The 144,179-nt window shown below is 44.5% G+C and overlaps 5 protein-coding genes and 1 long non-coding RNA gene across 8 annotated transcripts in view; 4 read left to right on the top strand and 2 right to left on the bottom strand.

Moving 5' to 3' along the window:
* Positions 1-9,930, bottom strand: part of LOC127001483 (uncharacterized) — a 95,386-nt gene extending 85,456 nt beyond the window's left edge. The window contains exon 1 of the long non-coding RNA XR_007755308.1: positions 9,705-9,930. This is a non-coding gene — a long non-coding RNA (uncharacterized LOC127001483). The remainder of the gene's footprint in view (positions 1-9,704) is intronic.
* A 17,417-nt stretch (positions 9,931-27,347) lies between these two features.
* On the top strand, positions 27,348-74,101 carry LOC127001477 (metalloreductase STEAP4-like). Its single transcript, XM_050866030.1, has 11 exons — positions 27,348-27,495; positions 53,063-53,180; positions 54,954-55,066; positions 69,614-69,790; positions 70,021-70,141; positions 70,527-70,732; positions 70,932-71,059; positions 71,264-71,391; positions 71,768-71,936; positions 72,333-72,541; positions 72,787-74,101. The coding sequence occupies exons 2-11, from the start codon at positions 53,064-53,066 to the stop codon at positions 72,925-72,927; spliced, it is 1,509 nt and encodes a 502-aa protein (XP_050721987.1). The 5' UTR covers positions 27,348-27,495; position 53,063; the 3' UTR covers positions 72,928-74,101.
* A 3,148-nt stretch (positions 74,102-77,249) lies between these two features.
* On the bottom strand, positions 77,250-90,569 carry LOC127001479 (eukaryotic translation initiation factor 2 subunit 2-like). Of its 3 annotated transcripts, XM_050866031.1 has the most exons (10): positions 90,257-90,569; positions 88,062-88,221; positions 87,274-87,549; positions 85,957-86,004; positions 83,185-83,214; positions 82,175-82,314; positions 80,364-80,493; positions 80,082-80,145; positions 78,758-78,896; positions 77,250-78,158 (listed from the first exon to the last, which is right to left on the bottom strand). In XM_050866031.1, exons 1-10 carry the CDS (start codon positions 90,272-90,274, stop codon positions 78,108-78,110), a joined length of 1,056 nt encoding a protein of 351 aa, XP_050721988.1. In that variant the 5' UTR covers positions 90,275-90,569; the 3' UTR covers positions 77,250-78,107. The 3 variants fall into 3 exon arrangements, with proteins under 3 accessions (XP_050721988.1, XP_050721989.1, XP_050721990.1); XM_050866032.1 differs by lacking the exon at positions 85,957-86,004 and having other exon boundaries at positions 90,257-90,567; XM_050866033.1 differs by lacking the exons at positions 83,185-83,214; positions 85,957-86,004 and having other exon boundaries at positions 90,257-90,562.
* Positions 90,570-97,136: 6,567 nt separating this feature from the next.
* LOC127001818 (uncharacterized) lies at positions 97,137-101,166 on the top strand. Its single transcript, XM_050867022.1, has 6 exons — positions 97,137-97,521; positions 98,398-98,486; positions 99,045-99,093; positions 99,478-99,560; positions 100,021-100,200; positions 100,857-101,166. Exons 1-6 carry the CDS (start codon positions 97,470-97,472, stop codon positions 100,884-100,886), a joined length of 483 nt encoding a protein of 160 aa, XP_050722979.1. The 5' UTR covers positions 97,137-97,469; the 3' UTR covers positions 100,887-101,166.
* A 5,346-nt stretch (positions 101,167-106,512) lies between these two features.
* Positions 106,513-128,056, top strand: LOC127001476 (sulfate anion transporter 1-like). Its single transcript, XM_050866029.1, has 15 exons — positions 106,513-106,582; positions 119,521-119,685; positions 120,074-120,256; positions 121,549-121,659; positions 121,841-122,079; positions 122,311-122,478; positions 122,727-122,831; positions 123,375-123,508; positions 123,852-124,014; positions 124,286-124,462; positions 124,663-124,935; positions 125,334-125,513; positions 125,654-126,232; positions 126,483-126,612; positions 127,010-128,056. The coding sequence occupies exons 2-15, from the start codon at positions 119,571-119,573 to the stop codon at positions 127,150-127,152; spliced, it is 2,700 nt and encodes an 899-aa protein (XP_050721986.1). The 5' UTR covers positions 106,513-106,582; positions 119,521-119,570; the 3' UTR covers positions 127,153-128,056.
* An 8,877-nt stretch (positions 128,057-136,933) lies between these two features.
* Positions 136,934-143,168, top strand: LOC127001426 (homeobox protein XHOX-3-like). Its single transcript, XM_050865954.1, has 3 exons — positions 136,934-137,652; positions 137,952-138,081; positions 141,454-143,168. The coding sequence occupies exons 1-3, from the start codon at positions 136,934-136,936 to the stop codon at positions 142,015-142,017; spliced, it is 1,413 nt and encodes a 470-aa protein (XP_050721911.1). The 3' UTR covers positions 142,018-143,168.
* Positions 143,169-144,179: the final 1,011 nt, after the last annotated feature.

The raw sequence follows: 144,179 nt of genomic DNA, 5'->3' as shown, positions 1-144,179 counted from the left end.
TGAAGAATCTGAAGTAAGCGTTCCCGCATGAATAAAAATAAGTGGACGAACTCGAAAATAAGAAAAATATGACTAGAATTGAGGAAAGCTAACACTTGAATCTGTCTGAATATCGAGTTGGGGATGATGTGTGGGGTATGTTCTTCAATTATCGCTCACCATTTCAATTCTTACGCAATCAGGAAAAAAAAGGCTCAGAAAAAACAAGTGAGGTGTTAAAATCGAACATAAAGTAGTTTGATAATTTTTACTTTGACAATATTCCGTTTTTCCTTTCTTTTTCCGTGTTAAGAAGGAGAATAAAGCAGTTTGATCATTTTTGCCTTGACAATATTCCGTTTTTCCTTTCTTTTTCCGTGTAAAGAAGGAGAATAAAGCAGTTTGATCATTTTTACCTTGACAATATTCCGTTTTTCCTTTCTTTTTTCCGTGTAAAGATTGATCATAAAGTAGTTTGATCATTTTTACCTCGACAATATTCCTGTTTTTTATTTTTTCTTACAGCGAAGGAGGCAGCAGCTCAAAGGTGAAACAAAACGAGGTTAAAATAAAGCAAACCAGAGGAACTTTACACTTCAGCTCAACTTTCCAAGGCATATTTTTTTTTCTTCATGGTATAAGTTACTTTTTTTTTAGTGCTGCCTATAGCGCCGGTAGGCTCGCTTGAGGGGCCTCTTGGACGACCCCAGACTGTTATTGGCGCAGGTGAATTTTATATGTATAGTGACTGCCGTGATTGGTGACTCTTCAAACTGTTGCTGACGATTTGGTTGACATATCCAATTTGAAACGAAAATATATAGAGTTGTGGAGTGCGCATGGCAAAGGGGTGGATGAGGGGCAGGAGGGAAAGAAATGTTACCTGCTTAATTAGTGGGAACCGTCACCTGCATGGTACTCCTGCTGCACCTCCCACCCCCCCCGTACTACCCCCGCGAGGACCGTCGAGGCAACACTTGTTTTGGCACGACCATTACGTAACGCTTGTGACTGTTTGTGATTCATTGGTGTGCTTCCATCCCTGCGCTCACCTTACAACGCAGTATTTCAATTTCAGTATTTTATTGATTACCCGTTTTTCAAGGCATCTTTCCATTGAAGGCATTATTACTGTTACTGTTGTTTTTACCGGGAAAATAAAATGTTTATCGTACTTAAGGTAAATGTTATTTTATACGTAAATTTGAGACGTTAGCTTTGCATCGTAACCTACTAGCTGTGTGTGTGTGTGTGTGTGTGTGTGTGTGTGTGTGTGTGTGTGTGTGTGTGTGTGTGTGTGTGTGTTTCTAGCTTCTTTGGTGGTAAGTTTGTTGATATATTTGTGATCAAAGTAACGATTTGATTCATATGACTGTTTTCCATTCGTGCAACATTCATATGTGTGCGTACACGTGTGCGTGCGCCCATAATATTCTGTGTCCATTCTACATGTGTGGACGTGTGTTAAATGTTAATTCCGTGCGTTTATGTTGTGAATTTATTGTACTACATGGATTTGTGTACACTTTGAGTTGTGTACGTGTGTGTGTGTGTGTGTGTGTGTGTGTGTGTGTGTGTGATACTGTATGTGAATACGTGAGCAGCTTGTCGTTTAATATGTATATGGAGTGAGAGAGAGAGAGAGAGAGAGAGTGAGAGTGAGAGTGAGAGTGTGTGCGTGTGCCTGCCTGCCTGCCTGCCCGCCCTCACCCGGCACAAAGGCTCCGTTAGTGATTACGTTTCCGTTCGCCTCGTCACGCCGCGATGCGCCACGCCCACGGCGGCCCCTCTCGGCCGCCCACACGGAGGGGACAAACACGCTACTTATACATAGGAAGAATACATGTGACGCCCGTGTACCCTACTCGTGCACGGACCCTGTTCTGGCACCGCTTGTGAGGACGACGAGGGAGCTCCACACGTCAACCTCCAACCCTCCTTCCATTCCTTCATCCACTCCCTCATCCATCCATCTTTCTCCCTCTCCCTCTCTCTCTCTCTCTCTCTCTCTCTCTCTCTCTCTCTCTCTCTCTCTCGGTGGCTAATTTATTTTCTGCTCACTTGCTTTGCTTTCTCTATTTCGTATCAGTTTTCTCGTTTGTTTTCATCACGTGTAAGAACTCATCTCCCTTTCCCCTCCTCCCTGACATCTGCTTCATCTAAAACATTCACCTCCCGCTTCCCACGCCTCACTTTCTCCCAAGACACAATCATTTCCATTCCTTCCCTTCTCCCTTTCCTCAAACCTGCTACTGCTGCTACGATCACCTTCTCTCCTGCTTCTTCCTCCTCCTTCTCCCTCTCCCTCCCTCCCTTCCTCATCTTCCCGCCCCCTTCCCCGTCTTCCCGTCCCCTTCCCCGTCTTCCCGCCCCCTTCCCCTGCAGATCCCATTATGTGCACGTTCGTTCCGTTCTTCCCGTAGGACTTAAGGTTGTGTTCATCAATAACGTTCACCTGTAATGCTCTTTCTCTCCGCTGTATAATTTATAAATGATGACTCCACCTCCCGGCGAGATTCATTTCAGCCTCACGCATCCTGTTATAAATGACGCGCGGGGAATATTGGAAAAGGGGGAGGGGGAAAAGGTGGTGGTGGTGGTGGTAGTGTTGTTGTTGTTGTTGGTTGTGGTGGTGGTGGTGGTAGTAGTGTTGTTGGTGGTGGTGGTGGGTGATGGTGATGGTGGTGGTGGTGGTGGTGTTGTTGTTGGTGGTAGTAGTGGTGGTGGTTGTGGTGGTGGTGGTATTACTGCTATTAGTATTAGTATTCACATTAGTATTAGTATTATTGGTATTATCATTATCATCGTTGTAAAAATAATTATAATAAATGATAAAAAGATGCTGGTCAGGGAAATTCTATGGGGATGATGGGGGAAGCTTGGAAAAGAACACAATGATAATAAAAAGTCAGAGAGGAAACGCTTATCAGCTGATGGCACCAATCGCTTCACCACACACCCACAAAGTCACTCCGGCAAAAGTCGCTGCTGGCCCTGACACTGGACGCTATCACACCATCGTCACGGGCACCAAAGGACACCCATCACCCCTTCAGCCACCCACGAGCTGCGGCAGAGGGGGTCTTCAAGGCGAGGGTTGGAGCAGGTCCGGTTCACGCATCCCGGGTTTGTATACTTCCCCAAACATATCAGTCCCTCATCAGCAGTTTTACATCATCTACCGTATCTCTCTCTCTCTCTCTCTCTCTCTCTCTTGGGACAGCTTTGATTCACGTATTTTGGTTTGTATAATATATCCCCAATCATATCAGTCCGTCATCACCAGTTTTATATCATCTACCGTATGTTCCTCTCTCCCTGGCTCCTTCCCTTCCTGTCTTCCTCTCTCCGACAGCTCTGGTTCACGTATTTTGGTTTGTATAATATATCCCCAATCATATCACTCCGTCATCACCAGTTTTATATCATCTACCGTATGTTCTTCTCTCTTCCTTCCTCCCTCCCTCTCTGTCTTCCTCTCTCTTTCTACCTCATTCCACGCTTTCCCACTTCCCCTCTTTTCACGTTCCTTCACATTGCCTATCCAGTTATGGGACTCCCTTCTTGCGTTTCGAGTTTTCTTTGCACATCGATATTATCATTAACAGCAGTCATTATTAGTTCCTTATAGGACAAAAGGTGATGAGTTGTTGGCCTATGGTGTAAAAAAAATATTTGAGACACTATTAGGAGTACAATAAGCTTTAAGTAAACAAAGTAAAGGACGAGAAAGAAGGAAAAGAACTGCTAAAGAAGAAATAACAGGAACCAGACCATTGAAAACACGAAGACACGACCGAAGCCAAGAGATAACGAAAGAAACGAAGAACAAGAAGAACAAAACAAGACCAAGAAGAACAAAAACTAGAAAACGAGGAAGAAGAAGAAGAAGAAAAGAAGAACAAGAACAAGAAGAGGAGCTGGATTTAAGGTAGCATCAGGTAGGTAAGGAAGGAAGAGGAAGCTCAACCCTTTATCCTGGACGGCCGTGGCTCGCTCACCTTTACTTGGGTGACCTCTCAAGTGAGCGCAGTGCAAAGGTCAGCTTGCATCCACGAACTCCCCACTCCCCCTACCACGCCCCACGCGAGGTCAAAAGTCAAATTCATCCCTGCTCCTGCGTCGCCTCCAACACACTGCACTACACGCCGCCTCCTGGGTCGAGTTTATGAGTGAGGGGAAAGAAGTATATGGGAATAGGTAAAAGAAATGGGTCCACGTGTCCGACTTATGAAAATGAGAACAAAATATGAATTTTCGTACGATGTATTATAAGGTTTAATGATAACGAAAATGATGATAATGAAGATCGTACTACTTCGACATACTACTACTTTTTTTTACAGAAAGCTCAAGTAGTAGTAGTAGTAGTAGTAGTAGTCAAATAGTCAAGGGCAAAAATTGAATGAGAAAAAAAAAAACGCGCTAGTCAGCCACAATAACTATCATTACTACTACTGCTACTACTACTACTACTACTACTACTACTACTACTACTACTACTACTGCTACTACTACTATTACTCTTAATAATAACAATAATAATAATAATAATAATAATAATAATAATAATAATAATAATAATAATAATAATAATAATAATAATAATAATAATAATAAACAGCAAATATACCAACAATGACAAACACAACCACAACCTTCTAACCATGACCCGCCTGTGTATGTGTGTGTGTGTGTGTGTGTGTGTTAGTACGTAGATGCACCCGCTAATGGGCTTGGCGATAATTAGATGACTTGTCCCCAACTCAATTAAAATCATCGTGCTATTCCTGCTATTGCTAGGCGGGTAAGTGGTGGAGGGGGGGGGGCGGGGGGGTGTCGGTGATGATGGAGGTGCTAATACTGGCGGTGGTTATTGGGGTGATGGTTTAACTGTTAGTGATTGGCAAGAGTAACATTAACAGTAGTAGTAGTAGTAGTAGTAGTAGTAGTAGTAGTATGGTAGTAGTAGTAGTATGGCAGTAGTAATGGCAGTAGTAAGTGATGATAATAACGATAATAATAATAATAATAATAATAATAATAATAATAATAATAATAATAATAATAATAATAAAAACGACAGGAGCGACAGTGACCTAGCGCGGAGAAACCTGATGACCCAAGTGTGTGTGTGTGTGTGTGTGTGTGTGTGTGTGTGTGTGTGTGTGTGTGTGAGCCCGCGAGTCAGACCCACTCAGGCATGAAAGAACTGGATATTTTCACGGTGTCGTAATGTTTTCGGCGACAAAGGTGGGATAATTAAAACAGTGAAAGCACGCGACTTTTACGTATACTCATTCTCTCTTATGTTATTACGACAAGGTAGCAAAATAAAGCCTTCACTCAGTACACACAAAAAAAGACGCATTCGAAAGTATATCCGGTTTTTACATTATATTTACTCTATTTACCCAGACGCTCTTTTTTTTTTTCGTTGTCACCTTGATGCACCTGACTTTCTAAAACATGTCACATTTTACGCAGTTTTCACTTAAAAAAAAAAAAAATCCACTCCCATCCAACATATATATTTTCAGTCACCTGCCCGTATTTCCCTTAATGAACAGTATATCTCTATTGCAGGATTCATTATTCATATCATTATTATTCATAGTATTCGTTCATTGTTCATACCATTCATATTTTATCGGGATTTATCATTCTGGCATACGAGCCGCAGGTACTGTTTGTCCACCATAAAGATAAACCATATACATGTTGGCGAACCGGACCGATCACCTGAACATGAGCCCAGTAACCCATGATCTCTCTTTTTTTTACTCACAACACGTTTGATAAAGAAAATATGCCCATGAAGAGAGCCAGCTGGTCCCTTAACCCGGTAATAGGGATGGGCCAAATTCGTGGCTTTACCGTGTACCAGCGATGGGCCAAATTTTTACCATGATGTAAGCCCCCCAAATAGATGATGCACAAACTGATCACAAATGCATTGGTACTATATATTATGAAATGGTTTGCGTGAGTGATGATTTTTTCTCATTAATTCGCTTAGAGGGGCCTTTAAGATACATGTTCCCCGCAGTTACCGGGTTAAGAGAGCCCAATGGTGTTATATGTAGCACGTAAAAAATAAATAATGCCATAAAAGGGAGGCTGAGAAGATTAAAGGCCTGTTTGGTGGTCTGATGGGGCTGGTGGAAGCTGTGATGCTTGTGGAGGTAGTGATTCTGGAAAAATTATCAAGGCAAAATTACCAATGTAAGTGCGTTAAATATATCAAAGTAAAGCTATTGAATTAATAAAGTTATCATTTTACGTTAGAGATATATATTCCAACAAGACAGTTACGTAATCATCAGTATCGAGACACCTCTCAAATCGAAACTGACCTCTCTTTTGGCCACTCATCTATAGACTCTTTTATGTGGACAGTGATTAGCGGGCTTTTTTATCTCATTTTTTTCTGCCCTTGAGCTGCTTCATTTACAGTAAAAAAAATAATTAAATGCAACTGAGGATTAACACGCCGCTACCATTACGTACATCAGGTCAAGCCACTCACAAGCACTCTCTCTGTTCTCTGACCGAGCTGTATTTACCACCGCGCTAATAGACTTATAAAACAGAGCAAATAATGAAGTATTCTCCGCTTATGACACAGTAGTTCCGCATCCTAAAATAAACTAAAGGCATACTGCTGAACTGTTTACCAGTACGAAGAAAATTCAATAAGCTGACAACCTTGGACTGACCACATTTTTCCAAGACAATAAGCAAGAGTAATTTCATTTGTCACCTATGTAGTTACCCGCACGAACAGATGTGTGTGTGTGTGTGTGTGTGTGTGTGTGAGAGAGAGAGAGAGAGAGAGAGAGAGAGAGAGAGAGAGAGAGAGAGAGAGAGAGAGAGAGAGAGAGAGAGACGACCACAGTTGCCAACACCGCGTGCCATCCTAGCGGGGCACACTCTCCCCGGCAACTCGTTCACACCCGCGTCCTGTGATGTATAGTTTTTCGCGTTCGCGGTTGGCTGCATGAATAACGTAGCATGATCGACCGCCAGAAATACTCCGTGATAGACATCCGAGAGAGAGAGAGAGAGAGAGAGAGAGAGAGAGAGAGAGAGAGAGAGAGAGAGAGAGAGAGTGAGTTTATTACAAAATCAGGATAGACACGAGGCCGCTAAGCTTGCCCGCGTCAAAATATATAATTCACGTTAAATCCTTCTTTCCGCTTCATCCATTAGTGTGACCATTTTTCTTATTCGTTATTCCTCTTCCTCTCCTCCCACTCCTTGAATTCACAATGTCTAATAATTACCCGTCGCTCCCAATCTCCTCAATTCGAATTTGTTTAAGAGGAACCCGCTGTTGTGACTCAATATTTTTATCGGACATGAATTCGTTGCCCACCGACCAACGTGCCAGGAAAATTAAAGCCGTTTACTTTGTTTTCTTCGGGTCAGCGCACACACATTTCAACTTGTGTGCAACCTGGTGCCCGTGACGTAAAACTAGAAATCTCTGAATCGTTGTCGTCATCCTTCTCTGCTCTGCTTAACCAATGTATGTAAAATTATAAATAAATAAAAACTCCCACGTAATGCAGAACGCTCCACCGACTACGTTACTGGACCCTCGGGAGAGCCTAGAGCATGTTATACTTCTGGCAATAACTCATTTCTCAGTATGTGATCGCAGACTGGCCCTAACACAGAATGACCCCAACACAGACTGCCCTCAACACAAGCTGGCCCTAACAAAAACTGGCCCCAACAAAGACTGGTCCCAACACATGCTGGCCCCAACAAAGACTGGCCCCAACACAGACTGGCCCCAACAAAGACTGGCCCCAACAAAGACTGGTCCCAACACAGACTGGTCCCAACAAAGACTGGTCCCAACACATGCTGGCCCCAACACAGACTGCCCCCAACAAAGACTGGCCCCAACAAAGACTGGCCCCAACACAGACTGGCCCCAACAAAGACTACCCCCAACAAAGACTGGTCCCAACAAAGACTGGCCCCAACAAAGACTGGCCCCAACACACATAGACTGGCCCCAACAAAGACTGCCCCCAACACAGATAATCCCTCCGCCCCACCGGTCACATGAGGCTCAATATGGACGAGTGTGCAGCCCCGCATGAGAGCAGGCTATGGTCTGCTAACGTGCACCAAACATAGTGATGTATATGAATTTGTACAGCGCAAACAAAGCCCGGACATATGAAAGTGGTGCAGTAACTTAGCAAGCAAAACACACACACACACATACACACACACACACACACACACACACTCACCGCTACTCCCTCGACAACACCTGCCCGTCAAATAACCTTTCAAAACGACATGAAAAAGTGAATAATCAGGCATTTGAAGCATATTTAATTATCATAATCAATTACATGAATAAAAGAATGGATCTAGACCCAAATTGAATTACGAATATAAATAACTAATTACGAGACAAAATTATATTCCCACCAATTACTTTTCTTGCCAAACACACGCACACACATACACACACACACACGATTAGTTTGCCCTGTCACGTATAAGCGTTTTGCTGTGTGGTTGTGAGGCGGGGCGGCGGTGTTAAGGTGTCCCATTATGCACCTCACATCACTGAAAGAGAAGCTGTTATTTGAATGCGCATGCCATCACAGGCGATGAAAAGAGGGAGGATGGATGATGGGTAGGAGAGAGGCGAATGAGCGACAGTTAACACACATTTTGATACAACATTGCGGGGCCCCTCAACGCATACAACAAATTTACATGGATGACAAATATACATGAATACGATACTGCGAGAGAGGAAAAAGCGAGGTAACCAAATTCTCGATATAAACAAAAACAATTAACATGCAAAAACCGAAAATACAAAGCGCTCTCGTAGGAGTAGTGGGGCTTTCCATTGGTTAGTTTTTCTTTTTTTTTTTTAAAAGGAAACAGCTCAAGGAAAAAACAAATGAGAAAAAAGTCCAATCAGGTAGTGGTTGTTTTCCCCTGTAACTCGTAGGAGTAGTGGGGCTTTCCATATGTAGTTTAGTTACCCTTCTTTTTTACGGTAAAGGAAACAGCTCAAGGGAAAAACAAATGAGAGAAAAAGTCCGCTAATCAGGTAGTCTGACCCTTCCTCTGTACCATGAACCTAAAAACACACACATTAACAAGGCTCTTTTTGGCCTTGGGAAATAGCTACTATAAAATTTGACCCTTCTTCTGTACCATGAACCTAAAAACACGCATTATAAACAAATGATCTTTTTGGCCTTGGGAAATAGCTACTATAAAATTTGACCCCGCCTCTGTACCATGAACCTAAAAACACACGCATTATAACCCGACTGATCTTTTTGGCCTTGGGAAATAGCTACTATAAAATTTGACCCCGCCTCTGTACCATGAACCTAAAAACACACGCATTATAACCCGACTGATCTCCTTTTTGGCCTTTGGAAATAGGTGATGGGGTGTGGAAACGTCTAATAATCCAACCAAAGACACCACCATAAAAAAAAACATAGAGAAACAAGCAATAGGTATTCTTTTTTTACCCTGATGGTAGTCTGACCCTTCCTCAGTACCATGAACCTAAAAATACACGCATTATAACCCGACTGACCGGCCTTTGGGAATAGTTGATATGAGGGGCGGAAACCTCTGAGAATACCAAGCAAAGACTACACGAAAGAAGAAAACGTGAAGTGAAACAAGCCACGAGGACAACACAGAGCGGGAACACTCACGTTGGGGGTTTCGTCGCTCACCACAAGACAATTCCTCCCTCTGCCGCTCCTTCAGGCTCCGGAACGGCACGGCCTCACCCCCCTGGCACTGGATGAGTCACACGTGTCGCCGCTGGGCACTGTTGGGTAGGTGACACGACGAGGAAGGAGTAACGGGGAGATCGAGGTAACACTGAGCTTGGGCTGACATGGCGTGACGCAATGGTGCTATTTCTCCTTCACGAACACTGGGTCTGCAAAAAATGACCGCATGTCCATAACCTTTTTCCTCTTTTCCCGCGTACTACACATTCAGCGTGAAGAGAAACATGGTAAGGGGTACAGTAATACTAAATTGCAAATATGGTAAATGTTAGATCATATACAGTGATACAGTACTAAACTTTCTACACGAATACTGAATAAACTATCAATGGGAACATGCTCTTTAATATACTTAATACCTGATGTATATATGTTTTTCACTTACGAAATATCACATGAAATAATGAGGAAAAAAAATGACAGCTGATTTGTGAGGGCAATATATATTTGAAAACCATGAAATGAGGTAAAATGATATTGGAACCTGCAGCATTGCCAGCTAATTCCTGCCCCCGCCGCCGCCGCCGCCGACACTGAACCTAATTTCTCTCCAGTAATGGAAATGACGAGGCGGCGGTGATGGATGATGATGAACCAAGGCCTTTCTTGTGGTTGCAGTCATCACCTGTCATCACTGTGCGACATGATGACTGGCGACCGACGCTCCACCCGAAACTGACCTCTGTTGGCAACCCTTCTCTACTTTTATGGGACCAGTGCATAGCGGGTGTCATTTGTTTTCATTCATTTTTGCCCTTGATATGCTTCCTTCACTACTAATATAAGGATGCACGGGTGAAAGGTACAGGCCTGGTAATACAAGTACATAACGTGGTCATTGCTAGGCTGAATAACGAGAGGATGGGAAGCATTTGATAATTCAGTTTTCTTTTCCGCGCCATCCGTGATCGTGTTAGAGACGAGGGCGAAAACAACCCACTACAGCGGTTATCACATCAGACACCACCATCTCTCTCTCTCTCTCTCTCTCTCTCTCTCTCTCTCTCTCTCTCTCTCTCTCTGCCAAAACGCTCTCTACTCAACGCCCACTCGATACAAACACAAAAAACACAGGTTCCATTTTTTTCATTTCCCAATCAGAAAAATAAAATGCTTCAAGTGGTGTAAATCCCGGGGCTTCGGCTCATATGTCCGAGGCTTCACTAGTGCTACTTGAGAGAGAGAGAGAGAGAGAGAGAGAGAGAGAGAGAGAGAGAGAGAGAGAGAGAGAGAGAGAGAGAGAGAGAGAGAGAGAGAGAGAGAGAGAGACTGGCGCTGTCATCATATCCCCTTCACAGTGTTATCGAGGCGAATGACGAATATATTTTGTGTTTTCACGAGAGATTTTTACACTAACACACTTGCTGGTCATCCTCAGCGGCGCGTGCAGGCTACGTGACGCTAATCACATCACTGCTAACGAGATTATACTGCTTGGTGGCTGCCTGAGTGTTTCCTTAACCCCCCCACATCCTCCCACACCAATTGCTATCTCTCTCTCACTCTGCGTCGCCCGTCTCCCTTCTCTCTCCCCGTCCCCCCACCACGGCTGCTCCTCCACTCCCTTCCCCACCTCTCGCTTCTCTTCCTCGACTCATTTGTGAATGCTCCCGAACCCTGAGTCTATACACCCAAGACTTAGACTTCTTCGTGCACGGAAAGCATTGTTGAATATCCTCTCAGCTCATAACTTACTGGAGTGAGAGAGAAGACTTTGCATCTCATAATAAGTTGGACTATATATGTATTTTTTTCTAATTGATAGCGGCACAAACTTACATAATTAGATAATTCCATTCATATAAACACATAGGTACATACATACATACATACAAATAAGCATACATACAGACAAACAGACACAGACAGCTAGATATAGACAGACAGGTAGACAGAGAGACATATACATACATACATACATGCATACACACACATACCCATGCTAAACCTCTACCACCTAACTTCACCCATTTAACCTTTATTATTTTTGTAGCTTAAAGTCCTTCCACTGTCTCATTTTATCTATCTATATAGCCACTATCTATCTACCTGCCATCTATCACTTATCTACTGCACGAAATAAAAGCAAAAACTCATCTGAAGGAAAAAAATAAAAACACAACCCGCGACAGTCCATGATCGCCAACATTCGCGGAACACAGCCCAGAAAGTTATGCCTTCAAACAGTCATCGGCCCAATCGATTTAGGGTAATTAATTTTGGCAACATTGTCATAAGCGTGATGATGCTCTGTGTGTTTCTGTGGTGGGGGTAGGAAGGGGGAGGGGAGGGAGGGGAGAGAGGGGGAGAGGGAGTGGGCGGAGAGAAACAGATGAGAGGATAGCGATGGAGGAAATGGAGAGAAATGGAAGGAAAGAAAAAGATAACAGGGATGGGATGAGAGAGAGAGAAAAGAAAGTGTTAGTATGAGGAATGAAAAGAATACATAAGTGATTGGGGAAAGGGAGAATGGACAAAAAGGAGGAGAAGAGAGAATAACGATGGAGAGAAAGGAAGTATAAAGAAATGATAACAGGGATGGAATGAGAGAGAAATAGTGTTTGTATGAGGAATGAAAAGAATACATAAGTGAAGGGGAAAGGGAGAGTGGACGAAAAGGAGAAGAGAGAATAACGATGAAGAGAAAGGAAGTAAAAGGAAAAAAATTAGAGATGGAATGAGAGAGAAAGTGTTTGTATGAGGAATGAGAAGTATAGATAAGTGAAAGGGAAAGAAAAAATGGACAAAAAGGAGGAGAAGAGAGAATAACGATGGAGAGAAAGGAAGTAAAAGGAAAAAATGATAGCAATGGAATGAGGAGAGAGAAGAAAGTGTAAATAGGAGGAAAGAAGATAAAAGAATAGATAAGAAGAGATTGGGGGAAGGGAGAGAGGGCGAAGAGAGAGGAGGAAAAGGAAGAGATAAGAGAATAACGATAAATGAAATGGAGGAATGGAGGAAAATATGAGAGAAAATGGAGTTGGTGGGAGGAAAGAAGAGGAAAGAGTAGACAAATATGGAGTGACAGTGAATGGGGAAGGAATGGAGGGGAGGGAGAGAGGGCAGAGAGAATAAGCAAAAAATGAAGAAATTAATAAAAACGAATGAGAAAAATAAAAATGAAGAGAAAGAAAATGATGTTAGAGGGAGGAAAGAAGAGGAAAATGGTGTTACAGGGAGGAAAGAAGAGGAAAATAGTGTTACAGGGAGGAAAGAAGAGGAAAATAGTGTTAGAGGGAGGGAAGAAGAGGAAAATGTAGAGAAGCAAGGAATGAGTCGAGAGGAATGGCGTGGGAGGGAAAGGAGGATAAAAATAGACGTGGATGGAATGAGCAAAAGGGAATGAAAGGAGTGGGCGATGATTAATTGAACAAAGAGAAATAAAAAGAGTGAATGGAGAGAGAGAGATGGAGGAGGTTGACGCAGGGTGAAAGGAAGGGAAGGGAAGGGAAGGAAAGGGAAGGGAAGAGAAGGACAGAGAAGGGAAGGGAAGGGAAGGGAAGGGAAAGGGAAGGGGAAGGGAAGGGGAGAGAAGGGAAAGGAAAATAAAGGAAGGGAAGGGAAAGAAAAATAAAGGAAGGGAAGGAAAGGGAAGGGGAGGGGAGGGAAAGGAAAAGAAAGGAAGGGAAGGGAAGGAAAGGGATGGGAAGGGAAGGGAAGGAAGGAAGGAGGAAGGGAAGGAAAGGAAGGAAGGAAGGAAGGACGGAAGGAAGGAAGGGAAAGGAAAGGAAGAGAGGGGAAATGAAGGGAAGGGAAGGGAAGGGAAGGGAAGGGGAGTGAAAGGAAAGGAAAAGAAAGAAAGGAAGGGAAGGGAAGGGATGGGATGGGAAGGGAAGCGAAGGGAAGGGAAGGGAAGCGAAGGGAAGGGAAGGGAAGAGAGGGGAAACGAAGGGAAGGGAAGGGAGGGGAAAGGGCGAGGATGAATAATACGCTTCCAGTCATTAGCAGCGGCGTGATGTATGGTGTGTTGACGCAGCAAATGTATGTACGAGCGGACGCGATATTGGTCACTCTGTTGCTGGAATCTCGAAAACATAAACACGAAAAGACGCAAATAAATAAATAAATAATGTAGTTTAGACTGATATATATGGAACCTCGAAGAACACGCACACGAAAAAGTAACTAAATAAATAGAATAAAAAAGGAAAAAATAAGTAGCTTAGATTGATATACAGGAACCTCGAAGAACACACACACACACACACACACACACACACACACACACACACACACACACACACACACACACACACACACACACACAGAGAAAATGTAAGTAAATAATTGAATGAAAAATAAAGTGGCTGAGATTAATATATAGGAACCTCGAAGGACACATACACCAAAATAAGCAAATAAATAAATAAAAAATAAAACTAGATAAACAGATTAATATGTAGGAACCTTGAGGGAAAGGGGAAAAAGAATATGTAAGTAGAAGGAAAGAAGAGAAAAGAAAGTGAAGGGGGAAGGAAGAGAGGGCGAGAATGGACGAAAAGGAAAGGAAGAGAGAACAACGATGGAGAGAAAGGAAGTAAAAGGAAAAAAGGAAATAATAATAATAAAATGATAAAAAAGTAAAGTGTCCTAGAAATTTGTATACTTTTCCTTTGCGCAGAAACACGCTTCATCCCGAGCCATACACTCGCCGCGCAGCGTTCAACAAAGGGCAAATGAAGCACCGGGAAGCAGCGCGAGTCCAGCCTTGCATCACGGCTCGCCCCTCGCCCCGTTGCCCCGTCGCCCCCCGAGGCTGCGTAAAGTGATATCACTCGACGATTTAATTGTTTGCAGAACCAGACACTGGACGCCGGAGAGCCGCATCCTCGAGCGATCATACATGCATGCAGACAGACAGACAGACAGACAGGCATACAGACATCAACACGTCGGCTCATGCGTACTACATGACCCAAGCAAACCAGATCCATGCCTACGAATCGATTATACATACATGCATACATACATACATATATACACACACACACACACACACACACACACACACACACACACACGTACGTAAAATTGTTCAAAAGTTAATTAAATCGGTAATGCAACAAAGAAACTGACATGAAAGCTGTGGGCTGTGAGGCGGTTTCAATCTAAAGTACATTTGTATATATGCGGCGTGTGTGTGTGTGTGTGTGTGTGTGTGTGTGTGTATCAATTGGTTTCACTCAGCACAGCACAAAGAGACGTAATGCCACACACACACACACACACACACACACACACACACACACACACCTCTCCGTGGTGCAGCTGGTTAGAGCGCCGCGCTGCAAGGCTTCACGGCCAAACAGGCGGCGGTTCGAGCCCCGCTCAGGCCGGATTCTTTCCGTTGACTAGGAGTGGTTACTCTCCCCCCTTGAGTAAGGAGGATGGGGTGTGTGGTGCGTGAGGTCCTGGCAGTACCTAGAGATCGATACATAATGAGCACTTGCTCGTGTCGGGAGGGTACCTGCTGGCTAAAACGAGTCCAACTCGTGATCAGGCCGTGGTGAATTACACACACACACACACACACCAAACCGCGGCATTTGATAACTAACAGATAACAATACGACGCACACACACACATGACCTCCGCTAAACAAAGGCTATTTTTATATATATATATATATATATATATATATATATATATATATATATATATATATATATATATATATATATATATATATATATATATGTTTACTTTTCCAACCAAAACGTGAATAATACAGACAAAAAAATAAATTCCCGGAACAGTTAACTTGCAACATGAATTACCTTTTTTTTGCATTTATAAATATCTAAATCATTCCGCGAGCGTCGAGAACACACAAGTGACCCAGCAAAGTTTAAACGTAATAAGTAAAAGACGAAAGCTTATTATTTGAGTACATGAGGATCGCTATTATTATTATTATTATTATTATTATTATTATTATTATTATTATTATTATTATTATTATTATTATTATTATTATTATTATCACCTGCGTTAATGAGATCTGGTACTGTTTTCGGAGGGGGGGTTGTAACTTATTATCCACAGAAGGGTTATAAAGGTTTTCCGGGCATAGTTTTAACCTCATTTGTGGAGCTGATGTTAAGTTTGATAGATGTTTTTTTTTCTGCCCGTCCGTCTGTTTCTTTTTTTCTGTTTGTCTCTTTTATTTGACCGAAGAGAATTTCCTGGCATAATTATGGAGAGTTGACGAAGAGTGTGATGGATATTTTTTGTATTTCTCTATGTTTTTTTATGTCTGTTTTTTTCTGTCTATCGGTCTGTCTATGTCTATCTCTTTGTTTTTATCTGTCTGTCTCTTTATCAGTCTCCCCAGCATCCTCTATCTATCATGGTTTTAGTCGCCAGTAATTGCATGACCACTATGTAAACAGATTCTCGTTTATTGTTATACCAATCTGTGGTCTTTCTATTGACTTAACATGAATTATTGTGATCCACCTTTTCATTCATTAATCTCCGTGTCTCTCTGTCTGTCTCCCTTTGTTTCTCTCTCTCTCTCTCTCTCGCGAAAAACTGTACATCACAGGCCGCGGGTGTGAACGAGTTGCCGGGGAGAGTGTGACCCGCTAGGATGGCACGCGGTGTTGGCAACTGTGGTCGTCTCTCTCTCTCTCTCTCTCTCTCTCTCTCTCTGTTAGACAATGCGCACTGATATTATTTACGAGGTTCATCCCAGGCTTTCCCCCCTTCCTCATAATCGTCTGTACCTCATCTTGACTGCCCCCTCTTTTGGCCACTCATCTATACACTCTTTTTATAGGGGCAGTGATTCGCGGACTTCTTTTTTCTCAACCACTTTTTTTCGCCCTTGAGCTGCTTCCTTTACCAGTGTTTCACCTTTCTATCTTCGGCTCGCTCCTGTTTTTGCTATTCCCAGCCAACGCAACTCCATTCTTCGTCTTTTTCTCCCCTCCTCAGCCTCAACCCCATTTAGCCTTGTCCAAACTACACTACATTTCCGCCCCCGCTCCACACCCTCCAAGCGGCGCCCTCAGAGTTACCTTGGCGGCCGCGCAGACAACAGGTAATGAATCATAATATTTTCACACAGGAGGAAGTACACGCTGGGGGTTTAGGATTTATTTTCATTGGTCTTTTTAACTGTTTTTTGTTCTTACCTGCAGTGACGGAAGTGCAAGAGAAGGTTAAAGAAGGAAGAAAAAGAAGTAGACGAAAAATAAAATAAGAGAGAGGACCAAAAAAAATAAACAGAGAAAGTGGACCAAAATTTCAAACGAGAGAGTGAACAAAAATAAGTTCAACGAATAAGTGAAGAAAAAATACGAATCACGAAAAATCGAATACCAAAACAACAACAAAAAAAATCACCAAAGAGAAAAAATAATAAGCAATCGAATTCTACTTAAAAACAAAAAACAAACACACAAAAAAATTCCGAGCATGTGACACAATCGCAAGCATCATCCCTTAATCTGAACACCGAGTGGCTCTTAACTATTCAACTATTTACTTATACTTGGAGTGTTGATTTCGTTATATTTATTTGTGTCGGTCCGTCTTTTACATCGCACGTCTTTGGGCTGGCATACGTGACGGGAATCAGGGAGGAGGAGGAGGGAAAACGAAGAAGAGGAAGAGGGGAGAGGAAGATGGGGAGGAGGGAAAATGAAGAGGAGGAAGAGAAGGAGAAAGAGGAAGACGGGTAGACAGGGAGGGAGAGGAATCATGCAGGAGGAAAAATGGAAAGAAGGAAAGAGGGGAAGAGGGAGAAGAGAAAGGAGGAAGAGAGGAGAGGAAGATGGGGAGGAGGGAAAAGGAAGAGGAGGAAGAGAAGGAGGAAGAGGAAGACGGGTAGACAGGGAGAGAGGGGAATCAAGGAGGAGGGAAAATGGAGAGGAGGAAAGAGGGGGAAGAGGAGAAAGAGGAAGGGGGAGAGAGGGAGAGAGGGAGAATCAGGGAAAAGATAAAATGAAGAGGAGGAAAGAGGGGGAAGAGGAGAAAGAGGAATGGAGAGACAGGAAGAGAGGGAGAGAAAATGAAGAGCAGGGAAAGAGGAGGAAGAGGGAGAAGGGAGATGGAGAAACGGAAAGAGAGGGAGAATCATGGATGAGGGAAAAAAGAGGAGGAAAAAAGGAGGAAGAGAGAGACAGGGAGACAGGGAGAGAGGGAGAATCAGGGAGGAGAGAAAATGAAGAGGAAAGAGAGGGAGAGGGAGAGGAAAGAAGGTGACGGAGTGGGAAGTGAGGAAGAGAAAGAGGAAGAATAAAAAGAAGGATTAACACTTGAATGGAGAATGAAAGAGAAGAAGAGAGAGGAGAGAAGGAGGAAAGGAGGAAGACGAGGCAGGCATGAAGATAGGGATGCTGAGAGAGAGAGAGAGAGAGAGAGAGAGAGAGAGAGAGAGAGAGAGAGAGAGAGAGAGAGAGAGAGAGAGAGAGAGAGAGAGAGAGAGAGAGAGAGAGAGAGAGAGAGAGAGAGAGAGAGAGAGAGAGAGAGAGAGAGAGAGAGAGAGAGAGAGAGAGAGAGAGAGAGAGAGAGAGAGAGAGAGTGAGAGAGAGAGAGAGAGAGAGAGAGAGAGAGAGAGAGAGAGAGAGAGAGAGAGAGAGAGAGAGAGAGAGAGAGAGAGAGAGAGAGAGAGAGAGAGAGGTAAGGGAAAAGAGGAGACATCAGCGGAGAGAAAAGAGGGCGAAAGAAGAGAAAGAGGAAGAAGTAACTGAAGTATTAACGCATGACCAGAGAATGAGAGATAAGAGGAGAGGAGAAGGAAGAGGATGCAGGAATGAAGATAGGGATGCTGGGAGGGAGAGAGGGAGAGAGGGCAGGGAGGGAGAGGTAAGGAGGGCGGGCGGGCTTGAGATGAGATGAGCCTCAGCTGGCGGGGATATCCGGCAGATTAATAACGCCTAAGTGAAGAGATATCGCGGTATTAGTTTAGATTGTCTCATGCATCATTTGTCTTCCAGCTCGGGCCCTCTCTCTTCCTTGCCTGCCTTCCTTCCTTCCTTCTTGCCTCCCTTCCTTCCTTCCTTCTTGCCTGCCTTCCTTAGTTCTTCTTCCTCCTCCTTTTTCCATTCTTTTTTTCTCCTTCTGTTCTTTACTTTCTTATCATTTTTTCTCCTTCCTTCCTTTCCTCTTCCTGCCTTCCTTCCTGCTTTCTTTAGTCCTTCTTCCTCCTCCTTCTTTAATCCTTTTTGTCCTTCTGTTCTTTGCTTTCTTATTATTTTTTTCTCCTTCCTTCCTTCCTTCCTTTCCTCTTCCTGCCTTCCTTCCTGACTGCCTGCCTGCCCACTTCCTTAGTCCTTCTTCTTCCTCCTCCTTCACCCATTTTGTCTCCTTCCTTTCTCGTTTTTTTCCTTATTCCTGCTTCCCTTCCTTCTTTCCTTTTTCATCTCCTTCTCTTCCTTCCTTGCATTTTTTCCTTTTTAATTCCTCTTCCTATTCCTCTTCCTCCTTTTTCCTCCGCCGTTCCCTCCTTCTTTCCTTCCTTCCTTCCTTCCTTCTTTCTTTCTTCCTTCTTTCCTTTCTTTCCTTCCTGTCTCCCCGCCTGTTTTCCTTTTGTTTCTATTTCCTCTTTTCCTTCCTTCCTTTCTCTCCTCCTTCCTTCTTTCCTTCCTTCCATCTTTCATTTCTTTCTTCCCTCCCTCCTTTCTTCTCTTCTCTCACCCTCTTTTCTCGATCAATGTTTCCTCCACTTTTCCTCTTCCCTTCCTTCCTTTCTTCTTTCTCTCCTCTCCCTTCTCTCTCTCTTTCCCTCTCTTCCTTGATGGCTCTCTCTCGCCACTTACGTTTCTTCCTCTTTTTCTCTCTCTCTCCCTCTTCTCTTCTCCGGTTATCCACTCCTCTTCTTCAATCCTCTTTTTCTTTATCTCTCTCTCTCTCATTCGGTTCTCCTATTACCACCCTCACATCTTTTCTTCCTCCTCCTCATCTTTTTTTACATTAATGACTAAATTTGCGAACCCTTCTCCTAACTCTCCTCCTCGGAAAGTCAGAATGCAAGTGCGGGGAATTGAGTTTTGCGAGAGGAAAATGTATAATCTAATCTACCTCTTGCCGCCTCTCGAACGTACCTCTCTGGGGTTTTTTGGACCCTCTGTTTCTTCTTCTCTTCCTCTTCTTCTTGATATTCTTCTTCTTATTGTTAGTGTTTGGGAGCCTAATGGTCTTCTTTCCCCTTCTTTGTTTCCTCTCTGTTCTTGGTGATCTCTCTCTTCTTCGTCCATTTCTTTCTCCTGTTCGTTATGTTTCTATTCTTTCCTCTTTTTCTCTGTTTCCTTCTTCTTCTTGGGTATCACTTCTCTCTTGGTTCTTTTATTTCCTCTATCTCATTTTCTCCGTCGCTTCTTGTGCTTCTCCTATCTCTCTCGGTCTTCCCTTTTATCTCCTTTTCCTTATCTTCATTTACATGGTCATCCTTCGTATTCTAATCCTCTTGTCCCTCTTATTTCTTTATTTCTTATCATTTTCGTCCGTTTACCTTGTCTCTCTCTTCGTCATTATTCGCAATCCTCCTCTTGCCTACCATGTTCTTGCTCCTGAGGGTGGCAAAGGCTAGCTAAGGGCGCAACATGGCTATACGAAGGATAACTTAAGCTATATAGTATCTAAGAAGACTCGTATAACAGAAAGGAAGCGTTGTGAGAGGAATGAGAACTGAGCAACATGATTTTAAGAACTGAGGGATACTAGAATGAAGGTCACATAATTATCCTGTTTCCTGAAATACTAATGGCAATGCAGGGGCAAGTAAAGGTCCCCTCCTGTCCTTGGGGTTAACATGTACACACTTCCGAATGTCCTCAGCCACGGCCTTGCCCACGCGTGACCCTCCAAGTGAGTGAGTAAGTGTTCACGGTGATGACAGCCGGACGGATGTGGTGGCGGCGCGAGCAGGAAGGGAAGGAATGACCGAGGCAAGCTTGTATGTAGGGAGGCGTGTTGTTATGTTTCAGAGGAGCACGCGGATGGGTGACTAAAGAATACTGGTTATCATAATGACTGGCTGTTTTTCTTACTTCCTGACTATTGCTTGTTTGGTACAGGTATCTTACTGGCTAGGCGTTTGTGTTATCTACTTCTGCGTCATCACTTTTGTACGAAGTTTATACTTAGACTGATGAATGAATGGACAAGTGAATATATTATCGATAAGTAAGTATATAGATAGATAGATGGTCAGATAGGTAGATACATATGAATAGATAAATAGATATAGACAGGTTAATAAAAATAGTTATGCAGTTAGAGTGAGACAGACAGACAGAGAGAGATAGACTGATCCACTGACTGAATAAGTGATCAAAGTTAGATAGGTATGTAGATGGACAGATACTTGCTTCAATAGGATAAATAAATAGATAAATTGATAGATAAGTATATAGATAGATAGAAAAACTGAATAATCGATTGAATGAAGGACTGATAAAGGTTCGAGCGCCCTTCTGTAAGAGCTATGACTCCTCCCCAACACCATCTGGCTATAGTTTTGGCTTTACTCAACTCTGCGGGGTCGAACAACACCTTTCTATGCCCTAAGTTGGTCTCGTGTCTCTTATCACCTCTATGTTTCCTCTGCAACTGGATTAATCGCACTTTTTAACCATCTATGTCTCATCTACACCACCTGATATAACTTACTTAGCTTTACGTTGCCTTTACCTTACCTTACGTTACCCACCAATACCTTTCCACGCCCGTAAGTTGTTGTTTTTCTGGTCCTGTGGCTTTCATCATCAATAGCTTTCTTTGCAACTGGATTTCTCGCACTTCTTAGCCGCCCTTGTCTCTCCTACACCACCTGCATTACAATACCCAGCTCTCTCTACGTTACCCAATATTACCTTTCCACGCCCGTAAGTTGTTTTTTCTAGTCCTGTGGCTTTCAACATCTATAGCTTTCTTTGCAACTTGTTTTATCGCACTTTTTCACTACCCTATAACGACCTCCGACTCACCTACATCGCTTGCTCTACCCTGGACCTCCACCTTCCTTCACCATCGTCGTTCCTTGTGGTGTTGGTAAGCATTCCTCCTAGAAATATAGATGTTACTCTCATATTACCCACTCGTAACTGTCCTTCTGTATGGGGTCTGTAAGTCTTCCTGGTAGAAATATAGATGTTTTCCTTCCCCCTTTTCTCACACCTGTCCTTGCTTATGGCGTCAGTAAATATTCCTCCTAGAAATATAAATGTTTTTCTCACCTTTTCCAAACTGAAGCCATGTTTTTATTTTCGTTTTTCCCTCCCGCGGCCAACGAACAGCGAAGTAACGCATGATTGAGGGATGAAAACAAGAAACATTATGCGGGGCCTTCATCTTCGTGTTTACAAAATGGGAAGGGGAAAGGGAAGAGAAGGGGACGAAGAGGAGGAGGAGGAGGAGGAGGCGGAGGAAGGGAGGCATAATAGACGGGAAAAAGAGGAATGGTATAGGGAGAAAAATAAACAGAAGAAAGACGGAAAGGGACAGATGGAGGATGGAGGATGGTGGAAGGAAGGGCAAGTTATTTTTTTACTCCCTGCCGTGATATATATTATTTCTTTTTGTTATTGCTGTTATTGAGTTGTTGTGTCGTGTTGTTGACTTCCTCCGTGTGTGTGTGTGAGTGTGTGTGTGTGTGTTGTGTGTGTGTGTGTGTAGTCGTAGTAGTAGTAGTAGTAGTAGTAGTAGTAGCCTCGACAAATCTAGCGTAAGAACAGCGTGCGAATCGAGTTGACGGCGTGGCAGCATCAATACAGAGAGACACAATGAGGGGAGGGTCGGAGAGGAGCTAAGGATTGAATGTACTGTAAGTGAAGCGGAGGAGTGCTGCTGAGCTGAGCGGTGATGTAGCGAGGTGAGGTAGCGTGGAGCAGTGTAATTAAAGGTGCAGTGCCGTGAAGTGAGAGTGATAGTGAGAGAGCAGAGGGAGGAGATACATGAGAGAAAGGTAGAAAGAGAAAGATGATGCTGGGTGCAGGGAGGGAGGGAAAGTGTTGGGTTGCGCAAGAAGAAAAAAATGATATATCGTGTAGCTTTGTTTTGTCTGTATTTTTTGTAGTGCTGTCTTGGGTGGTGTTATGCTATGCTTGTGTGTTGCTTGTTTGTTTGTCTCTCCTACAGCATAACATAAATACACCAGAAACAACCGATAAAGAGATAAATAACATAGCATACCATAGCATAACATAACATAGACTAGAAACAACCGATACATAGATAGATAACATAACAACATAGCATAACATAGCATAACATAAATACACCAGAAACAACCGATAAAGAGATAAATAACATAACATACCATAGCATAACATAACATAGACTAGAAACAACCGATAAAGAGAAATAACATAACATACCATAGCATAACATAACATAGACTAGAAACAACAGATACATAGGTAGATAACATAACATAACATAGCATAACATAACATAGACTGGAAACAACAGATACATAAGTAGATAACATAACATACCATAACATAACATAGCATAGACTAGAAACAACAGATAAATAGATAGATAACATAACATAACAACATAGCATAACGTAGCATAGACTAGAAACAACAAATACATAGATAGATAACATAACATAGCATAGCATAGCATAGCATAGACTAGAAACAAAAAATAAATAGTAAAGAAATTAAAACACAACCACTACATATTTTTTTTTGTGTGTGTGTGTGTGCGTGCGTGTGTGTGTTTTATTTGTTCGTGTGTCCCTGCATAACATAAGCAGACATAAAACGCCATAAAAAAAGGAAGGAAAATTAGGACATAACAGCTACATGATACACCCTCAAAAAGAAGAAAAAATGTGTAGTATAATGAAGTTAAAAAAAATTGTGTAAGTGTGTTTGTGTGTGTACGGAGGGAGGGGAAAGGAGGTGTGTGGTGAGTGTGTATAGCGCTGTCCAGTGAAGTGTGTAGGGTGCGTGTGTGTGCGTGGCTTTGTGTAGTGGAGTGTGGCGTTGTGTAGTGGGGCGGGGCGGTGCTTTGTAGGTAAGGCGAGGTGTGGTTAAATCGTGACATGTTTTCTCTCTCTCCCTCTCTCTCTCTCACTCTCTCCCTCGTCTTCAAATTGTGTCATATTTTCCTCTCTCCCTCTTGCCCTCTCTCCCTCGTCTTCAAAGGATGTGTATGCCTTACCGCCCCAGCAGCCAGCAAGAAGACCCAGCCACAGTGTTTTGCCCGAGTCTAAGTTTTTTTTTTTTTTTATTATACCTCTTCTCCATCCCTTCCCCTTCCCCTTCCCTCAAAGTGTCTCCTTGCTTGTTATTTTCGCGCCTTTTCCCCCGACGACAACAACACCGTCACCACCACAACCATCATCATCGTCGTCATCATCATCACTACAATCTATCACCTATCGCAACAATCACCATCATCGTCATCGTCACTACAATCTATCACCTATCGCAACAATCACCATCATCGTCATCGTTAGTAATATATTAAAGTCATCATTTCAAACACGATTATAGCTTTGAACTGTTTAGAAGTGTGTGTGTGTGTGTGTGTGTGTGTGTGTGTGTGTGTGTGTGTGTTTATACTTTGGTCAACGATTCCCTTATGTCAAATCCTTACAGCCATTTATCACTTTTTTTTATTTCCTTACTTTTCTCTCACTATATAACTCTCTTGCCTACCCTGTGAGCTTGTTTAGGCGTCAGTGTTCTTTAGTTTTCTGTCACTAACTCATTTTTTCAACATTTTCATCGATTCATTTTCGTTTTCCTTCTTTTGAGCATTATTCTTTAGCGCTCTCGTGGTACAACTCTCCTGTGTACCTGATAAGCCTGTTTATAGGTCGGTGTTCTTCTGTTTTCTGTCACTAAGTCATTTTTTATAACATTTCCAACGATACACTTTGTTACAGTTCCCCGCGGGCCGCTCCCTCTGTACATCCCTAACTTTTCGTAACTTTCAATGGGGGGAAAAATAAATACGGTTCGCCTTGCTACAGCTCAGGAATAAGAAAAGCTAAGAGACAATTTCCCTTTTCCTGTCTCTCCATTATTTTCCCTGTCTTCTACGTGTCTTCTTCTCCGTTGTTCTGCTTGTTTTCCCATCATTTTCATCATTTTCATCACGTTTTTCTTTCTCCCCATGCGTCTGTTAAAAGAAAGAACGAAGCAAAGTCACGCAAGTCCACAGCGCTGCCGGAAAGAACAATAACTCATGCCGCTGAACGTAGCATATTGTCTCCCGCCCGCCCGCACACGCTCCTGTTTGGTTGCATAATTTTTTTTCTTCTGATCTGAGTTTTTTTGTGATCTGGGTTCATTTTTTGTCTATTTTTAACCCTCGATTTGTACCGCCGGATGTCTCTCGCTTTATGCTCTTCTCATCTCTTCTCTTCTCTTCTCTTCTCTCACCCCCAACACACACACACTCACACACAAAGTAAAGAGTTCATTCTGCCTTAGGTTAGGTCTTACGGTACGGTGTTGAGAAGGGAAAAAGAAATATGTAACTGTTTGCGTGTCTAGCTGACCATAATACAGATAAAGTAAACATATATCTCTAAGACTTTTCCCTCCTCAGCACTTTCCATCCTCTAACCATTTTCGGATGCGGCAAAAGATGACGCAGAGGGAGTCAGAAAAGAAGAAGCACTATGATAAGGGAAAAGGAAAATCCATGCATGTATAGATGATAATGATGACCAAAAGTGGCGTTAAAGAAACCTTCTCTGAGGCGTCTTTCTCCTCCCTTTGACCGTCCTTTTTTGACGCAGCGAGATAGATGGAACTAAGAAGCGCATGATGACGAAGCGAGAGATAACAAGGAGGAGGAGGAGAAGAAGAGGAGAAGGAGAAGGAGGAGGAGGAAGAGTAAGAGGAGGAGGAGGAGGAGGAAGAGGACGTGAGCAAAGGGAGGCGACGCAGGAATTTTGATGAGGCGACGTGATGAAGCTAATGTTACCAGTGACCGATGCAGAGGACGAGACGAGATGACGCAGTGAGGAAGAGCAAGATAAAGATTCCACATGGAGATGACACAAGGAAGGGAGTGAGGCGGAGGGGGTGGAAGGGAGGGAGAGAGGGGACGTAGGGAACATGCGAGCCGTGAAAGTTAATGTGAAAGGCCCGCGGGATGATATTACAGAGGAATGAAAACAGCGTAGAAAAAGGGAAGGGAAAAAATGGAAAAGAAGTAAAGCAATAGAGGGAATGGAAAATTAATACAGAAAAGAGAGAAGGAACGAAAGAAGAATGTTTTAATTAAGAAGTATGAAAATAAAAGCCGAAAAAATAGTGAATGAAAACAGCATAGAAAAAGGGAAGAGAAAAATAAAAGAGAAGTAAAATAATAGAGGGAATGGGAGAGAATGCATGAAAAAAGAAGAAAGAAGGAAGAAGAAAGACGAAAAGAAGGATTTTTATGAGGCAAGGAAAAGCAGAAAAAAAATGCGAGAAAAAAAGGAAAGGGGATGAAAAAAACAATGCAGAGAGAGAGAGAGAGAGAGAGAGAGAGAGAGAGAGAGAGAGAGAGAGAGAGAGAGAGAGAAAAGAGAGAGGCGAGAGATAGACATTGCATTCGGGGAAACGGAGAGGTGAGGTAATGAGAACGGACGGGGAAAGAAATGAGCCACGCGGGGAAGAAGGAAGAGAAATTTAGTAGGAAAACTTTTGAGGTGAGGAGAGCGAGCGAGTGAGAGCGTGAAATGCATTGCAACAGCTGGAAGGGAGGGAGGGAGGGAGGGATGACGAGGCGGGCAACGGAGAAGGAGAAACGCAAACGAATAACAATAATGAGAAGAAGGACCCATAGCTAATGATAAATAAACCCAGAGAGAAAAAAACAATTAAAACCGGGAGACGGGCTGGACGGAACCATTGCAACAGACGGAAGGAGGGAGGGAGGGAGGGAGGGATGACGAGGCGGGAGTCGGAAACACGGAGAAAACGCGAATGAATAACAATGCGAAGAAGAAACCCTAAGTAAACCCAGAGAGAGAAAGAGAACAATTAAAACCGAGACACAATAAATTCCCTAGGCGACACTGCATCGACTGGACGGAGACATTGCATAAGGCGGGAGGGAGGGATGACTAGGCGCGAAACGGAGACACGGAGAAAACGCGATCGAGTAACAATGTAAAGACGAAACCCTAATAAGTAAACCCAGAGACTAACTTCACGGCAGGGACTGGACTGGACGACGGAGGGATGGAGGGTTACACAACGTTCCTCGCCACCTCACCTGCCACACCAATGTCTCTCCCCCTCCCTCCGTCCGCCCTCACTAACCAACACCTGTTCCCGCCGCCACACCCCCGTTCCCGCTCCTTGCCTCCCTTCCTCGCTACCACCGCCGCAACAAGCAAGAAAAAATCCACCACTGACATCCTTTCTGTGTTTTTTTTTTCTTCCAGACTTCCAGCTTACGTAAAAAATGAACTTGTTGATATTTCGCTGAACTTGCAAAAGCTGGTGGACGAGATTTCTGAGCGGATCAACAAACAAGGCAATGACTCTCCAATATAATATCATCGCCGCTATTGGTGTTGAATCAGAGTAAACAAGATCAACTTCTCTGTGACCGCGGAGGAAAGCGTGGCGGCGTCCGGCAACTCGACCCCGAACCCCAAGTCAGTGCTCAACCCACGGGGGTGAAGGATTGGAACTGGAGGCTCCCGCTCCCTCGAGTCTCGACAGACGGTGGATTAGTGAGGCAGAGACTGTGGTCGGGACAGGATCGTCGGCCACACCTCTCCAATCTGACGTGAGTGAACGACCCGCAACTCTCTTTCTTCTCTCTTCAAGCCCAGACGGAAATACTTTACTGCCTGTCTGGTTAGTTCTGTTTACTCCTGCTCTCGTCGGTTCCAGGGATATTATAGAGAACTTGTGTCCGTGTCTCCCTCGCCCCCCTCGCGCCTTTTGTCGATCTCCCTGCGGTGTTCCTGTCGAAGTGGCTGGTGTGTGTGTGTGTGTGTGTGTGTGTGTGTGTGTGTGTGTGTGTGTGTGTGTGTGTGTGTTGCTCTTTGTTTAGCAGCCGTTTATGCTTTCGTTTCATATTATTTATTTTTAAAGACTTATTTCGTTTTCCGTGATTGACAGCTATTTGTGATTTCCTTTTGTTTTGTATTTTTAGTCATATTTCACAGCGTTCCTTACCGTTGCTGTTTTCTAGTCCTCGTTGGATATCTACGTCCGTGATCGCCTTCTCTGTTTGCTCCTCGCTGTCTGGTTCGATAAGTTTTGAAAGTAAGTCGTGCAAACAGTGAAGGATTGGAGTCATGCAGTGAAACCCAGGCAGGTAAACGAACGACTATTTATTTTGCATTATTCAGGAGCGCTGGGATGGAGATGCTCGAGATGCTGCCTTGTTGTGGAGCTCGTGGGGCTGAAGGGCCGCGCGCTGGTTCTACCTCGAGGCGACTTGCGGCGACAGATGGCAAATGTTTCCGAGGCGCGACACAGCATTACTATAGTGGTTACGGGGAGACAGAGGAGGCGGTGATTACAGTAACCCGAACGTGAGGGCTTCAAGGTGATCGTAGACGGTAAAGTTAACACCACAGAGACCGTAGCGTTGAGGCCCAAGGTCACCAACGTGGGTCGTGCGTGATTGGCGTGCGTGAATGAAGGTCGCCAGCCGTGTGTTTTGTCCGTCTCGCGGCAGGAAGTTAAAACCCGTCTCCAAACTCTTGCGACGCTGAGAACTTCCTGGAAACCTAGCATGTGACGAATACCTAGCTGGAGTTTGTGTAGCGTGTGGTGACGAGGCGTGAGAGTGGCCACCGGAGCGTGGCGATGAGAGCACAGCGGTGACACGCCGAACAGTGGACGGAAGGCGGCCTCGTGATAGATGGTGGGAAAAGACCTTATCGACTGGGGGGTTCTTAAGAGAGATTCCTTTAAAAGTACAGGTTCCAGACACCCCCACGGAGTACGCACCTTCCCTGCATCAGTAACTCGGGAAGACTCAAGACTCAATCAGTAGCAGAGACGGGCGAAATTTGTGGCTTGACCGTGTAGCAGCGACGGGCCAAATTTGTGGCTTGACCGTGTAGCAGCGACGGGCCAAATTTGTGCCATGATATAAATCCCAAAAAATAGATGATACATAAACTGATCACAAATGCTTTGATGTATATTATGAAATGGTTTGTGTGAGTGATGATTTTTTCTCATTTTTCTCGCTTAGAGGGACCATAAGAAACACGATCCCCGCTGCTATCAGGTTTAGAGAGATTCCTTTAAAAGTACAGGTTCCAGACACCCCCACGGAGTACGCACCTTCCCTGCATCAGTAACTTAGGAAAAGATTCAATCGGTTTGGGGTTTCTGAAGAGAGATTCCTTTAAGAGTACAGGTTCCCGACACCCTCACACCCCCGGAACACTCCTCCCCTTCCCCGCACCAGAAACGTAACAGTAAACGGGCCCTGGTGTAGAAAAGAATGGGATTTATGTCATACTTTCTCTTGCGAAACACCACACAATGAGATGCATGGATGAAGACAAACAACCGCGCCAGTCAGAGTATTATCGCTGAATCTGTTTTTACCTCCTAACCAAACGCCGCCACTACCCGTCATCAGCGCTACAGTTTTTTTTCTAATAGATGAATGAACGTTAAGTGTAATCTAAAACCCGAGTTATAAACCATACTAAGCTTCAACAGACGTCGGAAGGGCGTGGCTGACATAAATAGACTCGTTGTGTCATAAAGGAGGAACAATAGACATTTAAAACTAACATTGCAAGGAAAAAAAAAATAGCACATTGACCTAAAAGTATGGGAGGAAGAAAAGAACCCTTTGTACGTTTGGCAGAAGAGTATTTGTGACAGATTCATTCGTGCGTGTGGCAGAATCTATCGTAACTGTGGCAGAATCTATCATATCTGGCAGAATCTATCGTAAGTGGCAGAATCTATTGTAGAATGTGGCAGAATCCATCGTAACTTTGGCAAAATCTATCGTAAGTGGCAGAATCTATTGTAGAATGTGGTAGAATCTATCGTAACTGGCAGAATCTATCGTTGAGTCTGGTAGAAACTGTCTCACGTTTGGTAAAAAAAAGTAATTATGTCTGACGGAGAAGAAAGAAAAATCATAGTAAACTAGTCACGAAGAATGAAAGAAACCGCCTATAAAAAGAGACACAGAAAGATTTGAAAGCAAGCGAAGAGAACGTTAAAATAGGGAAAGGTAACAGGTCAAGTAAAGGTAAAGATGGGGACGTACGGTATTACCTGCGTAAAAGGGAAAACCTGATGGGGAAGGAAGCATTCTGGAGGTAGTAGGAAGGTAGGAAGGTTGGGTGGAGGGCGAAGGAGTCAAGGTGGCGTACTCGTATACACCGTCTGGCTGGCCGGGAAGAGGAGGTGGTGGCCGCGCTTGTCTGTGGTTAGGGAGGAATTACAGTGCAGGAGGCAAGGAAGTGGATGAGGGCAGGGAGATAGTGTGTGCCTCGCGGTGCCTCCATGGTCCACCCAGTCACCAGTCAGGTCGGTCAGCTCAACTTTCTCCCGTCCAGTTTTTGTCCGTCTTCGGCATGACTCTCAGGCTGCACATTGTTGGGATAGTATTGCGGTCACTACGTAAACTTCTCGATACTCTTAGTCACCCTCCCGCCGCCACTCCTTTCTCGTGTACCACCTCGCCTCTGTTTAACAATTGCTTCCTGTCTTGGCCTATGCTTCCCTTGGTTCAACGGGCCCATCCTTACCTTGTCACTCTTTAACCCAGTACCTGCAGGGATCATGTTTCTTAAAGGCCCCTTCCTCTAAGCGAGAAAAATGAGAAAAAATCATCACTCACGCCAACCATTTCATAATATATATCAACGCATTTGTGGTCAGTTTATGCATCATCTATTTTTGGGGTTTATATCATGGCAAAAATTTGGCCCGTCACTGCTACAAGGTAAAGCCACAAATTTGGCCCGTCGCTGCTACCGGGTTAACCTTTTTTTTTTATAATTATCTCACTCTTTCTATATCCCCTTTTCACTGTATACATCATCCTCGTCACCTATTGCTTCCTGTCATCGTCTATGCTTTCCTTGGGTCAACGGGTCCATTCTCACTTGCAAAATCATACTTTTTTACAATGATATTTTTTTGCAATGATCTCTCTTTCCATTCCGTTTCACTGCACACAACACCCCGCCTCTGTTTACCAATTGCTTCCTGTCATCGTCTATGCTTCCCTTGGGTCAACGGGTCCAATCTCACAGTTCTCACTCGCAAAATCATACTTTTTTTACAATGATCTCTCTTTCCACTCCGTTTCACTGCGTACAACACCTCGCCTCTGTCCACCTATTGTTTCCTGTCATCGTCTTTGCTTCCCTTGGTTCAACGGGTCCATCTTCACCCTCCTCAATCGCTAATCATGCTTTATTTTTTTTTCCCACCTCGTTTCACTGCACACATCATCCTCGCCTCTGTCAACCTACAGCTTCCTGCCTCCGTCTATGCCCTCACTGGTTCAACGGGTCCATCTTCACCCTTCTCAATCGCTAATCATGCTTTATTTTTTGGACAATGATCTCTCTTTCCTCGCCAGTTCACTGCACACATCATCCTCGCCTCTGTCCATCTACTGCTTCCTGCCTTCGTCTATGCCCTCACTGGTTCAACGGGTCCATCTTCACCCTTCTCAATCGCTAATCATGCTAATCACGCTAATCACTCCTTGTCTATTCTTGTAACTATGCTCTCCCATTCAACTTCTCCGTCCATCTCTTCCACTCCACTTTCCGCTAGTCATTTACACTTCTTCCCACTCCATACTCCTATAGCCCCTACTAGCAACACACAAAAACAATCCCTTCACTTTTTTTCATTCCTTGGCTATTCCTGCAACTCATCTCTCCCTTACAGCTTCGATAATTTCTTCACCGACGTTTCCTCTATGCATATCTCCCACTCAACACTCCCAAAGCCTTCCCAGAAACGTTCCCCGTCACTTCCTCCCCACGACCTGTCCCGCCCCAAGCCATCAAGCCTTCTCGACCACCTAACGTTGCATTGCATGGCTAAGAAGGAAAAACACATACATACTCCAGACCTCAAACTTCCTATCTCCTTGTTGTTCCTCTTTCTCTTCCTTCCATTCATTCCCTGTCTTCCTTCCTCCTCCTTCTACGCATGAGCATCATCATCTCGTATTCATAATCCTCATCATATTTTTTTTCTCTCTTCGCTTCGTTGCTTTTCTTTGTTTTCCTTAGTTTCCTCCCTCCCCTGTTCTCTTTCCTCCTTCCACTTTCTCCTTCTTCTTCATAAACATCTTCCTCTTCATATTCTTCCTTCTGTCCTTGCTCTGTTCCTCCTCTTTCTTTCCTTTCCTTCCGGTTCTCCTCTTTCCTCCTCCCTCCCCTGTTCTCTTTCCTCCTTCTTCATAAACATCCTCCTCATATTCTTCCTTCTGTCCTTGCTTTGTTCCTCCTCTTTCTTTCCTTTCTTTCCTTTCCTTCCTGTTCTCCTCTTTCCTCCTCCTTCTCATAAACATCCTCTTCCTCTTCACATTCTTCCGTCTCTGCTTACGATGTTCTTTTGTTTCATGTCCTCCGTTTCTTTCCTTCCTTATTCTCCCTCCTCCTCCTTTTCATCATCTCTCTTGTCTGTTCCTTTCCTTCACTTCCTCCTTTCTTCCGCATCATCATCATAATCATCATCTCCCACCTTCTATAATCACAATCATCATGTACTTCCCCCCCTCCAACCTCCCCGCCCTAAGACCTAATACAGAGGCGGCGCGCAGGTCTCGTGACTGGAGGTGTGGGGCGAAGTGTAGTTTTTGCAATGCGTCGATGCTCCTGTTTTGTCTTTCGTGCGCTGCGGTTTTGTTGCTTTAATACAGCGCACGGGGTTCACTGGAGACGCTGCGGGGGACGAGGGTGAGGGTGGAGGAGGAGGCGGAGAAGGAGGAGGAGGCAAAACAGGTGTATGCGGTGCTGTGTGTGTGTGTGTGTGTGTGTGTGTGTGTGTGTGTGCGATCGAGTAGCAATGAGTGGGTCGCGTGCGTGTGAAGGGTCCAAACGAAGCTTTAATTGAATATCGATTTTTGCTTGATTTGTTTTTTGTTTTTTTATCATTTTGGTTCTCTCTCTCTCTCTCTCTCTCTCTCTCTCTCTCTCTCTCTCTCTCTCTCTCTCTCTCTCTCTCTCTCTCTCTCTCTCTCTCTCTCTCTCTCTCATTACTCCAACCTTTTTTTACCTATAATTGTCCTTATTTTCCATTTATTTTGGTTTCCCCATTTATAGATTCTCTCTTAATATCTGTCTATCTATCTACCTATCTATCTCTCTCTCGTAATCTACATTCCCTTGATAGTTTTTTCTACCTCATGCTTATTTTCCATCTTCCCATCGTGTTTCTTCTCACTATTTTATCCCTTTCCGCACCACCGACATGCCATCACCAACGCAAACAAGATCAACGTTATCATTTAATCTTCATTTGTATACTGCATCGCCGCCAGTCATAACATACACACGCGCGGCCACATTCCCTACACAAACACTCATGCCTTTGTTTATGGGGTTTCCTCCCCGCCCTCAAGGTCGCATTTAAACATTCTCATGGCGCCAGCAAACTTGCACCCAAAAGGACTTCCCGCGGGAGGGCGTTGGATACCGGCGGTTATGCGGTAATCATAATAGCCGACGGAAAACCACAGCGAGTTAAGCCCGCGTTGTTAGTCATCATGTTTAGATAATAGGGAAAGAACGACCATGAATCACGCGCTTACTCACGGAGGAAACCCAAACCACAGCAGCACTTACGAGAATCAACGTGTGAATCATGGAGAGCAGAGGCCAGGGTGAATGAGGCAAGAACATAAGTGACATAAACGTTATAGCACGCATAATGTATTCAGACCCCAACACCCAACACTTTAAGAAGGATAGTGTTTTGCTTGTTTTACCGAGGAGAAATTTCAAGGGCAGAATGAGGAAAGAGGAAAAAAGACGAGTATCGGAAGTAAAACGCATTCAGATCCCGACACCTAGCACTTTAAGGATAGTGTTTTGTTTGTTTTATTTAACAGCGAGGATCGTTCAAGTGCAGAATGAAAAATTGAGGAAAAAGGACAAGAGTCTCGGAAGTAAAACGCAATCAGATCCCAACACCCAACGATAGTGTTTTGTTTGTTTTATTTAACAGCGAATATCGTTCAAGGGCAGAATGAAAAATAGAGGAAAAAGGACAAGAATATCGGAAGTAAAACGCATTCAGACCCCAACACGGAACACTTTAAGAAGGACAGTGTTTTGTTTGTTTTACCGAGGAGAACGCTCAAGGCCAGAATGAAAATAGAGAAAGGACAAAAGTATCGAGAACAGGGAAAAATTTGCGGTGAAAAATAAATAAAAAGAGAAAAAAAGGAGAAAAGTATCGAGCAGGGGAAATTTAGAGTGAAAAAAGAAATAAAGACAGAGAAAAAGAGGACAAAAGAATCGAGAGCAGGGAAAATTACAGTGAAGTAGAAATAAAAATAAAGCAGAAAGGACAACAGTATCGAAAACATGAAAAATTGACTTCTCTTTCGGCCGCTTCTCTCCAATCTTTTAAGGGGCAGTAAGTAGCGGGCTTTTTTTTTATTGTTGTTTTCTTTTTTTAAGCCCTTGATCTGTCTAGTTTGCTGTAAAAAAAAGTTAACAGTAAATGAAAATAGAAAAAAGGGACAGGGAAAATTTGCAGTTAGGAAAAAAAACCATAAGTGAGAAGAGTCATAAAAAAACACCGGATTTCTATAAGAGTTACCGCCTTAATAATGCCACCACCACGCCCACATCAGAAAAAAATACAAATAAATCAAGGATATATCGAGTAACTTCCAGCAGCAAAAAATAAATTGCTCTCACATATCCTGGCAAGCCATTAAACTTGCATTAGTATGAACTGAATGAGAGCGTAAGGGATTGAAAGCGTTTTAGCGATATGCGTAAAAACAAAAATATTGAAACACGCGGCGCGGAAATAAGGAAAAAAAAGGATATTAAAAAAGTTACAAAAAAAGGTTAAAAAAAGGGAAATAAGGAAAAAAAGATATTAATAAAGTTACAGAGAGGGATATAATGAGAAAAGGATATTAATTAAGCTACATAAAGGTGGTTCCAGAAAGGGAAATAAGGAAAAAAGGATATTGAGAAAGTTACAAAAAATGGTTCCAGCAGCCTGAGGGGAAGCGACAAGGAGACAGGCAGCCGAGCGTGTGGTGATGGGCGTTGCCTCCTGAGACCAGACACTTGGGGCATCGGAAATGTGCTGAGGAAGGACGCCAAAGAATAGCACATAATAATTCCATAACGTTGAGCTGAATCCTGCCATGTTAAAGTTAAGAAAAGTCATAATAGACGAATAAGGATGTAATAATGGCGATACTACTACTACTACTACTACTACTACTACTACTACTACTACTACTAATAATAATAATAATAATAATAATAATAATAATAATAATAATAATAATAATACTCTTACTATTGCTACTACTGCTCCTAATCCTCCTCCTCCTCCTCTTCCTACTACTACTACTACTACTATTACTGCTACTACTGGCGATGATAAAAAAAATAATAGTAATAATAATACTTAGAAAGAATGCATATAACTACTACCACTATTACTTCTGACGAAGATAGTAATAATAGTAATAAGAATGCTGACAAAAAAGTATATTTCTAAGTATCATCACAGCAGACCCACAACACCTCGCCACTGGACCACAATAAATGCACACCTTGACATTTAAGGTAATCACTCGCTTGCGTGTAAGCCTTGAACCAGGTGCATTAGTGGTCACCTCGTAACGGTTTAGCTAATAATGCACACTAGATATGCCTGGTAATGACTTATGTGTGTAGCGGGGGAGAGGGGGAGGTATGTGTGTGTGTGTGTGTGTGTGTGTGTGTGTGTGTGTGTGTGTGTGTGTTCCATTAACCCATTATCCTCACCTATTGTTTCTACATTAACCCCAGACAACGCACAATAGGCGGCACTCAGCTCACGTACCAACACAGTAAGAGGAAAATTATATCTATACAGACAGGCGCGCAGGAAAGGAAGGAGGGGAGGGAAGGTGTGGCCGCGTGCCTTGCGACCTCGTTTACCTGTAAGTGACGCAAGACTTCACCTGGATAGTATCATAGCGACGTCACTGTTCCCGGAATAGTGTTAAATAGCCGTCACCATTACTCCTACTACTACTACTACTACTACTACTACTACTACTATTACTACTACCACTACTACTACTATTACTTCTACAACAAAAACAACAACTCGTATGAATTTGATTAAGACTACTACTACCACCACCATTACTACTACTACTACTACTACTACTACTACTACTACTACTACTTCTTCTACAACAAAAACAATAACAACGACTACGACTTTAATTACGACTACTACTACCACCACCATTACCACTACTACTACTACTATCTCCTATCATAATCGTTATCACCACCCTCCCAGGACAACAAAGGGCCAATCACTATCTACCTATGCGTCGAAGTCACCTTAATAATCAACACTCGCCAAAAAAAGAGCCAACCAATTATCCCAAACAAAACACGCGCGAGACTCGATCAGCTCAACCCGGAGGCAGTGCAGGGAAGGAGGGAGGGAGAGACGGAAGGGGAGGGGAGTGCTGGAGGGGTAGGAGTAGAGGGAGACGGGGATAGGAGGGTTTAAATGCCACGTAAACAACAGCAAGGCACCCCCGGAAACGTGTTAGGCGTGGGAAGAACCTGTTAGTATGTGTGTAGGGGTGATGGGAAGGGAGAGTTAGTGATGGGGTGAAGGTAGTTGTGGATAGAGGAGGAAGAAGAAAGAGGGGAAGAGGTGAAGGGTAGGGAAAGGAAAGATGAGAAGTGAAGGGGCATGATGGGGTGAAGGGTGGGGTGAGGTGATGGATGTGTGTGTGAGGGGATGAGAGGAAAGACGTGATGTGATACAGACGAAAGAGAGGTGAAGGAGAAAAAAGGGGAAGAGGTGGAGGGTGGCGAAGGGAAGAGATGTGGAAAGGACCGTTGAGTAATAAAGTTAAATGATGAGGGAAGAAGTTAAGAAAAAAAGAAGGGAGGAAATGGAAAAAAAATGGAAGAGGTGAAGGATGGAGAAGGGAAGAGATGTGGAGAGAGAGAGAGAGAGAGAGAGAGAGAGAGAGAGAGAGAGAGAGAGAGAGAGAGAGAGAGAGAGAGAGAGAGAGAGAGAGAGAGAGAGAGAGAGAGAGAGAGAGAGAGAGAGAGAGAGGTCGCGGAGGAATGAAATAGTGTCATAAAAGAAGAAGATAACAAAAGAAACGAAGGAGTGAATGAAGAGAGGAAGAGAGGAAGGCTGACTGAAAGGGGCTTAGGTAAGGAAGAGGGGGAGAGGAAAAGGGAAAAGAAAGAAGAGGAAAGAAAAAAAGAAGAAAAGAAGCGAGTGAGTGAGGAAAAGGGTTAGAGAAAGAGAAAGAAATAGGGGGAAAGAAAAGAGGAATAGAAAATAATAAGTGAATGGGAGAAAAGAAGGGGGAGAAGAGGAAAAAAAAGAGGAATATAAGTGAATAAGTGTGGGAAGGAAGGACTTTAAGTGTTAATAAAGAGACTCCTTACGTTTGAGTCATTATGTAAAGCAAACTCAAAATCTCAGCACAAACAAACCAACACACACACACACACACACACACACACACACACACACACACACACACGCCACTAAACACAAAAACAAACAAACACGCACCCACGCGCCATCACACAAACACAGCCATCATTTCGCGGCGCCTTTTTGCCGGAGGAGGAAGAAGAAAACATACGAAAGAACGGCGCCTCAAGTTCAAGGTCGCAACACGTAATGGCCGGGAAGGGAAGGGGGGGAGGACGGCGGGTGGTTGTGGCGGCGGCGGCTGATGAAGGGAAGGGAAGGGAGGGAGAAGGAAGGGAATAAGAAGTAAGGGAGGAAAGGGAAACGTTGGGAAGGGAGGAGAGGTAAAGGGAAGGGAGAAGGAGGAGGAGGAAAGGGAAGGACTGGGAAGAAAGAAGGAAAGGAAAGTACTGGGAAGGGAGGAATAAATGAGGAGGGGAAAAGGGAAAGGCTGGTAAGAGAGGAGTAAGGAAGGAAGGGGAAAAGAAAGGGAGGAATAAGGGAAGAGGGGAAATGGAAAAGGCTGGGAAGAGAGGAGTAAGGAAGAAGGGGAAAGGAAAAGGAGGAATAAGGGAAGAGGGAAAAAGGGAAAGGCTGGGAAGGGGACGAAATAAAGGGAGGGAAGAGCAGACAGGCGCTGGATTTTATAAACGTCGGATTAGTATTTTTTTAGGACAGAGTTAATTAGAAATATTGAATTTTTACTCCTCCTACTCCTCCTACTCCTACTCCTACTACTGCTTCTACCATACATATTACAAACTCGATCGTAAAGTTATATAAAAAAAGCTAACAAAACCAACTAACCAGCCTTAAAACATGAGTCAAAAAAGATAAGTCAGCCACAGTATAAGCTGAGGACTACTAAGACGTTTAAAATACCAGGCGCTTAAGGACGTGAAGAACGTGGAGTGAAAGTTAAGCGTGCACGTGTTGCTTAGTCTCACCTACGTAGCTTAGCAATGAGCCTCGCAGGGACCAAAACTTACCTGGCTGCTGAGGTGAGAACGCGTGTCTGTTACTGTGATGCCCTCGTCAGTCTTATGGTTACCGGTCACGCAGCGGCCCATTCACTTTAGTCAGCCAGGCACCACCACGTTCATCGGTGACAAATCAAACTGCTGGGAAGACAAGACCAAAAAAGTATCAGTGTCATCTGGGAATGTCATCACGTTTCAAATAAAAAAAAACCGATAGACGTCCACGTTATAAAAGTACTGGATAACCTCAATCCAAATGCTCTTTGCTGCTCTTTACTGGGACGGAATTCAGAGAGGAAAGAGTAGACACAAGGAAAAGGAGTGAAAGTTAAGCATACGAGCAGCAACGAATGTGCTACTAATCTATCCCTATATATAAGACAAAGATGAGTCCCATACAACACAAGAGCAAGCGATAAAGAGCACAGATGGACGGCAGCATCAACTTCCTCTACCTTATGAGGGTGGAAATAACATCTTAGCTACAATAATTACTACACGAAATTACGCTTTTAATATTTGTCAGTATATACAAAACCTTGCTAACGAGTCCCAAGCGGCAGAAGAGTAAGCGAACAACAGCACAGATAGACGGCAGCATCACTTCCTCTGCCTAACGAGGGTGGAAGTAACATCTTTTCTTTCGCCAGAAGAGTTACAACACGGAACCTCTCGACCACGCATTTGCATAATCTGTGTAGCGTTAAACCGCAACACCACCAATGTCATGGCCACCAGCTTGCATCTGTGAGGGAAGCTTGGGAGTTCCGGAAGCCTTTGTCTGCCAGATGACCAACAAGTGTTGCTTGTTGTAAGGATGAGGATGAGGGTGACGCCTTGTTCGATTCTCACAGATCATCATCAGTCTGTAGCCTTGTTTATTATACCGTTGTCAGCGATGATGTTTGCCTTCGATAAGTGAGATGCTTGTATGGAGACAGTAAAAGATATATACGAAGATTTATAGGTCTAACAGCCAATGTGTTTTTGATTTGTTAAATTACACGTCCCGTACAAGACACTTATAAGGATAAAAATACTACTAAAGGAAAACATATATACGCAATGTGCTCTTCAAATTGTGTGTGGCTTGTGCATGATGCGAGGCAGTAACGTGAAAACCACGGCTCCTTTGTTCCTTACTTCCTGGACATGTATGACTGACTTGGTGGTTACACGGGTACGGATCTCTTCTTTGTTTTTCGGCGTCTGGAGTCTCATATCTACCGTGTTTTTCATTGATATCTTACACAGCAAACTATAAAAAGACAAGGACAACTGATTCTGGCACTGTAAGGAGTTAAGGAAGGATGACACAAGTAAAGAACGACTGTGATGTATAAATGAACACGTATGAATCATTTTCCGGCGGCTGTCCAATAAGTAATGTCTTTTTTCATAGATATCTTAACTTTGCATACGATACAATAAACAAGAACAGCTGATTCGACCGCTGCATGGAGTTGAGGAAGGATGGCACAAGTAAACAAAGGTTGTGGTGTTAAAATGAGGACGTTTGGATCATCTTTGTCTTTTTTATAGATGTCGTAACTTTGCAAACTATAAAAGAAACAAAAACAGTTAATTCGGGAACTATAAAAGGAGTCGAGGAGAATGGCACAAGTAAACAATGGTTGTGGTGTTAAAATGAGGACGTTTGGATCATCGTAATGTCTTTAATAGATGTCGTAACTTTGCAAACTATAAAAGAAACAAAAACAGTTAATTCGGGAACTATAAAAGGAGTCGAGGAGAGTGGCACAAGTAAACAATGGTTGTGGTGCTAAACTGAAGACGTTTGGATCATCGTTGTCTTTTTTTATAGATGTCGTAACTTTGCACACCATAAGAGAAACAAAAAGAGTTCATTCAGCCAATATAAAAGGAGTGGAGGCAGGATGACACAAGTAAATGATGGTTCTGACATAAAAAAAATAAGTATGGACCATTTTTCGGCGACTGATAACTGATACATAATGTCTTTTCATAGATGTCTTAACCCGGTAGATGCGGGGATCATGTTTCTTAAGGTCCCTCTAAGCGAGAAAAAGGAGAAAAAAATCGTCACTCATGCAAACTATTTTATAATATATATCAACGCATTTTGGATCAGTTTATGCATCATCTATTTTGGGGGGTCTTTACCATGGCAAAAATTTGGCCCGTCGCTGCTACCGGGTTAACTTTGCCAATCATAAAAGAAGCCAGACCACAGTTGATTCGGACCACAAGGAGTTGAGGCAAGACGGCACACGTAAACAGTGGCCGGGGTGCAAAACAATGAGGAAGTAAGAAATGGAATGGAGGGTCACATGCCGAAACGGAGGGAAGATTTAAACCGTCCATCAGTCAGTCAGTCACGGTGTGGGAGGCGGCGATTCCTGATTGTTTAACACACACACACACACACACACACACACACAAACAGACACACACACGACTTCTCTTGTTTGCACACCTGGAAACTGGAAGCTGATTTGTTACATTTTTCAATATTTGTAAGTCCATTTTCGTGTGTGTGTGTGTGTGTGTGTGTGTGTGTGTGTGTGTGTGTGTGTGTGTACTTTAAATTTCAATATTAAAGTGTAGCATTTCCTCGTAGTTTGAGTATTTACGAACGCACACACACACACACACACACACACATGAACTCAATCAACTGTAAAAAAGAAATCACGAACTAACACACTTCGCTACACTTCTCCTTCCGCTTCAAACACTCTCAGAAAGACGCAGATAAGGAACAAACACTAAAACGATTATGGGCGCACGCGATCAAGTGCCAACGTCTCCTTAATTACCTCACGCATTCATTCAGGGATCCGTTCATTCATACTGCACCTGTGAGTCACCTATTAAAGGCATTACGCCACACTAAGCTTCCGTCTCACCTTGCCTTGCCTTGCCTTGCCTGCGGTCGTTTCTCCCGTGTTGTTGACTTGTTGGTATTCTGTTAGTCTGGAGCGTTCATTCACCGCCTCCGCTGCCGTGTTCCTTGCCTTGCTTTCTCCTACTTCCGCTCCCTACCTCCTCTGTTTCAATGTTTTCTTTTCCCTCTCTTTCTCTGTCTTTTATTATGGTTACACTCTCTCCCTTCCTCTCTCTCTTAATGCTTTCTCCTTCTCCCTCTCTTTCTGTCTCTCATATGCTTTCTCTCTCTCTCTCTCTCTCTCTCTCTCTCTCTCTCTCTCTCTCTCTCTCTCTCTCTCTCTCTCTCTCTCTCTCTCTCTCTCTCTCTCTCTCTCTCTCTCTCTCTCTCTCTCCTTCTCCTCTCTTTCTCTCTCTCTCCTCTCTCTCTCTCTCTCTCTCTCTCTCTCTCTCTCTCTCTCTCTCTCTCTCTCTCTCTCTCTCTCTCTCTCTCTCTCTCTCTCTCTCTCTCTCTCTCATTCTCGCTCTCCCTCACTCTCTCTCTTTCTCTCTCTGTTCCTTGTAATGCCTTTCACGTCCGTTCAAACTTAACATGCAACTGCTTTGAACGGAGATGTGATCCCGCTCACTCCCTTTCATGCGTCATCACACACACACACACACACACACACACACACACACACACACGTACCCTCTCTCGTCTCGCTATACTCATTCATCCGTCCTCTCCTATTGTTCCGTCGTCGAGCTTGCAAGCATTCCTTCCTTCCTTCTTTACTTCCTATTGCCTTCATTCCTCCCTTCCTCTCGTCTTTCCACGCATTCCTTCCTTCCTTCCTTCCTTCCTCTTGCCTTCATTCCTCCCTTCCTCTCGTCTTTCCACGCATTCCTTCCTTCCTTCCTTCCTCTCCTCCCTTTCCTCCCTTCCTTCCCTCCCTCGCCATTCGCTTTCACCCAATGACAAATACATTTACCATTAAGTACCGCCGTCTAATTCCACTAATTAATTACACGCTCTCACGCTATTGTCTTTCCCCTTCGGCATTATCGAACATTTTATAAGTATTCGCGGAGGTGATACGCGTTGGACACTCAGCTGATTTTTGTTTTAATTCACGTTGTTTCTCGCGTGGATAAACAAATTGCTCTACTTTTCTTAACTTTCCAACTTGTTTTTATTTATTTTGTCAGTGATTTATGTGAGGATTCCTGGTTCAGTTAATATTGGTTTCCCTGCTTTCTGTCAGTTAACTATCTTCATTTCATATTTTGTACCTTAACATTGTCTTGATTCATGTTAAGTTTTCAAGCGAATAAACAAAATTTTCTGCGTCTCTTAATTAACGTTCACACCTTGCTTTTTTTTTTTTTTAGTTTTGTTAAGGATTTATATGAGAAATTCTGCTTCAGTTAATATTTTTTTCCACTTTTTTCTTAGTCATTTATTTTAATCTTTTTTTTTCTTTTTTGCAACTTAACATTTATTGCTATACTTTTTTTTTTTTTGACATTCCATCATTTTTTGTTTTGTCAATGATTTATATGACAATTCCTGGCTCAGTTAACATCATTTTTCCATATTATCTACTAGTGACCTGTTTTAATCTATTATTTTGTAACTTAACACTGTACCGTTAGTTATGTGTTCTTTACGCACGTTTGGATACTTCGCAGGAAAATTCGAACGACAATAGCATCGACTTTCTCCGCGCGGTTCATTAAGTAAGCCGCTATGAAGCTGTGTGTGTGTGTGTGCCTGTGTGTGTGTGTGGCGTGGCCCTGGCAGAAGCGTGACGCAACTATGTGGTGGCGAGGCAGGTAGACAGCGGCGGGCCAGTCTCACGAACCTCCCCCACGCCCAGCCACCCCACCAGCCTGCCTCCCCTACACCTATCATAATTATAACCATCAGGAAACTACGCGGACACGAACTCAGCTCGGTGCTGCGTCATCAATCTGTGGTCCTTTTTTTTAAGATGATGTTTGTCCTTTGATAAGTGGGCTGCTTGTATAAACATATTAAAAGAAATATGTATATACGAGGATTTATAGATCAAACAGTTGCACTACTTCTTGGTCGATGTGTTAACTTGGGAATTTGTGAAGCATGTGAACTAGAAAGGAGAGAAGAGAAGGGAAGGAAGGAAAGGAAGACTATGAGAAGAGAAGATAGAGGAAAGAGGAGCGTTAGTGAAGGGAAAAAAAGGAAAGAAGGGAGGGAGGAAAGACCAGGAAGAAAAGAGGAGAGGAAGATGCAAGGGAGAGGATGTGAGATGATACACACTCCTCAGAAACGTTGGTGTGTGTGTGTGTGTGTGTGTGTGTGTGTGTGTGTGTGTGTGTGTGTTATCTTTATGATTCCCGATGACTAAAGTGAACATAACAAAACAAAATAAAATGGGACAAGAGAGGAACCATAAGGCCATTTGTGTGACCCTTTTTTTCTGTCGTTATATATATATAAAAAATAACTAATAGGACGGAAGATGGATTAAAACAAGGAAAAAACGTTGCAAGCAAATTAATAAAATAACTTCAGCAGCATCGCCTTGCCCTCCTACAATAAGCAAAGTCATTCATTGATAGGAAAACAAGCACTGAAGGCAAATATTTACCCACAAAAGACAGCTTACACACACACACACACACACACACACACACACACACACACACACACACACACCAACGTTTGTGAGGAGTCTGTATCATCTTCCATCTTCTCCCTGGCATCTTCCTCTCTCCTCTTTTCTCCCTGTTTTTTTCCTCCCTTCCTTTTTTTTACTTCACTAACGCTCCTCTCTCCTCTATCTTCTCTTCTCATAGTCTTCCTTTCCTTTCTTCATCTATTCTTTCCTTCCTTCCCTTCTCTTCTCTCCTTTCTAGTTTTTCTTCCCTTTCTTTCTCCCTTTATTTCTTCCTTCTCTCTCCTCGCCTAGTCCTCCCCTCACTTCCTCTCAACAGTCCTTCCTTCCCTTCTTCTCCCCTTTTTTTTCCTTCCTTCCTTCTCTCTCTCTCCTGGCTTCTCTTTCTTGGCTAGTCCTCCCCTCACTTCCTCGCTACATTCCTTCCTTCCCTTCTTCTCCCCTTTTTTCTTTCCTTCCTTCTCTCTCTCTTTCCTCGCTGGCCTTATCCCCTTTCTCTCTCCTTCCTTTTTTCCACATACACCTGCTCTCCTCTCTCCACGCTAGCCTTCCTTCCTTCCTTCATTCCTTCCCTTCTGCCTCCCCAACCACGCCAAACAAAGGAGTATATGATTCCCCTGAAAGTGTCACCTGCCAAGCCCGGGACGAGGAAGAAACGAGATCACGGCGACTAAGTAAACAGGTCGTGAGAATTCTTCCCTCCACGCTGTTTGCTTTTCGGAGGGGATACAGAGAGAGAGAGAGAGAGAGAGAGAGAGAGAGAGAGAGAGAGAGAGAGGGGATGATAAATGAGGGAATAGAGAGAGGCTGTGAGGTAGAAGATGAAAGGGAAGATGCGTAATAAAGGATTGGAGGGAAAGAAAGAGAAGGATCTGACGTGTGTGTGTGTGTGTGTGTGTGTGTGTGTGTGTGTGTGTGTGTGTGTGTGTGTGTGTGTGTGTGTGTGTGTGTGTGTGTGTGTGTGTGTGTGTGTGTGTGTGAGGGGGGGGTAAGGGAAAGGAAAGGAAGGGAAAAAAGGAAAGAGGAGAGGAAAAGGAAGAAAATTAAGGAAAGGGAAGAGGAAAGGAAGGGAAGCGTGTGTGTGTGTGTGTGTGTGTGTGTGTGAGATGAAAACATGTGAATGAGAGTGCGAATGACACATGAAAGAAGATGAGAGATATTAAAGACCAAGGAGAGAGAGAGAGAGAGAGAGAGAGAGAGAGAGAGAGAGAGAGAGAGAGAGAGAGAGAGAGAGAGAGAGAGAGAGAGAGAGAGAACAGACATACACACAGACATTCAGAGACAGAGACAGAAAAATATTACAAGTATATATCAAAAAGAGGAGAAAAAGAAGACTGTAATTAGAGATAGGAATGTGAGACAAGAAGGTGAGATACCGGAAAGAGAGAGAAAGCGAGAGAGGGAGAGAGAAGACCAAAAGGAGGAAACAGGAGGAAAGGAAAGGTCACAGATGAAGGGAAAGAGGGCGATGCAGAATAGTGAAGCGGTCAAAAAGGAAAAAAAAGAAAAGGAAAGGTCACGGCGGGAGGAAGGGAAGGGAAGGGAAGTGGTCAACGCAGGGAGTTAAAGAAAAGGGAGGGAAAGAAACGCCAGCGGAGGAAACAGAAGAAGAGGAAGAGAGAGAAGGAGGAATTACAGAGACAGGAGAGTGAGAAAGAAGGAACAAAAAGGAAGAGAAAAAGAGGGCCAGGAAGGGAAAAGGAGGGAGAGAAAGGAATGTGAAGGAGGAAACAGGAGGGAGAGAGAAAGGGAGAAATTGAAGGATCAGGAAAAAAGAGAAACGAACAGGAGGGAGAGAAGAGGAAGGGTGAGGAGAAAGGAAGGTGACAGAAGGAACAGGAGGGAGGGAAGGACAAGACAAAGACAGACAAAAAAAAACAGGAGAGAAAGGAAGAACAAGGAGGGAAGGAACCATGGAAGGAAGAGAAGGCAAAGAAGTCAAGGAGAGAGAGAGAGAGGGAGAGACGAGTCACGAAGGAAGAAGAGATTGGAAAGGAAGGACGCGAGGCAAGGAGGGATCACAGAGAAGTCGTGGAGGGAAAAGGAGGGAGAGAGAGGAGTCACGACGAGGGAAGGAGACAGAGGAGAGGAAGGTCGCGAGGCAAGGAGGGAGAGAGAGGAGTCACGACGAGGGAAGGAGACAGAGGAGAGGAAGGTCGCGAGGCAAGGAGGGAGAGAGAGAAGTCACCACGAGGGAAAGAGAGGAAGAACACTCAGCAATAAAAGAGAAGTAAAAAGCAAAGTGTATATAATAGTGGAAACGAACACGAACGCAGAAAAGAGAAATGCTAAAAGGAAAGTTTAAAGTAAGCTAAAGTGAAGAAAACAAAGTAAAAAGAAAATAGGAAAGCAAAATTCTGTGTAAGCAAAGACGTGCACACAGATCTAGAGCTTAGTGCAGGGTGAAGTATATATATACGTGTACGCAGTGACGAGTGGCCAGTTTCACAGTTCCCCATGATGGGTTAGTAACCTCCCAAACCAATACCAGAGCCTTCGAAATTTCCTTGTATAGTGTCTGGTGTTTATATTTAAGTTCACAAATTTGATGAAACTATACAGGAAAAGTCTTGTGTATTTAGCGTGGCATCGAAGACCTTACCATTTTCGATTGTATGGGATTCTATAGTTTGGTTCGGGCTGTTACGAAGACACTGTGTTGGACTGTGAAATCGGCTCTAAGAGAGGGAGGAAAGGGAGGTCGTGAGGCAACGAGGGATCACAGAGAAGGGTGCGGGGATTGAGGTCAAACGAGGCACGCGGTGAGAGGTGAAAGACGCGGCGTTGGGGTAAGAATAATAAGTATAAAAAAAATCCTTTCGTCATAATCCAAAACTTTCCCACTCGCCATCTGTAATTAAGCAAAGGTAAAATTTCTCCCATCATATAAGAAAACTAATTAATTTCTTTACTCATATATATAAATAAAACTTTCTTCCCGCCATCTGTAATTAAGTATTGGATAAATTTCTTCCAGCGTATAAGAAAATAATTAATTCCTCTTCTTTATATACCAAATAAAATAATCAACTTCATTTCCGATTATATTAAGTCAAAAATACATCAGTTCTCGAGTAAGGAAGCAAAGGATAAACTTCTCCCAGTGCATTAGAAAAAAACAAAATAATTCCTTTTCTTCATATATCGCGGGGAGACTCAAGACACACCTCGGGCTAAAATGAGCTATTTATCGGCATCTTCCTGTCTCTGTTTATATGTAGAAATGGCGTAATACGAGCTCACATTTTCCTCTCTTTATTGTGTCCTTGGTCGGTCTCCTGGGACAATGTTCTCAAACACTTCGACTCACATTTGACAGGACTTTCGTACGAGATTTGGGCGTTTCCAGAGGTATTTTCATGACCCAGATGGTAATTCGACCCTTCTCCTGTACCATGAACGTTGAAAAACACTTATGAAAACTCGAATAATCTCCTTTATGGCCCTTGAAAATAGTTGACATGAGAGGTGGAAGCGTCTGAAAATGCCCTCCCTGTGTCGTAAAGAAAAATAAACATGAGGCAAGATGATCCGGCGCAGCACGAGAGGGAAAAAGAAGTTATTCAAGCATCTCGCAAGACGGGTGAAACAGGTTACTTTATTTCTTTTTCTTTTCTTTTCCTTACGGTTCGTCATCTGTCCTTGAAATCATTACCTATACCTGTCCAATTCAATTAACGTGTGTGTGTGTGTGTGTGTGTGTGTCGCCACCGCATCTCCGTAAGCTTGTCGTGTCCCGTTACTGTCGGTTACTTTGCTTAGAAGGCGCCTGTTCTGGTTTGCTTGATGCTGTTACTATTGTTGTTGTTGTTCTTCTTCTTCTTCGTTTTTGTCTACTTCTTCTTCGTCTTCGTCTTTTTCTTCTTTTTTTTTTGTAACTAAAGAACATCACATCGAATTTAAAATGCGGCAAAATGATCCAAAATAGCTAAGACATCCCTTTCATTCGTCTATTGAATCGATTATCTATCTGCGGCGGACTCTCTTTTTTTTACGGTATAAGAAGTCTCGGGTGTACCAAAAGCTCTCGTATGGAGAAAAAAACAAACAAAGTGACTGCGCAAAAAATACATATCACATCGGACTTTAGAATCCCGCAAAATGATCCAAGGTTAGTGTGACGACGATTGCCTTCACTTCACTTCCTGGATGTAACGGAAGAGCGAGATTGAGGCGGCAAACGGCATGCGTGACGCGCGAGGAACGAATATAACTCAACGCAGAAAGAGAAAAGAAAGGAAAGACGTGGCGATTTTCCCTCCGTCCAGCGTCCACCAACCGTCCACACCAACCTCGGCCTGCGCACCGATCCGTGACGAGCGGCTACCGCGTGTGTGTGTGTGTGTGTGTGTGTGTGTGTGTGTGTGTGTGTCACGCCCTTCCTTTGACGTCACGTGAGAGAAACATTTCGCTCCCCTTATAAGAATGACGAGGGAAAGTGTTATTCAAATTAGCCTTCCTTTCCTCCTTTCCCGCCGCCATGATTCTGCAGTAAAAAAAGAAAAAATATATATTCGCGTTAAGAATCATCCACTTTCTCGTTTCTTTCCTTCATGGACATTTTCGTTTGGTTTTTTTTTCCCCCTTTTTTTCCATCATGCGGTTAAGGAGGCAGACCACGATACACACACACACACACACACACACACACACACACACACACACACACACACACACACACACACACACACACAAGGAGAAAAAGTCCACTACATGCTGCATATAAACATAAAAAACAAAAAAACGGAAATACCCCTAAATATATTAAACTTGTATAATTATTTCATTCCACTTTCTTTTTGTTTCTAAGTAAAGGAGATTTTTCATTTAGACCCACGAATATATATAAAATAGCAAACACCTCCGCCGTAAGACACTGGGTCAACTCCACACACACCGTAAACCTTCCAAAGTCGGCCCGTACCGCGAAGGCCACGTGTGCCATAAACCGGGAAAGGTCGCATTACCTAACTGACCAACGGCCGGCTCAACCCTCCAGGCGTTATATATATAGTAGCGATCGGAGGAGAGAGAACAGGAGATATTGAGGAGAGAAAGAGGGTGGTGGAGGTCAGGGGTTAGGTCAAAAGGGTGATGGAGGGGTCAATAGGGGTTATGTTAGCTTGGAGTGAGGCTGTAGAACTTGTATTGGACGTGTAGGTCTCAAACTCCCTCAACGCACACACTCTCCCTGTCTGTTTTGGCTTGTCTGTCTGTCTCTCAAATCTCGTCGCAAAAAGTCATAAAGCGTTGGTATTGATCGAATGTTTATCCACTTCACACACTCTCAAACTCACTCACTCACTCATTCTCTCGCTCTCTTTATTTCTGTTTGCCTGTCTGTCTGTCTGTCTCTTAAAACCCTCAAATAGGAGCACCAAACATTAATAGCGATTGAGTATTTATCTGCTTCACACTCTTAAAACTCTCAGACTCACACAGTCTTTCGCTCTATATGTTTCTGTTTGCCTCTCCGTCTGTCTGTTTCTTAAAACACTCAATAGAAGCACAGAATCGAGTATTTACCCACCTTGCACTCAGGCTCATTCTCAAACCCTTCGCAGTTTAAGGGGATATACACTGGGCAAATTTTCCGTGGATCTTCAGACAAACCACCATTTCCCCTGGCGTGGTTCTCATATTTCCGTGGTTTTCTGACGTGTCCACGATCTTCCAAAGCTACGGTAGATTTCACCCAAGGACGACGGTATTACTCAACATCATCATCAGCAGTAATAACAAGAAACAAATGAGAACCACGCTAGCAGAAATCGTGGTTTGACTGAATGAAGATCCACGGAAAATTTGCCCAGTGTAATAGCCCCTTGTACACACCCACATTTCGGCTTTCGTAGTGGTGCTGGTTATTTCCATGGGTAGTTTCATGAGCCTAGTAATAGTCTGCCAAGGTCTCTGCACTGTGAACGTGAAAAAGACATCTATGAAAACCTGATAAATCTCCTTTGAGACCTTTGGAAATATTCGTTGAAAGAGATGAAAGCGTCTGAAAATACGGACCTTAATTAATCTCTCTCTCTCTCTCTCTCTCTCTCTCTCTCTCTCTCTCTCTCTCTCTCTCTCTCTCTGGTTGCCTGTCAATCCATCTATCTCTCAAAACCCGTCACCACAAAGAGGAGCAAAGTTTGAACCTTAGCCTATTATTTTCCTCCCGGGCCTCAGTCTCAAACTCACTTACTCTACGAACTTTCTTTTTTTCTGGTTGTCTGTCTATCTGTCTATCAAAACCCGTAACAAAGGGAGCACAAAGAGGGAACCTATAATAAGCCTACTATTTTCTCTCCGCGCATCGTGATAAGAGCGAGTCAGCCGGGTAGCCAGCCAGGTGTTCCCCATCGACCAGTCACGGTTACCTGCACGAAGACCCGTGAGTGACTTGTTCTTCTTCTTCAGGTTCTTCGTGACACACTACCGTTTGCTGACTTTTAATTCTCATCTTCGTTTTTCTTTCGTTATTTGACTTGTTCTTCTTCTTCGGGTTCTTCGTGACACAAGACCGTTCGATGAGTTTTCTTTCCTCTCTTCGTTTTTCTTTCGTTATTTGACTTGTTCCTCTTCCTCAGGTTCTTCGTGACACACTACCATCAGCTGACTCTTCCATCCCATCTTCGTTTTTTATTTTACTATTTGATTTGTTCATCTTCAGGATCTTCGTCACACATTACTGTTCATCGACTTTTCCTTCCCATTTCCGCTTTTCTTTTGTCATTTCCTACTCTCTTCACTTTTCTAGCTATTTTCGTCCAATCTCCACGTAACGTTCGCCTAATGAGGGGCTATTAGGACAGGGCTGGATGGAGAGAATGGCGGGAAGCGGGAAGGATGTGGGAGTTACTGAATGTATTGAAAAGAGGAAGATCAAAATAATTATCCTCTCAGAAAAATTGCATAACAGGAGAATAATTATAATGAAAGGGCGTTAGAGCGTAAGGATAACAATCGCGAAATAATGAGGGGACACACACACACACACACACACACACACACACACACACACGAAGAAGATCCAGAGAGGAGTCAGGGATTGTGAAGCAAAGAAGGAATGCGAGAGGATGCGTGGGGAGGAGAGAGGGAGGGGAGGGGTGACGGTTCAAGGTTAAAGGGGGAGGCAGGGAGGCTGGAGGGACGGAAAGATAGGTTGGGCCGTTGCCCGCTCATCGACATATATGTACTTATTTACAATATGCAAGATGTAAATATAAATAAAGAAAAGAAAGGTAGGGTGACTCTCCTCCCCTCCCCTCCCCTTCCCTCCCCCATTCCTCTCCTTCTTTCCCATCTCTACCCTTTCATCCAATCTCCAACTCTCTTTACTTGATTTTCTCTCCTCCACTTCTCTCCCTCCCCTTCCTTCGTTATTATTCCCTTCCTTTTCCTCCTCTTCTCCTTTCCCAGCCTTTCCTTCCCTCCCTTTTTTTTTCTTCATGTCCTCTTCTCTGTTCCTCCCATTCCATCCCTCCTTCCCTTCCCTCTCCTACCTCTCCCTCCTTCCTCTCTCCTCGTCTCATTCCCCTTCCATTCCCTCCCCTCCCATTCCTTTTCTCATCTCCTTTACCTCTCCTTCATTCCTTCTCCTTCCCGTACCCTTCCCTCCTTCCCCCATCTTCCCGTTCTCCCTTCAAGGTCCTAGTTATACCCTGTCTTCCCTGTTACTCTTACTCAACACGTTTATCCACGCTTACGCAATCTTTTCTTCACCTCCTTGCCTTCCCGCTGTCCCTGTGACATCATAAGCTGGTCAGTATGCATGTCCCGTAGTCAGACGCACTTCCCATGCCTAATCGCTGCGTACCTTCTCTTGTATCGCGCTACGCACCTTCCATACGAGAGCACCTGACTCCCCTGCCTCTCCTCCGGCCCGCAAGCTTGCCTATTACAACCTACGCCCAACGCATCCAGTTTTTCACCTCACCACAAGCCGCTCGCCTTGCTTCGCGCCTTCCCAGTCCGGCTTTAGCTTGTCTAACGCGCTATAAACAAAGGCAAAAACTAAGACGGAGGAGGAGGAATACATAGGAATACATAGGAAGAACAGACACCAGAAGACCTATCGGTCTATGACGAGGGTGGAGGAGTAACATGCTACAATGACTTACCTAACGTGTTATAGATATGAAAAAAACAAAGGAAGGAGAGGGAGAAAAAAATACGAGTTGTGTGTTTTTAATAATGTTATATTGTGAGTGGTTATGTATGTAGTGGTTTGCCTTCACGTGATGGGATGTGTTTGTGTTTGGGTGTCGTGGTGATGGTGGTTGACTCAAGTGATGGTGATGATGGTGATTGTGGAGGTGTTGGTGGGTGAATCAGTAGTGGTGGTGATGGTTTGATTGTCGTGGTGATGGTGGTGATGATGATTGTGGAGGTGATTTTAAGAGGTGAAGGTGACTGTGTGGTGAAGAGGTTTTAGGTCAAGTGTTGATGGTAAATGGATAGTCGTTTTAAATGCTGGTGATTGCTACTGATTGTTTAGAGTGTGGCAGGGAAAGAATGGTGATGATGTATAGGAGGTGGTGGCCGTGGTGATGATGATGGTGACGATGATGATGTGGGTTGGCTGGCGGACTATTTGGTTCACGTAATGCTCCGCGGTGATGACGATGCGTACGGTAATGAAGTCACGTTTTGCCGATAATGGTGACGTTGATGGTGAAGGGGTTGATGGGTTTCCAAGGGCGGCGATGACAACTTTTTTATCATTGTTTTGACTCATTTTCTTTTTTCTCTCTTTATTTTTAGGATGGGCCGCGATGACTGAGGTTTTTTTTTACTATTTAAACATTTTCTTTTCTTTCTGTTTACTTTAGGATGCGCCGCGATGACTGAACTCTTTTTATTATTGTTTTGATTCATTTTCTTTTCTTTCTCTTTATTTTTACGATGGACCGCGATGATGGAACTTTTTCATCATTATTGTTTTGAGTCATTTTCTTTTCTTTCTCTTTATTTTTACGATGGACCGCGATGATGGAACTTTTTCATCATTATTGTTTTGAGTCATTTTCTTTTCTTTCTCTTTATTTTTTACGATGCGCCGCAATGATGGAACTTTTTTATCATTATTGTTTTGATTCATTTTCTTTTCTCTCTCCTTATTTTTACGATGGGCCGCGATGAGTGAAGTCTTTTTATTATTGTTTTGACTGATTTTCTTTTCTTTCTCTCTTATTTTCAGGATGGACAACCTTTCATTTCGCGCGGACGAGATGAACCTGGCGGACATGGGCGGCGGGGGGGGGACCAACGGGGTGGGCGCCCATGGCAAACGGAAGGCCGCCCACGACCCTGACAAGGCGAGTAAACCACACACACACACACACACACACACACACACACACACACACACACGCACGCAATATATTACTTTGTCTTCGCTAAAACAATGAAATTTTTACCGAAATTCTGACGCGCCTACGGCAAGTCTCTCAAGGACACACACACACACACACACACACACACACACACACACACACACACACACACACACACACACACACACACACACACACACACACACACACACACACACACACACACACCAAGGACACCCACAAAAAAATATTATGTATATCACTACCTTGCACTTAAAAAAAAGCATCTGGCAAGTCTCTAAAACTAGTCTCACCACACAGTCTATCACGATGCTCCCCTTAACTTCATTTTCTTCCTTTCGCCACCTATCATTTTCCTCCTCTACTTATCCTTATATCCACATCTTCCTTCTTTCTTTCTGTTTTTCCTTCTTTCTCTTTCAGCGTCTATTCCTCTCGCTTTAATACAACCATCACAACAATCCCCCTTCAGTAGTACCCCACTAAGACTTCCAACATGGCTCCCTAACACTTCATAACTCCACCACTTCCAGCAACCTTAGCCACCATATAGTTCCTCCATATTTACAGCTTCTCAACACACACACACCCAAGCTAGACTACAGCACACCACAGCACCGTTTACCACATGTTGCATACCCCTCCGCAAGACACCACCACCGCATACCACCACCACACAGTCTTCCCAACACCACCCAGCCACCTAGACCACAGAACACCGTAGCATAATTTATCATATGTTGCATACTCCACCACAAGACAAAACGATCGTATACCAACACCAACTTGAACTCCAATCAAGGCCCTCCCCAATGTTGATAACGCTTCCTGACACCGCCTTGCAATTACAGAAGTCCTTGACAGTCTCCCGAGCATAACCAGTCCTTCACAGCATCCACATTGCAACTGCCTGTTCCCTATCACCTGGGCACACCACCACCCTTAAACACAAACCCCCAACACTCCCCAACCACACCCTGTAAAAAGCCGACTGACCTCACCAAACAACTCCTCACACAGCCACAGCCTCCCTCGAACCCTTTCACAGCATCCACACTGCCGCTACAGTAACCTCACCATCACCACCTTGACTACACACCCCTAACACTTCCCAACCACAGCCTGTAAAAAGCCGACTCTCCTACCCTAACTCCTCCTCACATACCTACAGATCAGTCCCTAAATATACGTCCTCAGCAGCCTTTCCGTTCCACACACCCAACGCAGCGCCCATATATAAGCCCTCGTAGGTCCCAGATCCAATAATAGTCCCGTTACTAGGCCACTGATAAGGCTCTCTAACATTCAATAGCCTTCCCCAGTACATAAATCCTACGCAGCCCCAATATATATAAGCCCTCGTACGCTCGCTACCCACTCTCCCCTCACTATAGTCTTCCAAATATGTCGAGGCCGGTCTGGCGTAGGCTCCCGCGGGTCCTTTCCTCCCCTCTGTTCTACCACACAGTCCCAACACCTATCTCTTCCTCTCATATGTAAGCTATAGGTAACATATGAGAGGAAAAAATAGGTGTTGGGACTGTGTGGCAGAGCAGAGGGGAGAAATGGACCTGCGGGAGCCAACGCCAAAACGGACTCGACAATTTGGTTTCACAATAGGCCACTAACAAACCCCTTTAACTTGTAATAGCCTCTACATATAAGCCCTCGTAAGCTCCCTATCCACCGTCCCCGCACCCAGCCACTAACAAGCCACTCTAACTGACTCTTCAGGTGATCACCGTGCTGGGCTCCGGGGACTACGGTCGGGCCATCTCTCGCCGCTTCGTCAGTGCCGGCTATACGGTGCTCATCGGCTCCAGGGACCCCAACAGGAGCAAGCTTAAGTGAGTGCTGTGACTATTGTTCTGTCTGTCACTCTAGGCATTATCCGGCTATTCAGGTTATTGCTTTCCCATTCCACCCTATGTCTGTTTGCCTGCTCATTCATCCATCCACGTATCTACTACATCCATCTGTCGCAAAAATGTCCAGCTGTCCACTTTTTTTTATCTGTCTACCTTCCCACCCACCAGCCTACTGTCTATTTCCTTTTTTCTCCAATCTATCCTCCTATTCATCCCTCAGCTGTTTCTTTTATTGTCACACAACATTTCTAGTTATGGTGTAATTATGTTTCGTGGTTTGGTTGAGTTTTGTTTTTTATTGTATTTCGCTTCACCCATGGTGACTGGCACAGGCTTGGACGAAAGGTAAATCTCGTCACTTGTGCGGTTGAAAAATACAGTAGTAACAAAGGAACAGCGTAGCGAGGCGGACACGGTGGCAGCCACGGATATATTTTCGCATTCCAGCGTCTCGTCGCCTTCAGTCAGCCAGTAACTGTTGTCTTGCCTCGAAGGCCGACACTGGAATACACACAACATTCTTCTATATACTTCAGACATGCCCATTACGAATGATTAACGCTTCCACGACTACGCCTAACACTCCCACCCTCACCAACTTCTCAAGGCGAGTAGGACTAGAAAATGTAATCTTGTGAAGCTGAACCGGTCTACAATCGGTGCTGTGCTACGCCTACACGGCAACCTCCTCCCTCGAGACTCCAAACCACTCAGCCCCCAGCCGGCCGTGACCCGAGAACAGCTGCGGCCCATGGCCAGCACCATTGCCGCAGGTGTGAACAATTTTTGCCCCCCTTCCATCCATCACTTGCCAGAGTTCCACTGATAGCTCCACCCCCTAAGATTATGTCCATGTTCAAAATCTTTATCTTGGTAACAGACAAGAATGTATTTAACACCTTTAACTGAATGAAAACAGGAAGAAAACGTCAACGAAGGCAACGAGGTGTTTTAATACAAAAAAACAGACATTAATCCCCATAGATAGACATTCATAATAATAAGAACAGTACACCGAGATTATAAAAGGATGAAAAAAATAGGCATACAGGAAAATGAAATGCAAAAAGGAAAGGATACAACCCGAAATAAAGAACAAGAACAGCATCAAGGGAAACCAAACTACAAACGGCTTCCTTTTACCTAATAAGGGTTGGCATAGGCACAGGTAGCCGGCTCCTTGAGGAATGGGATGGGAATACAGGAAAAGAAAATACAAAAAAGAAAGGAAGGAACCCGAAATCAAGAACACGGGCAGCATTGAGGGAGACCAAACGATAGACGACTTCGCTTTACCTAATAAGGGATGAAATAGGCCCAGGTAACCGGCTCCTTGATGAATGGGATGGGTCTCAGAGGTCCGCCACCTTTAACGCTACCAGGGAACGCCCGAGAGTGGCCCCCGGCGCAGGATGAACAAAAAATTAAAATCGAAATGAATGAACGTGTTGCCACCGCTTTGAGTCGCCTTTCACTACCCATGTGCTTGAGTTTGTTCACTATTATACATCTTTACTGCCTTTACGCACTTCATTGCAATATTTCTGCATGCAACTGCAATATGGAATTCAGACTACTGTTTCCATCCATCTCCTTCGCTACCATCATCATCATCGGCAGCCACTATAAATAAAATTCGCCTGCTCCATTACCAGGGTGGGACCGTCCAAAAGCCCCCTTCAAGAGAGCAGCCTACCAGCGCTACAGACAGCACCTAAAAAAAAAATATTTAAAAAAATCATTAGTCACCATCACGTTACATTTTTTTTTTTTTAACATGATCATCCCGAGTGAGGTTTGATGCAATACACAGACACGAAACCTCAGCTCTGCCACACCCCTCTTTGCTAGTAGTTATTATCACCCCTCCTCATCATCAGCAGCGGCGACGTTATTATTAGTACTCTCTCAGCCAAAGCAAACACCATGACCGCTTACCAACATCTTGCAAACACCGTGACCGCTGACCACCAACTTCTCAAAACCGAACCGCCCCCTCCCCGTCACGTCCTCCCCCCTACAAGGTCGAAGCTTAAATACTATAAACTGGCTCTACCTACCTACCTTCCCCCGCCTCTACCTCACACTCCTTTCCTTTCTTCTCTTGCGACATCCCTGAGCTGAACCCCTCCAGTTTTTATTTTCTTATTTTTTATTTTTTATTATCTTGCCAGCTGCTGTAAAATTTTCCTCCAGGTGTTCACATCCCTCCCCGCCATCCCTAAAGCCTTCCTCCTCCTTCTCCTCCTCCTCCTCCTCCTTATCCTCCTCTCTACACCGCTTCCTTTCCTTCCTCTCCGCTCATGCACCCACTAAACACCTATTTCAAGCCTTTCCTCCCCCTCCACAATTATGTCCCTCCACCACCACTCCACATCCCTCCCCTCCATGGATAAAGTGTTCCTCCACCTCCTCCTCTCCGCACCCCTTCCTTTCCTCTTATCCCCAGTAACCTCGCATCCACCCTCAGTAAACTCCCACTTCAAATCCTTCCTCTTTCCCTCCACCATTATCTCCCTCCCACCACTACAGAACTTTCCTCCACCCCTCCATTATCCATATCTCCACCTTGATCTCAAATGCCTTCTTCCTCTCCTCCACACCCCTTAATCCCTTCCCTTACCCTTGTAACGTAATCGACCCTCTACCTTTATTTTCAACTCCATTCTTTCTTCCTTCGTCCCTCCTTGATCTTAAATACCTTCCTCCTTTTCCTCTTCTATTCTCCCCTTGAAACTCACTCCACGCCCTACTCCTACTTTTTAACTCCATCCCTTCTTCCTCCGTTCTTCTTCGATACTCATGACTGTTAATTAACGAGACTGGCTTCCGTGTCTATAAGTATGGCAACACGGCGCCGACTGATCGAAACTAAAAACAAAAGAATGACGCAACGTTGTGCCTCGAATCGGAAAATGGAGAGGTACGGAGCTGCGTCCAGAGAGGCGTGATAAACACAGGGGAAGCCGTGTGATTTTCTAACTGTTTGAGCAGACTTTTACTGTCGCTGCGCTAGGTTTCGAAATACTTTTTTTTTCGAGGGGGGGGGGGAGGGGGGGGGTGCTTTATTTGGACTGATAAATTTGAAGAAGGAAGACGATAATAATGAAGAAGAAAAAAAAAAGGGAGAAGGATAGCAAGAACAAGAACAAAAACAAGAGGAACAAGAACAAGAAGAACATGAACAAGAACAAGATGAAATGTGTGTGTGTGTGTGTGTGTGTGTGTGTGTGTGTGTGTGTGTGTAAACAAAGAATAAGTAATCAAATACGCAACTTAATTAATATATTGATAAAAAAAATTAAACAAAGTCACATTGAAGGAAGCACTCGACAACAACAACAACAATAATCACGCACGTCAAAGGAAGTGGAATGGAAGTTTATTTTTATATACTTTTATTTTATTTTATTCGCACAACAAAGCGACGAGGTAATGGCGCCAAAAAATAGGTTCGGGGAAATTATATAAAAAACAAACGAGCAGCAGCATTGCCTTTAGTGATTCTCGCATATTTTCAATCAGTTTTGTCACTTCGCCTCAAAAATGTGTGTACGGTACTTACTCATTGCGTCAGTATGTCCTCCCAGAGAGTACGCGTCGTTCTGTCAGACTGTGCAGAGAGAGATCATTCAGTGTGTTCGGTATTGTTTACTCCATCATTCAGTATTCCTTGCTCCTTTGCGTCAGTATGTCCTCCCAGAGAGTACGCGTCGTTCTGTCAGACTGTGCAGAGAGAGATCATTCAGTGTGTTCGGTATTGTTTACTCCTTCATTCAGTATTCCTTGCTCCTTTGCGTCAGTATGTCCTCGCAGAGAGTACGCGTCGTTCGGTCAGACTGTGCAGAGTGAGGTAATTCAGTTTCTTCAGTATTGTTTGCGCCTTTATCTAATTCAATTTCTCCGATATGATTTGTCCCTCCATCTAGTTTAGTTTGTCAAGTACTATTTGTCCCTCCATCTAGTTTAGTTTGTCAAGTACTATTTGCTCCTCCATCTAATTCAGCTTGTCCATGTCATTAGCTCCTTCATATAATTCAGTTTTTTTTCGGTATTATTAGTTTCTTATTCTAATTCAGTTTGTCCCGTATTATTTGCTTCTTCGTCTAATTCAGTCTGTCCAGTGCTATTTGCTCCTCCATATGTTTCACCTTGTTTGGTATTATTAACTTCAATTCTAATCCAGTTTTTCCAGTATTATTTGCTCCTTCATCTAGTTCAGTTCGTCCAGTATTATCAGCTATTAATCTACTGACACACAACCTTGACCTGTCTTGGCAAACAACAATCAGAAAACAAATATTCTTGAGCCGTAACACCAGCAAGGTTTTTCTTCCACCTTACATTCTCCTCCCGGCACTGCGTTACTCTCCTCTACCTCGCCTTCCTCCCCTCCCTTCCTCGCATCCCCTTCCCGGATGAGATCAACATTCCTGGTTTAATGTCTTCTAATAACACGAGTCTCTCCAGTTGTGCGCAGACCTAACCATGAATTTGCTGGTCTAGGTACGGATTTAGTCTTGGGCAGCCAACGCACAGCCAACTAAGCTTTTCATCCTCGCTTGCGTTTAGGTTGGGAAGGTAAGGTGTGGCAAGGCGCTGCATCCTTTTCCCTCCGTCCCAGCCCGGGGTAAAAGATCCACGCCCAACGCACACAAAACTGGACGCTGAGGCAATGTGCAGCAATTAGATAACCTGAATGTCTTATCTTTTATGACTAGAGTAATGTGTAATTCATCTAGGAAGACTAAACCCTCTGGAGAAAAAAAATAATGAAAAGGCGATGTTATGCTTCTGAAATATCTCGCAACAAGCCACGCCATACGCACCGAGTAAGCGTATAGAAGAAAGTGCTTGGCAGATCAGCAACAATACGCTTCGCTAAGGACCTGGAGGCAACAATCGACGACTCTAACCTTACATCAACAACCATGCACGTCATATGCACCGAGTAAGCGTAAAAAGAAAGCGCCTGGCGGATCAATAACAATACCCGTCGCTAAGGCCCCGGAGGCAACAATCGACGAATAACCTCACATACCTCAACGGTGCGCGGAGCCAGCGAGCAGAACCAATTAACTGCTCCAGTGTTATAGGTCATAAGTTCTCCCCCTGAAGGACACACACATAACGCTTCCTCCATACAAGACCTCAGGCGGGTCCATTTAGCGAGGCGTAAGGTAGATTGTGGTCGCCTCGCCTCGTTTCTTTACCTAACACGACGGAACCGTAATCTGTGTTCTTAATTAAACGTCTCGGCACCTCAGTTCACCTGTTTAAAAAGCCTCTCGTGGAAGTTGCTGGGATTTTCATGGACTGTCCTGTGGTCCTAGGGATAGTTTTACACGACTTGCATCTTGACCGGGAAAATAACCGATGACAACCCGATTAATCTTTCGTGTGGCCTTGGCGTCGTAATGGGATACCAATACGTTTAAGAATGTGGTTCTATATAAACTTCAGCAGCACGTACCCAGTGACCTCTTATCCACAGCCCTCGCCACTCTCCATTACCTGCAGCTATGCCCTTACACAACCCGCCCCCTGGCCGCCTCTCTGCTTGCGTCCCTCCACACGGCGTCCTTTCTTAGTCCTCGAGAACCGTATAGGACCAGTTTCATGACCCTCTTTGACTTCCTCAGCGGCGTAGTGTCGGCTCTTACTCCATTATCCTCCCATTTGGTTTCCTGTGTTCCGAGGTTACGTTTTTTTTATGTCCTTCTACTCTCCGGCCTCCATCCAGCATCGTGGGGAAGAGGAAACTGGAGGAGGCGACACGGAGGAGAGAGAGGAGGAATGTGAGGAACCGTAGCACAGTGGCGTAAAAGAGGAAGCGGAACAACAAAACGAGCGATGTGGAGATAGCGGGTATCGCTGAGAGGCAGCCTTTTGGAACTGATTTCAAGGCCAAGAACTCAATTATGAAGCGGTTTTTTGAGACACGCCCCTCAACACTGGCTCACGCTTCCGCTCCATGCCTGTCCCGTGAAAATGTGTGCTTCCTGTTGTTATTCAGCTTAGCCGTGGATCCCCTGGCGGCAACTTAGCTCGAATGTTTAGTCTAAAGGGGGTATTACACTGGGCAAATTTTCCGTGGATCTTCAGTCAAACCACGATTTCCGCTGGCGTGGCTCTTATATTTCCGTGATTTTCTGACGTGTCCATGATCTTCCAAAGCTACGGTATATTTCAAGGACGACGGTATTACTCACCATCAGCAGCAGCAGCAATAACAAGAAACAAATGAGAACCACGCTAGCGGAAATCGTGGTTTGACTGAAGATCCACGGAAAATGTCCCCAGTGTAATAGCCCCTTAAGGAAAACTAACACGTTGACCTCCAGGCGGCAATGTAACTCGAATGTTTAGACAATAGGAAACTCACTATAACAAGTATGCGCACGGGTTCAGCTTTCAGCGTTACAATTTCCCTTCGCGTGTTTGCCCGGCGGTGGTCATCAGAGAAGCTTCCATTCACCTTTTGCCCCAACATTTGATTCCCCGCGTCCTGCTTTACTCTTACACGATCATCGTCACCTCAGGCGTGGGTGTGCGGTGTGCTCGTGCCGCCCCTTCGCCTTAACCCCCGAGCCTGCCCAGTCACGGCGCGGGACCTGAGGCGACGCATTTGCGACAAGTTTTTGCTGGGATTTCTTTTTCTTTTTATTCTCTCGATCTTTTTGTTTTAAGGATGGCGTGATACAGCAGCATGGCGGGGCTTTTTTCCTTCTATTGCCGTAAGGCCAGTGAGCGACAGTTTTAATCCAACAACTTTTTTTTTCTCAAGCGGCAATGTTATGCCATCTGGCCCCATGGACGCCATACAGTTACATATCGCAGCAGGTGTTATTGTTATGGCGGTGCCTTGGAGGGGCTGAGCCGGGCACGGAAGCGAGGAGCCTGAGCCGCCTGTCGGGTGTTGAGCCGTTGAGCCCCGCGGTGCTTGGAGGGGAAAAAAAAAGAAGCACGCACGATGACTATATTCGGAGTTGAATTCGCTCATTTGCTTGTGCGTGTAACGATCAACTCATCCTCGTTCACTGATCTGTTCCGCCGCACTTTCTAATTCCCGGATGACAGTGGCTAAATATTTTGCACACGTTCGTTAGTCTATAAAATGACAAAATTCTGCATACTTTTTACATGAATTATTTTTCGAAGCACACACACACACACATTTACTTTCCCTTACACTTTCACATCAGCGGGAAAATTCCAGTTAATGCTCCCGCCCACCCGTCCCTCCCACGAGCCTCACCCTCGCTGCCCACTCCCTCTTTTCTTACTGCCCCGCCGACCCGCTACCCGTGCCCGCTACAGCCCCGTCGGCCCGCCCCGTGGCTGCAGCGGTACATCGGCCGGCCTCCTCACGTCACAGCACACCCGTTGAGGTCTGTAGCACGCGTCGGCAGTGCCCGGAATGAACTGTGCTCGTGTTTATGAAGCTGAGCAAAGCCTATTTACGAGCGTTATTGGACTATAATGCAGAACTGTTATTGCCTTGCGTGTCTGGGTGAACCTGCCGCGTCACCACCGGCCGCCGCGAGGCAGAACTGGCAAGGGCGAGGCTGTGGCTGCTGGCCGCGCCGTGAACCCTGCCGAAGAACACTTGCCTCACAGACCCACAATCGCCTCCTTCACCTGGCGGCACTTTATCCTTCAAGATAACTGGCACAAACTTTCCAAAGATACACAAACCAATGCAGACACGTCTATACAGACATACGGTTATTACTTTCACACATTTATACAGGGTATTTTCAAACACACGATAGACAGCACCTTATGGTATAAATTAACAAAGAATGACCTCACTTTGTTGTATAGAAAGTCTCATTAGTAAGGAAACATATATGAATTTTCTGAGTCAAGACCTATAGTAACTGTTTGGGGTTTTGTTAGGATAAGTTTAGGGTATCTTTAAGCACATGATTGCCAGCCCCTTATGGTATAAATCAACAAAGAATGACCTCACTTTGTTGTGCAGAAAGTTTCATTAGTAAGGAAACATACATACATACATGCATACACACATACATACATAGATGCCAAGAGTCTCATCACTTTTAAATGTTATATTTCGAAACTGAAGCCACACTTTTATTGCCCACGCCATCCCCACCCTGAACCCCGCACCCCCCACGCCCTCCCTCTAGGCTAGGTGATTCGGCCAACGGCGGCCAGCAGGCAGGTGTGGGCAGGTCATAATGAGTCCCTTCTTAAAACTTGTACTAAGTGCCGCACGTCCACTGATTCCCCTCCCAAGACTCGGCTCGGCGCGCACACAACACAGAAGCGCAAAATAACAAAACATATAAGCTTATAAGTCATGCAACATTAACCCGGTAGCAGCGACGGGCCAAATTTGTGGCTTTACCGTGTACCAGCGAATCCGACGGTCCAAATTTTTGCCATGATATAAACCCCTCAAAATAGATGATGCATAAACTGATCACAAATGCGTTGATAGATATTATGAAATGGTTTGCGTGAGTGATGATTTTTTCTCATTTTTCTCGCTTAGAGGGACCTTAAGAAACGTTCCCCGCAGTTACCGGGTTAAGCCGAAAATATTATCGAAATCTACTAACTGGGGAAACCACTGAATTTTGCTACCAGTCCGCCCCGGGAAAACCTGGGGGGCGTCAGAAGCAGTCCTCCCTCCTCTTCTCCTTCCCTCCCTTCCGCTCCCCCTCCCCTCCTTCCCGCTCCCCCTCCGGCATCTCGGCACCTCACTAGACCCAAAGAAAGCCGCGAACACCTACAGCGCAGCAATTCATCAGCGATAACTGCAAGTCATCGCGTGGCCACCGACTGATACTATAACGGCGTCTCTCTCTCTCTCTCTCTCTCTCTCTCTCTCTCTCTCTCTCTCTCTCTCTCTCTCTCTCTCTCTCTCTCTCTCTCTCTCTCTCTCTCTCGAAGAAGAAGAAGAAGAAGAAGAAGAAGAAGAAGAAGAAGAAAACCAGACAATAAAATAATAACCAAACACAAGTACCGTATCGGCCGTGAACTGCAAGGCTGGGGTGAAAGAGAGCGAGGGTGAGCAACAGGAGGCGTTGAAAAGAATACCTGTTTACTTACCTCTCACGAAGCAGGTGTTTATCCGGGGGGGAGGGGGAGGGCGATGTTGTTGTTGTTGTTGATGTTGTTGATGTTTTGGCTCTAAGTCTTGCACTCGATTATCCACCATTTGTCTTTTCATATGTCTGGTCTTTTTACTTCTTCATTTTATCTTCTGAGGCCTGAGGAATCGTTTTTCACCCGTTAGTAAGTCTCTCTCTCTCTCTCTCTCTCTCTCTCTCTCTCTCTCTCTCTCTCGTACGCGGGAGGCCAACTCTCCACAATGAAGGTTACAGACAAAGCAATAATGAACCGACCCTCCGAGCCCTCTGAGCCGCCACGCCCCGCCGGGTTACACCAACGCCAACACCAACACCCTCGAGCCCTCCTGATCTTCGCCTCCCTAAGAGAATAACCGCCGTGATAATGCCGTGGAATGCAGGTCGTCAAGATGGGGTGGTGCGTGAGAGAGCAGGTCAAGAGCATAGCCCCGCCAGCCGCCACTGTTATGTTCGCCGTCAGCTGCTGCAGGTGGCGGCAGCGGCATCGAGTCATTGTTGCCAATTTGAGACGCATTAGTATTCGTGTCGTGTTGCCGCAATTCTGGTTTTCGGATTAAAAGTGTGACGCGGTACGTGGAAGTCATTATTATTTCCTGTATCTGTCTGGGGTTAGTTATGTTACTTTTTTTCTCTCTTTCTTTCTCTCGCTTTTATGATATTGTCTTGGAGTCATATGAAAAGAAGGGATCAGAGGTTCGTGATGTGCCGCGTGGTGAAGCAATACTCGGGCGGTTAGTGGTTGGTTAGTTAGTTTCCCCAAAGCGGTATATCACGATGCCTCTGTTTCGCCTTTACACATGAAAGCCTCTCAAAATAATGCACAAAGAAATCAAAGGTTCGTGATGTGCCAGGTGGTGAAGCAATGCTCGGATGGTTAGTGGTTGGTTAGTTCGTTTCCCAAAGCGGTATATCATGGTGCCTCTGTTTTGCCTTAACACATGAAAGCCTCTCAACATAATGCACAAAGAAGAGATCAAAGGTTCGTGATGTGGCGCGTGGTGAAGCAATGTGTTCCGCTGGTTACTGCTTCGTTCGTTCGCCACAGCAGTACAGCGATGCTTCTGTTTCGCCTCGAGACTCACACACTTGTTGCGCCATCGCTTTAAACGTTAATTTTGCATCACGGTATATAAAAGGTTACGAGTAAATCCCCACCTGGAAAATAAAATGCATATTAGTTTTGTTGACGGTACAAAAAAATGCCGTTGTCATCCTCTTAGCGACAAAAAGCTTATAAAAAACTGTAATGGTTAATAATTCATGTTTGTTGCAACACGACTTTTGATGACGGCGTTGTGCACGGAAATATTAAATAAATCAACAAAACGCAACCTTTTATGAACACAGTGAAAGTGACGGTACTGAAAAAATACGGATGCGTCTAATGGAATAAAAGCCGTTTTGGTAGCGTATGAAAAAAAATCTTTTAAACTTATATAAACCTCAAATAGTGTGTGTGTGTGTGTGTGTGTGTGTGTGTGTGTGTTGTAGCATCTGGCTGACCATTGTGTAACAGTAACTGGGCCGAGGACGCGTTAGTCACAAAAGTGCCTCGTCGATTAGGGAAAAACTTCATTTCTCGCCCACTGCATGAAACTCGCCGCTCGTGGTCGTGATTGTGTCGGGCGGCGGATGGTGTCACTGGGCGATATTGTTACGGGCACTGCAAAGCTTGAACGGTGACTCACAGTGACGGCCACGCTAAAATCTATCAAATTGCAGGTTACACGGAGACTTGTAATGACTAGACAGACTGATGAGGTGGACAATAGCAAAATAACGACCATGTACACCAGAACGGACATATAGTTACAACCTCGTAGCAAACTGTCATATAGAAGGTTACACAGAGACTTTTATGACTAGACAAACTGATAGGGTGGACAATAGCAAAGTGACAACCAAGTACATCATAACGGACTTAGTTAAAACCCCGTAGCAAACTTAAATCGACCAAGTTACGGATGACAGAGATTCGCAAAGACCAGAAAGTGACAGAGTGACGGGATGGACACAACGACAGCATGACAACCCGATCACACAGCGGCCTCACCTGACAGCCACGTGACAAGCTCAAAACAATCAAATGAAAGGGTTGGCGGAGATTCTTTATGGCCACCAAGCGACAGACTCACGGGATGACCAAACAATGACGGCCAGGTGACAGAGCGGATTAAGTGGCAGGTGAACATAAGAACATAAGAAAAGAATGATATATGACCACCAGGTGACAGAGCAGCAGGTAGAGGTTGTGTTGCTCGTAAGGTGTGGATAACAGGAATGATACGAGTCCCCTAACGGTGCTGAAACAGACGAAGGACGGTGTAGCAACAAATAGCACGTGAAGAATGAACTGAATAACATATGAAAGCCCCAAAGCACAACTTACACCCTCACGTCTTGAAGGTTAAGAGCAAGCATGACGGTGAAACTCAGACAACAAAAACACATAACAGCGGTAACAAGAACAGCAGTAACAACAATAAAGATATATATATTCAGGGCGTGGCCATGGACGGACCCGCCAGCCAGCCAGCCAGCCCAAGTTTGTGTGTGATGTAAACATTGCAGAGAGAGCTAACTTCAATGAGAACGCCCTGAGAGTGACTGACTGACTGCGTGAGACTCCTGACTGACGAACTGACTGACTGACTACGTGAGACTCCTGACTGACGGACTGACTGATTGACTGCCTGAAACTCCTGACTGACTGACTGACTGATTGACTGCTGGCGGATGACGACCACGACGACGAAACTGCGACAAAGACGATGACGACGACAACATAACCAAAACGACCATGATAACGACGACAAAGTGTAGACAAAGGTTATGACAACGACGACGACAACCTTTTAAGAAAGTGACGATAGTGAACGACAAAATGTAGACAACGCTTATGATAACGATAACGACAAACCTCTAAGAAAGTTTCGATAGCGACGAACATAAGTTTTTAAAGGTGAGAAAGAGGTAGAGAGGAAAAACAGAAACATTACAAGCAAAAGTTCTCAATGAATCAGAGAGGTGAGAAAAGAGGTTAGAGAGAAAAGATGAAAGGGAAAAGAGAGGTTATTCGAAGGGGCGGAGCGGATACGTTGTGAAGTAAAAAAAAGAAAAAAAAAGAGGTAAGTCGGATGAAGAAGAGAGAGGTCGTACGAGAGTGGATGTGAAGTGTAACAAAAAAAAATAAGAATGGGAAGAGAGAAGTGGATGCGAGGTGTAAGAAGAGAAAAAGAGGAAAGGGGAAAGAATGGGAAGAGCGATGAATGTGAAATGTAACAAAAAAAAAAAGGTCGAAGAAGGAAAAGAGAGAGGCCTCGTCGCGCAATGAGGTAAATACGAGATGTAACAAAAAAAAAAAAAAAGAGCACGAAAGGTGAGATGGGTGAGTGGACACCTGACTAGTTGCTGAAGGCGAGTCTAGCCGGCCGGCCCCTCACTTGGACTGACTCGCCGCCAGCAAGGGTGCCAACTACCGCAGCGAAGTCTGACCCACAACTAGGAAAGAAAAAAAAACACCTCCTCCTCCTCCACGCGATTGGGAAAGAGTAATAATAAGAACATGTGCGCCTCGTTATGCCTGGGAGGGAAATCTGGAGGTTGTGCACGTAACAGGAAAGTTTTGGCCCGTGAATTAGCGGGACCACCTGCGGCAGAGTGCAGGGCCAAGGCGGCGCGGCACTTCTTCCCCTCCACTCACCTCGCCTCCCACCCTCCCACACCCACTCCATCCCCTTCCTTGCGAGAAAGAGAAAGTTTATACCTGCATCATGGGGAGGACTGTAGTGGAGTTGGTGGTGGGTATTCCCGGGGTAGCCTACGTTTTAAAATCTCTCTAGAAATGCAGAGTTTGAGGGTGGTGGTGTTATTGGTGGTGGTGATGAAGGTAATGGTGGTGGTGGTGGTGTTGGTAATGGATATTCCCGTGGTAAATTTTGAAGTATGTCGTGAGAGGCTGAGTTTATTTAATACGTGGATCACCATATTCCCACTTCCACAGTTACCTTCAACAACCATCACCACCCCCTTCACTATCACCACCATCATCAACACCCCACCTCACCTCCCGCTAAGTCCCAGCAGAATGTCACGTCATCATCCTCAGTATCATTTTCACGGTACTTATTTTCTACTTTCCACGGCAGGTCACGATCGCGAGGGGGAAATAATGCGCCGAGTATGTACGTATTTACAGAGTGCAAAGTGGAGGAACTATTTCACGGGCAAGATCTTCGTGAGGGGATTGAGGCCACCTTTCAGACACGTGTACACAGACAATGAAGGGGAAGACGGGGAAGAGAGGCCGTACGAGGGGTTGGATTCGATGTGTAACAAAATAAAAGAGGAAATGGGGGGGGGAAAGAAGGAAAAGAGAGAGGTCGTACGAAGGGATGGATGCGAGGGGTGACAAAAACAAGAGGAAAGGGAGGAAGAGAGAGGTCGTAAGAGAGGGTGGATGCGAGGGGTAACAAGAAGAAAGAGGAAAGGGAGGAAAGGGGAGGAGGTCGAACGAAAGAGGAAGCAGCCACGAGCATGCTGATGAAGTGAACATTTGCGAAGACGTTAGGAAAGAGTTACGGAAGCTGTTCAGATTATAAAACGTCTCGGGTTCCAATTACGATTATTTTCAATGCCAAAAAAAGGAGTAACCGGGTTTTCATGTGTGTTTTTTCCCCCTGTTCGAGATGCAGAGGTCGGATAAAACTATCAGCAGCATCACAAAGCAGTCCATGAATATCCCAGCAACTTTTACGAGAGGCTTTTCTAACAGGCGAATATTGAGGTGCCGAGACGGTTAAGGATACAGGTCACGGGTCTCTCTCTCTCTCTCTCTCTCTCTCTCTGATCAGCCCCGGCAGGAACAATAGGGCGCCCGGTGAGGCCTGCCGAATCGTGCTGTTGTTGTCGTCCCAACACGCTAGGGCGGAGGCAGCGCGACAACACATTTCATTTTTAGTCTTTTTTTTCTTCTTTTCCAATCCGTCCTGTAGTCATGTCACCTCACCGTCACGTTCAAGGCCTGCATGTGCTTGATGGCCCGGCGGGGGTTAAGCGGGTGTGGGGGCGAGGAGAGCGGTGAGAGCGAAAAATGAAGTCAAGTTATCCTGAGAATGTTCCCATCGCATCAGTCTTGCAATTTTAGCTTTCCTGACATTGCTCCTCGCGTTTCACCCGGCATAACAGCGAATACTGTTCTCTCTCTCTCTCTCTCTCTCTCTCTCTCTCTCTCTCTCTCTCTCTCTCTCGGCAACGGGCGATTCTTTAGCGGAAAAAAAAAAGAAAAAAATCTATGCGTTTTTGTAGGAGCAGTGCTTGGCGGACTTTTTCTCACTTTTTTTTGCCCTTGAACTGTTTCCTGTACCGTAAAAAAACGTAACCATTTTCCATTAACCTACAGGAACCTGGTGAGGCAGACTGGTGCCACGCTGATGAGCCAGGAGGCGGCCATCAAAGAGGCGGGGGTGGTGGTGGTGGCCGTGGGGCGCGACCACTACGACCACCTGCCGCTGTCACTCCTCCAGGGCAAGATCCTCATCGACGTCTCCAACAACACCGAGCGACGCAAGGGCCCGCAGTGAGTGTCGCCTGACGCACGCCACGCGCCGGAAGTGACATGCATAGACGCGCACATTCATTTATTTTCCCATGTTCACACTTTTCTTCCGTTCCGGTGTAGCTACTTCTCAGAGGAGCGTTTTTTCAGTTCGAATATCTATTACTCGTATACCTGAAAGTCATGCAAGTTGTTTTTTTATAGTAATTGCGCATGTCTCTGACTGTGACTAATGTACCACCCCTCGCTAGCAGCTACCGGAGCAATGCAGAATACCTGCAGGGCCTGGTGCAGGAGGCCAAGGTGGTCAAAGGGTTCAACGTGCTCTCCGCCTACGCCCTCGAGAACGGCGGCCTCCAGGGCAGCAAGGAGGTGGGTGCAGAGCGTGGGCGGGGCAGAGAAGGGGATCGGGGGCAGGGTGTCATGACCTATTGTAAATACTGACGTGCTTCCATCTTAGTCTATTTATACCTCACATATTCATCTAACACCTATTTATTTTTATCTATCTATCTATCTATCTATCTATCTATCTATATATATATATATATATATAAATATAAATATATATATATATATATATATATATATATATATATATATATATATATATATATATATATATATATATATATATATATATATATATATATATATATATATATATATATAAACCTATCGGTCTAAAAGGTATCTTTATTTGTCATCTGTCTATTTCCCTATCTACGTCCACAATAACGGAGCGGTGCCCTGACAGGTGTTGCTGGCGGGAGACCACACGGACGCCAAGCAGAAGGTGTCGGACATGGTGCGGGCGATGGGCTTCCACCCCGTGGATTGGGGCAACCTGCCCGCCGCGCGAGACATTGAGGACGTGCCGCTCCGTCTCATGCCCTCCTGGAAGCGCCCCGTGGCAGTCGTGTTCGGCATCTTCGTGTTCCTCTGGATTCTCGCGTTCTTCTCGTAAGCGTTTTTTTTTTTTTTTTTTTTTTTTTCAATGCTTGTTTAATTTTTGAGAGCACTGTACTGCGGTCATGTTTGCTTATTTTTTAGCCCTTGGTCTGTGATTATACTTTATTTGTTGTGCAGGGGTGATGAATGTATAACACATTTACTCCTTAACCAAATATATGAGTCCATCTGCTACATACTGGGTCAATAGGTTCCAGATCTGCCATAACATGGCCTCTGGTAATTGGGAAGAGCAGTGGAAACACATCCCAATGAGGAATTTCAACCGTGTCATTGCCATAACAGCCCTCTGGACACTTGCTTTCTGCTACATCCCAGGTAACTATATGCATGTGTTTGAAATTAACTAAGTTTATTGGAAAAAGTAATTACATTTAGTTAATTGTGATTTTGCTGTCAGCTGTTTTGCTTGCAGTATGTATTTGCTATCCAGTGATGTTTTCATGTGATATGACAATTTCTTTTTGTAAGATGAGCCTTGATGGTAATTAGCCCTTAATTGTGCCATCCCTGCCACTACAGGTTTGATCGCGGCCTACGTCCAGCTGTGGCGAGGCACCAAGTACAGCCGCTTCCCCAAGTGGCTGGACAACTGGCTCAAGATGAGGAAGCAGCTGGGTCTCATCATGCTGGGCTTGGCAGGCTTGCATGTAAGGCCTTAGGCAAAACGGTGGAAACATTTCATCCTTGCTCTCCTAGAGGACACTCCCTCAAATTCAATAATGCCACCTCTATCTTTGAATTCTTCATTTAACATTTTAATTTAATAATTTCCTTTCCTTGGATACATGTCAAGCCAAGATGGAATGACAATTACCTGACCAAATCATTCACTATATGCAGCAAGACTTTTCTCTCACAGTGGCTTTAAAACAGGGCTCCTTAATTCATGATACTTTATATAAGGTGGCAAATACACTAAGCAAAAAAGATAATCATGAACAATATTGAGCTATAGAATAAAATTAAACAATAAAAAAACTGTCCTTCAAAACTGTAGCATTACAAATCATCTCATGGCCACAGGCGTGCATCTCTGTGGCGTACATCACCCCCCAGACCACGGCTTGGGTGTACGAGGAGCCCACCAAGATTCAGGCCAGCGTGGTGCTCAACGCCGACAACACCACCACTGAAACCATCACCATCTACAACTCTGAATTCAACTGGAGAGGAGAATTGTTCCTCGTTTTAGGTACACAATCACACATTTTAGGATTGAAATTAATAAAACACAATGGCTTAGGCTTATCCAGAATAACTGAAAACAAAAGGCGGCAGTGGTGTTTCATTCATTATTAACCTATCTGCCACAATTGGCATGGATTTGGCCTTCAATTGTAGCCTGGTAACATATAGCCCTAGGTCTTTCTCTGCCTCTGCGGTGGACAGTGGAGTGTTTCCCGTGTTGTATTGGTATGCTGGATATCCCCTCCCAAGGTGCATGACTTTACATTTTTTCTTCATTGAATTGTAGCAGCCACTTTTTGTTCCATTCCTGTAACTTGGTGATGTCTTCTTGTGGAAAATCCAGTCAAGGGGTTAAGTGATGTCTTCTAACATCCCCGTCACACTGTACTTCCCTCCACAGGAGCCATAGCCACCTGCCTCCTAGTGGTGCTGGGCATATCCTCGCTCCCCTCCGTCACAGCCACTCTCTCCTGGAGGGAATTTACGTTCATCCAGAGCAGGCTTGGGTGGGTGGCTCTCATCGCTGCCGCCAGCCACGACGTCTTCTTGGCCTGGCACTACATGTTCCTCTACTGGGGGTGCTTCAGGACCCTCCCCATTGGACCACAGGTGGGAGACTCGAGGCTCAAGTGATGAACATTTGAGCTTTGTTAGTTTTCTTTGTGGATTCTTGAATTCTGCATAATATATGGTGTCACATGCGAGTTAAACTCCTCAGAGAATTCATTCCTTCATCTTCACTTGAGACCTGTGCTGCTTTGCCTTGTACCTGAATGTTATAATTTGGCTTCACTCTGACATGCTTTGATGCCACAATGCCAGCGCATTTGACTCTCTGCTTCCTCTCCCTGCAGTACGCTTTGTATCCCCCGTTCATCGCAGTCATCATGAAGCTGCCGCTCCTCCTGCCGCCAGTGGACAAATACCTGCAGAAGATCCGGCGCGGCTACGAGCGCGGCACTCACGATGAGACTGAGAAGGCCAACTTGCCATGAACACAAAACCACATGCTTCTGTTCAAGCGCTGATACAACCATTGCATTTCTTAATGTTTTAGTGGTTCTATTCAAATACAGAGAAGAATGGTACTGTCCATTCTGTTTTGATGCAGTGAAAACGCAGTATGGTCAGTCCTACGGTTTTAAGTTTCAGCCAATATTTTCAATCATTATGACCTTTTTGTTATATGTACATTTGTCTGTCTTTCTTTTATTAAGATAAACCTCCTTTGGGTCTGGGCCCTTAGAGCTCTGACTTGGGGTCATCTACAGGGTTTTCTGGCATCCACAATACATTATGTCAATACTAAATTTGTGTCAGAGTAAATCTGAGATTCTAACCACCACACAAAGCATAAGTTAATAAATCACTGTTTCATGTAGTATAATCATGCTTCATATTGTCTACCTAAAGACACACCATAACAGCAATCCATTCATGGCTAAGATTTACCTAATAAAGTTCCATTATAGAGAATGTGAATTTAGTCAATAAGAATGGGATGTTCATACCCTGTCAATGGCTAATGCCAAGCCACTCAGCAAGATAAGAGGCTTTACTTCAAGTGTTGACAATGTTGGGGAACATCAGTGATGGGCATTCTCTGCAATTACAGCCAAGCTGTCCACTGTAATACTCTAGACTAAGGACACTGAGAAGCCTCAAGTCTTCCATATTATGATAATGGGCCTGAAAATGTAGGTTAAAGTAAATCAAGCTATGTATACTTTATCAAAAACCCTGCCCTGACCATTGGGATATTTAATTTCAGTATATCACAAGGTAACAATTACTGCTAAGAGTTTTTTAAACATGTGAAAAGTTTTCATTGAAAGTGTACTTTAATGAACTGTGATATGATGAAAAATTTCAATGGCCTGTACCAAGCAGCCTTCTTCAGCAAGCCACATACAAAAATGGTTGGTTACCTTAATTCACTTCAGCTCTCTTAAGATACTCTTGATAGCCTCCTAGTCTATAATTATAGCTTTGTAGTTCTTTGTTACTGGTTCAACTTATTTTACCAACTCACTGTTTACTAAGCTTGTTTATCATTAGTCATTTAGACAATACATTTTCCATACTTGAATGTATGTTATGATGTCATTATCTGAATCATGGCACATGCGTGTAATGAACGATTTGTAAATATATTTTTATGACGAACAATGTGTATTATTGACTGTGTAAATGAGTAATGTGAGGTGTGCTCTTGGTTATTTTAGGATACAGAGGCAAATGAAATGCCTACATATTGCCAGCCCACAATTTACCAAGGCACATCATTTTGAACCAAGAGGAACAGTGGCTGTAAGCATCAGCAGTATTTCCTCTAGGCTTTTGAGCATTTCAGTCTGAGAAAATGCCATAAATGCAACAAAGACCGCAGCAATCTTAGTGTAACAAATACCCCACGGAACTGAAATATTTGTGAAGGTAATATCGAGGGCATGAGCTAAGATGAGCGTGACCTCAGTGTTCATCTTCATCTCACTGGCCTTGTCATGGTCATCAAGTACTGCAGCTCCTAATTGTAAAAACTTGTGTTGCCCACTCTTATTTTTTTTTTTTTTTTTTTTTACAACAAAGGAGGCAGCTCAAGGGCACAGAAAAAAACAATAATAATAAAAAAAAAGCCTGCTACTCGCTGCTCCCAAAAAAGAATTAAAAGAGGTGGCCGAAAGAAAGTCCAATTTCAGGAGGAGAGGTGTCCTGATACCCTCCTCTTGAAAGAGTTCAAGTCGTAGGCAGGAGGAAATACAGATGAAGGAAGATTGTTCCAGAGTTTACCAGCGTGAGGGATGAAAGAGTGAAGATGCTGGTTAACTCTTGCATAAGGGGTTTGAACAGTGTAGGGATGAGCATGAATAGAAAGTCGTGTGCAGCGGGGCCGCGGGAGGGGGGGAGGCATGCAGTTAGCAAATTCAGAAGAGCAGTCAGCGTGGAAATATCGATAGAAGATAGAGAGGCAACACTGCAGTGGAATTTAAGAGGTAGAAGGCTATCAGTAGGAGGAGGAGAGCTGATGAGACAAAGAGCCTTAGACTCCACTCTGTCCAGAAGAGCTGTGTGAGTGGAGCCCCCCCCACACGTGAGATGCATACTCCATACGAGGGCGGACAAGGCCCCTGTATATGGATAGCAACTGCGCGGGGGAGAAGAACTGGCGGAGACTATACAGAACGCCCAACCTCGAGGAAACTAATTTAGCGAGAGAGGAGATATGAAGTTTCCAGTTGAGATTTTGAGTTAAGGATAGACCGAGGATGTTTAGTGTTGAAGGAGGTGACAGCTGAGTGTTGTCGAAGAATAGGGGATAGGTGTTTGGAAGATTGTGTCGAGTTGATAGGTGGAGAAACTGAGTTTTTGAGGCATTGAAGGACATAAGGTTCCTTCTGCCCCAATCGGAAATGATAGCAAGGTCTGAGGTTAAGCGTTCTGCAGCATCCAGTCTGGAGTCGTGTACTTCCTGTTGTGATGGTCTTCTATTGAAAGAAGTTGAATAATGCAGAGTGGAGTCGTCGGCGTATGAGTGGACAGGACAGTTTGTTATGGAAAGAAGATCATTGATGAATAACAGGAAGAGAGTGGGTGATAGGACAGAGCCCTGTGGAACGCCACTGTTGATAGGTTTAGGGGAAGAGCAGTGACCGTCTACCACCGCAGAGATAAAACAGCCGGAAAGGAAACTGGAGATAAAGGAACAGAGAGAGGGATAGAATCCGAGAGGGCAGTTTAGAAAGCAAAGACTGGTGCCAGACTCTATCGAAGGCTTTCGATATGTCTAGCGCAACAGAGAAAGTTTCACCGAAACGGCTAAGAGAGGATGACCAAGAGTCAGTTAAGAGAGCAAGAAGATCGCCAGTAGAACGCCCCTTGCGGAATCCATACTGGCGATCAGATAGAAGGTTAGAAGAGGAAAGTTGCTTTTGAATCTTCCAGTTAAGGATTGATTCAAAAGCTTTAGATAGACAGGAAAGTAAACCTATAGGGCGGTAGTTTGAGGGATTGGAACGGTCACCCTTCTTAGGCACAGGCTGTACAAAGGCATACTTCCAGCAGGAAGGAAAGATAAATGTTGATAGGCAGAGACAAAAGAGTTTGACCAGGCAGGGTGTCAGCACAGAAGCACAGTTTTTTAGGACAATAGGAGGCACTCCATCAGGTCCATAAGCCTCTGAACCACACTAAGAATTATGCAACAGCCTCTGTTGTCCAGCTTAACACACTCCTAGAATAATACTAAATCTAGGATGCTTAAACCCATGGAAGATATAAACAATGCAACAGCATGATTCAGCGCTGGGCACACTTGCAGGTCTGACTGGAAAGTTCATTGGGTGGGGGATCATGTTCTAGTCACATCCTACACAGAAAATATATTTTGCATAAACAGAGAACAGTTAGACACCTACTTGAATTCCCACATGCTGAGCATGCAGGTAATCCAGAGTACAGAAGCTGACTGACAGGCAAAAAAGGGAAGTGTGGTGAGGTGATATCATGCTGAAAGGAAGCGGAAAGTTAAAGTGATGTGTCAAAAATGTTTACAATGAAAGCATCAACAATCTTTGATTAGATAGTTGAGAAAGGACTTGGAGACTGCAAGAACACAGCATACAACTGATTAAGGGAATATGGAGCTTATAAGGCAAAACAAAGTAAACCGGAGTAAAGACTAAGATAAAAAAAAAGTCTACATCAGTCTTCAATGTGTTGTGAGACCTTGTTCTGTGTCAGGGCCCATGTTTGTGACCATAGATAATGTCAAGTTATGAATAACGATTACAAACACCTCATGGTCTATTCAGAATTGAAGTTTTTAGTCACAGTAAGTTGCTCCTAATCATTTTAACACACTGAAATGAATTTTTGTCTTGTGGTGTTCAGTGTTGGTATTTATGGGCAATGCCAAGACGAGATGGGGCTGGAAACTCAACGATTTGCTAATTTCTTTCTGCCCAAAATGTTAAGTTTTAGAAATGCATTGTGAGCCTGGTTAGAGAAAGGAATATCTTGATGAACATATCATACTCAATGAATGGCTCTGGAGTGTAAAGTAATGTAATGAGGAGAACGAAGAAATTGCTAAATGGAATGATTTGGCCTGTTCCACTGAACAAAGTTAATTCTTTGGATGTCATTGATCTTTGTTTTAAAAGCCAGGACCTCTTACATGCAAGGTAGAGGAAATGAGGTGAAATGATGTTGCATGTATGTAGGTGTGAATGGATGGATGAAGGCATATGCACACTGTTGGCCATGCCCGAAAGCTCTCATAATAGTTTCAGCTGTGCCTGGTTACCAAACCATCCAACTCTTTGTAGAATTTATTTGTGATTTTAATAAACAACTAGGTACAAGATGGAAAATCCTCCCATCCTGACTCCTGTATATGTAACCGACCGGTGTGCGGCATCGCTGGACACGCACACGCTCGCTGTGAGGTGTGGCTGCAGGGTAATGAGGCTGCCTCAAGTTAACAAAGCAATAAATATTTTCAAGTGCACGACTAAGATAATGCATTTGCTAATTTTCCATTTAAAGTGATGCAATCTTTAATACAGCCATGATAGAGCTAAACATTATAAATGTCATACAACATAATGTAATATTACCTGTATGACCAGTTTAACCATATATTGTACAGAGCCTATCTATCTAGTATCAAGTTCTCCCTAATGGCTGACAAAAATATGATGTTAAAACCAACAACAGCAATCTAAAACCAATTCCATAATAGACAAAACCAACATTCAAAACATGTATACATGTAAGCCTACTTTAGTAACAGGTGATGTAAATAAACCTAAAGGGACATGGCTTTTTTTAAATAACAACCCTCCTAATTGGAACATCAAGGAAAGATTAGCTGTGAGAAAATTGAAGATAACCACACAATATATGGGGAAAGAGAGCCCCTACATGGTGGCTGAAGGCATCTTATAAAAATTTATATTATAATACACTAACTGTTTTTTCGGATAATGCATTATGGGGCTCTCCAATGCTTATGTAAAAAGCATAATTACAAATTAACATGAAAAGGGTTGTTAATACTGTTATCTGGTCGAGATACACATGTTATTTGTTTTCCTAATGCACAATACAATGAGTGTTGAAAAGGATATGATAAGTATTTATAAAAAAATTATACCTAGAAGTAAGATGATACCTAATTCTTGCTTGCCCTGATGGCTTGTCTCTGTTGCTTGTTGGCCACAGCCTGAAAAGAAATTTAACTCAAGTTATTACACTTTAACTGTGAAGAGATACAAATCATATAAGCTTTATATACTATCTCCCTTAAAAACAGTTTTCACAATTTTCTTCATTCATTTTTAACATATGTTCAACCTATATCAGACGCAGAGTACTACTTTTCACCACTTTAACCACTCCACAATCCACTCCCTTTAAAGTAACACACATGCAAGTTTGTAATTATGACAACTCTTATTACACATGTTTATTACTTTCTCCATCTGATCTTGACACACCACATGCACCTCTTGTATAGCTCATTTCTATTGGGCATATTCATGACTGCTGTGCCACATTTCAACATTAAAAATATATTATATTTAAGAATAAAATTGGAGGGTAAAAGATGTGGTATACTAAATTCAATGGTTAGCTTTGCACAGTGCTGCAACCCTTGGATACAAAATCATGTGAACCTAACTGTTTATGACACTGCCTCTGCAAAGCTGAATAATAATAATAATAAAAAAAAAAAAAAAAAATAAAAAAAAAAAGGATGAAAGTAAATCTACAAATTGAAAACAGCCAACCTGGGAATGGAAAGATTTTTGTCAAACTTACCTGGAAACCAGATTTGATAGGAGCGACAGAACATCGAGAATTGCACTGCTCACACTGGAGGAAGTACAAACGAGCATCCTTCTGCAGGATTGTATCCGGGGATCGGCAGGTGTGGCAGGTAACGTATTCCTTAATGTATCTGGTGAAAAAAAGAGAGAAAAAAAAAAAAAATGCTGTAATTTAATGTGATTCATGACTCAAACTTAGGCAAGCAAAGCCACTTTTTAGTGCATGTACAGCCAAAGCAAGTAGAAGTAAAACCATTAGAGTACCATTTTATGCCATACTTTCATAACCACGGCAAGAAGCTCAATTCTGTTTTCTTCAATCTTCAATTTAACAACCACAGACACAGGTGTGGAACAACTCCCATCACAGTGGAGGATTGTATTTCTATGAGGATGTGAAGCCTAATAATTAATCAGTGTGCATTTCTGCTAAATAGTCTGACAAACAATAACAAAAATATACTTGAATGTTCAAAGCTTAACCACAAACTATTTCCTATAATAATAATAATAGCAATAACAATAATAATAATAATAATAATAATAATAATAATAATAATAATAACAATAATATTTTTTTATAGATAACATATTTACTGGATAATATATGAGAAGCACAAGCTCTTAACCCCTACAGCATCACATGCAAAAAATTTATGATTTTCGTGTAGGTCGATGGAGCGGCATGTGTGTAAATTTCATGCATTTACTTCCCAAATGAACACCACTGAGTGCCAGGAATTGAACCCAGGCCTTCTGACTATAAGTCAGGGCAGCATACCGACCAGACCACCGATGTCCACAGTGCGGGGCTGGGGTGTCAGTTAATGGCCGCAGAAGTGGCCTCTGGCGCAGTAACCTTTTAGCCCATCAGTGGTCTGGTCGGTATGCTGCCCTGACTTCTAGTCAGAGGCCCGGGTTTGATTCCTGCCACTCAGTGGTGTTCATTTGGGATGTTTTTCACTGTGGTAATACAGTTTCTCTAATGCATTTACTTCTTGCCATTGGGAAATGTACTAGCCCATCCAAGGATGACTCAGCAAGGTTTTCTGGTGGTTGGGGAAGGGGTATTATCATCAACTTGCAGCAGTGGATGATATAACCAGTTATGAGCTTATGAGATGGCAATTGCCATCGCCACAGGAAGGATGGAGGACCCCAAAATGTTTGAGGCAGACGTGAATCAAATAATTGTTATTTTCCTTAATTTTAGGTTAAGTTATTAACTGTTTATGAAAAAAAAGTAACTAAATGACCGACCCCACCCAAAACTTTTTTATTTTGGAGGGTCGATGCTGCAGAGGTCAAATCCTTACCTCCTGAGAACGTTTTCAATCTGCTTTTGTTGGAATCGGCCTTTAATGATCAATTGATTACTACCTGTAATAAAATACAAATGTAATTAAAACACAAGTTTCTTGATAACTGAAATGCCTACAACCAAAATATCAAGAAAACTTCATGTCATTAACTTTACTTATTTCATGCAAAGAGTAGTAAACATTTCCTCCAATTAAATACTTTGTAACTGCAGATCTGTCTTTACCCTTATAATCTATTCACTTATTCTAAACACAAATTCTAAAAGCATGACTCACCGTCAATGCTACCAGAGGTACCCAATTCTGCAAGAAGAAACTGAAGTACATGTTTGGGCATTCTGTGAAGAAGGCGACAGATCTCGGCAAAGTTGGCGAATGCAGTCTTTTTCGAACCAATTCTGACAACCTAAAAATTCAAATGTATTTAAAATATGGTAACTGTGAAGTAGATCCTGGAATGCATTTATTTCAAAGATGAAGCATCCCTGTCTGCTGTGATGTCACCCATGATATATGATGTCAGTGTGAAAAATATCAATATGTGGCGAAAACAAAAGTGAAGAAACTGTACGGAGAGCAAGTGAAAAAATTGACAATATAAAAGATGAAGAATTGAAATGACCAATGTGAAGAGAAGTTTACATGAACTTTTAAATGAGAATGGATATCCAGAAAGTACAAAATGAAAAAGAAAAAGGGAAAATAAAAAATATTAACATGCATGTAAATCAAGGAAATAATATTCATATAATTTATAAAATATAAGTCAGGAGCAAACTGTGGATTCCTGCATGGAATAACACAAAATAATGATATAGAGGGAACCAACACAAAGGGCTTGACAAAACCAATTAACCCTTTCATTGCTAATCACTCGCAGCGAGGCTATCCCCCCAGGCGCACTCGGGCAGCCCAACTGGGGGAGGAGAGTCTCTTTTAACCGCTGTATCTCAAAAACTATTCATCACAGCTAAAAAACAAAAACACCATTGGAAAGAGGAGGCCAAGATCTATAAGATTCTGTTATGTAAGACTCTCCTGTGAATGTATAGACACGTTCAGGGGGTGTTGCCTGTGAGTGCGACCGGCGCTCACAGCGAGCTTTTAGCACCACCACGCTAGTGCTCACTCTTTTAACCTCTGCATCTCAAAAAATATTCATCACAGCTAAAAACACCATTGGAAAGAGGAAGCCAAGATCTATAAGATTCGGTTATGTAAGCCTCTCCTGCGAATGTACAGGTATATTCAGCAAGTGACACTAGTGCTCGCTCTTTCAAATGCTGTATCTCAAAAACTATTCATCACAGCTAGAAAACAAAAACACCATTAGAAAGAGGAGGCCAAGATCTATGTGATTCGGTTATGTAAACCTCTCCTGCAAACGTACAGGCATGTTCGTGGGGTGTTGCCTGTGAAGACGTACATTTATGCATGCGCGACAGTCAGCCATAAGGCAACTACTAAGTAGATCTCTTGATGATGGGGTGCTGGCAGGGCAGTATTGCTAACTGAAAAATTTACAACTATTTGGTCAAAAAATCAGTCAGGTGATAGGTGAAGCTATGCAAAAATGCCACTATATTTGACAACAACATCCACCAGTTAATCATCCATAGGTTTTCCGCGCTTTTCCGCTCTAGGCTGATATGATTTTCCACCAAATTTAATGGAAAACCCACTGAATTGTCAATCCTGAGGGGTGAGAAATAGTGTTGGAACATTCTCATACGCGGGAAATTTGAGTGCGACTGGCGCTCACAGCAAGGATTTAGCACCACCAGCAAGTTACGCTAGTCCTCGCTGCGAGGATTTAGCATCGAAAGGGTTAATGGCTTGAGGGAGAATGAGTATCCTGGTGTATGTAAGAGGCTCAGCTCAGCACACAAAAGGTTTCACATGGGATGAGTATCCTAATGTACTAAGTAGATAAAGATACAACACACCCTGAAAAAAAGAGAACCTGTCATAGGTCAGATGCCCTTCAGTGAGTAAAATCTTGGCCAAAAACTACGGCTCCGGCAGATTAACTACAGAAAAATTACAGATGCTGCTTATGAGTGGCAGTGTTTCTCAATAATATATACCTGAGGGGGCTTCATGATGAACTTCTTCTTTTCACCTGTAGCCATCTCTGGGTTCTTTTCCCGTAGCTGGTTGAAGGCTCGCTCCAGCAGCTCATCATATGTGTAGTCCCGCTCGCTGCCCACCCAGCCATCGCCAGATTCTATGGATGAAACATATACCTTTTTAGTAACATGTCTCTATATCACAAAAATGTATGGAGACGCTTCAATGGAATATTTTCCACATTTGTAATTTCTGTTTGTTTGCTGGTAATACTTAAATAAAACCTCTTCACATCACACTACCATCATGTACAGAACAATTTTTGCCATGTTGCCACTGACCGTGTGGATTCATGGTATTTTTCAGATGCAACCACTGCAATGGGCAGGTTTACTGCACATTAATACAAGAGCAAATTAGTCTGAAAGTAATGTTGTAATATTCCTAAAAGCTTCCTCATGCTGAATAAATAATTATGTATTTATAAATATGATGACCCGTTTCCTTTAGTAACTTGAGGATGGCTATGGCAAGGATCCATAGTCTTCCTTGTTTGTAATTACCTATACTCACTAACCTCCATGTTCAAACTTCTACCCTATGAACTGCCTTCTCTTTCCTCCTCTCTAATTCATTTCTTCCTCCATATTTCCAATTTGAAATAGTTCTGTTTCTAGATACTTAAACTCCTTCCCCTTCATCAACTTCTCCCCTCCCAAAATTATCTTATATTTTTAAAGTTTTCAACTCAAATCCTTTGTTTATGAAACACAGTGCTGCACACGATAATAATTGGTGTTTTGTAAATAATAAAAATCAACTGACTAACACTCAGTGCCAAGAAAATTAAAAAAAGAAAATCACCATCAGTGTTGTGCAGCTGTGACCAAATATTTGGCTGTACTCAGTGACCAAGTTAAATGCTGCAACATTTGGAGATTGTGAACATAGGCAGATATACAGCAAAAATGCAAAGAATATAAAAACTTTAGCTTTCAATAAATGACAGCGTTATGACATGACTCACCTCGAACTTCCTCAGACAATATTGTGTCCTCTGATGCATGTGTAAAAAAGAGTTAAGTTATTTGATGCCATTTCCTGATAGCCCTCAATATATACACCCATTAAAGATCTGTTATCCCAGACTGATGCCAAAAAGTCCTACCAGAACAATTATTAGACGAAACATTTGTATGCCGAGAAAAAACATCACCATTTGATTGCACAGACAGACACACTTGCAGATCACAAGTGACTGGGTGCTATCATGCTTAATTATTCATAGAAAGGGTCATTGACCTTTTCACTGCAGCTATGACATGGCTGTCACCTCTAATCAGGTGTTTCATTGACCATTTAGTATACCAATGCCATTTATAGGAAACTGCTAGGCAAATAACCATCTTAGGTGGTGGTTGGGGTCACTGTCATTCAAACAGACCATAACTCTAAGCCACATAATCAACATCATATTATAAAAGTAAACATTTCAAAACACCACCACTACAATGCAAGCTAAAAAAGAATATTACTGAAAATTTATCACAAAATTTACATTATTTTAATTAACTTCTAATTTCTCATTTAACTGGCTATGGGAAGCAAGCTAATTCTCATATTCAATGGTATAATTCCATCATAATCCTTTAACTTCATTGGAGCAAGGAAGCTACACAGATGTAAGTGATACAGAAATAACATACAATGGCATCCAAATAACTCTGATGTCATTAAATCAAAATTCATTAGATCCCTCACAAAGTGAAGAAGAACCGCTGATAAAGTTGGCCAATTCTTTACAAGCTGCAGTGAAGAGGTTGGCAGTAACCTAATGAATATACTTAAGAGGTTTGGGGTGCTTGCAATAAAAATAAGCTTTCATGTTTCTCTAATGTATGGAGAAAACATTCATGCAACTATTTCAATTCACTGTGGTGTAATAATGCCTTATAAAAATTCTGCTGAAACAAATCTATTTAGTGGAAATAGTTCAACATTTTCTTAATAGTATTTACCAAATTTTCATAGCGTAAATCTTTTAAATACCAATTTGAGTCAATTCTTTGAATGACTGCTGGTGTCTGTCCCATCATGCACCTTTTTCATCAGAACCCCCCCAACTGCCTAACTGAAGGCCTCTCCTGCCATATTACATGCATAGCTAAGAACATACACATGATTGAGGGGAATATCAAGACCAAAATATCTCAATTTTGGGGCAGGTAGCAGCTCACTCATCAGTGCTTCCAGGCATACACAACTGCAAATAAAGCAGTACTAGCGATCTAAATGCTTGCACCAATATTTTCTCCCCATTCATTGCTAACTGGACACACAACTAGGGTATTTCAGCAGGAAAGCGTGAAGCTGTGGGGATATGCACCTGAACTTCTTCAGCAGCATGGGATCCTGTTATTAAGTCATAAACAAAGCAATATGAAGAAAAGTCTAATCCAATACCTAACAAAAATTGAACTGTAATTATGCCACTTTCAGTTAATACACTATTTGTAAATAAGATAATTATAATAATGAAAAATGAAACTTATTATTGTCAGTTGGAATGTTGTGATGTTTTGTCGATGATGGTAATCATCTAGAAAGTAGCACTATCATTATTGAGGTTGAAATGCCTTCTAGATGTGTGTGTGTGTGTAATTTTCACCATGGCCTGATCACGAGTTAGACTCGCTCACCAGCAGGTACCCGCACAACGTGAGCAAGTGCTCATTATTGCCGATCTCTGGGTACTGCCAGGACCTCACAAATCCCATCCCCCTTGCTCAAGGGGGAACAGTAACCACTCCTAGTCAACGGAAAGAATCCGGCCTGAATGGGACTTGAACCGCCGCCTGTTTGGCCGTGAAGCCTTGCTGCGCGGCGCTCTAACACACACATAAAATGAATGAGTCAGTCGAATAACTCCACTGGTTGTGAAAGCTGATCTGGTATCCCATATGCTTATTGTTTTGTTAAACTGATAACTCTTAGGAGATAACACATTTTTAACACAAGAAAAAACAATGCACCAATGTAATGTGAAGGATGGCTGCTGATGAAACTAGGCAATGACATTCTTCCTTCAAATGCAGGATCAAAATTACCCAGCAGTACATGTTACAGGAAATTATACAACGTGTCTCAACGCACCACCTCATACACATCAGGGAAAAGTTTACCTATTCACATCTCCATCCAAGTTTCCTACCTAATTTATCTGCATTAAAGAACCCAACTCTCCTTGCCATATGAAAATTGACTACCTGGTATAATTAAACATTTAAATAAATAAATTTCTTAAATTGTGTTATATATATAAATGTATATAAGGAAGTAAGGAATAGGAGAATATATACTAGAAATACAATTAGTTCTGCAAGGTGAGTGCATAATAAGTGCCTGGGGTCTCTGGGTACAAAACATGATGGAGCTGCCAGTGTAGCCTTTGCCCAAAAAGGTGCCAGTCAGATGTACAGTTCACAGATACCAAAGAAAATATTCCAGTTCAGTTATCAACAACTGATACTGACTATTGGTAGCTCCACAAACTCCAACTTCCTTGCAAGGTTCATGCAAAAATTGCTTGCTGGCAAAGTGATGCTCTACTTTTCTGTAATAAACAAATTGGTTCATTTGTAATTAAGTTAAAAGAAAAATCATTACAGTGGTCCATTCTGCTGGTATAATGCTCTTGTTGGCAATAAGGTAACTTTTTTCTTTTTTACAATGTCAGAAGAATGGACCCCTGTCTTGCACAGGCTGCTGGACATGCTGGTGGGTTTTAATTAATCCTCACCCTCTTTATTAACCAGGCCTGGCTCACGACTCCCATCAGTTGCCAAATCTGAAAGAACACCTTTATGGGGCGAGATTTAGGGATTCCTACACACTACTTGATTACCTCAGAGAACTCAACAACAGCTTCATAGAGCCGCAGCAGCAGGCAATGACCCTCTCTCAAACAATGTTAACCCTTTCATTACTAAACGCTCGCAGCGAGCAGTAGCATCATTTGCTGGCGGTGCTGAACGCTCGCTGCGACCTCCAATTGCACTTAAATTGAGCATGTTCCAACAATATTTTACAAGCCTCTTCTCACCCCACAGCATTGCCAATTCAGTGGGTTTTCCACTAAATTTGGTGGAAAATCATTTCAGCCTAGCGCGGAAAATCTACGGACAAGTAACTGGCGGATGTTGTTGTCCAATACAATGGCATTTTTGCATAGCTATCATAGCTATTGCATACCAATCACCTGACTGATTTTTTTACCAAAATAGTTGTAAATTTTGCAGTTGGCAATACTACCCTGCCAGCACCCCATTAAGATCTACTCGGTTGCCTCAATATCAACGGCCATCGTGCACGCACAAACATAAGTGTTCACAGGCAACACCCTTGAACATACCTGTACATTTGCAGGAGAGGCATACATAACCGAATCTAATAGATCTGGGTCTCCTCTTTCCAATGGTGTTTTTGTTTTTTAGCTGTGATGAATAATTTTTGAGATACAGCAGTTAAAAGAGACCCCCCTCCCCCCATTGGGCTGCCCGAGTGCACCTGGAGGGATCGTCGCCTTCCTCACCCTCGCAATGAAAGGGTTAAACTGTGCATGAGGACCATGGACCATAATAATCCATAGGTACCAACCGGCCTTTATAATTATTATTGTCAGTGTCACATTACTTAGCACAGAAAAACTTTTAGGGAAGGACTCAGACTTGGTATCAGTTAACTTGTTATGTGGCACCAACTATAAAAGTACTGATACTTTCATGGTAAGCCTGTGTAGATAAAAGTCATCTTAAATTAGCATCATGTTTCTCATGACCTGACCTTTTGATATCACATGACGTTCTTTTGGAGATACAAGACTCTAATCTGGTTGTTTTCATTTTCTGTCGCATCAGTAAGCTTTTATTTCATTTAACCCCTTCAACACGAGGACGCGTATACTGCGTCCTTGCGTGCCCTGTACCATATCCGAGGACGCGCATACTGCGTCCTGGCATGCTTTAGCCAATATACGAGTTATTTTATCTCTATAAGAACATAAGGAGATTTATGCTTACAGAGACATAGGCAAGAACGGTAGAGTCTATTGACTTACCCAATTCTGCGTCATCAGCATCTGCTACCATATCTTCCTTGGCTATAAGGTCATTAAGAACCACCTTCTTCTTTTTGGTCTTCTTTTTCTTGGCCTTGGTGAAATCCATGTCAAGGTCAAAGTCGTCCACCTCAGCAGGCTGGACGGCCGGGGGCTCCCGATCCTCTCCAACAGCCACTCCATTGTCCTTGCTCTCTGGCAATGCCTCACTCATGTCATCCATGCTGAAGGGCTTCTTCTTTTTTTTTCCCTTCTTTTTACCAAACACCTCCATGTCTGAAAAAAAATTATAAGGAGATATCATCACCCGTCTATCTCCACTAAAATGGAGCTTTGCTTGGTTAGACACCATTCACTTACGGCATATAGGCTACGTACAGCACTTACATTCCATTCACTAAATGTAAAATCCTGTCTCCTATATAACAGGGTGTGGAGTCAGAAACAACCACGAAACTACTTTACTCTGTTTTGGGAAAAAGCAGATGAAGAGGAAACAAATTCTTCAACTTTTTAATGTTTTGAAAAAATATTGTTATGCACAATACTTATTTTTTGTAAACATGTACGACTCAATACAAAATACATTTGAGCAGGGGAGTGCTGTGCCTTTTTGTGTAGCTGAACAAAGAACCTCAGTGCTGCCATCTACCTACATGCAGTTTTTAAAAGTCCCCCCCCAAAAGTAAATTATTCCCCAATAGGTTTGCTCTGATATAGTATCTAATATCCTATAAATGATATATAAAAGAAAATTTAAGTTGTATGAACCATGCCAATTAACTCACCGTCCATCTCTGGGGTGCTCTCTTTGGCTTCCTGCACCTCTCCATTTTCTGGTGTTGGTGCTGACTCTGGGGGGGGAGCTCCACTGCCTTCTGCTAATGCTGCATCCAAGTTGAACCCTGTCTTCTTCTTTTTCTTTTTCTTAAGGTTAGGGTCAAAGATCTGTAAAGAAGCAGAGTGATGTATAACAAATTTGCAGGTATTGACTGAAAGTCTGTGCTTCTACAAAATAAGGATTACGAAGTAAAGGTAAAGTTTGCAATATATGCTATAGCTGTGCATGGCCTTAGTGCTCATCCATGTCCCATTGGCCCTTGAGCCTGTGGTGGGTAAAAACCCATTACCCTAAGATACAGGGGAAATATGACATTGGTTTAACCCAATAGGCACACCTAACATCACCAAATGTGGGGTACAAAATTGGAGGAGGGACTGTTTTTGTGCCGGGAGAGATGGTAGTGGGCTAGAGTAGTCTATCCGGATATTTTGTTTTAATTTATTAATGATCCACGAGACACGCTAGAGTTAAATCAAAGTATCTGCTTATTTTTGTATTCATTCATACACACACTGGTAATATTTCTGTGGTCTGATTCACTTATTAGAGTGAAATTCTACTGTGAAAATCAGTCACAAATTCGTGTCACTAGTAAAAATGAAACTAGTATTTAACTAGGTAATGTAAGTTTTGCCACCATGAAATACACACAAATAGATAAATATGAAAGCTCACGAAGTCACAATAAGTGACATCACCTGCTTTGCGCAGTAAAAATATGCTATTTATGGTATCTGATACCCGCAAAATGGCGTGGGAACAGCCTCGGTCCTCGGGGCTACAGACCTAACGTTGCCAGATTGTCGTGCTCAGCCGATTATATTTCCCCGACTTCTTACCCCTAAACTGTCTTCTGGGCTCCAATAACGAAACTCATTTATAGTTATCGTTAAAAGAGATAGATTCTGATGTTTCTTAGCAATAGTTAGGCTTCAGTAACCAATAAATACTATGCTCTGAGTACAACAATCTGGCAACGGTGGCTATACATATTTTCATATTATTGTTCTGTTGTTTATTCAATGTCCTGTTCAAGAAAAAGAATACTCATAATTTTAAGTTAGTTTTTGGTTAAATATAATGATTCTTTACAAAATACAATTATAAGACTACCTACTACTAGTTAGGAAACGTACTGAATCCTGGATCGGCTACAGTGATGTTAGGTGCGCCTATTTACCTAGGCCTACCCGATGTATCCATTTATGAACCAGACTAAAATTGGGGATGAACAGCTGAGAGTCTACACAATGTAGCCTACTAATTTTGAGATGCTGACTGCTAATTTCTTGAAAAAATATGATGCTGTTTATCACTGAGATAGTATTTTTCTCTGGAAATCACTAAATGATTGACTTTTTAATACCTTTTGAGGACCCACTGCCGCAAAATAGCTCGCAGAGAGGTTCAACTTGGTCACTCGTGGGAAATCGAGGGTTTTGGGTGAGGGAGCGTATTTATACTATTCAAACCAAACTTTACATAACCTCCTAACCAAGGGGGCACAGCCCCCCCTGGCCCTTCCCATGAATATGCAAATTATTTCTGCGAGGAGGTATTTCTCGCAACACCAGCTGGACCGCCGCCGCCAGAGGCGGCTATGCTTTCGTGAATATTATCGGCTATGCTTTCGTGAATATTATCCAAGCTATTAGTTACTGCATTACTTTCAGAAACCAAATTACAACACTATATAAGTAATAACTTTGTGAAGGATGGACCTAATAAGAATCCATATTGTAAATATAAACTTCACAAGAGGCGGCTACCTTCCTGTCAATATTATCCTACACTCCCAAATAGCAACCACGAGGGCAGAGATGTGACAGTGATGACGGGTTTTACAACGACGATGACCAACATAACCACGGCTGTCTAGGCTCGTGACAAAATAGTGGCCGCAACTTTCAACCGAACGTTGCCATGCTGGACACATAGCATCCAACAGGCACAACACAAACAGTGCCATAACGCATATTAATGAAACCTAAAAGCGGGGGCCAAGGCCTCGCGGGGGACAGGTGGTGACCAAGGAGGGGCCACCAGCTGGAGCCCTTCCCGTCCACCCCATGACCCCAGCTGACCCAACACCGTCACGGCCCTGCCCACCACGCCCTCCCCACACCACCGCATACTTACACACTCCTCCTCAGCCATGGCGCCGCCCTTCAAGCCTCAGCACGCTGGCCGCCGCACGGTTTCGTCAGCCCAGGCACGGGGAGTATAGACGAGGGAATGTTTTGGAGCGAAGAACAAGTGACGCGCGATCCACCACACCTTGTAGTTTTGGGCGTTTCCAGGGATAGCTTAACGGCCCTAGTGGTACTTTAATATCCCTGGTGATAGACTGAGCCTTCTTCTGTACCATGAACCTCAAGAAATACTCGTGAGAACCCAAATAATCTCCTTCTTGGCCTTTGGAAATAGCTGATGTGCGAGAGAGAAAGCGTCTGAGAATACCGATGTCGATCCTCTATGTGCGCGGCTGCAGGTATTGCCACATTGCCTGTAATGGCCAAAATTTACACGCACCCTGCAAAACGTGTCGCAATATCATGCATTAGTATCTGTAAGGGCTCATTTACACACAGGAATGACTGATAGATTGATGGTTTATTGTTGGAAAGGTGCACAATAAAGGAGACGGGAGGAACATGCCATCCCAACCCCAAGGCAAAACATTTTCAGTAATACAATTAAGAAACATATGTACAGTATAAATATTACTATGCAGTGAGGGATATGATAAGATTCGTAATATTATGGTTACACTTCATTATGGGCGGGTACCAAGGAGTTGCTATGGTGTACCTGCTGGTGTGCACGTTAAGGCATCTATTGTCGACACTCGACACCATAATGTGACAGGGTTCAATAAGTTAGATTTATCAATATCATGCAAGTCTGAAGGGAATATTATAATAAATCTACACGGAGCCTTTACAAAATGGAGAAGAGGAATCGAAATATTGGGGTGGGGGAGGAGAGGGAGGGCCAGAGAAACAGGTATCGCATATCACTTAAAATTCCTACGTAGTCTAATATAGAGAAGCATAACCGATTTTTTCCTTCAATGTAAGCAGCCTAGCAGTTATGTCCACCCAAGGCAAAATCAGAATTGCGATATAAGTAGGTATAAGCCAACCGGCGGCCTCTTGCAGACTCGATCCTTACGTTCTTATGTTCTTATGTTCTTATAAGGTGACGACACTTTAAAGATACCTGTCGTAATAATTAAAAGGTATCTTGGAATACTGAAGAGAAAATAAAAAGAACTGAGCTGAGAGAGAGAGAGAGAGAGAGAGTTACATAACATTAGTGCATCGTCCTGAGCCAAATGTCAGAGGAGGAGGAATTTCACTTAGATAATGTTGGAGGTGACGGTTTTCCTGTTAGTTATATAGTATGCGGCGGCCGAAACACTCTTATTTAATTCAATAGAAGTCCTTGACAACTCGATCAAACGTATGATGGAAGAAAGAAAATCAAGACACATCTTCCGAAACTGACCTCTCTTTTGGCCACTCATCTCGACATTTTTTTGACAGGAGCAATGCACAGCGGACTTTTTTTTTTTTTTGGCTTTTATTTAGTTTTGCCCTTAAGTTGCTTCCCATACTATAAAATGAAGGGCATGACCTAAGTATTGGACGTAACAAAAGACCGCCTGCCACGACCATCTACCACCCCTTTACGCCCTTCTTAATTACCACACCCTTCCTCCAGGTGCGCGGGGCGACCATGGAGGTAAAGGAGACATGTATGAGAAGGTAAGGGATTGCCAAGGGAAAGGAAAACAGGTGCCAGGGAAAAGGAGGTCGACAGGAAGGAAGGGGAGGAAGAGTGCCTTAGCATCCGGTGACCTTGGCGGTAGGGGGACACAGGACAACCCTGCACCTGACCTGTCCCGTCCTGTCCGTCACCACCGCCACCACGCAACCAACTTTCACTTTTCTTTTTGTCAACAATCGAAAGTAAGGAAGAAGGGTAATTGTGTGCGTGGCGTCAGGAAATGGACGAGACAAAGGCACCGTTACAACAGCCACACTACTGCTATTTTTACTTCTACGATTACTGTTACTACCAATAATAATAATAATAATAATAATAATAATAATAATAATAATAATAATAATAATAATAATAATAATAATAATAATAATAATAATAATAATAATAATAATAATAATAATAATAATAATAATAATAATAATAATAATAATAATAATAATAATAACTAATAATAATAATAATAATAATAATAATAATAATAATAATAATAATAATAATGATAATAATAATAACTAATAATATTGACAACAACAACAACAACAACAACAAATACATCGACAACGGCCACAAAACAGCATGCTACTTTACACCTCGGAGCCGCTGTGCTTATAAAATAAAAATGATTTTGCGCGTCGCTCAAGCCAGCTGGTGGTTAGATAAGCTCGCAGGAGCCACAGCCGGAGGGTGACCACTTCAAGGAGAACAGACAGGAAAGACTGGACCATCATGCGACAAAAAACATTTTGGTGTGTCTTCCAATTAATGGATATTATCGACATTTAAGAGCTTAATTTATCGCTAGACACAACTACGGCTTTATTTAAACGAGTAGACTGGAGCCACATTCTTCCAAGAGAGCTCTACCCGCGCCGACAGGATGTGGAGCACAGTGCTTTTTATCTGGTCCTGCATGTGGGTGCACGCGGGCCCGACGGATGCCCGGGAAGCCTGCCAGAAAGGTAACATTATCGAATTAAAGAACATTCTTATGCCAGTGAGAGTAAGACAAAAAGTAACGGAGATTATGGTGATTATGGTGCACTGAGTACACCGCAGCAGAATTCAAGTAACCCAACTCTGATCTCACCGTGCAGGCCAGTAGCCGATCACTTCCATATCGATCAAATTAATTATAAAGGCCCGTGGCCAGCACATAAGCCTGGAGTCCTTGGCTGTTCATTGCCCCCCCCCCCCCCCCAAGTCATCGTCACGTGGAGCGGAGGACACTCACTTTCGTTGCAATGGATCTTGTGGCGGATTTAATTCTTAATTAGAATTTCTTTAAGTCAAAGAAAAGATGGAATAAGACGAAGGAAGTCTGTTTCAGGGTATACCAATGCAAGGGGTAAATAAAATGTGATTGCTTCGACAATAAAATGACTAAAAGATTCCATAACGATGATCAATTTATAGTCTGTGAGCTGGACAAAATTTGGGTACCAAAGAGCTGAATAAATTCCATGTGTATTTTCAGTTAGGTGGATGTCTAAGGTGCTCGAGAATGGTTAATGGCCATCCTAACAATGTAGCTAAATACCTATGAAGTAGCAATCTTTATTATACACTCACTGACAAATTTTCCCCGAAAATTTGGATTTCAGAAAAAAATACTCTAGTTCTTCAACAATAGGTTACAGAAATGTTTAGTTGGTCTCTTTTTATTTGTATTGAAATTCTGCATCTTTTGGTGTACAATACATACGGTTTTTATACATATTATCGGTTCAAAGAGGAGATAAATGGGATAAAAAAGGGTCAATTTTGAGAATTTCACAACATCAGTAAACATAAGATTTCTCCCATAACCAATTGATATCAACATTAGCAGAACAGGAAGTTTTTAAACATATATTATTCCCTTTTAATGATTGTTATATTTCCTCTTGTTTTAGAGTCTTGACCAATGGACAACATGGCAGACATCACAGAAGAAACGTAAGGTGGATCCATGCATCATATGTGGAAATAACTCACCCAGAGACGTGCTTGTTGACCTACAGGATTTGAGATCGTGGAAAGTACTTCATGAAGCAGCAAAAATTCGTTGCTTCAAGCCTATCACTACACTAAATGTAAAAGAGGACTGTGTGCCAAATATACATTACCATCGAAAATGCAGATCGACTTTCACACACAAAAAGCACTTGTCAAGCTACAAAGACAATCAGAGAGTCCAGTATGCAATGAGGGTGAGAGTTGTTCTACTGTACATTCATTACGGCAAGAACTACTCAAGAACCTTCACGTGTCTATGAGAAAATATGCATTTTCTGTGAGAAAAAGTCCACGTATCATGTAAAGGGCACTCACAACAGAGAACCTTTGATCCAAGCTGTTGAAATGAGAGCAGATAAAACTATTCGAGACATTGCAATTAAGAATTGTGATGAAAAACTTACTGCCATTACATCAAGGGATATTGTGGCAGCTGAAGCACACTACCATGCTTCTTGTTATAAATTATATACTTATTCACGTAAAGACTTGAGTCAAGATAAAAAAATCCGAGAACGATTATGCTGTGCTTGAAAAAAAGGCTTTGCAATGGTTGTTTGAATATATTCGAACAAATATCTTCAGTATCCTTTTTTGATCCCACTGAATGACTTAACAGTGATATTAGGATCATATCTACAAGAGGAAGGAATTGAGATAAAAAAAAATCAAGTAAAAAACACATTCGCAGGCACCTAGAAAATGAATTTGGTAACACTCTGACCTTGTTCAATATTGGACGAAGCACTTACCAGCATGTGACAACATACACTATCACCAAATTGAATGGCTCGTGAAATGATTGACCTTCAACCAAAACTTAATGCCTACAAAAATGAAGAGCAGTGTTCAGAATTGATTGTTAAGGCTGCTTTAGTGCTGTGTGACAGTATAACATCGGCTTGTATCAATGAGCAGCCATGGTGTGTGTGTGTGTGTGTGTGTGTGTGTGTGTGTGTGTGTGTGTCCTCTACCTCCCTTCGTCGGCTGGGATGGGAGATGTGGAGAGAGCAAGGGTGGGCAAGTGGTAAGGATCGAAACAAAAAGAGACGAGGAAAAAATGAGAGAAAAATACAACTTTTCATCCCTTCCTGAGATCCTTGAAACCTACTCTATAATACTTCCCTTTTAATTTTATTCTTAACTCTCAAAATCATATTACGTATTTATGAAACACACACACACACACACACACACACACACACACACACACACATCTATTCTAATATAGGGATGTAATATTCATAACAATATTAATGAAATATTTAAGTAATAAGAAATAATGAATATTTGCCGTAATTATCGTTCTCGCAGGTAAAATGAACTTCCAAACACCACACAGTATTCCATTATCATATCGGAGTCATGGTGTGGTCAGGGAAAGGTCACGTACTCCGGCGGTAATGAGTGTTGACAGTTCGGTTTTGGTGTTGGGCAACGCAGTTACCGAGAGTTATCTGCTGGCCAGACCTAGGACTTCTGGGCAGTTCAAAGCAAGGGAGAGTATTTTTCATCAAAGGAGGCAGCTCTAGGGGCGAATTTAGGTCGGATAGGTGCCTTGATACCCTTATCTTGATAGCGTTCAAGACATGTAAAGAGGAAGGATGGTCCAGTTTTTACCAGTGAAAGGGATGAAGAAATGCAGATGTTAGTTAACTTTCCCATTAGGACTTTGGAGAGCATGAGGTTAAGCTTGAACAGAAAGACGTGTGCAACGAGGCCGCGGGAGGGGCTAGCAAGTCCAGAAGAACAGTTAGTATGCAAATATTAATGGAATATGGAAAGGGAAGATATATTGCGGCGGAATTTTAGAGGTAAAAGACAGCCAGTAAGAGGAGGGAGCTGATGAGAAGAAAAGTATTAAACTCTTAAGCCTTAAAATCTCATCTTCAGCGATTGCTAGTTCACTGCATAACAAAGGCCTTTCCCTAGGCTCTGTTCCAAGGAGTCGTGTGAGTGGAACCCCCTCACACATGGGCTGCATACTTCACACAGGGGCGGACAAGGCTCTTATATGGTTAGCGAATGGGAGGGGGAAGACAGGGAGAGACGACACAGAATACCTAACGTTTCACCCTCTCACGATGTGCTTGGCAGAGGTTTGTGTTTCATAAGAAAGTAAATAAGTATGATCTACAACTTAGTGATATTTTTTTTTCTTTCCACGATATTTGAGACCATTTTCTTCTGGGCCTGCCAACAAACTGCCTCCTGGCGTGTCCATACATGGTGGTGTGAAAATATGGCAGAGCTCGTAACTCAAAACCCTCCATCTTCCAACACGGTGAAGGGAACATTTCCTGAAAAAATAGCAATGCAAAAACTTGATTAATGGCCACAACTTGACTTACGCTTGAGGCGCGGACACGTAAGGACCGAACGACCTAACGCTACTCTCCCTGAGAACAAAAAGTTTACGTAAAGTCGATGAAGCAACGACGCACGTCCATCCACCGCCTCCACCTGCGTGACCGCTGGAGGAAACGCACCCTTGGCCAATAACAAACATCCCCACGGAAGACTAAACATGCTTCGCCGAGGAAAATCAACAAGTTACTCATTATGTCCTTCCTTCCTTCCGTATTTCCTCTTTTATACAACTTCAGCACGTGCTCAACCTTCATATGTCCTTCCATCCATCTGTATTTCCTTCTTTTTACGACTTCAGCACTTCCTCAACGTATTATTCATATCCTTCCTTCCACCTGCATTTTATTCTTCTTACGACGTCAGCACCTTGAGGAGGGGAGGATCAGGACACCTTGAAACTCAGGCCGTGTTCTATACGTATATACGCTTCGAGTTTTTATTTCTATACAACACTTCCCAAGGCCACAGAGAAGATAAGTCGAGTTTTCGTTGGTGTTTTCCTCGTTTATGATGCAAGGATATTGTAAAACTATTAGTAAGGTTACATAAGGGCGCCCAAGAGCATACTAGCAGCTTCTATGAGAGCTATAAATCATAGACGTCATGAGGGGCTGATAGGTTTGAGGATGTGGGCATAAATTTAACCAGTGTCTCTCGGATTCTCCCTCTACCTCCTCTCCCTCTGAAGTTGCGTGTTGCCTCCTGTGCCTTTATATAATCTAGTTCTGCCCTTGAAGTGCTCCCTGTGCCGTATATGGAACTCAGGCACACAAAATTGTACTGGAATGGAATGATCACTCTTACTTTAGGAACTTGCGTATAACACCCAAGTCCGTGTCCAGTTCTATCCTTGTTGGTACTACTCCTGTGCCTTTCTCTAATCTATAGGTCTGGTTACGAAAGCATATGGAACTTAAACACGAGAATTGTTCTGAAAAGAAATGATGACGTATCTTAGGGACTTGCATATACCAACAGCAAGGTCTGTGTTCTATTTCCCCACCGTTTCCACTTTCTCCTCCTCACCCTTACGGCATGAGACTTCCGCACCGCCGACCCAAAACCTTTCTTGGGGTCCGGAAACTGCGCGGTCGGTTGCTTGGGTTGTATTTTTTAGGTATAAATACATAGCCAGCAGAGGCCAAGGCACAATACGCCCTGACGTGACCAAGTACTCACCTCCTCTTCGGGTTTGATGGTTTCTAGCTACTCCGTCAGTGTGGACCAGCGCGCCCTGCAAACCAACGGTACGTGCTTGAGCGGCCCTTCGTCAAGTGGCCGGCTGGTTTCCGACTGTTTGATGGCTACTGCTACTACTACTACTACTACTACTACTACTACTACTACTACTACTACTACTACTACTACTACTACTACTCTTCCTCCTCCTCCTCCACCTCCTCCTCCTCCTCCTCCTACTACTACTACTACTACTTATTTCATAGGGCTTTAAATACTAATGAACGAGTCACGGATATCTTTCCCTCAGCTGCTTCCCTTGCTATGCAAAAATCATAATAATTGCGTGGTCAGATAATAAGAAACTGTGTGTACCTCCTTACGAATAATTCAAAGGGCATCGTGTTTAAACGTCACCATTGGGAGAGGCATTCCTGTTATGGGCCACAAGTGATAATGCAGATTCAATACACACACTTCAGATTCGGGGCAGCACCAATTAGGAGCTTCTTACATCATGCTAACTAATATCTCACTCATGATCCACAGTTAAGCAGCTGAGTGCATTAAGTCAGCTTGGGTCTTATGTCATGTTAGTAACGTTCGTCTGGATATCCAGTGACAACTTTTTCGTAACGTTAGTCCCTGTTTTTACGCTTTGTACCTATACGGAATGCCACAAGCTTGTTGAAAATGGGAGGTTGATTGATGAATGAATCAAACAGTCCATAATGCCATCAAGACCCAATATAATCAGACAATCATTTAATAATCAGTATATCAGCGACAGATGCCATCAGTATGTCACCCAGGCACCGCAATACGATTCATGCAGCCAATCAATCACTTGTACACTTTGTCATTTGCAGGATCAATCAAAGTCAGTCAGTCCATCAGTCCATCGCCGTGTACTAACCCCCCTTCCCCCCTTCGCCCCCCAACAGCCATGGCCGCCAACAAGTACACCCTCGCCAACTGCTGCCTGTGCATCTCCCTCAGGACCGGCTCCCTCATCATCGGCATCATCAGCCTGGTGAGTGAACACACACACACACACACACACACACACACACACACACACACACGAAGCGCGCGCGTCGTATGAGTGTCAGGGGCCTCGTTTCTTCCTGTGTGATTATTTATTTTTTTGTTTGTAAGTTTGTTTTACACTTTTACAAAAATTCAAATTACACACACATACACACACACACACACACACACACACACACACACACACACACACACACACACACACATACATACATACACATACATTATTATTTTTTTTACGTGCCATCCTATAGCGCAGGTAGGCTTTCTTGAGGGGCCTGGATGGTAGTCGGCCCCAGCCCGTCATGGCGCAGGCAAGTGTTTTATAGTGGCGCCATCGAATTGTGTGTGTGTGTGTGTGTATATATATATATATATATATATATATATATATATATATATATATATATATATATATATATATATATATATATATATATATATATATATATATTATCGGTTCCCTATTCTTTTCATTCTTTTTTTTTATAGTTCCTGCTGGTTTGTGAGTAACATTTAATTATTTATTTTTTCCCTCCAGGTGTTCAGTCTGGTGGGCGCCGGGTTCAGCATCTTTGTGGGCGTCACAGGTGAGTGGCAGACACACCAATTTACATAACTTGTCGCACTAACGGGGAGACGTATGTACCATAAGACCGTTAACATTAACATTATCTTTTTCGCTGCTGCACGAGACCCGTCAGTCACTGGGCAACAGATGGAGAAGGAAAGAACACCACACAATCTTTTGCAATGATCTTTTTATTCTTTCCTTTGTTACCTTGCGGAATGTTTCTTGGGGCATTTTAAGGTAGAGGAAATATTCAAAACCGATCCCTATACAATAAAGTGTTCTATTTGCAAACAATGTGATCAACTTGGTTCACTACTTTTACTCATTCTCCCGTATCGCTTAGGAACTGACTTATTTGTAGACCTATGTGCTTCCACTAACCTGTGCCTTGGGGTGACAGGTGGCGCCGAGGGCTGGGTGGACCTGGCCATCGACCTTGTCCACTTCGCGCTGGCCGTCATCCTCATCCACGGCATCCGCACGGTGAGTCCCTCTTCCTAACAACAGTGTCAAAATTGTCTCAAGGCTACCCAGTTTTACTTTAGCTTTAAAATCCTTACTTCTCTAATGCTTCTTCATCTCCTTCCTCTTCTCTTTCTTCATTGTCTATCCACTTTCATGTTTTATTTTATTATTTACTCCCATATTTCGTCATCTCTCAATATTTTTTCTGACTCATCTCAAATCCTGGCTTCTCTACTGCTTCTTCTTTCTTTCTATATCTCTTTTTCATCTCCATCGTCTTTTCATTCTTCATTGTCTATCCCCTTTTACGTTTTTTATTAGCTTTCATATTTTTCTCTTCTCTCAATATGTTTTCTTTCCTATTCTCGAATCCTGACGTCTCTATACTGCTTATTCTCTGTTCTTATTTCTATTCTTTCTTCTTCATCTTCATCCTCTCTTCTTTCCTCATCTTTTCTTCTTGTCCGTATCACTGCAGGAGCGCGAGGGCCTCCTGAAGGTGTGGATCATCGGCACGGGCTTCCTGGTGGGCCTCAGCATCATCCTGGGCATCATCATCATCCTCCTCACTAACTCCATCGTCGCCGCCATCCTCCTACTCGTCGTGTCGGCCATCCAAATCTACTTCATCCTGGTGGTCCGCTCTTACTCCCTCACCGTGAGTCCCCGGCGTCGTGTGTGTGTGTGTGTGTGTGTGTGTGTGTGTGTGTCCTCTTTTTTCTCTTCATCACAAGGGAGGAGAAAGAGAGAGTTGGGCAGGTGGTAGGGACCCAATAGGTAAGAACAAGAAAGGAAGGGTAGCAACACAGCCCTTCCAGCCTTGAGAGACGGCACCCCACGCCTCGATCTAGTACGTAACCGTCGCGCTCTAAGGCCGATGATGATATAAACGCTTTCTCCCTGAGCCCAAACTTGCCCTCCACTTCACTTCTCTTCAGAGGCTGCAGGTTTCACTTCACAGCATCATTGACTGCTTTAATTTTTTTTTCATTTTCTACAAGTGATTCACCTCTGTAGTTGTATCTTGGCTCACGACTGCTTTCATGTTACTTATATTCATGGTAATTCACTACGTTGCAGATCATATCTCATACTTCCCTTTCCTACTTAAATTTTCTTGCCATGCCCCGGTTTGGATTCCAAAGTAATATAATGCCAATATTTCTCATACAAATATTTAAGTTTGGGACATTTTGACTCAACATTTATCTTACTTTCTCAAATTTCTAATATTTTCTTATGGTTTTCACTTCCATGTCTTATCCTTCCCAGTCACCTATGCCCAACGGTAATATACCGGCTTTGACCCCACAGCTGTCTGCAGGTCCTCCCGTGGTGGCTTAGGGGCCGAGGCGAGGAGGACAGCAGCCCCAGCACGGCGGTGACCCTGGAACGCTACTCGCGCCCGCCAGTCATCCCGAACGTCGGCGACATACGCTAGTTGCCGCTTCGAAGTCGCAAGTTTTCTTCATCAACCGGGAAGCGTGGGGTTACTATTTATAATCATGATTCACTATGCCTATATTAGTTTACAGTAACTTATAGCCTGTATCGTGATGCAGAGGTAGTATAGTAATAAGCTGCATAATAAAAGTCAATACATTCATTTGTGTTTCCTTCCTTGCGTAAATTACGGTTTACCTTGCGTGGCTTAATTAACTCCTCGTTGACGGACCGACTTGGTCAGCCCGGCTGACGTCAGCCGATAACTCGGTCTGTCGGCACCCTGCTGCTGGCCGCCACATATTGGCAAAGGCCCGAGCTCCCCCCTTACAGGAGGAAGCAATCCTTAAACAACAACAACAACAACAGAGAAGATGGCGCCACTATAAACACCTGCCTGCGCCATGACGGGCTGGGTCCGACTACCATCCAGGCCCCTCAAGCAAGCCTACCGGCGCAATAGGCGTAGACTTAAAAAAAAAAAAAAAAAAAAAAAAAAGTCACCCATAAGGGAAGTGCACGCTCTAAACAAACTCAGTCATGCGCTGTGGGAGGTGGCACTCTCACATAATGTAATTCAAAATATAAATAATAAAATACTATAAAATTGATTTTTTTCTCGAAACTGAGCAAAATTTAAAGTAAGCTGGAAAATGGTACACATAAATCAACAACATTTTCCAGCTTACTTTAAATTTTGTTCAATTTCGAGATAGAAAATTCTTTTTTTATGGTATATTGTTGTTTATAATTATTTTGAATTACATATGTGGGAGTGACAAACTCTTTTAAGTGCTTAGAGCCTATAAAGGACTTAATCCTGCCCTGTTACTACTACTACTACTACTACTACTACTACTACTACTACTACTACTACTACTACTACTACTACTCTCTCTCTCTCTCTCTCTCTCTCTCTCTCTCTCTCTCTCTCTCTCTCTCTCTCTCTCTCTCTCTCTCTCTCTCTCTCTCTCATCCCCCCCCCCCCCCCTCCTACACACACACACCTTTAACTTTACCCTTCCAGCACAACCATTCACCGTCAACACGCAGTATATCACTACCGCACAAAGAAAGATTAATGTCATTTTTTTCTCTCTTATTTAAATATAACAAAAGTACATAGACAGGCAAGGCGAGCAATAAACATTACAAACAAACAAACATGCGAATCGATAAAATCTCGCTCACCTGTCAAAAAATAGCGATAGAATGAATTCCAAAACAGAGGCAAAGAAAAAGACGAAAGGTCAAGTGCTTATTAGTTGCCTTGACGGGCGGATGGGGTAATTTTTTTCTTTCTATCTAATTACCATTACTGGACTGTAGCAGAGTGTGACGTCGTGGAGCGGCATCTGGGGGGGAGGGAGGGGGATTTGCACCCTACCCTCAGGCCACTCAAACCCCAACACATAATAATATAAACGATGCCCCTTTAGTGTGCAGCGGAGATTACGTTCGCCAATTTCTACGTACCAATAAAATCAATGCCCGGTGAGTTGGCGTGCAGCTTACTCAACTGTTCATCCTCTTTTCCGGGCAAGTCGATAAATGGGTACATAGAGAAACCTAAGGGAGGAAAACTGTGGTAGCTTGGATGTTGCACTGGCCCTGTCCACTGTCCCGGGGTGATTGGTTCTTCCTACCACAGGCTCAAGGGGCAATGCGACGGATATGAGCACCGAGGCCTCGCGAAGCTGTAGCGTATGCACCCAATTTTACCTTACCTTTAGTGTAATCACTGCCTACGTCACGTGGGGAAAAAAGCTTCGGAAAGCTCAGCTGAGGTAACAGTTATGTTTGGTAAACCCTGATAATAAAACATACGTCATACAACATTTAATTTTCATTCATGAACTCTAGTCTCTGTAACTATCGCCGCTGATGTGCTGAGGATGTGGCGCTCTGCTGGCGCGACTTCTATCAAGAAGCAGGTAAAATGACAAAAGTATATAAAATAGTTCAACAACATTTTAATGTCTGCACTTGCTTTGACTTAGAAAAACAGTATAGATTGGCGGAAGAAAGTTGGACCCAGAGCAAGTAATTTTTTTTTCTCTCTTTTACGTCTTCGCCTGTAGCGCCGGTAAGCTTTCTTCACGGGCCCTGTGGTCGGCCCAAGCCTGTCATGACGGAGGCAATTTTTATAGTGGCGCCAGCCACATATTTGCTAAACAGGCGTGGTCACTTTTCCCTCATCATAATGCTTCCTGTAATGCTGCTTGACAGTGTTGTAATCTTTTTTAGTCATAATTCACACGAATGGATAAATCTATTAGCTTAGCGGTCCCAATGGTTGCTTCAAAACAAAGCCTCCCACAACCAAGTCGTCTGGATTTCAGCAACACATTGACATAGAAAAACGTCAACAAGTATCAACAGAGGTCCCCAGTGCAAACTAATTAATAAAGGAATGCATACGCTAACATACACAATGCAAGGAGTATGAAAAAAATAATGGCAACACTGATGTTCTGTGACGCGCCAGGTTGTGTATACTATATATAAGGTGTTGACCGTCGGTATTCAGCTTTTTATACAGTTCACTTAATTACCATTATTAAACACATATGAACCCTGTTTTCTGAGGCAGTGCTGGAGGGAGGTCAGGCCTAACGGAGCACGCAGGCCTTCAGCTACGGAAATTAAAATGTCAAGCAGGCGGAGGCGCTCATGTCGGCGGCGAGTGTCAGAAAGACCGCGCCTGTAGCGGCCACGCGGGTGCCGGCGGGGACCGGTCGAGCGAGGCTCACGATAATATGATTTGGAGTCTTCTAGTAACATTTAAGCACGCTAAACTTAAAAGGCAGCATGAACTACAGAGGTATTTGCCGTTACAAAACTTTCTCCGTTGGAATTAACAAGAGAATACAGCAATGACGATGTAGACTTAATTATTCATGAAACTAATCAAAAGAAAGATTCTCCTGAACGTTAGAATAGAAAGAAAACAACTAACATGAAGGAATAGAATTGTCGCTATAGTACTATAAATAGTAGCTCCAGGCACACCAATACACTAGTTTGCGATCACAGTCACTGTGCACAGAGGGCAGCGTGTTGGCGTGCAGTGCCTGCGTACCGGCGTGGCACCGCGCCGTCCACGCGGTGCCCGCGACTGTTCCATTCAGTGGGTGACTGACTGTTCCATTCAATGGGTGACTGACTGTTCAGTTCAATGGGTGACTGACTGTTCCATACAATGGGTGACTGACTGTTCCATTCAATGGGTGACTGACTGTTCCATTCAATGGGTGACTGACTGTTCCATTCAATGGGTGACTGACTGTCTGTTCCATTTAATGGGTGACTGACTGTTTCATTCAATGGGTGACTGACTCTGTTCCGTTCAATGGGCGACTGATTCTGTTCCATTCAATGGGTGACTGACTGACTGTTCCATTCAATGGGTGACTGACTGACTGTTCCATTCAATGGGTGACTGACTGACTGTTCCATTCAATGGGTGACTGACTGACTGTTCCATTCAATGGGTGACTGACTGACTGTTCCATTCAATGGGTGACTGACTGACTGTTCCATTCAATGGGTGACTGACTCTATTCCATTCAATGGGTGACTGACTGTTCCATTCAATGGGCGACTGACTCTGTTCCATTCAATGGGTGACTGACTGTCTGTTCCATTCAATGGGTGACTGACTCTGTTCCATTCAATGGGTGACTGACTGTCTGTTCCATTCAATGGGTGACTGACTCTGTTCCATTCAATGGGTGACTGACTGTCTGTTCCATTCAAAGGGTGACTGACTCTGTTCCATTCAATGGGTGACTGACTGTCTGTTCCATTCAATGGATGACTGACTCTTCCATTCAATGGGTGACTGACTGTCTGTTCCATTCAATGGGTGACTGACTGTCTGTTCCATTCAATGGCCTTTATATATTTATTCGTTTTTTTTTTTTTTTTTTTTTTGTCGTATGTGTACATCGTACAGCTCGCCGGAAACATTTCAGGTGACGTTGGCCCTTCTGGAGTGATCTTGCTATCGCTCTCCAACTGATTTTCCTTTCAGGAAAAAGAAAAAAAAAAGAACCCCAGACTTCATTTATGCCTCGTCGAAATCCTTTTGCTTCCAGTTTTCGACAAGATTACTAAATCGAAGTAAAACTGGCAAGTACTGTTTTCCCTTACTCCTGAGGCGACAGCAAGGCCACGTGTTAAGAAACGCGGCACACACCGCACACGCGGCGGCAGCGAGACGGAGAGGCGCCGGCTACCTCTTTTTTAGAGTCTCCTCCAGGAGAGGCTTCAATTCACACTACACCAGCACGTTTACGGCGCGTGACCGTACCTGAACGGGGCCGTAACTGACCGGCACCAGCATGTGTATTCACACTACACCAGCACGTAAACGGCCCGGACCTGCACGGGACCGTCATGGACCGGCAACACCGTGCTGCTCACACCGTCTCTTTCCCAGCAGCAATAATAGTATTCTCAGTAGCAATAATAGTATTGCCTCCCTAAATGATGTGTTTCTTTTAGTGATGGTGTCCTCATGTAGATTTAGCACCGCATGAAAGTGATGTCTGGACAGCCTGAGATGCTGATGGAACTTTTGTTCGTCGTCCATCAGTTCTTTGTATAGTGTTGCATATATTATCCTTCTGTTTTCCTTTTCTTTAATGATTTATGTACCCAAAGTCTTTTGTTTTTCTTTTGGAGATTTTCATTTTCCTCTTCTTCCATAAGAAGTGCTATCACTGCCAAGTCATTGTCACTAATATTCTCGAACATGGTGAGCATAGCTGAGATGTGTCGAGGATAAAGGACAGGATCGTACTGCTGAGAAAGAGGCCGTGCCGCCCAGATCATGCCCATCCGCGTTACTGACGCCGTACGGGAGCGTTGCGCGAGACGATAAAAATACTACCAGCAGCGGTGGTAGGCACAAAAGAAACAATAATAATAATAATAATAATAATAATAATAATAATAATAATAATCATTACCTATATTATTATTATTATTATTATTATTATTATTATTATTATTATTATTATTATTATTATCATTATTATTATCTTTATTATCATCGTCATCATCATCATCATCAATACCAGAGAAAAAAATATTCTCTTGCTCCTGATAATTATCATTATTACTATTATTATTATCATCATTATTATTATTTGTCGTGAACACGGCGTACCAGCGGCCACAATTTAGGAGGGATCGTTTTGTGCTTCAGCTTCAGGCTCTGCCAGCACCCTCACCCTCCCCCCTTCCCTCCACCCCTGGCAGGCCGCTAGATTGAACAAAATTTTGTTTATAAGTTGATGAAACAAAAACTCGCCTCAGCGCCGAAGGAAGCAGCTGGAGAAGATGCAGTTCCGGCTCTTCCCGTACCTTCCTCGTGCATCCTCGTCCCCCTCTCCCCCCCCAACTCTGTCGTCTGTCCCTAAAAACGAACGCAAAACTCCAGAAACTCGCCCCCACGCCTTGGTCCCGTGGTTTCGTAAGCGATCCCATAGGACAGTGACGCGGTGCCTCGGAGGACGCCTTGTCCCGCATATACCGTCGACCCGCCGCGCCAAACGGACCTCCTGCCCCAGCGTCCATACCCGACACAGGTACAGTAGTGAGGTGCGCCCATCCCTGCCATCACTATAACCTGTCAGGTGGGTGATGCGCTACTGCAGTCATCGCGAGACTCTGAAGACAGTTTTTTGTCCTATTTACACTAACAAGAGTGTAACTGTTGTTGATGAGATGCGTGGCACTCAGGAATTAATGTTTTTTTAGCCTGTGCAGAATTCCACAGGGTTCCATAATGTTCTTCGTTTCCCACTTAGTGATGGAACTTGACAGTGACAGATTAATTTTCTTCACTTTTTGTATTTTAGTGATGTGGCTCAACAGTGACATCAGCTGTCTTCATTGTTTGCCTTTTAGTGATGCAACATGTCTGCGAGGCTTATCCATGCAGGTGGGTGGGGCAGGTCAACCTTGGGCAACTTTAGTGTATTTTGTACAAAAATTGGGTCTTAAACATCCGCAGCACTCAATCTTTACTGCATACACCTGCGCTTTGCCTCATTTTCTCCTCAGCTTTCTTATTTTCTTAGTGACTTCTTTCCTCTTGCAACTGTTCATCTCAGTCTTCATTCCATACACCTGCGCTTTGCCCCGTTTCCTCCTCGTCAGCTTTATTTTCTCAGTGACTTCTTTCCTCCTGCAACTGTTTATCTCAGTCTTCATTCCATAAACCTGCGCTTGGCCCCAATTCCTCCTTCTCAGCTTTCTTGTTTTATCAGTGACTTCTTAACTTTCCTCGTGCAATTATTTATCCCGGTTCAACTTTTCTATGACCACACGCTTGAGTAGACTCTTTGCTTATCGTCACACTCTACCGACCATTTCATATATCCTGAAACACTCATTAGCACCTTCCGAATCAAGCCAAGAGATTCAAGGGCCAAAGCTCCGATGGCAGCCTCTATGTTAGCACCGTTTCTTGATATCCACAAGAAAAGGGTATACCAGCCCCATGACCGACCATAACCATAACTAACCAACTCCATAACCCCCAAAATGCTCCTCCTTGACTTGTGGTAATGACGGGTCTGTGTGGTGCTATGGGTGGTGGATCACAAAGCTACGACACACTCACGGTAGGATAGAAACCTTTCGCTCTGACCTCTATCACGGAAGTTACCTTGTCAGGACCATCCATAAACATGTTTCGTTTTATACATGTCATAGTTTCACATGGTTGGGTTGATTTCAACGCATTATATGTTGAGGTATCTCAAGACAAAATAGCTCTATGTACATTTCCTACGAACGCAGACATATCGGAGACATCACTTCGGATAATATCCCTATAGTTTTGCCAGTAGGCATAATTAAAAGAATATTAGACTTGACAACAAAGGTACAAGCATCACCGTTCATGGCAGACCGGTCCTGCCATATTTAAGAACATAAGTACATAGGGAGACTGCAAGAGGCCGAATGGCCTACACAAGGCAGCTCCAGATTCCCTCCCACTACAGCCTGTCATCCTCGTCCATGTAGCTATCAAGTCTACTCTTAAAACAAACTATTGTCCCTACACTCACTATGTAATTGCTGAGTCAATTCCATTCCCCACCACCCTATTACTAAACCAGTGCCTGCCTATTTCCCTCCTAAATCTATACTTTTCTAATTTAAATCCATTACTGCGTATTCTATTCTGCTGGGTAATTCTCAGTACATTCCTTATATCGCCTTTGTTGTAACCCTTGACCCATTTGAATACTTCTATTAGATCTCCCCGCACTCTTCGTCTTTCTAGCGAATCTAGGTTGAGGTGTTTCAGCCTATCTTGATAAGGGAGGTTCCTCAGCCCCTGAATCATTTTGGTCATCCTCCTCTGAACGGATTCTAGCAAGTTGATGTCCATTCTGTAGTGTGGGCACCAAAACTGGACAGCATAATCTAAGTGTGGTCTAACTAACGCTAAATAGAGTCTGAGGATGACCTCTGCACTTTTGCTGGTTACCGTCCTGTTAATAAAGCCTAATACTTTGTTAGCCCTATTCCTCACACTAATACATTGCTTCCTTGGTTTTAGGTCAGAGTTCACTAACACTCCCAGATCCCTTTCACACGCAGCTCTACCTATCGCTGTGGAGTCTAAACTATACCCGTGTAATGGGTTGCGTGTTCCTACACTTAGTACGCTACACTTGGTGATGTTATATGATGAAAACATTTGTGCTGTTTACGTTGCTTACTGCTGAACCAAACACAAAAAAACACATCCTGTCAATACGTAACAACAACAAGCCTCCGCGATATTTACACAGGTTCTCCTCACGACCCTCAACTTACAACTTTACGAAACCTTGACATACTTCAGTCAAAGCTTCTTAATATGGCTGCGCTACATCTAACATTTACCCACGGGGGAGCATAGAAGGGAAGGGTAGGGTAGCGCAAGGTTCGGGGGGGAGAGGGCATGCAGCTCGCTTACCTTTCGTGTTTTTGTGTGATTTGAGGTAAGGCAGCGGACAACCCTGATCTGGCACTGTCGGAGAAGGTGCAATAATTTAGTCTGTTAATTGGCGGGCTCGGTTCTTTCGCGGTCGTTGTTATCTAAATGGCTACAGTAAGGGCACGGGTTTTTTTTTTTCTTACCCTCAAATAATGTTTCTTTTATACTCTGGTTTTCGGGAGGTTGTATAATTAAGTCCTTGAGGTAGTATGTAGACAAGCTGTTTTGTACGTACACACACACACACACACACGGACTCTCTCTCTCTCTCTCTCTCTCTCTCTCTCTCTCTCTCTCTCTCTCTCTCTCTCTCTCTCTCTCTCTCTCTCTCTCTCTCTCTCTCTCTCTCTCTCTCTCTCTCTCTCTCTCTCTCTCTCTCTCTCTCTCTCTCTCTCTCTCTCTCTCTCTCTCTCCCTCCCACACACACACGCACAAATTTACATATTCATAAACCTTAATAATATGCTCAAAACCGTACATTAGATAGTTTACACATAGTTAATAATAATCTAACGTAGCAGATAGGGAATGGAGAGAGAGAGAGAGAGAGAGAGAAGTAATAATAGTGGTAGTAGAAATAGTTTGTTTTCTTATGTGCAGTCTATAGCGGCCCCAGAACGTTAGTGGCGCGGGCAAATTTTATTTTGAGTAGTTGTCGGGATATAACTGGACAGCATACGATTCTTTCGATAGTCGGCGATACTTGAGAATTGCTAGCGTCTTCTGATGGGACTTGAACCCGGGTCCTCGGATCCTCGGGTCCGCGCACTGACCACTCGGCCACCGACCGCCACACCAGGGTACTACATAGGAACAAAAGAACGTAATTAGTAGTAGGAGTAGTAGTAGTAGTAGTAGTAACACCAGCAGTAGCAGCAGCAGTAGTAACAGAAACAGAAGTAAGACCTAGACCTAGACGAAGGTTGGAGGGAGTAAGACATTCTGGCCGTATCTATGGACAACTGTGCAATTATAAACGACAGGTAGGGAGAGGTGATAAGAGGGTGCGGTGACGCTCATGATAAAATGGAACGAGGGGCTGTGGCTGAGGGAGTCAAGGAGGGAGGGGGCGGCAGGGCAGGGCAGGAAACGAGGCAAGAACCAGTCTCTCTACGGGGGAGATATAAAAAACGTATTTGATCATCATAAATTATCGTTTCATAAACCAAGCGCTCGACCGGCTCATAGCTATTGGTCACCTATAAGCAGAAAGGTATGGGTGGGCGGGGGGGGGAGGGGGAAGGAGGGGCGGGCAGAGGAGGAGGAGGAAGAAGGGAGGGGAGGGAAGAGTAGGAGGTTGAGTGAGGGAGGAGGGGCAGAAGAGAAGGAGGCTGGGGAGGAGGACGGAGGGGGGGGAAAGTAGACCAGGGCAGAGGGGGAGGAGGATGGGAGGGAGGGAAGGGAGAGAAGAGGAGGAGGTAGGGGAGGGAGGGAAGGGAGAGAGGAGGCGAAGGAGGAGGAGGAGGAGGGGGGGGGAGGAGGAAAGGGGAGGAAAGAACTCGTCAGGCAGGAAGAGAAGCACAGAAATTTAAGAAGAAAAAAAAGACAAGCCCTTTCATAACATTTTCTCTCTCTCTCTCTCTCTCTCTCTCTCTCTCTCTCTCTCTCTCTCTCTCTCTCTCTCTCTCTCTCTCTCTCTCTCTCTCTCTCTCTCTCTCTCTCTCTCTCTCTCTCTAACCCGATGCATTTTGTTAGAACTTTTTCTTAATGACATTAACGGTTCATGAGTAACATAAAAACGAATTATTCTTCATTTGTTTCTTAAATAAACGGGGGAAGAGGAGGAGGAGGAAAAGGAGAGAGAGAGAGAGATTCTTAAATTTCTGTGCCAAGCAACAATGAGGGACTTGGGTATAAGGAAGCGTACCGTACACACACACACACACACACACACACACACACACACACACACACACACGCACACACACACACACACACACACACACACACACACACACACACACACACAGTAAGATCAATGATAGTTTTACATCAGAGAGAGAGAGAGAGAGAGAGAGAGAATGATGAACAGTTGAAGGGCAAGCTAGTGGTAGCAAGCGTCCCCATCAAAAAAAGAGCGATCCTACTGGGCGAACGTAACCTTACCTTACCTAAGTCTCCCCGGCCCCTCCCACCTGTCCTGCTTCATTATCCGGCGGGAGGGTGTGTGTAGGGGTGTGTCCGCGGCTGACCTTGCTCACTTTTCCTCCTGTCGAGAATATACTGACTGGATAGCTGGTCTTTTTTATGTGTGGTGCTCTTATATAAGTTCGCATGCCAACTGGTCTCGTTTGCGTTTTGTTGATGGTAAAAATAATGTTGGTATGTCTAATAGTGCTTTATTTCGCGTTCTGCTGGGGCCTGAAAATAAAGTACGCCTACATACTGGCTTTATATAAGTCCTGCTCATGGTATAAATCAGTTCGTCCATTTGCTGGTTTACTTTGAGTCTTGTTGATGGTAAAAATAATGTCTGTATGCCCAATGGTGCTTTTTTTCGCCTGCTGCTGGGACTAAAAATAAAGTACGCCTACATACTGGCTTTATATAAGTGCTGCTCATGGTATAAATCAGTTCGTCCATCTACCGCCGATTTTTTTTTTTTTCAGTTGCTGGTAATGCTAAAGTTCGTACATATACTGGTTTTCCATGGAGTGTTGTTGGTGCCTAAAAATAAAGTTCAGATGTATACCGATCTTATCCGCGTGTTGCTAGCGCTAAAATGAAGGTTCGTCCACATAATGATTTTTTTCGCGTACTACAGGTGCTCAAAATAGCGTTCCCATACATACTGGTTTTCCCTGAGTGCTGCCGGTGCTTAAAATAATTCCCATACATGCTGGTCTTCCCTTAGTGCTGCAGGTGCTTAAAATTGAGTTCCCATACGTACTGGTCTTCCTTAAGTGCTGCCGGTGCTTAAAATTGAGTTCCCATACATGCTAGTCTTCCCTTAGTGCTGCCGGTGCTTAAAATTGAGTTCCCATACATGCTGTTTTTCCCTTAGTGCTGCAGGTGCTTAAAATAAAGTTCCCATACGTACTGGTCTTCCTTAAGTGCTGCCTACTGGTCTTCCTTAAGTGCTGCCGGTGCTTAAAATAGAGTTCCCATACATACTGGTTTTCCCTGAGTGCTGCAGGTGCTTAAAATAGAGTTCCCATACATACTGGTTTTCCCTGAGTGCTGCCGGTGCTTAAAATTGAGTTCCCATACATACTGGTTTTCCCTTAGTGCTGCAGGTGCTTAAAATAGAGTTCCCATACGTACTGGTCTTCCTTAAGTGCTGCCGGTGCTTAAAATAGAGTTCCCATACATTCTGGTTTTCCCTTAGTGCTGCAGGTGCTTAAAATAGAGTTCCCATACGTACTGGTCTTCCTTAAGTGCTGCCGGTGCTTAAAATAGAGTTCCCATACATGCTGGTTTTCCCTGAGTGCTGCAGGTGCTTAAAATTGAGTTCCCATACATACTGGTTTTCCCTGAGTGCTGCAGGTGCTTAAAATTGAGTTCCCATTCATGTTGGTTTTCCCTGAGCGCTGCTGGTGTTTAAAATAGAGTTCCCATACATACTGGTTTTTCCTGAGCGCTGCAGGTGCTTAAAATTGAGTTCCCATTCATGTTGGTTTTCCCTTAGTGCTGCCGGTGCTTAAAATTGAGTTCCCATACATTCTGGTTTTCCCTGAGTGCTGCAGGTGCTTAAAATTGAGTTCCCATTCATGTTGGTTTTCCCTGAGTGCTGCCGGTGCTTAAAATTGAGTTCCCATTCATGTTGGTTTTCCCTGAGTGCTGCCGGTGCTTAAAATTGAGTTCCCATTCATGCTGGTTTTCCCTGAGTGCTGCCGGTGCTTAAAATTGAGTTCCCATTCATGTTGGTTTTCCCTGAGTGCTGCCGGTGCTTAAAATTGAGTTCCCATTCATGTTGGTTTTCCCTGAGTGCTGCCGGTGCTTAAAATTGAGTTCCCATTCATGTTGGTTTTCCCTGAGTGCTGCCGGTGCTTAAAATTGAGTTCCCATTCATGTTGGTTTTCCCTGAGTGCTACCGGTGCTTAAAATTGCGTTCCCATGCATGCTGCCACGCCTCGCCTGTCCCCCTCGTGTAGGGTATCAGGGCTTGCATAAGGTAGAGCGGGACAGATGCAGCAGCGGCGGGCACACACAACGACCCTCCAAGCGACCCTGCCACGCCCTCCCTCAGCCTTCGATGGGGCATGAACACGCGAATCAGTTTACGGAAGGGTAGGGGGAAGGTAACTGACTCTTTGTTGTTTACCTGCGTTGTCTTACCTGTCTGCTGGGAGGATCGTGTGCATAGGTTAATTAGATCATTGCAGTGGAGTACCTGTGTTACCTGTGTTTATGTTAGTCAGTCTCTCCCTCTCTCTCTCCCTCTCTTCTTCTCTCCTCCCCCCTCTCTCTCTCTATCTCTCACCTCCACTACCACCACAGACGCATCATTCACCACTACAAGGTCACCCGTTGAGCCCGGCGCACTACAATTTTGAGGGGATACTATAAGCCACAAGCTACCTCCTGTATTCTAATTAACTTATCTACCTGTGGAGAGAGAGAGAGAGAGAGAGAGAGAGAGAGAGAGAGAGAGAGAGAGAGAGAGAGACGGACAGACAGACAGACAGACAGACACAGACAGACACCCAGAGAAGCAGACAAATAGAGTCCTCATAACTCACACTTGTAATAGAGACAACGAAGCAAGTGCGTTAATCAGTGTATGGATTTTCTAAGTATGACATTTAAACCGTCCGAGCGATACCGATCAAATTATTGTGATTACGAGGACGCTCATTTACGTGGTTGCGCAAGATAGTGTTGAGTTCGTATTCATTATCTGAGTAGACAGTTTGAAGATTGCTGTGAAACTGGAATTATCACATGTTAAGATTCGTAAATACTGTGATATGACGCGGCCGCCAAGGTTTTTGTTAACTTATATAAGCGCGAGCTGCTGGGGCCCGGTGTATGTGTGTGTGTGTGTGTGTGTGTGTGTGTGTGTGTGTGTGTGTGTGTGTGTGTGAGAGACTGACTGACATAACACAGGTAACGCCACTGCAATGCTCTTATTAACCTGTCACGCGATCCTTCCAGTAGCCAGGTAAGACAACACAGGTAGGACACAATGAGCCAGTTACCTTCCCCCTACTCCTCCGTAAACTGATTCACGTGTTCACTGTGTGTGTGTGTGTGTGTGTGTGTGTGTGTGTGTGTGTGTGTGTGTGTGTGTGTGTGTGACATTTAGACTCACCTCTGCGATACGACTCTACTCAGCAACCTTTCTAATTTATTTCTATTATGGGATTATTACTTGATAGTTACTTGATTTTGAATAGATAGTAGCTTTTATATTTTTTTACCGGAGTGGCCGTTAGTCCTCAAGGTGTAAGATCCTGCGATGCGTAACAAGGCTGGTCAGGGAAGGGTGGGGGTGGGGGGGGGGTGAGCGACGCTGATCCTGCTTCACTCCTCGCTGTGAGATGCTGGAAGACACACGTGGGCTATACCTGGGGAGGCATTTTGCTTCTACATCAAGTTATGAAGGTGTTGCAGGAACGTTTTTCTTGGCTCAGCGAGTTATCAGCGTGTTGAACGCTTGCCACCTCGGAGCTTGACTTTCAATACCAACTTTCTATTACTTAACAATTTTTTCGAGCTGCTGTAAGTTTGCCGTCTTGGAGCTTAACTTACATACAATACCTCCCTTTACTTACTTCAACATTTTCTCGAGCTCGTGTAGTTTTCAGCCTTGGAACTTAACTTACAACACCGCCCTTCCAATACTTCACTGTTTTCCGAGAGCATGTCGTGTCTTGGTATGCCGATTCACCTGCTGTGGTACCCGTGATGGGTCCTAAACACAGCGATTACTTCTCACTATCAGTTTTTGCTGCCTTATATAAAGTGGTCCGATGTGTGTGTATAAGTCTATTTGCTTGTTGGTTTTCTGGTTCGGGATTTTTGTGAGTGCGAGTGGCATTCACAATATTGTGATCATGATCGTCCTACTTCTCATGCACTCCAAAGAAACTCACTTAAAAATAAGCATGATCATTAACATACAAGGAGACCAATAATAATAACAAAAAGAAGAAGACGAAGAAGATGAAGTACAAGAAGAAGAAGAAGAAGCAGCAGCAGAAGAAGAAGAAGAAGAAGAAGAAAAAGAAGAACAAGAACAAGAACAAGAACAAGAACAAGAACAAGAACAAGAACAAGATGAAAAAAAAAGAATAATAATAAGAATAGCAACAACACGTCACCACAACCACAACCACAGCCACCACCAACAACAACAACAGCAAGTCTTCGTCCCAATGGGTCCATCGCCAGGCTCCGGCTCATGCGGGCCTCACGTGGTATACAGACCGCCGCGTGCCCCAAGGCGAGCTGCCACCCCACCCGCTGGGAGCCGCCGAACCCGATGATACTGCCGACAGATCCGACCACCGAGTAAACAAAACTGAACTCACTCCTCAACGGGTGTCTTATAGGAGACAGACCCGTTCCTATACTCACGCCTCTTGGCTGAATCACGAGACCTGCAGGGTGTTATTATGTTTTCCACTATAACACAACTAAACAGCAAGGAAATTTAAAATAAACTCCCCTGTAAAGCCTGATTTTGAAAGTCTCATGTGAGTCAGACTCGCTCCCATACTTACGCTTCTTACCCCAAACACGAGACCTGCACGGTGTTATGTTTTCCACTACCAGATGTAACAAGCAAGTATAAACTGTAATGCAATATATAAGGTGAATCTAATTTAGGTCAGGCTCGATCCCATATCCACGCATCTTAGCCATAACACGAGACCTGCACGGTGTTATGTATTCCACTACCAGATGTAACCAGCAAGTATAAACTGCGATGTAGTGAGGTGAATCTAACTTAGGTCAGGCTCGATCCCATATCCACGTTTCTCAGCCAAAACACGAGACCAACAATGTGTTATGTTTTCCACTAACGCAACAACTAACCAGCAAGTATAGACTGTGATGTAATAAGGTGAATCTTATTTGAGTCAGACTCGCTCCCAAACTCACGCATCTTGGCTGAAGCATAAGGCCTGCAAATTTTGATGTTTTCTTAAGGTACAGTCAACCAAGGTGTGAGTTAAGCAGTATCTTGCTCCTCTGTGTTGGAGTCAGACCTAAAACCATACTCACACCCCTACGATGTGTAATGTTTTCCTCCAATGCGACCAACTAGCAAGGAAACAACACCTAAACTCACCCCTCGGCTCGTGTGTTAGGAGTCACTTGATATCAGAATTCATTCAATACCTTTTCGACTTTTGACCTTACGATTAGAACTGAGGGTCTGGGGCTCCTTCCTCTCAGTATACCATTCATATTCCACCTCCAGGTTGTAAGAAATTAGTAAAGCCTGCATCATTACCTTCATTCATACCCGTGGATCTATGGTTCATATTATTAAACATACCAAGCTCCCTTGATTGCTATTTTCCATGCCCACAGGGAAGATTAACCGGGTTTTCATGAGTGGTTTTCACGTTCATGGTGCAGAGGTCGTGTAAAACTATAACTATAGGATCATAAAACAGTCCACGAAAAGGCCAGCAACTTCTACGAAAGGCTTTCCAAACAGGGGAACTGAGGCGCCGAGATGTTTAAGAATACGGGCTTGTCTTCGAGCGGCAACGGTAACGATTCGAACAGTAAGAACAACAAACATCCACTTTCTTCGTGCTCCTCGCGTGGGCAGCTGTCAGGTGTACACCCACCACGACAGTCATTCCTGTGAGTCAGTTCACGTTCCCGAGGGAGTCAGGTATCAGAGGACAGTGACTTTGGTTATCTGTGCTAAGCCTCACCGCCCCACTTCAGCACAGGTGGCTGCTCCTCGTGACCTGGCTCCTGTTCATGCGTCGCGGTACACGATAAGGTGTGTATGTGTGTGTTTGTGTGTGTGTGTGTGTGTGTGTGAGAGAGAGAGAGAGAGAGAGAGAGAGAGAGATTTACATAGATAGATTTACATAGAAAATCAGACCACACAGACCCCATGGTCCAGACTTGGTGGTCTGTCCTTAAACCTAAGTGATTTTACATTAATCAGAAGACTCCAAAACGTTGCATTTCTACTCTAGTTGATATTAAGTTGAAGGAGAGAGAGAGAGAGAGAGAGAGAGAGAGAGAGAGAAAACAAACAGCATAGGCAGAGGTCAAACGGTACGGGCAGGTGAAGGCCACGACCTCTGAGGCTGGGTGTCATTGGCTTCTCTCTCTCTCTCTCTCTCTCTCTCTCTCTCTCTCTCTCTCTCTCTCTCTATCTCTCTCTCGGCCTCGTTCTCTCTCTCTGGCTAATTTAATTCTATTAAACAATGGTACTATTTCGCTCCCTAATATACACCGTCCATCTACGTATTTATCCATCTCAATAGCCGGAAAACATGATTACCCTTTTATATCGCATCAGAAGATCGTATTTGACTCCCTCTCTCTCTCCCCTAATGTCCCTCGGCCCTTCTATTCATCTCTATAGCCGAAAGAACACGATTACCATTTTGGTTTTCAACACAAAGCGACAAAGTGACACAAAGTTTCCCGGAGACACAATGAGAAACAGGCGAGCATCGAGGGGCCGTCCGGTAAGCCAATGGGAGCGCAAGGTTAGGATAACTTCAGAGGTAAATACGGCGGTGCACGGACGAGGAATGGGGCGCAATAATGGTCAATCACGTGGACCTCTCTGCCTGACTTCCTGCAGCGCCTCGTGATGCCATGCGCCCTCCCTCCCTTCATTGCCAGCTTAGCGTCTCTGAACCTGTTTTATGACCGGATCCAGCCCCTGCCGTGCTAGGTTGTGTTAATAGGTTTTGTAAATGGGTTTGTTCCGAGGGTGGCGTCGCATCAAACGGACCTGAAGTACATGTTAACGGCAAGATACGAGACGAACATCATTACTAAGATTATCGTAATGGCATTCTCATTTATGCTAAGCTAGCCGCTCTTGTGAAGTTTTGTAGATGGGTTGTGTAAATGAGTTGTCTCGGGGCTTGCATCGCTTCAAATAGGCTTCGAGAGCATGTTGACAGGACTACATATATCTTTTTTTTTTTTTGTTGTTGTTGTTGTTGTTCCGAGACGAGCATCAAGGGAGCCGAAATAAGTCATGCTAAAGCCGCTAAGCATCGCCACAACATCCCTCGATCCCAAACTGACCGCCTTCAGTACGTGAGGTAAATGGTTTTGTCTGGACAAGGAGGAGAAGAAGGAGGAGGAGGAGGAAGAGGAGGAGGAGGAGGAGGAGGAGGAGGAGGAGGAGGAGGAGGAGGAGGAGGAGGAGGAGGAGGAGGAGGAGGAGGAAGAGGAAGAGGAAGAGGAAGAGGAGGAGGAGGAGGAGGAGGGTGGAGGGTGGAGGGCAAGTGCTTGTACAGGTGTGGTCACGATACCAGCTCTGGGCAGGTGCACAGGAATGATCTCCCCGATAGGCCCATTATCATCCGGCCAGGTACACGTGTGTCATCACCAGGTGGACACGGCACCGCTGTTATTACTAAGGTCGCTGTGAACATGAGGAAAAGAACAATACTATAAATACTACCACAACTACTATTGTTACTACTACTATTGCTAATAATAATAATAATGATGATGATAATAATAATAATAATAATAATAATAATAATAATAATAATAATAATAATAATAATAATAATAATAATAATAATAATAATAATAATAATAATAATAATAATAATAATAATAATAATAATAATAATAATAATAATAATATTAATAATAATATTAATAATAATAATAATAATAATAATAATAATAATAATAATAATAATAATAATAATAATAATAATAATAATAATAATAATAAAATAAATAATAATAATAATAATAATAATAATATGATAATAGTAACAATAATACCAATACTAATACCAATAATAATAATAAATCACATGCTGCGCATCCTGCACCAGCAGGGGAAGAAGCGCTCGTGTGTCCCACATGCTTCCCCGTCCTTCCCCAGGGCGAAGAAGCACACCTGTGTCACGTGGTGCCCCAACCTGTTCCTCCCTGCAAGGGAGTTTCCCGCCCAGCCAGGGAAGAGTATACTGAAGTGCACGAGGGGGCCGGACTATTGATGCAAAAGTCCAGTCACCTGAAGGCTGCTGGTGTCTTAGCAGTGAGAATATCGTAAAACTAGTTTTCTTAATTTCTTTAGTATTCCGAGACATTAAAGATCAATAGACCTGTTATGAGCATCTTTTCCCGTTTAACAAGAAGCTTCCTTACTCGTATTTGTTTGAAACATTATGGTATTTGCGTCGTTATCATTCGGTATCTATCATATCATCCTGTTAACTTGAGCAGATTACCTTTCAATTTGCGAAAACATAAACCGGAACGCATTGGATTTCGGGCTCTTGTCTGTACAAAAGCATACACTCCCCAGATAAGCAGCACCAACACAGGCCCCGCCTCCTCCCTTATAAGAGGCTGCAGTTCCTCCGTGACCATCACAAGCTGTTTTCTTTCAGGCAGAGATCCATCGGCCACTGCTGCTGCTGTTGCCGTTGTTGTTGCTGCCACCGATGCCCGCCATGGATCAATCCCTAGCGGTGCCGTCCGAGGTGCGGGTGACGCGCCCCACCCTCACTGTGCCCCGCCGCTCCCACCTGTACGACTACTGCCCCGAGGAACGCCCAGGTGGGTTGTGTGGCGTGACCGTCAGTACGGAAGTGGTGAGCGGGAAGAATGACTTAGTTAATGAAGAACAAGTACTTTATATTGCAGGTGTGTGTGTGTGTGTGTGTGTGTGTGTGTGTGTGTGTGTGTGTGTGTGTGTGTGTGTGTGTGTGTGTGTGTGTGTGTGTGTGTGTGCGTGCGTGCGTGCGTGTGTGAGATATATATATATATATATATATATATATATATATATATATATATATATATATATATATATATATATATATATATGACGTGGTGGTGTTGAGGTGAGTGTGGTGTGAACGCCTGGCAGAGAGATCAGAGAGGGATAATCATACAGAGGCAAGGAGGGATGGTGGGCGGGTCTGAGGGAAGTTTTATGTTCCAGGTCTGCGGAAGAGGCTACAGAAGCGGGCGCAGGCGTGTGGCAGGTGCTCCCGCGGGCGTGTGTGGGGGACGGTGAAGAGCCGTCTGCCCATCCTCGACTGGCTCTTCAAGTACAATCCCCGCCAGGCCTTCCTTGGGGACCTCATCGCCGGCCTCACCGTCGGCGTGATGAGCATCCCGCAAGGTGAGTGTCACGCCCTCTGATGCTTCACACTTTATGTACACGAAAATAACTCGCGAAGGAAATACCATCAGATGGTGGCTGCTACTATGGCGTGTGGCCTGCCGCGGAATCCGTATAATCTACGCTTGTAGTGACCTGATCTGATCACCGAGACTTCAGCTGATGGAATCTTCCACTTATATTTAGTCATTTTTAATATTTTCTTTTGTCGGATTAAATGAATAGTAAGCGTGGATTAGCGACAGGAAACAGAGGGTGACCATTAACGGTAAAAAATCCGAATGGGGTAATGTTACCAGTGGGGTTCCTCAAGGTTCAGTGCCCGCTTTTATTCATTATCTACATCAATGACATAGACAATGGGATAAATAGTGACATAGGTGAATTTGCGGATGACACCAAAATAGGACGCACTATTAGGACAGGGGAGGATGCTAGAGCCCTGCAGGAGGACCTCAACAAACTGTCAGCTTAGTCAGAGAAATGGCAGATGAATTTTAACATCACCAAGTGTAGCGTACTAAGTGTAGGAACACGCAACCCATTACACGGGTATAGTTTAGACTCCACAGCGATAGGCAGGGTAGAGTGTGAAAGGGATCTGGGGGTGTTAGTGAACTCTGACCTAAAACTAAGGAAGCAATGCATTAGTGCGAGGAATAGGGCTAACAGGGTATTAGGCTTTATTATTAACAGGACGGTAACCAACAAAAGTGCAGAGTTCATCCTCAGACTCTATTTAGCGTTAGTTAGGCCACACTTAGATTATGCTGTCCAGTTTTGGTGCCCACACTACAAAATGGACATCATCTTGCTAGAATAAGTTCAGAGGAGGATGACCAAGATGATTCAGGGGCTTAGGAACCTCCCATATCAAGATAGGATGAAACATCTCACTTGCATTCTCTAGAAAGACTAATAGTGCGGGGAGATCTGATAGAAGTATTCAAGTGGGTCAAGGGTTACAACAAAGGCGATATAAGTACAGTACTGAGAATTAGCCAGCAGGATAGAACACGCAGTAATGGATTTAAATAAGAAAAGTATAGATTTAGGAGGGAAATAGGCAGGTGTGTAGGCCATTCGGTCTCTTGCAGTCTCCCTATGTTCTTATGTTCTTATGTTAAGTGACCCTACAAACGCCTTTGTGTTACAATGGAACGCACGCACCAGACACCTTCAGGATGTGCAGTCCACCACACCCGCCAGCAAGGGAGTGAGGGGCATGTCACACCATCCAACTATGCCTCAACTTGCACCCTTTCTAACCCCTCCCCTTCCCCTTACCGCAGGGATGGGCTACGCCTTAATGGCCGACCTGCCCCCCATTACGGGCATCTACGCCAGCATCGTCTCCTCGCTGATCTACATGTTCCTGGGCACGTCAAGCCACGTCTCCCTCGGTGAGTAGTGACGCGATTCATTTCTGTCAGCACGAAGCACAGTGATGCTCTCCGCCAGGAGGCGCGGCTTATTGACGTAGCGCAACATGCAGCTCCTTCGTGGGCAGAGTGTCCATGTGTGAACATTTAGTGGTCGATTTTCCATCAATGTGAGTCACTGAGTAGCGCATGGCTCCCTCAGGGCTGGTGGCGTCCCTGTGCATGCTGACTGGGAAGGTGGTGGCGGACCTGGCCACCCTCGACGCTCCGCCCACAGCCAACGCCACGGACTTCTACTCCACCTCCACCGCACCGCAGAGCCCCGAGGACTTCACTACTTATCACTTCAGCGACTACGCCGACTTCAACATCACCGCCGACCCGACCTACAGCCCCATCCAGGTGGCTTCAGCGCTGGCCATCATCGCTGGGATGTGGCAGGTGAGTGCCTTACCTGACCCATACTCGTCCTCGACCCCCCCCCCTCTCTCTCTCTCTCTCTCTCTCTCTCTCTCTCTCTCTCACACACACATACACCCATGAAAATAATCTACGAGTGTGTTACTACTGAGAATTTTCACCAGCACGATCTGATATGGCCTTGTTAGAAAATAAGTGTTGGTGAATGAGCGTCCGCGATGCTGGGAGTCATCACTCCCGCCTATCCCGCAGGTGATGATGGGCGTGTTCCAGCTCGGGGAGGTGTTCACTATCCTGCTCTCAGAAATGGTCATCTCGGGCTTCACCACCGGCGTCGCTTTCCATGTCCTCACCTCTCAGGCCAAGAACTTGCTGGGCATCGCTGTGCCCCGCTACTCCGGCCCCTTCAAGGCCTTCTACGTAAGTGCAGCCGACACTCTGACCTTTGATAGTCTAGCAACGGGGGTGGCTGGCGGGAGGAGGGAGCGGGCAAGGAGGGCGACAGTAAGGGGTGATTAGTTCATGACAACAGAAATGACGGGGCTGGTTGGCTGGGGGTGGATGTGGGGTTGACGGGGCATGTGACAATAAAAGGGGGAGGAGGAGGGAAAATATTGGGAAAATGAAAAGTAGGTAAACGAAGCTAATGAAAGAGTTTTTTTCCCCAGACATACCGAGACCTGTTCAAGAATCTGTTAAACGCCAACCCGGCGGCGCTGGTGGTGTCGGCGATCTGCATGGTGGTGCTGGTTGTCAACAACGAGGTGATCAAGGTGAGCGGCGGTGCTGGGGTGACTTGAGGGGAGGGTCAGGGGGGTAAGGCGGCAGTCACATGTATTATAGCGTGTGTCTGCCTTCTGCCTTACGTCTAGGTCATAGTAATATAAGTAAAGATAGTCATACAATACAAAGGGTAATGCAATACAACACATCAAAACACGTCACATAAAAAACAACGACAACAACTGAGATGTAGAAGTATTGCAAAATCCAAGACTATTGCAGCTTTGGCAGCGGCGATATGCCGATTACACTTTAAAATAAATTGCTAATAAAGTTGATAGAAGCCATTCTGTTTATATATGCTATTCTAGTTGGAATGATAATACAACTTCCCATAAATAGTGCTGATCTTAATGATGTAGATTTGCTGATAAACGAAGACCGGATTCAGACTTTCCATGCACCCTCAGCGGCCACAAACAAGTCTGGATTCACTCAAAAGCTGGATTAGGGTTTTGCGTGCGAGGCTAATGATTACGCTGGCACGAAACATTAATGAGTCAGCGCTCCCCTAACACCCCGTCCCGCCGCAGCCCAAGATGCGGAAGGTGAGCCGCATCCCCCTGCCCATCGAGCTGCTGGTGGTGGGCGTGGGCACGCTGGCCAGCTACCTGCTCAACATGAAGGACAACAATAACATTGCGGTCATCGGCCACGTGCCCAAAGGGTGAGTCACACAACGTTCGTCTTTTGTTGATCAGATAGACAGCAACAACTTACCCCAGAGCATATACATTTATTGAGCTTACATGCACCCTTCGTTCAATGTGGTGATAATACAATGGCTAGAGGAAAATATAACAAGAATTCTACTAAAAAAAAATGCAAAATAACCTAAACGAAACCTACGGGTTTGATATTAGAAAAGTAAATCTAATGTGCAGCAGACAGGTCTAGTTCCCGTAAGGCTTTAAATGGCTACCTGTCTGTATCTCAATCATCAAGGTAGGATCGAATATGCTCCTTGACAGACTAAGGAGCCGCCTCTAACTTTCGCCCCGCCTCGCCAGGTTTCCCAAGCCGTCCATGCCCCTCCTCGAGCTGGCCCCAAGCATGCTTCTGGACACCTTCCTCGTCGCGATGATCGGCTACACCTTGGCGATTTCCATGACAAAGATCATCGCCAAGAAAAAAGGCTACACGATCGACCCCACCCAGGAGATGTACGCCCAGGTAAGCCAGGCAGCCGTCCCCCAACGCCGCCATCACGAGTGTTATCTCAGACACGCCCAAGTACAGCTGGCGGTTCTTCTCGTAATGGTCTCTATTTACTGTGATAACTCTGAAAAAACAGCAGACGTCACAAACTGCCATTTTATATAAAGATGAAACTTTTTTATCTTTTACTGTCGTCACTTAAACAAGAATAAAAACGTTCGGAAACTCAAGGTTTGGCGCAGTCTTCATCCCCAATGGTTTTGTTGACATCTGTCCCCCTACACAGGGCTTCATCAACTTGTTCGGGTCGTTCTTCTCCTGCGCACCCATGTCCGTGTCGTTGTCAAGGTCGATGGTTCAGGAGGCGGCGGGCGGCGTCACCAACATCACCTGCTTCTTCACCAGCGGCTTCCTGATCGCAGTGCTCTACTCCATTGGGCCACTCTTTGAGTCGCTCCCCATCGTAAGTCACAGGATATCCCTACTGTTTGCCAGCACTCATGAATACTGAGAAGAGGTGACATTATGTACACTGAGGCTTGCCAGTATATTATATGGCCTCTATCCATAGCGTTAATCATTTGTTCAAGTTAGCAAAACCAGATGACTAACCTTCCTTCCCCCGGCCTCTGCCTCCCCGGACGGCCCCTTCTCAACCTGCAGTGTGTGCTGTCCTGCATCATCTTGGTGGCGCTCAAGGGACTATTCCTGCAAGTGCACGACCTGTTCAGGCTGTGGTCGTCCTCTCGCCCGGACGCCGTCATCTGGCTGGTGAGCTGCCTCATGTCCATGGTGGTGGACCTGGACTACGGGCTGCTGGCGGGCGTGGTCACCTCCCTGATGGTGCTGCTGCTTCGCGCCCAACGGCCGCCCACTGCAAACCTCGGACACGTGCCCTCAACCGACCTCTACCTTGACCTGGACAGGTACCACAAGGTAAGGCCAAACTTACTGCAGAGCGAGACACTACGTATACGTGCCGCAGGGCTAATGAAGTGTTTTCCACCTGTGCATGTGTTGGGCCAGAGGGAGAAGATTGACCTTAGTCAGTGGAGGACACGGGACGAGCTTACCATCATCAGCTGTCAGCTTTGTGGCCTTAAAGAAACATTTTGCGCCTCCAGGTCAACTTGAGTGTCGGCATGATACTTAGTGCGTCCAATCATCTGGCTCCCACTGCGATGTGGTAGTACATGGCAGGAGTCAGTAAGCAATCTTAGCACATTAAGAAGATATAGGCCATACAAGTGTACAGCCCAATGCCTCGTCCTTCCCGCACTCACTGCCTCGCCCTCGTACAGTCACGATCAGCCTTTTCTCCCTTTTGTTTACAGGCGGTGGCGGTGCCCGGCGTAAAGATCTTCCAGTTCGGCGGGCCACTCCACTTCGGCAACGCCCCTTACTTCCGCTCCAGCCTCTTCTCCACAACGGGCCTTGACCTCGACGCCCTCAAGGCTACTAACACTTCCTCCCCCAAGACGGAGGAGCCGCCTACTGACGCTTCCCTGTACAAGGTGCTTCTCTTCCCATCCAGACGAGACTGACTAATCATGCTAGTATAATCTTTGACCTAAAGGTGTAAGTTTCTTTATCTATCTGTCTTGTAAGTAGCTTATTATATAGCATATTAATCTGAGTCTCATATTACTTTTAGGTGGAAAAAGAAATGGTTGTCGTTATAATCGGGCCTGAATTGAAGACTACACCGCCCAGCAAGAGCGATGCACCGAAAGACTACGACAGTCAAGAGGATGTCGGCATATACGGCAGCAATAAGGATATGAGCGAAGGGGGGAGCAACAGGGACGACAGCGATCACGATGACGTCAGTCACTACGATACAGTCCGTGACGACGCAATTCAAAATGAGAAAAATGAAATGCATGCTTACCAAGGTCAGCAAGACGACACAATTCAAATTGATGTTACACAAAACGATGGAAGCAATGATGTCAGCGACGACGATGACGACACAAGTGACAGTGGCGTTAGTCAGGTCACCACGCAGGAAGCCACCAGCGCCTCGCCCTCCACCCCGCGTCTCGCAGAGCGGACTCTGGGGATGATGAACGACGACGCAGCCAGCACCGTATCAGCCAGCCCATCGCTCACAGACATGACAGTGGTTGACGCAGTCAACACCTTCCCCTCCTGCTCCAGACTCACGGACACAGAAGGGACGCTGGTGGCCAACAGTGGCGCCGCCAAGGAGTCCACCTTTATCACGCTGCTGGTAAGTTGTGGACAATGAATGCCTGGCTACCAGCTGAGATTTGGAGTTAAGGATAGACCGATAATGTTTAGTATGGAAGAAGGGGACAGCTGAGTGTTATCGAAGAACAGGGGATATATAGTAGTTTAAAAGATTGTGTCGAGTTGTCAGGGGCCACACCCCCTCTGTGTGCCCCGCGGGGAGCCAGGTGGTTCGTCGCCGGCTGGCCACCGTCGCCCATCCCGTCGCTAACAATCACCACGTGTTGCAGGTGCCCCGCTGGCTGGTGCTCGACTTTACCCTCGTCAGCTTCGTAGACTCGGCGGGCGCCGCCGTCCTGAAGCAGCTGCACCGCGACCTCCAGATCGCCGGGGTCAAGCTGTGCCTCGCCTCAGCCTCAGGTAAGAGACACCAGGAAACGGAATTCCGGAATCTATCAGGGGCTCGACGGACCACACACGGCAGCTCTTGTAAACCTTCTATGTGTTATAAGTTATTACCATCCAAGAAACTGTTCAACTTTCCTCTGAAATATAACAAATTCCACACTGACCACATGGTGCCAAATAAATTCTACTCATCCTCAATACAGTTTGTGAAGCCATTCGTGCATGACTATCTCACTGAACATATTTTTTACATACATTATTGCCTTAAAGTTTTATATGAAATATTTCATTATCACCCTTAATGATAAACAGTTGATCATTATAATTCTGAACAAGTATCTTGGCACTAACACGTGGACAGTCCCCGCGACCTTTGAGCCTGACAACCCTCTTTCCTTCACTCCTCCAGACAGGGTACTGCAAGCCCTTGAAAAGTGCGGCGTCCTGCAGGAGATCACCAGTGACCTGATCTTCCACTCCATACATGACGCAGTGGCAGTCATCACCTGCACCAAGGCTCACCAGGCCAAGGATGACCTGCAAAAGTCATAGTCGACGCTAAACACGGACAATAACAGCCGCAACAGCACCACCAATAGAGACAAGAGCCGCCCGACGCGTGCTCGCCGCGTATATAGCTGCAGGGGTGCTGGTCGCTGGACAATGCTCACCCGGATCCTGGCTGATCCCCCTCCCTCCCACTTCGCCGAAGGTCTCCTCGGGGCCGCACAGTCTCCCGATAACTCATCTGGAGCTCGTCGTCACTCTACAATAACTTATTCACCCTCATTTACTTGGCTTTTTCCTGGGTACAAACAGCCCACACTTGAGTATCGGCCAGCGCCGCCTGTCTAACGTGGATTTACTCTTCAATATACTTTTAAACCTTTCAGAGCATCCACTGACCCGTCGTGTTGTTTGCATCGCCGTGAACATTTATTGAGACCACTGTGTAACACTGCTAACCCACCAGCCTTCTTTATACAGGAGGGTAATGTAGTGCGAGAGAATAAAACTTCGCCATAATTTCATGTATATACATAGATGCACTAAGGCTATTAGAGCAAAGTGACCAGGAAAAATGTAAATGGAAGGCAGTTTTTTATATTTTAAGTGGAATATTTTTTATACTTTATGCATATTCATATCATATCAACTCACTTATATTCATGTTAAGACACGAACCTCATCATCTCACTCACAGCAGGAACAGCAGCTGACCGCATGCCGGCGCCTGCCAACGCTCAGGACGACTGTCTGCTATCTTGATCTCTTCCCCTCCGGTGTGTTGCAGGACGCACTCTGCTCCTCTCATAACTCAAGTGTACAAACGTGTTCCTTGTTGATCCACCGCCCAATGATGCGCTTGTCACTCTTTGTACAGACACTTTCATTCACGTTATGTTCATTATGCTACCATTTAAGTATTACCTGTAAAAATAAATGATAAAGCAACTTCATTTAATTTCACTGCATAATCTAACACTTCCCTTGAACTGAAATGACGCATCACAGACTGAGCGACAGAGTGGTGGGCGGCCTCCGGGACAGGTCACGGCCGTGGACAGGTCGGGGGTCGCAACGAGCGACTCCAATTATTTATCATTATCGCGGGGCACACCCACCCACACTGGATAAGGCTTTCGTCGAGTTTTTGGGCCTTTCCATGGATAGTTTTATGAGCCTGGTGAAAATCTGACGAGGCTTCTGCGCCATGAAAGCGGAAAAAGACTCACGCTAACCAGACTAGTCTCCTTTTGTGGCCTCTGGAAATATTTACTGTGAGCGCCGCAAGAGACTGTGAATGTGAACCTTACGAAATCTAATATGATGTCACGCACTCATCGGCGTTTGCTACCGAGTTCCTGTTATGGAAGACGTAGCGAACAGATAGACGGATAAAGCTAAACAGATGCATATATATCACCCCACCTCCATAACCAAACCCATCACCAACTCTTCTCCTTCTTACACCCCTATCCACGACTCCCTTCCCCTTCCCATCCTCAACTACCCATCAGGCAGCCAGGTCAACCATTAAGGCTTCCCCCCTACGCACGCAGAAGTCCCCCTCAATGAATAATCAATGCTATAAGTTCACGTCATCTCTCATTGAACCCTGAACAAAACACTAGGGAGCTACGACGCGCCGATTGACTTTTATTTTCATCCAGGCGAGGATCAGACTGGAAGGAAGTAGAAAGAGGTGACTGACAAACAGCATGTAATAATGAGTGGTGTAGGTCCATAATCTTAGACATAAGAACATAAGAACGCAGGAGTCTACAAGAGGCCGGTAGGCCTGTACGAGGCAGCTCCTTTGACCCTAAGCTCCCGTGTATCTAACCCCACCTAATATCGCTGTCCATGAATTTATCTAGTCTAGTTTTGAATGTGACAATTGTATTGGCACTCACCACATGACTGCTAAGCCTATTCCACTCATCCACCACCCTGTTAGTAAACCAATTTTTGCCTATGTCCCTGTTGAATCTGAATTTATCCAGTTTAAACCCATTACTTCGTGTCCTACCCGGTTCTCTTACCAACAAAACCTTATGAATGTCTCCCTTATTAAAGCCCTTCATCCATTTATAAACCTCGATCATGTCTCCACGCACCCTTCGCCTTTCTAGAGAATACAAGTTTAACTGTTTGAGTCTTTCCTCGTATGGCAAGTTTCTCAACCCCTGAATCATCTTAGTCATCCTCCTCTGCACCGATTCTAACATTTTGATATCCATTCTATAGTAAGGTGACCAGAACTGAACCGTATAGTCAAGATGAGGTCTAACTAATGCTAAATATAGTTTGAGGAAGACTTCGGGGCTTCTGTTGCTTACGCTCCTTGAAATAAATCCCATGCAGTACCCTATTAGCTCGATTTCTAGCTTGAATGCAATGTCACTAGGTCACACTGACGGAACGCGTGACAAAATTGTTTATCTTTATACAGCTAGCAGTATTTACTCGCGATTAGATTATAGGAGGAAAAATATTTAGTGCCTCAAGCCTGTATGAAAACCATGTAAGATAGCAGAGATAGACGGATAGAGAGAGAGAGAGAGAGAGAGAGAGAGAGAGAGAGAGAGAGAGAGAGAGAGAGAGAGAGAAGGGGAGGAAAGTGCGGATGAGAAGCAAGGGAGGAGGAGGAGGAAGAGGAGGAGGAGGAGGAAGAAAGGAAGAAGGGGGGAAGGGGGTCGGCGATATATTGCTATAATCACGTTATGCACACCTTTGGACCCACCCAGGGGGGATATGGGGAGGGGGGGCACCGGGGGAGAGGGAAGGGGGAAGGGCAAGGGGGAGGGAGGGTATGGGGTGAAGCAAAGAGGGAAATACACGCCCTTCCGTTTTTTTCTTCTCTGGAAAAAAAAATCAAGTACGTAGCGTAGGCCTAGGAGATCCTTACTCGAAATATATTAAAGAGAAAAGGAGAGAGAGAGAGAGAGAGAGAGAGAGAGAGAGAGAGAGAGAGAGAGAGAGAGAGAGAGAGAGAGAGAGAGAGAGAGAGAGAGAGAGAGAGAGAGAGAGAGAGAGAGAGAGAGAGAGAGAGAGAGAGAGAGAAAATATATATAAAAATTAAATAACAAGAATAAAATAAAAATAAATATATAACGATATCTTGGAGCGGTGTGAGGCTGAATAAGTTACTGGGCCGAGTCTGTGCATGTCGCCCATTTAAGAGAGAAATATATATAAGAATTAATAACAATAATAAAATAAAAATAAATATATAACGATATCTAGGAGCGGCGTGAAGCTGAATAAGTTACTGGGACGAGTCTGTGCATGTCACCCATTTAACAGCGAGTGTATGTGTTGCATCATCGTCGGCGGGATCCCACACCCTTATGTATACATGCGCGGTGGACACAGTAGGTCGTCTTTCACTCCCTTGTAAGATGGTCATGTTCGGGTGTTGCCGCGGTGCCCAAGAAGGTTAGCACGTTGTCCGTCACTCCGGTGTCGATCATTCTTTCAGACACACGCACCACCGAGCCCTGACCCCAAGAGGCGATATTTGAGTACGCTTCACCTACTTCCAAAGACTGAAAAGGAGATCTGTCGGGTTCTGGTGAGTTTTTTGGGTTCATGGTACACAGAAAAAGGGTCAAGCCACCAGAAGGATCATACAACTACCCATGGAAATGCCCGAAACTCCTACGAAAGTCCAGTCAAACATGTGTGCATGCTTGAGTACCGAAATGTTTAAGAATATGACCCTTTGAGTATGCCCTCGCCGTCACAGGGTTGGACTAGGCATCTCTACAGTAGGTTATTCCAGCCACTCGTTGGAAAAAGTTAGAAGAGGCGGACTCACTGCATGTTTCCATTCACTCCAGCTTGAGAGGATTAAACCGCGCACCTCAACATACATTATTAAACTTCTTGTGAGACTTACTTGAATAACAGCGAGTTTTGGAGTTATTTAAATGCTTTCGTCTGAACTTGAGATTTTGTAAACGCCTTATTGGACGAGAGAGAGAGAGAGAGAGAGAGAGAGAGAGAGAGAGAGAGAGAGAGAGAGAGAGAGAGAGAGAGAGAGAGAGAGAGAGAGAGAGAGAGAGAGAGAGAGAGAGAGAGAGAGAGATACACAAAAGAGGACCGTGAAGAAAAAACAACAGCTATCGTATTAATAGTGTGTGTGTGTGTGTGTGTGTGTGTGTGTGTGTGTGTGTGTGTGTGTGTGTGTGTGTGTGTGTGTTCATCATCGCCACACTCCTTTGTTCCTTACGAGCAGAGAGAAGACTGAGGCCGCTTCCACTTCAGCCTGGAGGAGGAGGAGGAGGAGGAGGAGGAGGAGGAGAGAAGAGGCAAGAGGGAGGAGGAGGAGAGAAGAGGCAAGAGGGAGGAGTAGGCGAGGAAGTAGTAGTAGTAATAGAAATAGTAGTAGTAGAAGAGGCAAGATGGAGGAGGAGTAGGAAGAGGAGGAGGAGGAGTTGAGAGAGGAGGCAAGGAGGGAAGGAGAGGGAGGGGAGAAAGGGAGGAGGGAGGAGGTAGGAGGAGTGAGTTGCCCTTTCCTCCGGCGGGGATTGCCAGCGCCTCACCTCCTCGTTAACTCAATCTAAAAGTAGTTCGAGCATCATTACCTCCCACCTTGTTGCCTGGCCCGCCTCATTCCGCATGATTAGTCGCCCGTTTGCAATCCTCGCGTCTAATTGGTCGTCGGCCGGGTCGTTCCCTGAGGCAACTAATCATGACGGCAGCACGATTACCACCCAGGCAATCACGCCCAAGGGGGTTCCTCGCGCCGGCCCGGATCTCACGCCGCGCCCCGACAGCAGTCCGCGCCGGCATTAAACCGTCAATTTTAGGCAACGAATAACAATCTGGCCGGCGGAGAAACGCGTAAAACTCGACTCACTCGCTTCGCAGTTCAATCGTGTCTTAGAAGTCTTAGTGACGGAGGAGGGAGAGGAGGAGGAGGAGGGAGGGAGATGAAGGAGGGGGAGGGGGCAGCATGGGGCGAAATGGTAGTGGTGGTGGGAGTGGATGAAACAGCAAGAAAGACAACTAGAGTAGGAGAGAGGGAGAGAAAACACACAGCTATATAAGGAGAAACATGAACACAAAAGGGTGGGAGAGAAGTTTTATTGGGGAGAGTGGAGGGAGGGGAAGGGACGTGGGACAGGGTGTTGGGGTGAAGTAGAGGAAAGAACCAGAAGAGATACAACTATATAGAGTAGAAGGGATATAAAAAAAACACAGATAGGGAGAAAAAGGAATATAACAGTGACGGAGGAAAGGAGGGGAAGGGGGCAGCATGAGGATGAGGTAGTGGTAGAAGTGGAGGAAAAAGCGAGAGGAGAGACAACTGAAGGAGGAAAGAGTGAGAGAAAATACACAGCTTGGGAGAGATTGGGACACAACAGGGTGGGGGAGAAGAGGAGTTTTGGGGAATGTGGAGGTACTGATGGAAGGATAGAAAGATGGATGAAAATAAAGAAGAAAAAGAAAAGGTAGAAAAAGAGGGAATAGAAAAGGAGAAGAGGGGCGAAGGAGAAGGGAGGCTAAAGTGAAAGGGAGAGAAAGAGAAGGGGAAATAGAGACAAGAGGGAGGAAGAGGAGGAGGAGAAAGAGATAAAGAGAACAGACAGATAAAGATGAGGAGGAAACAAAGTAAGACAGGGAAACGAGAAATCAGAAAGGGTAGCGATGCGAAGAGGAAGAGAAAGCGAAAGAGAAGTAGAGAGAGAAAGAAAGAGAGGAAAAAAATAGGGTGGGAAAAGGGAGAGAAGGAGGAGATGAATTTGGGGGGCATGATCAGTGATGTGTTAGGGAGGAGGAAAGAGAAGGGAGAGGGGGAGTGAAGCAGGAGGGAAGAAGGGGAGGGAAGGGGAGGAAACGGAGTGAGGAAATCTCCAGGCTGGAGTGACGAGCGAGGGTTGATGGGGAGCAGAATCTGAGGAGGGGGGTGGGGGGGGGGGGGGAGAGAGAGAGAGAGAGAGAGAGAGAGAGAGAGAGAGAGAGAGAGAGAGAGAGAGAGAGAGAGAGAGAGAGAGAGAGAGAGAGAGAGAAGGAGAAACGAGGAGAATGCTGGAGGAAGAAAACTGCAAGAGAAGGGAAGAGAGGAATAAGAGAATGGAGGAGGAGGAAGAAAGGAGGAGGTGGAGAAGGTATGTAAACAGACGAAAGAAAATACTTAAGAAAGGAAGTAAATAAGCAAATAAGTAAGTCTCTGTACAAGGGCAAGGCCACATTAATCTTTTTTTCATTTTTCTCTCGTAAACTCTAACACTTTTTTTATTTTTACAACAAAGGAGACAGCTCAAGGGCACAGAAAAAAGGAAACAATAATAAATAAAAAAAGCCCGCTACTCGCTGCTCCCAAAAAAATAATCAAAAGAGGTGGTCGAAAGAAAGGTCAATTATTAAAGTCCCCTGTATCCATGTGTTTCAACCTTATTTCTACTTCATGTCATGAGGAAATAGATAAATTAACACAGAGAAGCGAATGCCTACCACGAGGACATAAATGCTTCCCTTAACATGAAAAAAAAGGTAACAGAAACAAAAACAAAGAAAATCAACTGAGGAAAAAAATCACGTCCCTTATTAATACTAAAAATGGGAATTACTATCTTGAATGCGTGAATCGTCTCTCATTAATATATAAGTGAATAACAGTCTTGAAGAAGTATATTTTATGTCTTATTAACACAAGCAAGCGAAAAATACATCTTAATAGACAAACATCTGACTATATAAACAAAATAAAACAATAAGGAAATAAGGAAAGGTTCAGTAAATGATATTAACGAAAACAAACACATTAAAACAGATAGCAAAAAAACAACAACAACAAAAAAGAAAAAATGTGAACAACCAAATCCTCGTTACTAATACAGCTACACGTTCCAATTTTTCACTTTCCTTCTCTTTATTATTTTTTTTATTCCCATTACGAGCTTGAAAAAAAAAAGTCGCGTATTATTCCATCTATTTCTTTTAACGGTGTGTGAGAGGTGTGTGTTACGGGTGAGGGAGGGGGAAGAGGAGGGGGAGGGGTGGCTGTTGGGGGTGATGCATGCATAATGGTGTGAGGGTGTGATGGGGTGAAGAGGGGAGGGGATGCGAGGGGAAGGGGGTGCATGAGGAATGTGTAGTGGATGCTGGGTGTGTGTGTGTGTGTGTGTGTGTGTGTGTGTGTGTGTGTGTGTGGTGCATGGTAGGGGAGGAAGGTAAAAGTGTGTTGAGGGCATGTTAGAATATATTTATGTATGTATGCTTGCATGTATGTATGTATGTATGTATGTATGTATGTATGACTATCTGTTTATCAATATATTCATCAACCTTACTACCTACCTATCTACCAGCCTATCCATCTATCTATCAACACATCTATCTATTTAGCTAACTACTTATCTATCTGTATCTATGCAAGGGCAATGGGGATGAAGATGGAGCTAAAAGTAGGGGGGCAGGGAAATGGTAGAAGGGGTTACCGGGGGGTTAGGGAGGTGAAGGGGAATGAGGGGTGGCACTGGGATGTGTAGAGGGAGAGGGGTCTGGGGGGAGGTGAAAATAATGGCATGGTGAAGGGGATGAAGATAGTGGGAATGGGGGAGCAGGACGTAGCAGCCTGGAGAACTACTGATGAGGGGGAGAATGGAGAGGAAGGGGTGAAGGGGGTGGGGAAAAGGGGAAAACTGGCAGTGAGTGAGAAGGGCGTGTTGGGGTGAGGGTTAGGTTGGGGTGTTGTGGTGCCAGGTAGAGGGGGAGGTAAGAACTCGTTGAAGGGGGGATGAGGGCTTTGTTGAAGGTGAGGGCGAGGTTGGAGTGCGTGAGTGAGGGTGAGGTTGAGGTGAGGGTGGTGGTAGGTGAGGGGGGAGGTGAACTGGAGATGGTGGGGAGCTGAGGCGTGTTGCAGGAAGGGTGAGGGAGAGGTTGGGTGTGTTGGTGAGGGCATGGCGGGGTGGAGGTGGTGATCGGGGTGAGAATGGTGGTAGGTGGAGGGGGAGGTACACTGGAGCTGGTGGGGAGCAAAGGCGTGTTGCAGAGGGGTGAGGGCGAAGCTGGGGTGTGTGGGCGAGGGCGTGGCGGGGTGGAGGTAGTGATGAGACTCTGCATCACCATCATTGCCCTCCATCGAGCATTCCCCGAGCACCTCCCCGCCCGCCCGCCACACAGGCACGCCGCCCGCCGCCATGCGTCCCGCCCCCGCCCTCGCCGCCCCGGGCACAGAGCCGCCGCCGCCGCCTCCCCGCCGGGCACTTACGCCCTTATGGCCTTTCAGATTTGCAATCATCTGTTCTCATTTCATTGTTTATTCAACACCTCGCCATGACAACCAATCAGGAGTGTGGAGAGGCAGTGAGGGTCGAGCCGCGCGCTGATTGGTGCAGCCGCGGCCGAGGCCACGCCCAGCCTCCTGCAGCAACAAATCAACGTGCCGCTGCAGCGAGGGGAGTCTTGGAGGTATTTAAGCTTCACCATTGTCCTCGTCTTCAAGGCTAAGGCAGGTCAGGTGGGCAGCGAGGGGACAGCCACGTTCAGGTCGCCCCGTCACCGCCAGGAGGGTACTCGCCTCCCTCAGCACCTTGGCACGCAGCAGGAGGGCCGCTCCGCCCCTCGCCCCGTCGCCCAGGCCGCGCCCAGGTGAGCAGAAAAGTACGAAATATTGTCTAAAGATTGTAGTTATTAGGAAAGAAATCAACCCAGCACCTGGTCGCTGCTGTCGAAAATCAAGCTCAAAATAATACTTGCAAAAGCAGATAATAATTGCTTCATTTTATTTTTATCAAAGTAATCATGACTCCTCCGCCGCTGTCATCGGACCGCGCGGAGCTTTATCCGCTAATAATAGGAGTTCCTTATAAAGGACGCAGCGTCTGAATCATGACCTATCGCCGCTAAATAAAGCGCGCACGTTACTCTTGTGTTCTGCTGGGAGTGAGCAGTAAAGGGAAATTTGTTTACTTTACATTCGACCAATCAGTTAATAAATAGTAATTATAATATTATTACTGCAGTAATGTTGTGTAGCATCCCGTTAATGAGCGAGGGAAGGAAATTATTTTCAAATGATGTACAGAGTAAAACAACCCTGAATAAAACCAAAGGCTTGGTCTTACCTCCCGCGCAAATCTACCCGCCTGTCAGTCACCAAAGCACAAATAAAACGGAGTTGCAATGAGAGACGTTTGTCCGACCCTCTTCCCAGCCATGCCGCTCTTATTCGCTTCCTCATCATGACACCCGGATCGGCCACAACGTTCCCCTCAGAGCGGGTTACCACACAGGTATCCTCAGGCAGACATGTGTCCACTCTTGTCTAATTCACGAAAAATGAGCGGCGGGGGCGCAGTAGTATAAGAAGGTCAGGTCAAAATTAAAACTATTTAGCATATTTTCTTTTACCCTAATCCAGGGTTGCTAAAGCTGTTGTCCATAAGTTCCCCGAACTAAAAGTTCACCCTCCTCAAACCAATATTCTTTTTTCCACTGACAAAGGACCGGCTACTATTCTCTTTTGAGCAACGAGGATGGTGGTGTGGTGTGGTGTGAGAGGTCCCGGTAGTACCTGTACTATAACACGTTCAGTACTGCCTAACAGTCCACACGGGTACGTGTCTGTAGCAGTGCTCATCACAGTGTCGGCGGGTGAGGATCTAATATGTTTTAGTATTTGCCACGATTAATGTCATCAACCATAAATGTTGCCTCTGAAAAAATTGGTAACATGTTCAGGAACATGTTCCCGTTATGTTGGCAACGTGTTTGGGGACAAGAGTGTCGGGCCTTCAAATTTGCTTTCCCTCAGCTACCCACTAGGTAAGGGCGTACGTGGCAGCGCAGCGTCGCCGTGTGCTAGCCCCGGCGGGCGATGGAGCGGCAGCGGCGGGATTGTTCCTTGCTACGGCTGCTGGCCCGGTCGGCGGGCTCCACGTGCCCCTCTGAGGGCGCCGCCATGCCCGTCACGCCCCCACACACCCCGGCAGCCTCCCCCGAAGAGCCGTCGCCCCTCACGCCGCTGCGCCTCGCTCTCCACAGCTTGGAGGACAAACAACAGCTGTCCGCCCTCATGCCGGACACCCGGGACGCTACCCCGCCCACGACCTACACCTCCGCCCCCACGAACGAGCCCCCAACAAGGCAACCTCACCCCCAACACGCCGCCCACCACCCTCACCCACATCGCCACGCCCCTTCCCGTGTGGACACAGTACCACCGGAGCCTCCCGACCGCGGCGTCCATACCCCCGCTACGACGCCTGCCTCCGCTACTCAACCGCCAGAAAACAACAACAACGACACAGAGAAGCAGTGCCGCGGCGCCCGGCACTCCCCGGGCCAGAAGGACGCCTTCAGCCTGGCGGCACACCCCACCGCCGCCCTCCCGGAGTCCTCCTGTCGTCAGGCAGAGGACACCTCCCACCGCCCTCCCAGCGTAAGCGGCCCGCAGCGCGGTGGCTCTCAGCGTGGCACGGAGGACCATGGCAGGGCGGCAACGGAGGCGGCGGTGTACCAAACCGGCGCCAACGAGCACCAACTGCCGTCACCCGCCGCCACCACGGACACCACGCACGACCCTGGCATCCGCAGGTGAGGCAACACCTGGCAAGGGACGTCTTCACCTCCATCTTTCATTCATAACGGCTAAAAATAAATGCTGCCTTCGTAACACGGAGAAACCATTACACTAAACTGAAATAGTTATTCCAGAATCGTCCACGACATAGATGGCAAAGGGCGGGAGCTATGGGGATGAAGGAGGGGGGCAGGTACAGCAGGGGAATGACCGAGGGAGAATATTAGTGACGAATATTATGGAAGGAAGGTGACAGGAAAACTATTGGGCGCCCAGGTGAGTATGAGTGACCCTGACGGCTCCTCCTCGGCAGGTACCGCACGGCCTTCACGCGGGAGCAGGTGTCGCGCCTCGAAAGGGAGTTCCTGAGGGAGAATTACGTGAGTCGTCCGCGGCGGTGCGAGCTGGCTGCCGAACTCAACCTGCCCGAAGCCACCATCAAGGTAACGCATCCAACCAGCCATCACCTGCTTTTTTTTTTTTAAGTAAAGAAGTAAAGCCAAGGCCAAAAAAAAAAAACCGCTATAACGCTGCTCCCACAAAGAGGACCGTAGGGGTTAGCAGAAAAAGAGTTGTCAGAGCCCATTATAGAGAGTTGTCTTGATTTTTTTGTACTACATTTCTTATGCATGTACAACTTTTCGCTTGGGTTTTGTCTTTTATTAATTTTGGGATAATATTACATTATCGTAGCCATCTCGCGCGAGATTAATACTTACATTATGTGTTGTATTTTGGTCGCTGAACGCAGTGCAGTATAATTGCTAGCTTACGGAAAACTAAAAAAAATTAAGTACAACGATGTAAAAGTTTTATGAGAGCAACTATAGCACATCGCATTTTTGCAGCGGGTGGGGGGTTGGGGGGGGGGAGATTAAGTTAGTTTAAGGTAAATTTGGTTAAGTTAGGTCAGGTGAAGTTTATTTAGCCTCTTTAGATTTATCAAGTTCCATTTATGATAAACGCGAGTGATACGCTTCGCGCTGTGACGGCGGCGGGGTAGACAACGGTAATCTACATATTCCCCTAATTTTTTCCCGCCTCCGCAAGCTGGGTCATCTGCTGTTAAAGTTCATGCACCGTATATACAAAACCATTTTGCTGACTCCATGGACTATCGTTCATAAGCATTGTCAAAACGCAATGTCAAGACTTGTTCTGTTCGTGACTTCTGACAAGTGTTAAATAAAACATACTCATATATTTGTATTCCCTTTATCATTATTATTATTATTATTATTATTATTATTATTATTATTATTATTATTATTATTACTATTATTATCAATGTATTGCAATCTCTCGCTTTGCACTGCAGCTTGCTCCCTTCGGCTCCCCTCACCTTACCCACCAACCACTATAGTCATGCTCTGCTTACCCGCCTATTCATTCTTCCCTCACAATTAATCCAAACAGTATGCTACCCGGCTACTTCCCTTTACTTTTAATACATGTTATGTCATCCTTCAAATTACTTTTTGTATTTGTCATAAATATGAAAAGCTAAGCAGCACTTGGGTGCGTCCTGAACATGAATGTAGGCTTGGCCTTTTACGTGCTGCGGCGCACTCTGCAGGACAGGACCTTGCACACCAGCTGAGAAAGGCAAGAGGACAGGGACAAAGTCTCTAAATGAGGAGTCACTCTCTGGCGCTCCTTCCGAAGTTGTGCCCGAGGCCGTGCAGGAAGCAGCCCCTGCCGAGGCCGGGCCAGTCAGGCGAAGCAGCAAGACGAGGAGACTGACAAGGCCGGGAATCAACTTCGGTGTTTGGAACGCCTGCCACCAATGTTACATACGGCACCTGCTGGAGCCTGATGTAAACTCCAGGGGTTTAATGGCCATATTTAACGTGCAGTTGACGAATGACCCGATTAAGATACTATTCGATGTCCCAGGGCCCAAGGATAAGGTCATGGCAGCATAGCACGCCATCAGAACCCTGCTGGACACGTGGGGTCGGCAAGAGGACGGCAACGAGTTTGCATATATGTGAGAGATTACCCTCAGACGACCTCTAACACACCGATGATAAGAAGACAGATACCGATGACGTTCGGGGGACTAAGCAGCGCCGGGATTTGATGCCTGAGTTTCCCCCCACTCCAAGGCGTCTCATGACTTACCTTATTTTGTTCGAGATATTCTTAGATCAATATGTACGTAAAAAAAAGTGGTTTATATGCTTGGCGATTTTAATGATAATTATTTACGTACCAGAAGAAGTCTTGGTAATATTATAACTAATGCCAAACTGCCTGAGGTTATTGACAGTCCTCCTAGAGTGAATACTAACAGTGTAAAATTACTCGCTGTTATCATTACTATCATAAGGGACACAATTGTAGCAGCAGATGTTCTTCCTTGCTCTATAGCTGGCCATGAATTCAGTTCTTTGACTATGACGTTGCATAAACCTAAGAATCAGCGTGATGTTATAACGAAACGCTAACTACGGAATTATTCTCCATGCACTCTTCGCAAACTGCACCATGGTGAACAAGGTGAACAAGGTGAACAAGGCACTGATAACGTTCATGTCCAGACCAGCATATTTGCCAACACTCAGCTCAAGTCCTGATGCACGGATCCCGATGGCCAGTAAAGAGTTCCCAAGGCAAAGGCACGACAATGTGACGCTGACAAAAAGAGACGAATACTGCTAGTCTTTTTCTTTTGGGTGTAAACAACTCATTCACATGAACACACACACACACACACACACACACACACACACACACACACACACACACACCTGTATAACATGGAGGTACCTCTGAGCCTCCCCCACAACCCGTGTTACCCTCACAAAGCTGCACAACAATAACACTCGCAACACTTACATGGGCGGAGAGCAAACTTGTTGACGCCAATGGAAACACTCAGCCTCGATATATCTGCAAAGAGGAAGAAAGTATGTATTAATATTATTTTATACTTATCTTTCATCGGAAATCAACAACGCGGAGTAGACACGATGTCTTATGTCATTTATGGTCATAGCTTGCCCTCTACGTACAGCTGACGTACAACACTTGCACCAAGTGGAGTGTAGATTCAAATCGAAAAATATTTATAATGGATTTTCAACAACTGATGGGAAGTCAAGGCACGACCAAATAAAAAAAATGTACCCGCAAATATAAGAAGTCGGGAGAAATTACTGGAGGCGCCGCTCCGCCGATACAGACCACTAGGAGTGGGTCCTCTCTAACAAATTCAAGCCTGAAACACTTTTCTAAATGGTCACACGACTATTCGGTTCTTCACGTAGCCACTACGATGATCAGTCACAGATGCTGGTCCTAGTAACGAATTAATCTGACAATTATACATACTTTAACTCTTTTATTTTATGTCTGTTTGAGTGGTTATTACGACAGTAGTGAGTAGAGCGCTGAACGAGTAAACAGAGAAATAAAACACTAAATTACTATGCCCCTTCCATACGATTGAGAGGAAAAAATACATTTCCAATGGATGTCATCGTTGCCCATGATAAACCTTTGTCGATTTTCTCTCGTTTTCTAAGACGCCGTTTTCTTTTACTGATTTCATGACAAACACCAACAACTCTTACAAATCCTTAGTTCTCTAACACTGACATAACGCGCACATGTCCGTAGACTCAGGAAGGCATGTTGTGATAATGAAAAAACTGAAGAAAGTCAGAAGAAAGATGAAGGACATGAAGATATGAGACTAGGAAAGGAGCGGAACTGTACCTGGGTGTAGGGAAGGTTCGTGCTCTCTCTCTCTCTCTCTCTCTCTCTCTCTCTCTCTCTCTCTCTCTCTCTCATCGTGACCCTCCCCGCAGGTGTGGTTCCAGAACAGACGCATGAAGGACAAGCGGCAGCGCCTGGCCCTCGCGTGGCCCTACTGGGACTCCGCCCTCGCCGCCACGCTGCTCCACGCCGCCCACCCCGCCCCACCCCTGCTCCACCCCCTCGCCACCTCCGCCCCCCTCGCCCCGCACCTCGCCACCCACACTGTGCCTTCATTTCTTCCAGCACACTTCGGCCTCAACCCCTTCCTACCTCCCGCCCACAACCCAAATCAAGCCCCCGCCCCCACCCTCCCACTCAGGCCGTACCCGACCCTGCTCCTCCACTCCGTCCCGCCAGCCGCCCAGCCTCTACTAGCAAGCCACGATCCACGACCCTCTCTGGTCCACACTCCCACTTCCACCCTGCCTCGCCCCTGCCTGCCGCCCCTCCCACGGTCTACTGTCTGCCTGTGGGAGGGTGCCCAAAACCAGGGGGACGTGGTGGGCAAGGGCTTGAGTGTAGAGGCGACACACAGCAACCCAACAGCAACCACCCTCGCCCAAGGCACAACAACCACCGACCACACCCGCTGCTCCCCCTCGCCATGCCCCTAGGCCCTCCTCGCTGCCTGGGCCCAAGGTGCCACGGTGCAAGCAAGCACACCCCTGACGGCGACCGTGTGGCATGCAGCGCAGCGCAGCGCCGCATCAGGACAAGGAGGTGCCTGAAAGGTCCCTTGCTTCTCTTGGTCCTTTCCTTGCCAGGGGCTACAGGCACGCGTTCGCAGGGTGCGGGTGCACTGTACGGACACTGAAGTCAATCTTACCTAACCATTGCAAAAACAAGGCGTAAAAAGTTGTAGAGTTAAATACAAGAAAGAAAAACTAGAAAAGCCCGCCGTAATCTTTGTCTCCTCTTCATTACCATACTGGACGGGAATATAATCGAGACGAGGGACGAATATTTCCTAACCAGTGAAGAAAAAAGGTGTAAAAAGCCGTCGTGCCCATAAAGGAAAGAAAAAAATATAACAGCCCACCGTACTCTTTGTCTCCTGTTCTTTACTATACTGGACGGTAATGTAATCGAGACGAGGGACGAATATTACCTAACCAGAGCAGAAAAAAGGTATGAAAAACTGTCACAGAGTCAAATATGGGAAAGAAAAAAGTTAGAACAGCCCACCGTAATATTTGTCTCCTCTTCATTAAAATTACTGCACGGGAATGAAAGCACAGCAAGGGACGAACGTTACCTAATCAATGCGGCAATAAAGTTATAAAAAGCTGTCGCGTCCAAAAACAGTGTTAAAATAGTAATGGAGTGGAGGGAGGAATATTAACCTAACAAGTACAAAATAGGTCAAAAACAGTGTTGAAATGGTAATGGCATGTTGGGAGGAATATTACTTGATCGATGCAGAGTATAAGTTGTAAAAAGCTGTCGTGTCCAATAATAGTGTTGAAATAATAATGGAACCGAGGGAGGAATATTAACCTAACAAGTGCAAAGGAGATGTAAATAGCTGTCGAGTCCAAAAACAGTGTTGAAATAGCAATGAAGTGGAGAGACAAATATTACCAGAAAAAAACCGTGTAATAATCTGTCGAGTCCAATAATAACGTTGAAATAATAAGCGTGAGGACTTGCCAACACACAAGTCCGTGCATAATCATTGTCATTATTACCCCGTGCAGAGCGTCGGCGCGCAATCACGGAATTAATTGATTGCGGGACATTTTAAAGTTGTGTTCTCAGTTGTAAAGGGGGTTAATAAAAAAAAAAAAGATATCTCCCTTGTTAACGCAGGCATTGTAAGTGTGTGTCTGTTTGTGTGTATGTATGTATGTATGTATGTCTTGTCTGTCTGTGTGTTTGTATCTTTCTGGCTGTCTATCTTTCTGACTCTCTCTCTCTCTCTCTCTCTCTCTCTCTCTCTCTCTCTCTCTCTCTCTCTCTCTCTCTCTCTCTCTCTCTCTCTCTCTCTCTCTCTCTCTCTCTCTCTCTCTCTCTCTCTCTCTCTCTCTCTCTTTCAAGACGTTCGCACACATAGAACCACGAAACACACACACACAAAACGCAATCCACCGGAAACAAAAGCCGATACACACACACACACACACACACACACACACACACACACACACACACACACACAGTCACCAACGACACAAAAGAAAACAGATATACACGCAAAATCGACCACTGACTCAGACACGTGAATGCAAGAAAGAGGAGCCAGGTGTGAAAACTCATACCTGGAACATGGATGAAGGAGGAGGAGGACGAGGAGGAGGAGGACGAGGAGGAGGAGGAGGAGGAGGAGGAGGAGGAGGGGAAGGCGTTTACGAGCTACAGTAGAGTTGCTCCGTTATTGGACGCCGACTCACGACACTATATTGCAAACAACTTTTCCATATTGCCGCCATCCATTTTAACAAGCGCGGCGGCAGCAGGAGGAGGAGGAGGAGGAGGTGGAGGAGGAGGAGGAGGGAAAAGAAGAAGAGGAGGTGATGGTGGAGGAGGAGGAGGACGAGGAGGAAAAAAGAAGAGTGAATAGGACAAAAGAAAAGGAAACTAACAGAAGAAAATAAAAGAATAAAAAGTGAGTAGGGAAAAAATGATGAGGCAAGTAAGAAAAAAATAAATAACGAGAATGGATTTTTTTTCTTTTAAGCACACACGATAAGGAAACTAATCACACACACACACACACACACACACACACACACACACACACACACACACTAAGGAAGGAAGGAAGGAAAGGAAATTC

Source organism: Eriocheir sinensis, chromosome 21 (genome assembly GCF_024679095.1).
Source record: "Eriocheir sinensis breed Jianghai 21 chromosome 21, ASM2467909v1, whole genome shotgun sequence".
NCBI classification, from domain to species: domain Eukaryota; kingdom Metazoa; phylum Arthropoda; class Malacostraca; order Decapoda; family Varunidae; genus Eriocheir; species Eriocheir sinensis.
The sequence above is the reverse complement of the archived record's forward strand: the minus strand, read 5'-3'. Positions and strand labels throughout refer to the sequence as shown.

Excerpts from the sequence above, each read along its gene's own strand:
- LOC127001477 (XM_050866030.1), top strand. The coding sequence starts at position 53,064 with ATGGACAACCTTTCATTTCGCGCGGACGAGATGAACCTGGCGGACATG. Across the intron at positions 71,060-71,263 it reads TGCTTTCTGCTACATCCCAG|GTTTGATCGCGGCCTACGTC; the intron begins GTAACTATATGC and ends CTGCCACTACAG. Across the intron at positions 71,937-72,332 it reads AGAATTGTTCCTCGTTTTAG|GAGCCATAGCCACCTGCCTC; the intron begins GTACACAATCAC and ends TTCCCTCCACAG.
- LOC127001479 (XM_050866031.1), bottom strand. Across the intron at positions 86,005-87,273 it reads TGCTGATGACGCAGAATTGG|ATTTGGCAACTGATGGGAGT; the intron begins GTAAGTCAATAG and ends GTGTTCTTTCAG. Across the intron at positions 80,494-82,174 it reads TCATCATGAAGCCCCCTCAG|GTTGTCAGAATTGGTTCGAA; the intron begins GTATATATTATT and ends TTGAATTTTTAG.
- LOC127001818 (XM_050867022.1), top strand. The coding sequence starts at position 97,470 with ATGGTTTCTAGCTACTCCGTCAGTGTGGACCAGCGCGCCCTGCAAACC. Across the intron at positions 98,487-99,044 it reads TCATCGGCATCATCAGCCTG|GTGTTCAGTCTGGTGGGCGC; the intron begins GTGAGTGAACAC and ends TTTTCCCTCCAG. Across the intron at positions 100,201-100,856 it reads TCCGCTCTTACTCCCTCACC|CTGTCTGCAGGTCCTCCCGT; the intron begins GTGAGTCCCCGG and ends TTGACCCCACAG.
- LOC127001476 (XM_050866029.1), top strand. The coding sequence starts at position 119,571 with ATGCCCGCCATGGATCAATCCCTAGCGGTGCCGTCCGAGGTGCGGGTG. Across the intron at positions 122,080-122,310 it reads TCATCGCTGGGATGTGGCAG|GTGATGATGGGCGTGTTCCA; the intron begins GTGAGTGCCTTA and ends CCTATCCCGCAG. Across the intron at positions 126,233-126,482 it reads CCACCTTTATCACGCTGCTG|GTGCCCCGCTGGCTGGTGCT; the intron begins GTAAGTTGTGGA and ends CACGTGTTGCAG.
- LOC127001426 (XM_050865954.1), top strand. The coding sequence starts at position 136,934 with ATGGAGCGGCAGCGGCGGGATTGTTCCTTGCTACGGCTGCTGGCCCGG. Across the intron at positions 137,653-137,951 it reads CACGACCCTGGCATCCGCAG|GTACCGCACGGCCTTCACGC; the intron begins GTGAGGCAACAC and ends CCTCCTCGGCAG. Across the intron at positions 138,082-141,453 it reads TGCCCGAAGCCACCATCAAG|GTGTGGTTCCAGAACAGACG; the intron begins GTAACGCATCCA and ends CCCTCCCCGCAG.